General features: G+C 38.0%; 1 protein-coding gene across 1 annotated transcript; it reads left to right on the top strand.

Annotated features, from left to right (window-relative positions):
• Positions 1–51,216: 51,216 nt before the first annotated feature.
• Positions 51,217–139,899, top strand: ofcc1 (orofacial cleft 1 candidate 1). The gene is given in 24 exon segments (XM_087788374.1): positions 51,217–51,360; positions 54,733–54,799; positions 55,169–55,200; positions 55,202–55,247; positions 58,458–58,562; positions 59,163–59,246; positions 61,829–62,041; positions 62,902–63,074; positions 64,127–64,201; positions 65,365–65,426; positions 66,588–66,699; positions 72,756–72,965; positions 76,174–76,322; positions 76,414–76,528; positions 78,353–78,626; positions 84,595–84,686; positions 87,163–87,284; positions 103,319–103,564; positions 105,784–106,036; positions 106,989–107,152; positions 111,499–111,658; positions 132,451–132,651; positions 139,537–139,623; positions 139,822–139,899. Coding segments are annotated over 24 exon segments (3,264 nt in total).
• The last annotated feature ends 4,280 nt before the right edge of the window (positions 139,900–144,179 follow it).

The following is a 144,179-nucleotide window of genomic DNA, read 5'->3' as shown; positions in this document are numbered from 1 at the left end:
GGAACACATTTTTAAATGGCAAATTAGATCCTTTTTAAATCTTTTTGGGAGAATATATGTGGAATACTTGATGTAGCACAGCCTCAACCAGAAGTTGAAATCTGTGTTTTAGTCTTTATAAAAGCATTTCTATTATTTAAAAATAATAATTCCACGACAACATACAACAGACATTAGTAAAACCGGCATTATCTCCTCACAGACCTCAGCCTGCTCACACAGCAGCAGGAGGTTAACTACGGGCCCAGTGTTGCAGGAGTCTGAGTTGAGTGTGTCCAACGTTTTCTTACCCTGCAGGTCCGCTGACCTTGGCTGCATGCCGACTCTCGCAGCACTCTCAAGGAAAGACATGGCGACGCAAAGAAAAGAAATGGAAGAGTGAAACCAGAGCACTCTTTTAGACGGCAAACACGATCTTGTGAAAGTTTCGATTGTTTGTGAGCAAAAAAAAAATGTTAAACAAGAATGAATTATTAAAAAATACTGATAATAATCTTTTGCATTAGAATGAGTGCACAGATGCTGCAGCTCTTAATCTAAATTGATATTAAAGAAGCACTTTATGTAAGTGAGAGATGGTTCACTGACACATGTTTGCCCTTATTTGAACCGATCGTCCTAATAATTAATATTTTCTTTTTTTTATCGAGTCCCAAATGTCTTTCAGAAAACGTTGATAATGGGACAAGGAATAGATGATTGAATATTTGTGATTAATTTTGGAAGATTGTGATCTCTAGTAAATCTCTGATTCAATAATGTTGGAAATGTGTAATTTTATGAATTTTCTGTGGGCGCAAAAGCAAAAGAAGCTCATCAGGAATGTGTCATTTGTTAACCCTTGTGTTATCTCAGGGTTATTTTTCTTTTGCATAGTATGTTATGGTTGTCAGCTCAATTCCTTTGATTAAATTCTATGCAAACCTGCATAATATTTATTATTGTATCAGACCAGGCGCCCCCCTATCTTTTCTGCAACACGGACCGGATAAAAACATCAAATATAAAATGGCACAACCTGCAAAATACAAAGGTTAAGAGCATTAAATACTTCTCTCCATAACTGGCAGGAGCCCCATGATGGTCCCATATACAGTTTGTTTTTGGCTCATTTTACTTATTTTTTAATAAACTCAACTGAAATGGTATCTTGACATCTCAAATGTCACGTTCTTATATGACTTTATATGAGAAAATCTGTTTTTTTCTCTAAATGAAATCACATTACAGACAGTAATAATCAACACAGAATCAACAAACATTCAATAATTTATTTTATTTTTCTCTGTGGCCTGGTAAGAAATACAATACGGACCAGCATCGCCCCCCCCCCACCTCCCGGTCTGGTGGTTCAGGACCACTGGGCTACACCACAGTCGCTTTTAACATTTGCTTGATGTAAATATATTTGACAAATAACCTTATTTCTATTTTATACTTACTGTCTATAAATTCGTTAGATATGATTATTGAGCCTATTTTTGTGTGCAACACCAGAATGATATGATGATGAACGATTTGAATGTTGTGTTTTTTTTTTTTTACAGAAACAAACATGGCAAAGACTTCACTCCTCGCAGCCCATAACCTCAGTGACATTGTGCTGCAGGTGCTTTCTTTGGAAACTGGATGCCTGAAGCAGAACACATAACTGGGATGGGCTCGCCCGGGGGCGTGTTTAATTCTACAACAGTGTCGACCGACCAGTCGGTCCTGTGAGGCCTGTCGGGATGTTTAGGGGTTCACACACACAGACTTCAATGCGCGCCTACCATTGGAACACATGATGAAAGACAGGAAGATAACTTCCTGTATGCAGGTGCATAATTCACACCCGTGATCACACGGTTTTTATCTGTTGCCTGTTGCATCTGGCCGGAGTTAACTAGGCGTGTCCAGGAGCACACCTATCAAAGTGTGTCATCTACAACACCCAGGGCTCTTTCTGAAAGCCTCCCTTTCGCCCGGCGTTACTCTGTTGAGGAATCCAGAACGATTATGCCTGTAACATATTGTTATCACGTTCACCCCCCAGTTATGGAATTCTAGAGAAGAACCACAGGCATCTTATTTAGAGTTGCCAAAAACGTAAATGTTGCGCTTCAGGTAATAGAATAAGCAGTGCGTAATTAGACAAGTGATTTTCTGTAATTTTAGCAATCTCTTTTTTTTTTCTATCTTCAGGCTGCTTTTTATTTCCAGATTGCCTCAAAATAAGTGGAAAATCAAATTGATGTTTCACAAATAAGACATATTCATCACTTCAAACTAGATTTTAAGTCGGGTCTGGGGTTTCAAACTGAATAATACTATTCGTGTATCTGGCCGGAACATGGTTTCTTAAATTTAAGATTAAAGCGATTGTTCACCCCAAATTCAAAAATGTTCTACTTGCATAATTGTTTAGGTTTTTTTTTGTATTAATTGATAATGTCGAGTCCATCTTGTATTGACAAGATGAACGCTACAGACTAGCAGTATGAAGGTATTTCTATGTTTTTTGATAAAGACGAAGGCAACTGAGCTCCAGTCGCTACATTAAAATGAACAAACATTTTTGCCTTTAACTCCAAATGGGAACAGATTACTGAAAATAATCCTTGCCTTAGACGACATGAGGGGAAAGAATGAGAGAGTTTGGAATTTTGGGTGTAATAACCTTTTATTCTTAACTGTGATCTTCCTCATAATCAACTAAAAGTACTTACTCATTCGTATAATTTGTACAAAACGAGGTTGTAGGCTGTATTGCCCCCTGGATAAAGGTGCTTTAGTTGCTGGATTAAGATTCTTTGTGTTCATGTGTGTTTATAACAAGAGTTAGGTGGAACTTTAACGTGTTCCCACTGGCTTGCTTTAGCTCAACTCACTTCAACTCCACTATAATGCGCTTCCACGAGCAAGGTTCCACGTGATAGGTACTTTTTTATTGCCCTGCTGTGGTTCCAAGTGAACCGAGCTGGTACTAAAAAGGTGACGTCGACTGACTGCTGGCCTCTGATTGGTCCGAGAGCGACGGCACTGTACTGTGTCGTTGATTCTATCAAAAATAAAAGGTACATTTAAATGAGTGAAAATTTCCTCTTAAATTTAGGGTAAAGACATGTTGATGTTTTTTAACTTGATTTGATGCTAGAAATGCTAAAAATATGAGGCTTATAAACGACATTTAATATTCAGTGTCAGCCTTTGTGTGTGTGTGTGTGTGAAGTGGAGTGAACATGTCCAAATGTCTGCTCACATGTGCACACATCAGGCCAGACAGATGAGGATGACAGATGCGAGTGTATACGAGAGAGAGAGAGAGAGAGAGAGAGAGGAGGGTGATGGGAGAATTTGTGCGTACATGATGGAAAAATGTCAAAAAGACACGGGCGCACAATGACGGCTCTCTGAGTCTCATCCTTCTCCCCATCACTGCGCTCGTGTCTCCTTCCCCCCATTTTCCTAAAGGCACAAACTCTGCCAGTTGTCACCTCAGAGTATTGCAGGCCCTGCTGAAGCACTCCACTCCTCGGGAGGAGAATGTCAGCCCAGGCTCGGGGCAGTTTTGACAAACAGAGTATATATTGATACATGATAAAGTATGCTAGAAATCACCCGACTGCTGAGGGCTACTATAGTTTTAATATCATCATTTGAATTAACAAGCATTCTGTGGAGAAATAATGAGCTTTCATTATTCAGAACATCATCCTTACCCCGGCGGAGACTCGCAGGGCTATTAGTGCTTGAGAACTTAATGAAAAGAAGATAAAGAAGGTTTGAGATAAAAGTTTGAATGGCCGCACTCGGTAACCAGAGTTAAAATTTAATGTGGCCCCAGTGGATGAGGGATGAGCTTCTTATCAGGAGCCTGAGGAATCTGAAGACACGGGATCCACTTCGGAGGCTGTTATTGAGGAGAAGGTAAGAAAGACGCTCCCTTCTGCTTCAACCACGGTGGACCCGACTCGATCCTACAGCAATCTGTAAAACTGATTTAAGATCTTGACTATCAAGTTCACTGAGATGTTTTTATCTACGGTGGCGCATAACTAGCTGATAGGAACCCTATGTCTCAGAGGCGTGTTATTGTGCTGATACATGCGTTTGTGTCTTCTCGTTTGGACTATTGTAACAGTTCATTTTTGTGTCTAAACAAGAAGGAGCTGTCTGAGCTGCTCTAGTAGGAGAACTTGCATTTCCCCGAACTCTTCACTGGCTGCCAGTTTCTTTCAGGATCAACTTTAAAATTCTGGTTCTTACTTTCAGATCTATTCATGGTCAGGCTCCTCCTTACATCAGTGATCTGATCCAGCCTTACACCCCAGCTCGGGCTCTTAGGTCTGTGGATCAGAATCTACTGATGGTTCCTGAACACGGTTCTGGACCAGAGGAGAGAAATCCTTCCGGGCTGTTGATCCTAAACTTTGCTCCTTCCTATCATATCTTTTTCTTATGTTGTCTTTGCCTTTTATAAATGTGCAAGTATTTTTTAACTGTGTATTGCTTTTGATTGTTCAAGTGCTTTGTGACCCTGGTCTAGAAAGGTACTTTACTACCAATAACTATTACTTACTTATCCTTAACAACAGTTACACAACCTCCTTCCAACTGATGCGCAGATGGCGACTTATGTCATAAGCTCAGCGTCGTTACAGTTGAAGTAAAACTGCAAATTCAAAATGCAATCATGGATGATGATAATAGCAGGACAAACAGGTACAACACTTGAGACAAAATGACACACACTCCCGCACACACATCACTAGATAAAAAAGGACAGCAACAGCCACTCCCGGAGTCCCTCTGCTTGATGCTGTGTTTATCCCAAGGGCCTTAAGGGAAGTATGTTTGCTTGCTGAACCATTGTGAAGTCTCCGACAGACATGTCTCGCTCGCTGCTGCGCTGGGCTCTGCTGTTCTCTGCTGGAGGAGATCTCTGTGAATGGGAGAGGAATGCATTGATTTGATGAATGAGTGCATATTTGTGGGAGTACTGGTGGCCAATGTGCAGTCTGGTGCGAGGAGTTATTTTTGTGGCTGGAACTTGACAACAAAGCCTTCAGCTCTAAGTGCAGACTGCAGGAATCACAGTTCAGTGAAAAGCTGAGCTCAGATGTTATTTTAAGACGTCGTCTCTTCGTCTCCAGTATCAGAAGCTGTGAAATCTGATGTATTAAAACATATAGTAAAAGGGTTTACTGTCCATCTCACAGCATCATTAGTGAATTGATTCATAATCTTATTTAGATGAGATGATTCTACTACCACTGTTGCGTATGGCAGGGATCCCTAACCTTCTTTGCACTATGACCTCCAGATAAAAATGGCAAAAATAAAAAGGATGGCACGACCTACAAAATTCAAAACATTTGCATGAAAAAATCATACACACCATAAAGCTCAATCAGCAGATACCCTAAACTACTTTCTTTGTACTAATATGGTCCAATATAGTGTTTTAAATTTGAATAATTTTCTTCTTGGAGTAAACTTGACCAAAAAGTGAAGAACTATGTATCCAAAATGGGGTCAGATTGGATGAGAAACCAATGGTTGGGGACCAACATGATCTTAAAAAAAAAAAAGACGAATCTTATTCTGAACATAGTTTCTATTTATGTTCACGATAATTAGCAAATTTCTTCACAGTTCAAATGGGTATAAAATGGTTTGGATTAAGCCATTAGCCTAATGTTTTTTAACTTAATTATTTGCCAATGAGTTTTTCATTTTGGAACCTAATGGACCAAAGTACTGGTGAGGGCCACAGGAAATATGAGTTAAGACACGATTCATTTAAAAAAAAAAAAAAGGATACAGAGATAAAACACTTTATTCACGGAGGAAACAATGAGAGAATCCAAGACATCCCTACAATTTTTATAATCAGAAAACAACTAAAAAAACTCACAAAAAAACTTCAACAGGTTCATTCAGCCATATCACATACCCTTCTGACCAAGTTACTTTAAATTAATGAATAAGAGGAGAACAAACTAAACATCGACAACAGTATGTTTGTATTTAAAATACATGGTGCTTCTTAGATGTTAACGTGATGAGAAAAACCCTACAAGATTGACAGCAAATAGGTTTTTATTAGAGTTTCAACACACGCACTCACATGGGTGACACTGAATTCTTTGTTTAACCCAGAAACAAATTTTTTACAGCCTCTTGCCCTCTTCAGCCGATCGTACCATTCCCACACATTGAGAAACACACATATGCTCTCAATGTGCTCTCTAGTATATAAAAACCTGAAGTTGCCCAATATAATCTTTTTTAAAATAACCAATTAATACTTCTACTAGAACAATAAAACTTTGACATCAAACCCAGGTGTTTTATGGAAGGCCTAGGTATGATTCCACCGTGTTTTACACCGCAGCTTTTACTGTTCAGAGTAGTCATGTGGTTTACACTTCAAAGGACCGGCTTAATTTTTTAAGTTCCTATAAAGGTGCTTCATCCATAATGGCGACTCGATTTATGGTGGCAGTATAATTAAACACAGCCATGTGTTGTTTGACACACGTTCGTAACATGGGATGCCAAATACACGACATGGAATGAGCACTTTGATTGAGTCTTTTTTTAACAAAAGTAAATTCAATTTGAGGAAAAAGCAAATATATGGTGTATGTAACTCACCTTATTTTACAGGTGAAAATTGCATATATATACTGCTGTTATAGTCCTAGAGACCTAGGAGAATTGTTTTGGAAAAAATAAACAACTCTATATTTAACGCTTGTCCATAGCAGACATTTAAAGTATAACTAGTGCTATAAACGGGAAGTACTCCGGAAGTGTACTTCCAGTTTCTTAAAATATAAACTGGTTACATTTTTTCCAGAACAAATCCTCTCGTTGTTATGTCTATAACTCTAAAAAGCAACAAATAATTATTAGATTTCGGGTGAACTATCACTTTAACCTCAAGATATTTCTACATTAAATTTACTCCTGGACTTCTTTGTGTCTTTTTCATACAGACCAGCAAATATATTGTTCATTTAGTGTTAAGAACATATTGAAGAAAAAAGTGCTTGCCAAATTGAGTGACTAAAGTTCCTGCTGGAATTTTTGAACACTTTTCTTAATCTAAAGTTAGTATTCAACAGCCCTGGACGAATTTATCTTTAAAGCTGTGACTTATGGACCTATTTAAGCTTTGCTTTTGGGTCCAAGCTGCTTCTTCAATATGCCTCAGTGGTGTGTCCCGCACTGTTTTAAAAGACCAAAAAAAGGGCACTAACCTCTCATTCTTTCTCTTTCCTGTGGAAGACAAAGACACAAGAGAATTGCCGAGGCTAATAAGGTAAGTAACAATTTGGAAAATACTTAAAAAAAACAAGTGGAGTTTAAAGCATTTGACCCCTTCGACCTGGTTATATAAACAAAAAAAAAGTCATTATAGTAAAAAACTTTACCGGCTATGAAAAAGTCCATTTTAATTATAGTCGGACAGTCTGGTGCTTGTTGGACCCGGTGGTGACGAACAGAACTGCTTCTACGACGAACAGAAAAGTTAATGGGTAAAGCTAATACAGTAGTTTACTTTAGGGATTCTATTGAAATACATTTTAATTTGCAGGTAAACATGGAGTTTTATGATAATATGGATGTACTCAAAGACCACATGTGTGTTTGAAAAAAGTTTTTCTTGAAAAAGCACACTATTTCAAAGTGTACTTGCAACACATGGAATGAAGGTTTCAACAGCTTTTGAGCCAGCTGGATCGCAGGTCAATAGTCAATGTACACACATAAAAAAACAAAAAAACAAGAAACATAACAGTTAAAGAATTGAAAAGACATTTAGACGGAAGAAGGGGAGCTGCTGTCATCTCTTGGGAAATCTTACCTAATTTCCCCTGGAATCACAAACAGCTGTTGTTTAAACTAGATCGCATCAGTGTCACATGGCTTCAGGGGCTGGAAGTAGCAGCTACGCCGCTACTCGCCATCAGAAATGTATTTTTTATCATTGATACGATAAAAGTGCTTCGAGAACGACCCTAGAGATTTTGTGAACTTCTTCAAATAACCCCCGAAATCTGAGCCTGACTGGATACTTCTAGACGTCGTGCTGATAAAGACCGGCTAATTCAGTCGTCCTGCGTCTTCCCCGGCCAGGAAGTATGGTCTCGGTCTCTCATCTCTCTTTCCCAGGGTCCCACGGTTGTGCCATGTGTTCTTCCTGATCATGAACACATGGGTTCATTTAAGCAGAAATAACAGCAAACATATTCAGACAAATTGAAGAAGCTCCTCCTCCTTCAGACTTATTGTTCGAGTCTCCACAAAGATTGTATTACATTGTCTTGGATATATTATCAGGTGCAGTAGTGTTGAATTAGGCATAAGGATTATTTAGCCCTTACTACAACTTGATTGAATTATATTCTATTTAAATTCAATTTTTAAAGATAAAGTTATCTGAAGAAATATATAAAAAGCTTGGTCACACATATTGCATTGTGGTTGTGGTGTGACTGGTTAGCTAAATGGGTCTTTAATTTAAATGTTTCTTCAGTACCTTAAATGTATTTGGTAAAAAACAGTTGTCTTACAATAACTGTCTCTGTATTCAGAGTAACTCAAGTTTTAATAACAGAAACATTTCCCCTACATACCGTCTATTTAGTGGTTAATTCATGAGTATAAATACTCCAGATGAACCCCCCCTCCGTCTCACTACGGAGGTTACATCCTAACACATGAGGTTAACTTCTGAAAGTTACTATTTATACGTAATTCAGGAACATCAACCGTTCCAACATCCGTATCGTCTTAATAATACCCCCACGTAATTAGGGTGTACTCGTTCTGGCCTCCAGGCTTTACTGGAAGCGTGGCTTGTATTTACACATCTGACAGTCGAGAAACAAAGTGTGAGAGGAAGAAAAGCGAGGAGAAGATGGCAAAATTATCCTTTGTAGACCACACTCCACGAGACAGACGGTGTGAAGAAGGAAAAAAAAAATGTAAATGTCCGTTCATTCAGAGATCAGTTTAAAGCTTTTACAAATGTGTACTTAAAATACCACCCACCCGGTTCTTTCACATTGTCTGTCAGTGCCTGTGTTAAGAAAAGGGCAGCGGACTGAACCCTTCAGTCGTTGACTATGCGATTCGACTATTTTCCTGCATTGCTACGTCATCTCGCTGCTCGTCTCATGAGGAAGTAGATGCGTATCCGTGAGTAGAACTAGAGTGTGCAAGTGGGCGTACACTTTGAATTAATCTACGCAGCACTGTGAGAATGGTGGAAAACGATATCAAGTTGTGACACACAAAGGATGCTATTATGTACACAAAAACAAACCTGATATTTTGTCTTCTCCTCATACACTGTATTACAGCAGTGGTCGCCAAACTACTCTTTTTTTTATATACAGTGCGTGACAAAAATTAGGACCACCCAGTTTTAGGGGGTGAATTATTATGAGTTGCTAAATAAATAAAAAAATCAGAGAAAGGAAAAGCTATGTGGTCCTCACAGGAAAAAGTGTGGAGACCCCTGGGAGGATTGGGAATCCCAGCTGCATAGGGCATGACGCAGATTTAGGTATCAACGCAATATGATTTATGAATAATTTCAAATCTACAGTTGTTGTTGAGGGAGAAAGTGCTCTGAGAAAAACGATGTGCACAAATCAAGGACACAAACTCTAGAGCAAAGAAGAAAACCGTCTGAAAGGGGTTTTATTTTCAGCATGTGACTGGTGAAAGTATGTAAAAAACATATTCTTTTTAGAAACAAACTTCTGTTTAATAGTCCTCATTCCATATAAATAATCCTAAAACATAAACTCAATCGATCACACAAAGTCTCTAAAAGCTAGAAAACACACACATACGGAACACCATCGTCTGCATACAATCAAACATACAAAGCTGCTAGTATAAAAACATCTTATTGTAACTAGTTCAGAGCTTTTATTGTGAGACGTTTTTTCGTGCACTTAATTGTAGATATTTTTCTGGTCACGCTTTTGTACTTTTAACTTTTTTCTATCTGAACGTCGGTCCGTGACTAGAATCCTGACATTTAACTGGACCGTCCTACAGAAAAAGTTGGGGACCCGTGCTCTAGAGGAACCGTGCTTCAAGCAGGATACAAAGTATGACTTTCTTGCTTATACTTTAGAAAATTAAGAGTATTATAAATTCAGGAGGTTAAATATCGATAAATCAAAAATAATAACAATATGTCACATGTCATATGTGGATTGTGGAGTGTAGATTATCCATAAAAGTCCCTTTTGGTCGATGTTTCAAGATAGCAATTATATTCTTAACACTCTAAAACATGCTTTTTTAATTCTTTGCTTGAAAATGAATGTATTCTTATAATTCTTGACACACCAGATCATTTTACATCCAGCAACACCTGGAGTCTGTTTTCATCTTTTAACCTCAGAGCCTGAGCTCAACAACTGCATTGTGTTGCTCATCGGCCTCCCATTGTGTAGGTTCTGCCCACAGTGCTGATCACAAAGTAGAAGACAAATCATCTGGTGAGTCAGAGAGAGCAGCATTCCTTCATCAACTGTTCCACTGCAAGTTACCACACAGTGAGTGCAGAAGACGTGAACACACTCATAAATGTGCACACAAACACACTCTGCAGGTGTGCCATAAATTAACTGCATGAGTAACTGTCTGAACAAATTCTTCTCTCCCTTTTTTTTTTTTTTTTTGACTGAAAGGTGCTTGTAGTTTACAACGTAATCCTGGGTCAAATGGATGGCCTGACGCTTCCCAGCACTATAGTGGTGACAAAATTGTGTTTTTTTCCCCTCCATACTTTCTACAAGTTAGAAAGTCGAGTAAAACAGGGAGAAACATAATTTAAAAATGAGAAAGTTAGGCTCTATATGGAGTTGTTACATAAACTTCACAATCACTTCCTGGTATGTTATTACCCTTGCACTCAAATCTGGCATATTTGCTTGTTTTCATGTCATGTCTGGAAGATTTATTGCATAGCTGCTTGTTTCTGAACGAAGCAAAAGACAAGTGAAGAAGTCATCATCACTTCTTTTTAACTATTGAATGTGTATGTACATGTGAGCTAATGCTAGTTAGCAACATAGCTAATTTCCTTAAACCAAATAAATAACTTGTAGAATCTTGCTTGGGTCAAAGACACAACCAACAAAGACCAATGCGGCATTTAATTGTAAATACACAAAAGAACAAAGATAGAGGTCTGATCTTTGTTTTTTTTTATCAAATGTTAGTTAGACTCAGGCAAAGTTCTCAGCTGTGATACAACCAAAGTCATCGTATGGTTTAGGGTTCTTGAGACTTGGTAAAAGTTTTTTTTTTATGAAATGAACCATTGTGAAATGATAACACCTTTAAACACGGGCCTTCAATAAGTTAAATGTGTCTAAATGAATGGAATGTTTTCCAATGATTGGCTTCAAGAGTAGACGTCTGTCACTTGACCATATGCATTTCGCAGAGACACAACTGTCAGACAGGCCTACAGAGGAAGATCACGGTCAAGGTGGTCAGGCTTTTATCCATGGCCAGACGCTGCCTCAAGGAGAAACATAGAGCTACTGTCTTGTGGGACAACCACCAACAAGAGGGGAAACAGGGGTCAGTTGAAGTGTAGGTTTGACACCAGCCAGAGGCAGGGTCTTTGTGTCTTTTAGTGGTACTGGTTCGCTGGATCACATAGCAATAGACGCCCTGCTGGGAACATAAGGCAATCTTCAGCTCCCAGAGAGAAACCTCAAGTCCGAATTGGCTGTGGTCTACGCCTGCAGCATCAAGGCCTTGAGGAGTTGACTCAAGGTAGAAAAGTTCCAAATTCAGTTCTGACCCTTAAGGTTAGATAGATGGCCTCTTTTTGAGTTGAGGTATCTTTTGTCTTGTTCGTACGAAAAGGAACTTTTGGCCATAAGACTAATTTGGGGCCACACTGAATGATTAAGAAACGTTTTCTCTGGTTTTCTGACTTCCTTCCATGTTCTATCACTTGGAAGGTAGTCTACAACTTTTACTAATAACTGTTATGATGAGCACGTAAGCCGAACTGTGAGGGGCTCTTAGACCTCCCTGGCTCGGAAGAGAGCGGATAACTTGAATACTTTATTTAACAAATCAACCTTTACTGACAACTAGAGAATTTCCTAAAACATCCATTTGAAATTGCAACTACTTAACTTGAGAATTTTGTTAAACAAATTAAATGAACATTTAAGATGCCAAACCAAACCAACAAAAACATTTAAAACTGAGCATCCAAGTTCTAACAAATCGAATTAAACCTTGAGAAAACAGATGTCAGTATTGATGACTCATACCTTCACGTGATGAATTGGACAAACACACTGAGCATAGCTGTGATAGGCAGTATATGTCAGACATGAGAACTCGTTCCCCGAAAGGCTTCACAGTCTGACACTGATAACTCTGCCCTGAGCAAGGATGAGCTGGACCCAACCACTGACAAGTTGAACCCAACGACTGATGCAATGGCACAGCAGTGTTGCGGCCATTCAAAAATGAATCAGACCTGAGCATTAACAATATACTCTGAGCTGAGGACATCTTTTGAGTCTATAAAGACCAATAAAGACCCACGAACGATCACAAACTAATAATGGAAATCACTAATCTATAACGTGATTTAATACAGTTATGTTATGTATAAATACCTTTATATGAAACCAGAAGAGAATAAAATATTTCTGTATAAGATTAATGATTCTTCCAATTTAAACTGCAGCAAACACATTTCCTAACTTTTTTTTATTCTCGGATGAATCCGTTGTGTTGTTACGTTATATGTTCTTTAATATACTTTACAGTATATATGGCCTGTTTGCAGTCACCATGGAATGTGTCAGAAAGCAGTGACAGGTTGACAATCCGGTTCCACGTCAGTGTGTGACAAGTCAGACCAAAAGGTCAGAGACTTCAAAGCCTGGAAGCAGCTTCAAAACGACGCTTCACTACTTTGACAGCTACATATTACTTGTAGGAGTGTGCACCTGAGTATGTGTTTGAAATGAATGTCAGGAGGGAAATTTTTGAATTACAGGTTTTTAATGAAATCTTGACAAAACATTGTGACGGGAAAAGTGTACTTTGATAATAGAAGCCGTGTGGTCGCAGCCAGTCTTCGCCCCGTTTGTCGTTTATATTGCAACGCATTCAACCCACATTTCAAATTTAGAATCAGATTAAAAGTGCAAGAGGTTGAACATTCGTGCTGCTCTTGACCTTTGGTGACCTTCTGCTCGTTTGGCATGCACTCCGTCTCCAGAAACTTGATTGAAACTACTCAAAAAAAATGCATCCATGTGTGCGTGGGTTTGAGTGCTCAAGTCCTAGAAGTCATTCCTCCAGAACTAAATCAATACACGGACGTCATCACCGACCGTCTCCCAACTCTGCAAAGTCACATCCAACTTGGTGCGTAGTTTTTTTTTTTGGAGGACTCGCAAAAAAAATTATTTATTTTAAGCTTGACACAAATAAACAGCCCTTGCATAAATATGCCCTTAACTTTAAGACAAAGGGAGAGCAGCTCTATCTTCGTTGCAAGGGAGGGGATTTCTCTCCTTATCAAAGCAGCACAGGGCAAGATTAAAGAGTCAAAATCCTCCCCACGTGTGTTGTGTGTTTGTATTTGCTCCTGCACGCCTGCCCCCGGACATTCTCGCTCCCTTTTTTTTCCACCATCCCTCTCACCGCTCTCCCTGTAGCATTAGGAGCTAGCTGCCAGGCTCTCATCTTTAGCATCCATCCATCCTTCCATCCCCACCCCTGGAGGAACCTGCATTAATCAGTCCTTTTCAAACAAGTCCTGCTACAGTTGTTGTTTCGCTTCCACTCATTTATTATGATGCAGATGTGGCCCTCAGTGCCGTAACATCAATCCCTTTATGTACACCGCACTAATCAATAACAGTCGATAACAACAGGCCATTTGCCCATCAGCCTGTCCACTCTTTCATTCAGCCGGCCCGCCAACAATGTCCCTGGTTTGTGTGTATTAATCCTAAGAAATGCTGCAGCCAAACACGTACTTGCACGGCGAGACTGTGTTATGCTTTTGTTGTACCATTTCTTACTAAAAATGACCCCAAAGAACATTCTTGTGAGAGCGTACTTCTATTACAGACATTCACAACAAATGAACCAAAGTTTGGTCTCAACTTTTGATCAGTGATCAAAGCCTTACAGACAAATTACCTTCTTTTGTATGTAACCAGGTAAGCTTAACTAATAATTACAACTTCATCAAGGAAGTTGATGGTTATGTTTTTCCCCAGTATGTGTGATAGAAATGTCATATCTATATATAAACGGATGATACATTATTTCTAGGGATCTGGATTCAGGAAGATTTTAAATAAACCACCATTTACTTTTACTAGTAAAGACTACTACTGTGTTTGAGTCCAGGTCCAACTGTAGTCAATTATATTGTTATATATATTTTTTATGCTGTGTTTTTGTTGCTTGAAATAATCACCTTGGCAGTGTTATATCCAGATTTATTACCAACATGCTAACATAGTAGTCGAATGGCAATTTTCGTAATTCTAGTAAAGTTCAGAATACTTTGTTTTTTTCTTGTGCATGTAATGAAAGGATGCAGATTAAATGTCAATACTTAAGCTTCATTACAAGCATTGAAATATCTTTAACACGTTTATATTTTTGCATGTCCTTGATCAGGAGTGTCAAACTCAATGATATCAAATATTGTGTGCGCTTATGGAGCCCATAGTCTACTGTCTACACTGTCCATCTGTATGGGTCTCAATGTATACATGAACATTAATCTACTTTGATTTTGAGCCAACCATCCCGCGGGCCTTACAATGACTTGGCAGGCCTCATATGATCTTAAGTTTGACAGATCCAATCAAACATATATGCAACCAATAGTCAAAGTCGATTAAAAAAAATGCTGTAAGCATTCCTTCACCTGAGAAGTGATTTATGCTTCAACTGATCATTTAAAAAATACACTCGTATTTAAAATGGGGAACTTGAGACCGAACTGTGTCGAATACAATCAATAGAGACACCATGATAGAGTATCCAAAGGGTCAAGAACCTTAATGTGACATGTGTATTGCCATTACCAATAAGACTCCTTAATGAACCTGCTACATGTTGTCCAAAGTACAAGAGCCAGAGTGGACAGGGCACCACCAATCATATGCTATTCTGAGCGATGACCCCGGCAGAAGGTGCACGATAACTGCCGGGGGCTAGAAATGCACGAGGAGAAATTGCAGGACAAAGAAATGTAGGGGAAGAAGCGAAAGGAGGGCGTAAAAAAAAGACGCCTTCCAAAGATGATGGAAGAAACAGGAGGAGGTTGGTGGTGGCAGTAGGGCAGCATGAAGATTGTCCAGGACCTCACTGGCATATTCTTGGATAGCCAACAGACGGGGGGAGAGAGAAAGGCGGTTGGGGTTGGAGAGCCAGCGAAGTTAGCACCCGCAGGATGTTCTGTCTCACTGCCAGACCCAGAAGTGTGGCTTGGAGATAGCAAACCCATGTTCATGTGTACACCACATTTAAACATGTGGTGTACACACACTGTCGGCAACAGACAAAGGGAGACCCGGGATTACATAACAAATTACCCTGATCTTACATTATTAAAACATATCTATATTGGATTGAATAGTTGCTGCGAGGATTTCACAAGCCCAGACATCATCTTTTACACAAGTGTGGAGACACATTTTAAAGTCAGGTCATCTCTCAGCTTCACTTCCATCCCTCTGTATCCTTCACTGGCTCATTGGCAATGTAGAGTGCAGGAGCTCAGGGCCATGTGCTCAGGTTTGGGCCAATTATAAGGATTCTCATCAGCGCAGCACTGAGTTTGGCTCCAGGCACAGAGCACACAAACCAGCAGAGGGTCCACAGGGGTCAACCTTGTACCTTTCACATCTGAACACAATGAGCGTACCTAGGAGATGCATAGTGTTTATTTGGGTAGGTGAAAAAAAAACAAGGGATTGTATTATTCCTGGGATGGTACCTGGGTATTAAGATCAATAGTTTGTCTTTAAATAATAATAGTCAGACAAATAAAAGAAATATGATACTCTTATATACTCTTTTTCATTAATATATATATATAATATATATATATATATATATATATATATATATATATACTGTATATATATATAAAAATATATATATATATTATATATATTTATATTTATATTGTTTTTGTTTTTGTTTACTGGAAATGACACAGCCGTCTGCCGAAAAATATAAAAATGCAGGTATCTTTAAACATTTCTCAGCTTTTACTTAAAAAGTGTCATGTCCAAATGCATTTAAACACTTTGCAAACTGGTACAGTCTACAGGAAAATCCAACGTTCAATACCATTCTGAACCGTCCAAGCTGTTCTAAAGCTTCCAAATTACCAGGATTCATTGGCAACAGCTGTTTTAATCAACTCTATAGGTAAAAAACAGCAGCTCTGTGCGGATGGTTTGGAGACAACCATCGCTAAAACAAAGGAGCTCTCTGAGGACCTGCGGCTGTGTATTGTTGCTAAAGAGAAACGCTCATAAAAAAAAAAAGAAAAGAAGAAAATACTGTATATAAATGAAAAAGATTGCAGACGAGTTCAATCAGACCACACGGTGCTTGAATAAGTGTTGCTAGCAATGTGCAACAAAACCTATACAATATTTAGGGATCTAGTTTGTGGTTTGTAAAACAATTTCATGCTACATTATCAACATTTATATTTGTAAAATTGTATTTTTTCTGAATCATTGAATCTGTTTTTAAGTTATTTTATGGAACAGATGGATAAATTAACATGACCTGCCATGTGTATTTTTAAATTGTAACAAAGTATGTCATGAATGTACTTGCACCTGCGGTCAATCTATTCAGACTGAATATCAGGCAACACTTTAATTAATATAATTCAACCCTTGTGTTATTTGGTGACACGAAGGACCGAAAGCAAATGTGTTTGTGGTGTCCCTTTATATTGTCTCTGGGTCAAGGTGAATATACTAAGCAATTTCTTACGTATTTTTGGAAGCCAATTTTGATCATATTTATGAAAATCGTAAAAAAAATGGTATTTTGTCTTTTGCAAATTAGTTTGGAACATGCGGTGAAGAGAATTGATAAACATTTGAAGTATTCCAAAATCTATCCATGCTTAAAAAATGAATCCCTGGACTCTTGGTAAATGTAAGTAACACGGATGCCTTCAGGAGAAGAACTCATTACCGATGGTTTAAATTATATTGGAGGTAAATCATCCGAGTTCACCTGCAAGATACCTAAAGCAGAGAGCTACACCGAGTGCAAGGTCTACAACAACAGCAACATTTTAAGTATACAGTTTATTCCGACATAATCACCAGCTTGGAGGGAAATTCGACTGGGAAACTGGATTAAGTATGACTGAATTTTCTTAAGTAGTTTAAAAATCAAAGCACACGGAATGTTTGCCCCATACATATTGGCTTCAGGATGAAAGGCTTGGCCAAGGTTCGTGAACTAGCACCAACACCAACATTTTTTTTTTCTTTGTGAAATGTTCTGCTTTTATACAACATAAACTTTGAACACTGCAGGTCTGTGTGTTTGCCGCTGAAACAGGATCTCAAACATGGCCTGGAACTGTATGTTTTGGAGAGGGAACTGAAATTGTGGCCTGTTTGGCGGAGTTGCAGCTGCACGGCCCTGAAAGTGGATTGTGCTGGCGCTTTGGATTTACAGAAAGAATCAGCCAGAAAATTATATGTTTGTGTGAGTTTGCTTGTGTGTGTCTGTGTGTGTGTGTGTGTGTGTGTGTGTGTTGGTGCTCGGGGCAAGTATGTGGTGAGGAGGGAGATTCGCACCTCCATGCATGCTGCTGAAAACCTGCTAACCCTTGCATTTACAACTCCGGGTATAGTGAAGTAAACACTTGAAAAACCACTTCCTATAATCCCCCCCCAAAAAAAATCTAAAATTAAGGGAATGAGGACTATTTTGGTACGATCCTACAAACAATGTTGGCAAAGGTGATCTAAATAGTAGCTCTACATCTAAGGAAATTAAAACTTGAGGTCACCAGAAACCAAAAAAAGTACTTTAGTCATTAAAATCATCCTCTACTAATTTAAAATGCTCCCAATTTTATTAAAACTGTAGTGCAATACGACAATACTCTTGGGTATGTCTTTCACTTAAGGGGAGACAAATGATGATCAGACCCAGATTTCTATCCCATGATGCATTTGGGCTCGTCCGTCGAAGACTAGGAGCCAGACTCAGAGGAAGCTTTAAATCTATGTCAAGAAGAAAGACATTAAACCTGCGAGAGATGTTAATTTAGGCAACCTGGTTTGAAGGTAGTGCCCCATTAATTACAATAATCACATCATAGGTGTTAGAATAATTCATTAACTCAGATTTAGTTAAGGCTTCATTTAATAAGTCCTTGTTGGTCAGGATAAAGTGACAGGAGTGAGGACGGTGGGAGGTGCAGCAAGACAAGAAAAGAGGGGAAACAGGAGAGAAATACAGGGCTCCTATTAAACCACAAGGCTCGGATTGTTAATTTGTGCTCGAGTGTTCCACTGGGGAAACTCTTCCATCCCTTTTAAGAGATATATCATTTTAAAACAGACTAAAGGGAGGGAAAGGAGACAAAAACTGGGGGGGATGGACGGGTGGTGGGAATACTTTGGAGGGATAGATGGAGGGAGTTACACAGGAGGGAATCAGTTTGGCTTCTATATTTAACTGACCCATAAATCTGTTTTTAAATTCCCTTCAATTTAGAATCGCCGAGCATACCGGAGGAAGAGGAAAGACGGCTTTTCTTTTTCACACACTCTGTTAAGTACCACACTCCGTGCACAGCTAGCGTTACATTTATCCTAACAGTGTAATTGGTCCACCTCCCCTGGCTGGTGGCTCAGTTACCGGCCCTCCCTCAGGCCCCCCTGAGTATTTTTCTTATTGTGTGTACACCACCACACTCCCTCTCCAGCCCTGAAAGGAAGAGAATCCTGGCTGCCGCTCAGACAAGGGTTCACCGGTGGGCTTTTGTGGCACAGGCTAAACAAGCTAATGCTAACCAAAACTATGATCGCTTGTTAACAACCTCGCTGCAGGGGTGTGTGTGTGCGTGTGTTTGTCCACGTCTGTTTGTGTGTGGTTTCCGTCGGCGCCATATGGGAATCAGGCAGTGAATTGCACCATCGGCAACAGATGAAAAGCGCTTGAGCCCGATTCACACAAACTCCATCCTGAACACACACAGACACACACACACACACAATCAATTGCTTTTGCTCTCACCTCCTTCTTCTTTTCCGTATCTACGACCAACACCTCACACACACACACACACACACACACACTCGCACGATCACACGTTCAAACTCACACACGCTTCACAGTAAGCGGCGGTGCAATTACAATGAAGAGGACAAAAGCTTCACAGACCAAAGTAGCATCAGGGTCGACTTGGTGTTTCACCTGGAGCCATGAAAAGGAGGAGAATCAGAGCGGGTGGTAGACGAGTAGATCAGGGATGCAAAGAAGAGCGCGGAGGTAATGGACAGAAATATAAGCCATGAAGAAGATATTTCAACAAGTAGAGAGTGTCTCGAGCACATTTGGGGTCAAACATACTGTAGCTTGTATTTCTCTAAAAGGAAATAAAAGACATGACAATGAGCATTTTAGCTCCATTTTAATTATTCTAAATGTACTTTGGCAAAACTTAATAAGAATCAGAATCGAAAAACCTTTATTGTCAGCTTAATAGAAACAACAGGAATTCATTGAGGTGGCAAAATATATTATACATATACAGCATATACAAATGAAATAATATGAATTCAATAAAAAGAGATTGAGAAATACAGTAGATGGATGGATGGATGGATGATTGGGTGGAGAGATGGTTGAATGGATGTATGCTTGGATACATAGAAGAAATTATGGATTAATCGATGAACGTATTGATAGATGAACAGATGCATGGATGCAATGATAGACGAATAGATAGATAGATGAACGGATTGATGGATGAATGTATGCATGGATACATGGATGAAATGATGGATGATGAACGGATTGATGGATAGATGGATGGATGACTAGATCATTGGATAGAAGGATGGAGTAAATGATGGATGGATGGATGAATGGATGCATGTATACATGGATGGAATGATATACGAATGGATAGATGGATGGATGAATGGATGACCGGATTGATGGATGAACAGATTCATAGATAGAAGGATGGATGGATGGATGGATGGATTAAATGATGGATGGATGGAAGAATCGGTGCATTTATAGATGTATTGAATTACAGATGAATGGATGAATGTATGGGTAGATGGATGGATGTATAGATTTACTGCAATTCCCGGCAAAATCTTGACAAAGATAAGGTAGGTTTTGCAGATACATGATTATATTTACCAAACTGATCCTCGTGGGTCACAATGTTGACTTTTTTGGTGCGTTCACAGTTAAATTCAACAATTAAGAAAATATATAAAAGCATAATACAGGCCTCCTTAAGTTTGTCTTCAAACTATAAATAAGAAAAACTCTTCAGCATCTGCTTGATAACAATCTAACATTTTTTATTCTGTCATCCAAAATGTTATAAACAGTCCTTTTGAACTGAAATAATCGCCTCATCACAAGGCGGTTAACAAAATCTTTTCCTGTAAACAATAGTTCCTCCAGTGTTTCCCAAAAAAGCAATCATTTGACTTCTTCAGATGCTTAACAGCCTTCGCCAACAGAGAGGAAGTGGTTTAAGTCTTATGATGAATCTCATGACCTTTTCATCTTCCCATTCTTTTTTAGGTTATTTTTTAACTCTTTTTTTTTCAAATTATTTTTGGTTCTGAATTTAAAAAAAACAAAAAAACTGAATCAAGACACAATAAACAAAAACAAGTATGTTAGTGTTTGTCTCAGAACATGGAACCCAAATGCAGATGCAGGATCATGAAACTAATAATAAACTTTGATTTTAATGAAAAAAATAGGAAAGGTTTGTTTTGTAAATCCTTCTGTATAAAGGAAAAGTTCTAAAGGTGATTCTGGTAAGAAGTTTCCAAACATAATCACTGTGAGACAACCAGTGATTTCACTACCTATGGTGACGGAAATAAATGATCTGAATCGAATCCATCTTGAAATTGCATCACAGTGATCAAAAAGGTTGATAAAAGTGTCTTGAATTGAGATATCTTGAACCATCGACTGACACCAAACTGACTCGAAATGTGCCAACTTTCAATGTCTGTCCCGAACATATTGTGGAGGAGCTCTGGGCACAACGTGACCGGCCTAAATGTTTGGGTAAAATTCCTCTCCTCTCAGGCTACATCCGAGTAATGGCTTTAAACACAGCTGGGTTTGAGCCTCTCCGGTTTACAACCAATAAGGTTTGCCATCTGCAAACAATGCCCAGGAATATTGTGTTGCCCTTCTTCATTTGGTTAACCTCCAGTCTTTATGGATGCCAAGGGGTGGCTCGGGGTGATGGCATTTGACTCGAGATGAGGGCCGAAGTGAAATGCTGACTAATCTATAACATCTGGCACTTTTTATGGGCGAAAGAAGAGAGGGAGAAAACCCTGCTAGGTTGGCAGGTGGAGGAGTTACTAACTGTAATCACACACACAGCCACGCACTCACTCACTTACATACACAAAGACAGACGACTTCCAATGCCAAGCCGTTATTTAATGATCCAAAACGTCAACACTTTGGAGGCTGATTCTCTCCTACCACATGTGCATACACCTGGATAACACCCAGAACTTTCCCACATACTGAAAGTATATCTCATCTACAATGCATGGCTTGTGCTTTTGCAGCAATCATCACCTTGGCCTCTTCTCGCAGAGCGTGGCCCCTTGTCCGAAGTGCTGTCAGCATCTCAAACACTAATAAACAATGCCAGAAGCAGATGTGTGTGCGTCTGTGTGTGTTTCCCGAAATAAATTTTGTATTTATTTGTTCTGGTTATCAAAGTCGATCAGTTATCAAACTAATTATTGCACATTTGAGTGCAAACATCGAGCATGTCATGCCTTGTTACTCCAGAAATAGAAAGTAATGATCGGAAATTGCTGTTACGAAGCAATATAAGCATGAACTCCGAGCCAACACAACTGCTCACGACGAATGGAAACTACAGTTGGCTAAGTAGCAGTTGGTATTCCAAGTTTCACAGATGTTGCAGAATTATTGGATGTTTGGAGGGAAATTGTAATGTTAAGTTCTCAAGTCAAAACTATTGTGACGGAACCAATTCATCGTTTTATTTGACTTTACCCACAAAATGTACTACAGTTAGTAGAGATCCCATATGGTACTGCAACTGTTCTAGCCGCTTTAAACCTTCTGTACAACCCTTGGATAATTATAGAAGCCTTTGATATGTGTAAATAAGAAGGAGCTGTCTCATCTGCAGTTAATACAAAACTCTGCAGCGATAATTCTGACCTGCTCTAGTAGAAGAACTCACATTTCCCAGATCCTTAAAACTGCACTGGCTGCCAGTTTCTTTCATGGCCGATTTTAAAATTCTGGTTCTTACTTTCAGATCTATTCATGGTCAGACCTTACATCAGTGATCTGATCCAGCCTTACACCCCAGCTCGGGCTCTGAGGTCTGTGGATCAGAATCTACTGATGGTTCCTGAACACACTTCTGGACCAGAGGAGAGAAATCGTTCCAGACTGTTGCTCCTAAGTTTTGGAACGATCTTCTTCTCTCTCTGTGTTTGTCAATAGAATCCTTCAAAGAGCATCTTAAGACCTTTTTATTTGTGCTTTTTCTAAATTATCTTGGGGATGCTGTGTTTGTCTCTTTGTTGTCTTGGCCTTTTCAATTTTTTTTTAAATATGTAGGTATTTTTGAATGTATGTTGCTTTTGATTATTCAAGAGATTTTTGACCCTTGTCAAGAAAGATGCTTTACAAAGAACTATTACTTACTTACTAACTGTACCATTATGTATATGATTGAAATTACTCAATTATTGCGTTCACTTTCACTCAATTGAAACCTGAAACAGCAATTAAAAAATAAATTAAATGTTAAACCTAATTAAGTTGAAAAATGTTCACTGGATATTTCTGGTTATTTTTCCGACTGTTTTTTTTTTAAACTGTTGTGTCTGTGCAAAGTGAAATACTAATATACATATGCAGTGGTGGAGGTCGTTCACCTTGACCCAGAGTCAACACAAGGGATACCACAAATACATTTGTTTTTCGGGCCTTCAGGTCACCGTGACCTTGGGATAACACAAGGGTTAAAGTATTCCTGTCCTTGACTACCCTCCAACTTCCTGTCTTGAAACATCTTGAGCAACATATCTTCAAGTGCATTATTTGTGATGTGCATGTTTGTGCGTTGTGTTGCTGCTTTTATCCACAGTGCCATCGCTACAGTATCAATTCATCCCAATCACGACGCCGCACAGGTTTGTACCAAACATCTCCTCAGCGCTCCCTCCACACTCTAAGGGAACAATCACATGTTCTGCTCACCTAGATGAGGAGAACAGCGACAAATTGGATTTCGCATGGATGATAGTGTGATGAAAGATTGTGTGTTTTTCTCATCTACCACCGGTGCTGTTAGAGAGTGGCATGATTAAATAAACCCTTGCCCAAGTTTCAATAAACACATTATAACAATTGCGTTTCCGTGACAAAGATTTAGGGACTGGTGTGATGCGATTGGATTACTGGGGAACATTGAGCTTTTTAATGGTGTTTTTGCCCTGCCTTTAGTCCAACGCTGGAGCAAAACATTCTCCCCCCTACATGTTGTTACAGGTCGTTTGATTGAAATGACTGACGTTCTTTTTTCTCCTTCGCCTTTTTTGGAAACATAGAGTGCACAATTGTACATCTTCTGGACCGGGAAGCTGTTCAGGGTGTCCCTCGCCTTTTTTCTGGGATTTGCGACAGCCTCCATGTGACCCCAGGGACGACCCAAAATGATTATGATTATACAACCTATGATATTACTTGTAATTTATTTGCTGTGGTTATGAGAATTTAATGAAATATAAAGTGATAAAGAAAATAAAATGGGGGTCTTCTGTTGCTTGTCCCGGGGGTTGCCGGGGCAACAGCTTCACCGGTGAGACCTAAACTTTCCTCTCTAGGCATTTCTATTGAATAATAATAAACAAGTAAGTCGTTTCTTAAAACAATTACTATATGTGTGACACAAACATTTTTGCAATTTGGGACTTCCAGTCACATTTTCACATGCACTTGGTTGAAAATGTGTGAAAAAAAAAATGGTACGACTTTTATATTACAATGACATTAATTGACAGTTTGATTACTTCTAATCTGGACAGTTAAGAATTATTTCATTCATTTTCTTCACCACTTAATCCTTTTTGGGGATCACTGGCGGCTGAAGCCTATCCCAGTCTCTTTGGCCGAGAGGAAGAGGACACCCTGGACAGGACACCAAGTTCCCAATCAACCTCTGAATGTTTATGGAATGCGGGAGGAAACCGGAGTTCTCAGAGTAAACCCACTCGACACTGAGAGAACATACAAATTCAACACAGAAAGGCCACAAGTTGCCTCCCGCCCTAGAAGCGAACCAGCAACCTTCTTGCCATAAGGCGATCATGCAGTTAACAATTAACATGAATTTTTCCTAATCTTTAGAGATGCTAAACTTCTAATTCTACTCACCATAGGTATATCTGGATATGCTCTTAAATCAGATGAGACAAAGACCTATTAAATCAAAGCTGGATCTACGTTTGAGCTAAAAAGTAAATGTCGCTTTAGAGACTATATTTTAAATAGGTTTAATAAACATCTACACTGACAATGCGAACTTTCATATTCAGACATATTTCTGAGCAAACAAACCATTTCTGTTTTGGAGACAGTAGAGATCACAGCTGGTTACAAGCAACTTCTTACACACACACACACACACACACACCGTCTACGTCTCACACACATCGCTGCCAACATGAATTATTTATATGAATTGTGAAGTAAAATATGAATCATCGCAGACCCAGAGCAGCAAAAGGAACAGAAGTCTGATTCAGGAATGACTAACAGGTGAGGGTGAAGTATAACTACTGCAGAAATATATATGTGCATGAGCAAATAAAATCAGAGGTGGAGATCAGTTCACAGTTGTCTTGCGTGTGCGTGTGCGTGTGTGTGTTTGTGTGTGCATGTGTGTGTGTGAGGGAGAGGGTTGTTGTAATCTACTATCGTGGGAAGATCGCACTAAATGCTCATCTGTCAGTCTTTCATTGATTTAACTCTGTGTGTCAGAAGACACTCATACTCGTCCTCAGGTATGACCCAACGCTATCCATTTATGAGTCTGGCAGGTGGAGACAAGCTGATTAATAACACCACTCAGTCTTCTTCCCTTTGAACCTCCAGCTCAGATAACACACTGTTACAACCAGTTAATATAAGTGGAGAAATATCCAAGCTTAGCGAATACTCACATTGTATTTACCATGGCGTGAAATTCCATATACACATGTATATACATGTTTAATGATGAATCTTGTATTGAGAAGTTCCATCTTTGATCTGAGGGAACGACTGTGTAAGGTCATTGGAAAACGTATATTAAAAAAACACTTTGAAAAAGATGAAATGTTGAAATTCTTGCTGTCATTGTGATGAACCGTTAAAATTGAACTAATTTTGACAGAAACGCACGCGTCACTGCACGTCAAAGAGAAAAAGCAAAAATATGAGTATGATTTTTTATTTGAAGGAGCTTATTTTTCAGGCTTCCTTATTAAATGTTTTTGTTTTGGCCAGTTTAACAATGTAAACGACAAGATTTTGTTGGGCCTATCCCAGGGGTCACCAATGAGGCACCCATAGACACCAAAATAGTAGCCAAAAGACCTAGGGCCTCATGGATGAAGACGTTTCTGGATTTTCTACTAAAAAAAAGTTGTTCACTCAAATCCAGAAAATGGTACACATATAAATATATAAAGATGTATCAATCTGCATGTGCACAAAAATACAAACACTTTTCCTTTGTACATCCCAATCAACTTGGAATTAATTGCAGACTTGTTTGTCCCTTTCAACACCCTAATTTACGTATTTAAATCATATTTAAATTAACCATAGTTCTTGATTTTTCTCTTCGCATTCAGACAAAAACAAATTAAAACATTAATTGAACTGGATTAACAGTTTATATTTGTTTATTTTAAACATTTCTGACATGGATCACAAACTTAATTTGAATGAGTGCAGATGAGCTCTGGTGAAAATGTTATTTTACACACAGGGTTATTAATGCAAATACTTTATTTACAGAGAGGATCAGGGGCTCATTTGAAAAATCTTAAATTGGAGTTTAACAAGAATACAACTGTAAATCAGTAACTTAAAACACTGAGTATTGTATGTCGGGAAGTCTTTTAACGCACTTTTTATTATTGATACTTTGATGTGGAAAAGTATATTCACGCGTTTTATGTGCATACGACCTCTTAGTACATGAGACCCCTCGTCAGAAACTATACTTTTCAAACAAAAATCTCATTATTATGTTTAATTTGTGTTTCCTTTCTTGTTGCCCCATTGGTAATAATTGAATAATAAATAATAGGATATCAGAGGAATGTTATCCATATATATATATATATAAAGTGTGTACCAAACTGATGGTAGGCCTTCAATCAACACGGTGCCCTTGATGTAGGTTGCAGTTACAAAAAAGGTTGGACACGCCTGATATAAGGAGCTAAAGGTTTGTCAAAAAAAATATCCCCAACAACCATACTGTATTAAAAGTAACCTAAATCCCATGATTAGAAACTTCTGTTCCCGAGCAACAGTACGAGTGTACCTGATAAAGTGGCCAATAAGAGGATGTGTTGCAGAAAGTTTCAACCTTGAACACGAACTGGGTTGTTTGAATAAGCAGGTGATATTTCCACTTGACGTTACAGAGCGTGATAAAAAAAAAAAAAAAATGACATTGATTAATGACAAAAATCTGCGACAATATGTGGCTGTGGCAAAGATTATCATGCCAAATCACTCAAACTTAAAGAGACAAGCAGCGATGCAAAATAAGAACAGGAACCCAAACAGCATTATAATGAGAAAGAAATTGTTTTATTAATGTTGCCGCCTTTTCTCTCGCTTTCTGTCTGTTAGAGGCATTTCAGCATAGCTCACAGTTCTCCCCCGCTTTTGCATCTCTCCTTGGAGGGAAAGTCAAAAGGTTTTTCATTTATCTCATGCCGAAGACGAGGCACAAAACACATCTCCCCAGAGAGACCCAAGAGGAAACTGCTAACACCTTGCCCTAAATATCTGATCTTGGAGAAGCAGAAAATAGCATGCACGTATTTGTTTGGAGGGACCGAGACGCACCTAAACCCCCAGATGCAGTGTTGTCATTGAAGATATTCTTTTTGGTTTATTTGGAATATAAAAATACTTTATTTTAAAAGAAAAGATACACATCTCGGGTGATAATTGTGCTGATCTGCTCGCGTGAAAAGGCGTCGACAAGTGAGTTGTGAATATTTGGAAGATATTGTGTACTTTAAATCTGACGCCTGTTTGTAAGTGCAAGTTCTAACAACATCTGCTTTTATGCACCCAAACCTAATATTTATAGACCTAGAAATATAGAAAAGATTACACTTGTCTTTACTCAAGGACATCAGATTGACTTTTCTACCTTTAGATTGCATCAATTATCTTAGCTTCAACTATAGATAGAGGCAGTAGACACCCTTGACAGGACGCCAGTCTGTTGCAGGGTTTGACTGTGGAAGTGCCTGGAAAGATTCTGATAATATTACTGTACTGTAGCTCCCTACTAATTCCTTGATATTATATCACTGGCAAACTATGAGCTCCACAGCTGAGCCTTCACTTCAGCCAGCACCCCCAAAAAACAAATACACTCAAATAAACTCTCTGCAACAATATTCCGACACAACATTAACTTTTGAAAACTGGAGGTACCAGTACCTAGTACTTGGTTGAAGTCTAAGATATAAGTTTAACAGACACATCTCCAATTACAATGGTTTGTTTGCAGATGTACTAAAGAATCGTGACGCTAGTGGGCTGACAAATCCACTGTTGACCCAGGTGGATGTCTTGTAAGCGCTAAAAATGTTCTGTGTAGTTTTGCCACTGATTTATTTTTTTTAACTGTAATTCTAGAGTAGGTTTTTTACTTTTCATTTGTTGTTATATGGAGAAAGTCCAACTTAAAAAAGGCAATCCCAACAAAATAGAAACTCATTTAAATCTCCCCCTCTAATCACTCAGCTGCTACACCCCAGGTTCATGATGTTATCTAATCAGGATTGTTTTCCAGGATAAGTGAAAGTGGGCTTATTTAGGAACTGTGACTATAAAATATTATAAAAATGTTCATGTCTAGACCTTTACATAAGCCATAGTGGATTTAAGTAAGTAATTTAATAATAGAAAAGGTTGTTTCTAGATGCTATCTCCAGATCAAAGGCAGAAAGATACCACAGGTATTCTGTGACGTAAAATAAGTGATGAAATTTTATTTTTGTTGGAGAAATTCCAAGTTTTTTTTAATACATGCAACGTATTTAAAAGAATAGGAGAGACATTTTTGAAGGTGAAGTAAAAAGTCACAAAATAAATGTTACAATATGTTTCAACCTAACTTTTGCCAAGAAAATATTTGTGATGTTAACAGTAGTATTTCACAAATGCTCCCGAGTGACAAGAGTTAATCGGTGTCACTGTAAAACCAGTAATGTCAGTCACAGCTGTTAGCCATGTTTCCTCGCCTATAGCCTCATACTCCCTCACACACTTTCACTCTTGCTCCGAGCTATGCTAAATCGTACTGATTCATACTGTTATGAAAACCAGCAGCTCTGACGGAACAGCTTGAATGTTGAGTAGGAAAATCTTCAAACGGATTCATAGATCATTGATCTTATTGGTGGCTCCTGCGTGTTTGCCCAGTACGTGTCTAGGTTTTTATTGGTACTCCCACGCTAACACAAAAATGTGTGCGAGCTAACGAGTGACGGCAGATCCTCCGCATGTACAAAAATGAGGAGTACTAGGAAGAATTGACCTGGGATGAACATTAGCCGGGCAGGAATATATCCAAACCATCAACACTTCTGGGGAAAAGTCTCAGAATCCTACTTTTCACACATTAAACTGTTGAATTCTCTATTTCCACCTTCGTCACCTCCCCACATATAAACAAACATTCACTCAGAAACTTAGAGTGGAAGCGGCCTCTTGGCTACAGGGCTTGTAGGATACCCCGGCTTCTTGGCAGCCATTTCTAAGTCCAGCAGGAAAACTGTGCTTTGGGCCCGTGTGTGTTGATATCTGCACGTCTGACTCATTCTGCATCCGCTTGTTTTTACTTGAATGTGAGTTTTTTTTTTCTGACTGCATTCCAGTATGTGCTTTAAATGGCCAGTGTTTGTCTAGTTTATGTAAAACTTGCACAGACTTCAACAAAGAACTTTCTTCCAATTGTTTCGAAACTTTTTTTTTTAACAACAGAAAGATTCCCAAATGCAATCTTCTACTGTTCTTCTTCTTTTTTTTGATCAACTTGAGAAAGGCATTTGAAATAGATTTGTGAATATATAAATGATAGAGCTGTGCTCACTCCTTTCATTTTATTTGGGCTGCGTTGCCTGAGGGGAACTAGGAAGCTTTAACATTTAACACTGAGGCATTGTCGTATTCGCCTCGGATTGTACAGGGGCACCCCGGATTCTGAATTATTCTAATTGTTTTGAATATTGCTTCATTTATGGATGTGCAATATGAGAGACGTTTTATGAAAGTGTAATAAGGATTGTAATTATTAAAGCATATCTGTTTACATTTTTTCTGTTTTCGTAATGAGTTCCATGTGCAGCTCTTACTGCAGTTTTTACTGGGTCCTGTCTGGGCTTGCAGGTTACCTTTTGTTTTTAATCACCTTCATTCTTTCCTTCCGTGTCTCACCACTCAAGTTTACCCAAATTAACCCCAGCATTCATCTTTTATCCAAAGTCTTTATTGAGAGGTGGAGGTCTTTGTTTCGCCGTGTTGAAACGGTTACATCTCTCCTGAGTAGCTGGCAAAATATAAGTATATCAGAGCTTCTCGACCATTCTTGTGATACTAAATACACACATCTTTAGCGGCAACTAATCTTGATAAATACCTGAGAAAGAGTGAGAAACACTTGCTGATAAGCTTTTGTTGCTGACATTTTATTTGAATTTATCATTTTTCTGCTACTTATCCCCATTGCAAGTATCTGGAGATTGTCTGGGCCACAAAGCCAGGGAACTATGTTAAGCTGCCGGTCCATAGTTAGGCCAAAGTTCTGTCTTTTTTCTTTTTTTTTTAAACCTCGCTCCAGTGTGGACAGATTTCCCTATAAAAGTGAATCGTGTGTCATTTCTTCTGTACCATCAAACTGCAACTTTTTGTTTCCTAAAATATCTAAAGCACCTGAAATTATTCTCTTCCCAACCATGACAGATGGAAGTGAGTAATGATGATTCAATCACTATTAATAAGAAATATTTGGCTAACCTTTGTTAAAACTGTGATAAATAGATGTAGAGAAGGAGCAAAAAACATTTCCAACGATAATATAATTAACTTGGGCAGCCCATCCCTGATCTGCTCGAACTGGTATTTGTATAATACTGGTTAAATACTCCCACAGTTTTTTATGACTTCTTCTCACTTCTCAGGTATGATCTGTAATAACAGCTCAGTCTAGTTGTTGGTCTAAACCAACATCATTGATTTTTTGATCGCAAAAAGACGCACAATTTATTTTATATGCCTTGTGAGACAGTTTTATTTCCATGTACAGGACTGACATTTGTAAACAATACTTCCATTGGAAGTCAATAAAGTACAGTAGTCAATTGCCGCTCCTCATGATTCCCTGGAGTTTAATTTATGGCCCTTTTGTTTTTACCGCTAGTGGAGTTTGTTTCTTAACCTTCATAGATTTGTTGAAAAGTTTAGTTTATTGCTATTTTATTTTCCCTCCTTAGTGAGCATTTTTTTGTTATACTATTTACCTTATTTTATTTATTTTGCTTTGATATTTTTTGTGGTTTACAGCCTATTATTAAAAAAAAAATAGTTAAAGTAAAAGATATATATTTAGCAATAAAGTGGATTAATTGCTTTAATTCTGCGTCTGAGCCTAAAATTGTTTATGTAAACCATCCAAAACTGTGGGAAAGTGTCAGACCAATAATATATTTAAAAAATCAAAAAACATTTTCTTTTATCTTAGATAGATAGATAGATAGATTTAAAACTTGTTATCTTTACTGTCGTGTTTAAAAAACAACAACATTATTTCGCCTCGTGACTGATGTTGTGACGTCAATGTCGGATGCAAAAATATGCTCCCCTTTAACAGCGCAGGTTAGACTGATAATCTTCTTGACTCAAGCTGTTTAATGACCATTGCTAATGCCGCCGTGCTCTCCCCTCTCTTTGTCTTGTCTGTGTAGGCAGCCTAATCGCTGCTGACAGTCAGCTTTGCTCTTTTATTAGCTCTGCGTCGCTTGCAATCAGTGACAGTGAAGTCAGGCAGCAGGAAAGAGCTTGTGTGAACTCAAAACCCACTTGGGCCCGACGCTCAGTCTTGCACACACTCACTCGAATGATTGTGTGCATTTACACAAAGCAACATTGACCGCGTCCGATCACCAAACATGTATTTGTCTGCACGTCCGACCGTACTTGCACACTTGTGCATGACAGTAAACATGTGCGCACGCACTCTTGTTTTCACGAATCATCAAATGGATCGGACTGGAAAGTCACTGGCCTCCTCGTATGTGGGTCAAAGCTGTATTGATTTTTGAACAGTGTCTGACTGTCGGTGCCATGTTCAAAAAAAAGGGGTTGAGTGCTAATATGACGGCTAGCAAGCTAATATAAACGTACACATGCTCACTCACAAACATGATGTTCCATAGTTTGCCAGCGTTTGCTTGTCAGTGCCTCTTGACTTGGCAGGGAATGGACTTGTTTGATAAAGAGGAGGGCTGACACTCGGACGGGCAATTTGTGACTGACAGGGCGGTAGCAGGAAAGTGGGATGGGGAGGAGGCGGGGGTACCACGGTCAGGAATTTGCTTCACCCTTTTTAAAGAATGTAGCGTCACCCATATGTCCGTCTGCCCTGGTGCATACTCGGTGGAGTGGAAGTTCAGGGATGCGAGAGTGCTCTTTTTCTTGCTCTACTCTATTTGCAGTCTAGTTTGCCGGGCTGATGAGTCTTTCTCCCAACTGTGGTCAAGAGAAAAGGCTTAATGCTGTTTTGTCTGTTGCATTAAAGCAGACAGTGGACATTTAGGACACTATGTAGGTCACACAAGAGTGACTGGAGTAGAAAAGGAGGTGGGGTCACAGCAGTTCAATGACTTTACAGTGAAAAAAATACAACTCTACTCACCCTCATGTCAACTAAGGGTTGGGATTATTTTCAGAGTAATCTGTTCCTTTTTAGAGTTATAGACAAAAATGTATGTTTGTTTTAATGTAGCAACTTCCTCCAAAACGACACTTAAAAACATCCAAATACCTTCATACTGTTCGTCGGTAAAGTCCATCTTGTATTAAAGCCTCGACGAGAACAATTGTTCCGGACAATAATTGAATAAGTCTATATTTTATGCTTTTTTGTGGCAGACTTAGCAAGCGATATAAACCAGAACTACTCTGGGTAATATCACAGGCGTAGACAGTTGACTTTATGCACTCTGGAAGCAGTTGCAATATTTACCGGAGTATTTTCGGAGTACTGCTAGTTTACAGCGCTGTTAGTCAACGTACAACACCTGCCACAAATGAGCGTAAAATATAGAATTTTTTTTTTTTACAGAACAAAAAAACAAAACAAAAACAGCTGTTGGAACGCTATCGCCGACACCTGCTGGCAGCACGTTTTGCAAGTTTGGAAAAAGAAATAAAGAAAAAATATGAAAAGGAAATATTGGCGAGATATTTAAGCTGGTATCAGCAGCGAAAACGTGTCATCCTCCTACTGTTGGCCGAAAATGCACCTGTAAGTATATGTATATATATGGATATATATATGACGTAACTTCCGTGTACAACATCACTAAGATGGCAGCCGTTTAGGGTAGAAAGTGTCCATCGAACCATACTCAGTTTTGTGGGCGTTTTAGTACGCCAATTTAGTGTGCATGGCGCACTAAATTTCGCATACTAAGAATTGAGACGCACTTACGCACTAAAAATACTAACTTTGAGGACGCAAGTATGCGATTTGAGACACATTTGGAGGAAGTTGGTTAATTAAAATGGATATACATTTTGCTTATAACTCTAAAAAGGAACAGATTACTCTGAAAAAAATCCCAACCCTTGGTCGACATGAGGGTGAGTAGTAAATGACTGAAGTTTGAATTTCGGGTGAACTATCACTTTAAGTTCTTCAAGTCCATAATCACCCCTCTTGATAGCAAATTTAGGTCTCATATTTACTAGACCTCACCTTTTGACCCCAGCCACTGGCCAACATTTAGCACCGTAATGGGCTCATTTAGGAAATGGCAGAAATTGGGGGGGAAATAGCACTTAGCCGTAATGGCTGCCTCAAACGAATGTTCGCGAGCTGCTCTGGGTGGGGGCATACAATGGGCAGTGGTGCACCGTCAGTGGACATGGTGTGTTTGAGAATGAATGCACGTGGCAAATGGACATTTACGAGCGAGAGTCTCGAACACTTCGTCCATTATCTGGCCATTCGTTAAACCTGCGTGCTGTAGGCTTTTTATCAATTACACACGTTTATGCTTTCTGGAGTAATTAAATCAACTCCAGTCAGGTACCTGTGAGGTGTTTTGTACTGTAAATTAATTCACAAGTTTCTGTCTCACTTTCTTTTCATTCGGAACTAATGAGTCATAAGTGTTTTCATGAAGACAACCAGAGGGCTGAAAGACTTTGCAAGCTGGAATCAACTACTGGTAGGATTTTGTGTAGCTTCATTGAATGTGGGAAGGAGAGCGTGACCAGACTTCATCAGAGGCTCTTGTTCTTATTATAGGTATTATGTTGAAGTCATAAATTTATGACCAGGCCTTGTTTGATGAGTTGGTTGGTGGCCCAGACGGAGGTGGATTTTACCGGATATATCTCACCATGAAAGTATCCAGTTTGCCTCTATTTACCAGGATCAGATTGGCAAAAAAACAAAACAACTTGACTGTGTCCCAAATCGCACAAATGGCCAGAAAATTGTATATCGATGGTCACTTTATACCCTCAATGGCTGCCATCTTAGTGACGTAGATGACACTAAACAGAAGCTACGTCACTGACAAGCAGTTTTGGGAGCAGATATCGGCGTAAATGTCTCGAGAAAAAACGAATTCTACCACAAAACAACACAACAATAACGCAATGAAACACAACTTAATAACTTGTTTCTGGTAAGTGTGTAGCGACAGTGTTCGATTTGAAACAGTACTGTCTGTCGAAACAGGCGCACTGGCCAAGTACTTGCACTATCTTAATGTGTACTACAAACCAGTGCACTTGGAGAAGTGCATTATTGGGAAACAGCCCTTGTATTGAACTGCCTGACGATACATTGAAGTCCAGCTAACATTGACCACTGCCTCAAGTTAGAATTCAGACAAAACCATCTTCCTCTCTAACATACTTGATGATATCTTTAACCTAAACTATGGTAATAATTGAAGCTGAAGTGTAACTTCTGGAAATCAGTAAATAACTAAATCCTTTTTAAACGCAAACATCAAAACCCAAGCAGTTAAATCTACTTCCTGCTTCCTATTTATTCCTGCCGGTTATGTCCGCATCATTCGTACACTATCTTTTTTACTTTGAGCTTATTTAGCCGGTCGTTCAATCCCAGCCATCGTTTAGGCTAACAGCTTATTTAGCCTGTTTATGGATGGCCCCTTTGAGCTAAATTAATAGCGGGGGCTTTGGGGACCTGAGAGGGAAGTCATAAGCAAGACTGCAGCACTCATTTACCATGTAGAGGCTAATTACCAATTTGACACTCTCCAATCTTGTTTCATAATATACGTTCATGACTCAACTTCTTTTGTGTTTTGGTGCCTGCGAGCGATGTATGACTTTTATTCAAGTGAGGATGCTTCGCTTCCTTCTTCCATATAACTTCACTGGATGAAGACATTCAGCTCTGAGACGAGCTAATAAAGAGGAAGCGCAACTATCATTGCCTTGAGGTTTGTTTCCAGTTCTTCTCTCTATTTTCTTCTTCACTCATGAAACATGTATCAATTAAATCAATTAAAGCCTCATTGAAAGAACATGTTGCTGTCAGTTTATTGTTGAAATAGCATATCAAGGTAAGAGAAAGGATTCTAATAGTTTATTATAATGTGAAAAAAAGTTTTTGGTCTAAATAAGAACATTATTAATCATTTGTCAAAGGTGCACGATGACATAGTGATAACACAAACGATTTAAAGCAAAAAAAGTTGCAACCAGTTTTTGTCAAGCCGTTTAGATTTACGCTCTAAATTACAAGTTTACAAAGATTTCACAAGCCTAAAATATAGAATTGCTTAAGTTTTTTCGGAGCAATTCCTCTTATTCAGGTTTCAATACAAGAGGGACGTTACAGACGAGCAGTATGGAGGTATTTTGATGTTTTTAAGTGTCTTTTTGGACAAAGATGAAGACAACTGAGCTCCAGTTGCTACATTAACTCCAACACTGCATATGTATTTATGGAAGTCAGGGAGGTCGGTTTTTCGGGCCTCAGGGTCATCTTGACCCAAGGATAATACAAAGGATACCACAAACACATTTACTTCCAGGCCTCTGGGTCACCTTGACCCTGAGATAACACAATAATTAAATCCAGTGATGACTCAAATACTTCTGTCATCAGCACAGCTGATGTGCCTTTTTTTTGCTTAAAGGTTATGTTTGTCATTGGATCGAATTCATTGTGATAACGTTTCTTAAATCTCTAAAGTAACAGGCATCAAAAGATTTACGCTTCACACACAAAAGCGTCTGTTTACAGGTATTTGATTGAATCATTCAACAGGTCCTTACTCTGTTGACACCAAACAAGTCCCATCTGTGATCGTGGATCTACAGAGGAATCCTCAATAAGTCAGATACAAACAAAGGCTGTCTGAATGTACACTGACAACACACACTGATTCTTTTAACATTTACTCTTGCTTTGACAAACAGTGTTGCAGTGTCGAGTGGATTAGACGGATCTCTGTGCAAACTCTCTGGATTACCTATTTGTCAGAACTAAAAAAAAAAAGGTTGTAAATCTTGAATGTCTTTTTAGACTATATGATGGACCTTTCTTTTCTTTCGTTTGTGCAACAAAAGTCAACTTGAGATTGATAGAAATTCCGAATTCATTGAAGGTAACGTAATAATTTAAGCAGTGACATTTCGCTGTGGCAGTTACCACGAGATACGTCTTATTTAAACGTCAAGAATACAACTTAATTCCGTCCTACTCAGTTGACAAGCACCATAATACTTCAGCAGCTATTAGAATGGAAGGAAAAGCAAGAGTGCACTCATTACCATGCACATGTAAATATGTCCTTTCTTTGCCGGCCTGTTAATATGTCAGTGCTCACACAGTAGTAAACTTAGCGTTGAATCATTAACTGTAGGAAATAGATCATTAAAAGTTCAAAAGCAATCTGGGTTAAACTCACAGAGTGAACATTATACCCTTTAAAAAACTTAAAAGGCAGGAGGCAGAGGACACACTCCATGAATAGTCCAATGAGCTCACTCCTGCCCCCGGGGTCACCGTTGCATGTCCGTTGAAGAGCAGCTGAGTGGAGTTTGTCGCTGAGAGCATTTACATTTCAAACATCCTCTGAGATATTTGTACAGATGTGGGGTTAGTCAGTGACCTGGGAGAAGTCTTTGCAGGTGATAGGTTGCAACAGTAGTGCAGACTAGAATGTCAGTCAAACTATCATTACAGGAGGAAACATTTATTATTTTAAGTGAGTAATTGAGCTTTGAAATATATATTTTTATACAAAAGTGTCAGAAACTAGGCTGGTAAAGAGTGATCCCTTCAAGCTATGTTTAACTGTGTGATCAAAGTGCAAACTTTTCTTCAGTGTTTTGTTGGCAATGAACATGCATCTCTAACTCTTCGTTGTGGGAACGTTAACGTCTGTTAAGTGCAAGTCATCATCGCTTCCCGAACAAAATAGTTATAGAAAATAAGAGAACAGTCTTCAGTTAGTATCAACTCTCTCTTATCATTGTCACAATCGCTTCATAAACACAGAAATCACATGGTAGAAGGCGGATTATCACCCAAACCCCGGGACACTGGTTCTTCCATTTGTCATCAAGATGAGTCTGTATTATATTGTAACAAAACAATGAATAACTATCTTATGTATATACATAAAGACCTACTTCCAGGCTCCCAGTATCTAGATATGACACATCCCATGAGGTTCAGGACGGCGTCTTTAACGTTGATTTAAGCATAACATTCCATTTCAACCCTTTTTTCTTTAAGAGTTTTACATTTTTTAGTTAATCTGTCACTGCGTCCATTGATGACTCGCCCCGGAATCTGGACTCCCATGATTCCGTTTAATTCCTGACACTATTATAGGGTTGTTTGTCCTGGTGTCAAATACCTGGACCAACTATTTTCACTACCTAAAATTATTGGGGTGACCTTGTAATCCAGAGAATATAGCCATTTGTTGTTGAATTCATTTATCTATATATTGTAGCGGAAGAGCTCAGTGGTTGGCTTGGGGCCTAAGAAGTTGCAGGTTCAATCCCAGCTGCAGAGATTGGGTCATTGAGTTCATGGGCAAGACACTGCTCCAGAAAAGCAACTGCCAAATGTATAAATGTACACAGATTAAAAACCTGAGTACATTTTTTTCTAATGGTGTATTGGTTGTCACGGTATTAACTAGGCGGAACCCAAGTGCAGGGGAGAATAACTCATTTGATAAATAACAAGTCCAAAACAATACAACACTAGTTAACAAAGAAAACCAGTCCAAAATCTCAACATTTCCACTGAACCTGAGAATAACATAACAGGTAATAAAGGAAACAACAGGGAACCTGAAAACAGAAAGAAAAACTAGGAGGTCAGAACAGCGGCTTATCAAAGACAAACTAAAGCACTCAGGCACATGGGTAGAAATGCAAAAGGTCTGACTAGAATGATCCACAGATGCGAATAAGAAAACCAGAGGATGAGCAGTGTGCGAAAATGTAGCACGAAAATGAGCACTCAATTGGTACACTCATGGCTAGAAAATTGAGTGTGGATCGATAGGCTCTTTCGACCCTTAATGGCCGCCATCTTAGTGACGTAGATATAGTTAACGGAAGCAGCGTCTTCGGAGCAGATACTGACGTAAATGTCTTGAGAAAACACTAATTTTACCACAAAACAAAACAACAAGATTTATAACAGAATGAAACACAACTAAATTGGAGAAAAGCACTGTCAAGTGTCGCGATAATGTTCAAACTTCAGGTTGCGATCAGCGTTTAAAAGTAATAGAAGAAGAAGCTGTCGTGTAGCGAGAGGGATTGCAAAGTGCTTAAACAATCAAAACAATACTAAATAAAATATATACTTAAAAGGTCAAGATAACACCGAGAACAACAAAGGAAAAAAGTAGTGCCCTTAGAGAGGTGCATGGTTTGAGACACAGCACTGTACTGGTGGTTAAAGTAGGCGTCTTGATTACTCATGAGATCCAGCTGCCATTAGTTGGCTGGGGAAGAAATCAGGAAGTGAGAGAACAAAATAAAACCAAAATAAAAGTGAAAACATAACATTGGTTGTTTAGAAACAAAAAAAAAGAACAAATAAATCACGTTGAATTGCGCGTGAACTTGCCTTCTGCACACATCTCCTCCTGCAAGGGTTCGAGAGATGTGAGACCCTAATATGACATTATGTTAGTCTATGGTCCTCCACGGACCTCCAACCCAGAGCCATCATCTCTGACCGCCAACAAGCTGGACAAGGACAGAGTTCAGTTTCTTGAATTCAAATAGGTAAAAAGACACCATAATAAGTAACCTTAATAAGATATTAATAAAGCATAAGAATACACAGTCCCAGTCTCCTTAGAAGGGTCAGCAGATATTCTCTCTGTGGTCACCAGCATTATTCTCAAGCTGAAAGGAATCAGACTGTGTGGTTGGAGGTGAGGGAGACGAGGATGGAGGACAAAATTGAAAGCATCATCTCACCCGGTCTATGATGAACTATGGCAGACGGAGCGCACCCTCAGTCAGAGACTCATCACCCCCCGGATCAGTACGGAAAACTCCCAACGCTCCTCCTGCCGGCGGCTATACGACTCCTTGACTGTTTGTTGAACTTCACTCGACGACTGTTGACCATCTCTGAGAACTTGAAGTTTTTGAAACAGATATTTTTTATATGGATTCAACGTGTATTTGTTCTTCTAAAACCTTGTATATAGTTTCCTTATTGTATTGTTATTAAAGCTGGTTATATCGCATTAATAGATTCATATATTTTATATATATATTTAAATCTACTTTGATGATGGATTGAATGGCCACCATTCTTAAGGGTTGTCACGATAATTTTTCAACTTAATCTCAGGAAAATATTCAGAACATTTTTATTACCCTTGTGTTATCGCAGGGTCAAGGTGACCCGAAGGCCCAAAACAAATGTGTTTGTGGTATCCCTTGTCTTGTCTCTGGGTCAAGGTGAACGACCTCCCTGTTTTCCATAAATACATATGCAGTGGTGGAGGTCAAGACAAGACAAGGAATACCCCAAACACATTTGTTTTGGGTCACTTTGACCCTGAGATAACACAAGGGTTAACAAAAAAACATGTAACGATAACTAGATACACATGACAAGTGCAGAAATATACTGTAACTACTATGAAGTTTCAGTTCTGAATTAGTTAAAGAATAAATAATCGATGCTTTCGATAATGATAAAACATTTTAGTATCAATCATTTTTCTTGTTTCGTTAATATTGACAACCCTACTGAAGACAATGAACTGTGACATGGTTCAAGTATCTACTTTTTACAGAAGTAAAATTGTTCTCTTGTAATTATTTTTCCAACCTATTATGTCAAGTTTCCATTGTATTCGTGTGGACATTCATCAGACCGTCAGTCACTCATTTGTACAAGAAATTAGGGCCTTTGGGTCAATGACACAACGTAGCCTGTGGACCCCAAACTGATAAGATTCTCAAAAATGAGTGACAGTAACATCAACCAAATGCATCTACGGCACAAAGTTAAAATCTGTCTAATTTCCCCGAGCGTTATGAGGTCATGAACTCGTAGTAACAGTCAAAGTGCTCGTCATAAAGCTCCGTCACCGAGAGAGTCTGTTGCATGCCAGTCGCCCCTTGTTGGTCATCGAGACGTCTCTCAAGCACTTCCGCCCTTTGCTCTCCATTTGTCTGAGATCATACCCTAATGATGACCCAAGGCTCACTTTTAATCACTTTTTGAATACGACGATCATTCCACTCTCCCGCACAATTTCAGAATCATTAAAGAGGTTTCTCTGATTGGTAACTGCTTCGTGGATGTTACGCACTGGATTGACATTAAATGTTTAATCACATGGATTGTTAAAGGGATGGTTGACCCAAATTTCACTCTTTTTCTGCTCACCCTCATGTCGACTAAGGGTTTGGATTATTTTCAGAGTAATCTGTTCCTTTTTAGAGTTATAGACAAAAATTTGAACGTAGCAACTAGAGCTCAGTGAACAAACTTTGTCCAAAAAGACGCTTAAAAACATCCAAATACCTTCATACTGCTGTACTCTGTAACGTCCCGCCTGGATTGAAGCCTCGACGAGAACAATATTTCCAGAAAAAACTTAAATAAGTCTTTATTTTACACTCATTTGTGGCAGACGTTCAAAGAATAACAAGCGATATAAACAACTCGGAAGTACTCGGGTACATCCAAATACCTCCTACTGCTTGTCTGTAACGTCCATCTTGTATTGAAGCCTTGACATGAGGAAAGTCTGTATTTTAAGCTAAACTTGGGCTGTTTCTTGTTTGTTTAGCATATTAGCCTTTTTAGTTTCTAAGTAGTAGCTGAACAAAATCCTAAAATATAGTTTGTTTAATTTTTTTTAGGAACAATTTCTCTTGTCTGGGATTTATTACAAGAGGGGCGTTAAAGAAGAGCAGTATGGAGGTATTTGGATGTTTTTAAGTGTCTTTTTGGATGACTCTTTTCACGACTATAATATTGAGATCCATGTTTGCTTGTTACTTCAAAAACAAAAAAATGTATTAAAATAATCCAAACCCTTTGTCGACATGAAGGTAAGTACAAAATGATTTTGGGTAACGATCACCTAAAGAACAACAATCTATGTTAAAAAACACATAATAATAATATATACTAATATTAAAACCAAATGCATCAGTCAGCAGGACAAATTACAATTTAAGCAAAGGATTTCACAATAAGAGTTACCAAAATGTTGAACATCCAAGGTCGATAGAGTTGAATATAAAATGCATTTTTTACTCGTCTTTATAATGCATTTTACAATCTCGGATGAAGTCGTTCATACCGCAGAGGAAGTAAGGTCTAGTTCATAAGAAGATTGATTTTAATTAATCACTCTACTATGAATTTATTTGCATGCAATTCAGCCTTTATCTTCTCCATCCTATTTAAAAAAAATACATCTCTTGCTAACCCTGCACGTCACATCTGGATTTATTTAGTCAAATCAGCACGGCGATAACATTTCTCAAGCAATAAAAGACAAATCTCTCGTGTTTTCTTTAACCTTGTGAAGAAAACTACCAAAAGCGGAGCGATCGATCTCAACCCTGTGAAGATCCCGCGCTCTCACTTGAAAAAAAAAACCAACAGAAGTCGAACCAGATGAACAGCTGTATTGAGATAAACCGTCACCCCATATGCTGAAGGAAAGCAATATCTGGAGACGAAAAGAAAGAAAAAAAAAAACACTTAATCAACCAACATTGATATTACTTCTGGCAATTAGGAGCATGCTGTTAATGATATGAGTTTTCAGCTGTAAATGATTATGCTGCCTGCGGGCCACACTTTAATTCTCGGCTGTATCTATAAACAATAATCAAACCGATAGCAGCAGGCGAAAAGTTGCAGATTTGTTTGCAGAGCGGCGGTTTAGAGGAAGCTTATTGGATCCCTGTGGTAACGCCAGCAGTCGGGGTCACCTCTAGGTGCTTGACTCATCCGTGTGCTCTCTATTGATCAGTGAATTCATCAAAACACACTCACGCAGGTTCAATTGCCACATTGGTGGATCTACATCTAAAAATATACAAAGCTCGTATTGATGTTTTCTATGTAAATGTCCCGGTTTAGGTGCAACAGAGGTGTCGAGAACACGGGCCAGAATCAACCAATCACGTTTCTTTATTGTAGACGTATCAAAGAATATACAATGCATTAGTTATTTATGATTCATTGGCTATTTATCATAAATACACAGAATACAATAAAAACATTTTTTTTATAACATATTGTTTGTTTTATGTTTTATATGTTTTTTTTTCACCTGAAATTTGACAACAACTTTATTTGGTTTAAGTTATAATTAAACCATTGTTGGATCGTTAAATCCTTGTGTTACCTCTGGGTCAAGGTGACCCGAAAGCCAGAAAGAAAATGTGTTTGTAATATCCCTTGTGTTGTCACCCGGTCACGGTGAATGACCACACAACAAATACCACCAAAACATTTGTTTTTGTGCCTTTGGGTCACCTAGACCCAGAGACAACAAAAGGGGTACCACAAACACATTTGTTTTGGAGCATTTGGGTCACCTTGACCAAGAGACAACTCAAATGAAACCACAAACACATTTGTTTTCGTGTCTTCGGGTCACCTTGACCCAGAGACAACACAAGGGATACCACAAACAAGTTTGTTTTTGTGCCTTCGGGTCACCTAGACCTAGAGACAGCACAATGGATACCACAAACACGTTTGTCTTTGTGCCCTCGGGTCAAGTAGACCCAGAGACAACACAAGAGATTCGAAAAACACATTTGTTTTCATGCCTTTGGGTCACCTTGACTCTTTGACCAATTTTCAAGAGACAATCTCACTCTAATTTCCTTCATAGGGTGTTTTGGCCCACTTAGGTGTGGTACTATCCTCTGGAGGAGGCCCAGGGACGGACCTAGGAAACACTGGTTATGCCTCTAGGTTGTTCCGGGGAAAACCAATCAACTATTCATTGTTAGAATTGAATGAGAAAGTATAAACATGCAAAAACTAATGAAAGATGTGACCATTGTTTATGTAGCACGGAGAACAAGGTCACCACAGGTTAGACCAGAGCAGTTGTTGTGAGGTCCTCGGTCTCATGCACGATTTCAACTTCCAGTTTCAGCTTGACAGAGTATTCTGTCAACACCTGATCAAGTGAAAGATTAAGAGCGGCGAGAGGCGGTCGGCTGCCAAAAATATAACAACTGTTAAGTAAAAGCCTGATGGAGGAGATATTAGCTGCTCCGATAAGGAACACACGACAGATATAAATATTTAATGCACTGTTTACAAAGTTTACAAAGACTGTCCTGAGCGAGGAGCAGTTCAGCTGGAACTCCTTCAGATATGCATCAAGCCTGGAGACATGTGAGGGGAGACTGTGTTCTGTGGCACAACTGGACCATGAGTCTTAACTGTTGTCAGGTTGGGATCTGATGATAACACCAATAGAAACCGTGATGCACTGATACATACATATTTGTTTTGTTTTCATACACACGACTGCATTCTCAACTGTTGAATTGTGGCGAAGTCATCCAGACAAAAACAAAAGTATCTCTTCTAGAAACACTCGCAGTCAGACAGTACAACTCCTGTAACAATGTATACTTTCATTTTATAAAAGATTTATAAACATATTTTACATCAGTCTACAGTATGATTTATGTACAACGGTGTACTTTGAATCATGAACAATCACATCAACTTTACTCAAATAATAGTACTTTAAATTTCAATATTTTTAAACTGTACTCGAACAATAGTACTTTGTTTTTAAACAGTTTTCAACTGTACTCGAACAATAGAACTTTGTAGTCAAACAGTTTTCAACTGTACTCGAACAATAGTACTTTGAATTCAACCAGTGTTCAACTGTACTCGAACAATAGTACTTTGTATTTAAACAGTTTTCAACTGTACTCGAACAATAGAACTTTGTAGTCTAACAGTTTTCAACTGTACTCAAACAATACTACTTTGAATTCAACCAGTGTTCAACTGTACCCGAACAATAGTACTTTGTATTCAAACAGTTTACAACTGTACTTGAACAATACTACTTTGAATTCCAACAGTTTTCAACTCTACTCAAACAATACTACTTTGTAGCAAAAACTAATTTTTAACTGTACTCCAACATTACTTTCAATTTGAACAATTATCAGCGTTATTCAAACGAAAGTACGTTGAATTCAAACAATTTTCAACTGTACTCAAACAGTACTTTCAATTTGAAAAATGGTCAACAATACTCAAACAAAAGTACTTAGATTTCAAACAATGTTCAACTGTACTAAAACAATTTTAATTTGTATTCAACCAATTTTCCACTGCACTCAAACAATACTACTTTGAATTTAAACTATTTTCAACCGTACTCAAACAATAGTACTTTGAAGACAAATGGTTTTCAACTGTACTCATACAATAGTACATTGAATTCAAATTATTTTTGACTGTAATGATTTTTAAAAATAATTATACCCTTGTCAAATAATTTTAAACTTAAGATCAAAAAATGTTCAACTGTATTCTAACAATAGTACTTTGAATTCAAATAGTTTTCAATTGTACTCAAACAATAGTACTTTGAATTCAAATAGTTTTCAACTGTACTTAAACCATTTTCAACTGGACTCGAACAATATTACGTTTAATTCAAACAATTTTCGACTGTAATTAATAAAAATAAAATTATACCCTTGTCAAATAATTTAAAAGATCAAACAATTTTCAGCTATATTCAAACAATGTTTAACTGTATTCAAACAAACTTCTTGTGTCATTTGATAATGTTGTGTTGCTAGATACAATAAATATGTTAATTCCATCCAAATATACTGTATAATAACGTTAGATATTAACTGAAATAATAGTAAATAAATATTTATTCATAATATAATGTTAGAGATGTTCATCCATCACTAAATAAAACTTTTAAAGTACATTGATGAGAGCCGTCGTTTAACTTTGGCTCGCTGCGAAACTTGCTGTTCCCAGACTAAGATAAAGAGCATAATTAAGGCGACATATGAAAGCTGTTACTGGGCCCAAGATTAATGAAGCACATGTCAATACCTCCATCAATACCCGATTAACAAATGACACACAGCCCAATAAGGGCTATTGATCGGCTTCAGGTCTGCTGTGCTAATAGGTTGTAGCTGACATTCAGTGGATGATTTGAAGGCGGCGCCTCGAACCGACCGCGTCAGAAACAGACGCTCGCTCGTCACTCGTCGGAACCACATTTGTGTCATGTGATCTCCTGAGATTCCACTGATTACTTTAGCCACGACTGAACTTATCCGGCGTCGCCAGAATCCCATCTCTTTAACTGATAATTAAAAATGACCTCCCTCGCTGACATGGAAAAAAAAAAAAAAAAAAAAAGAAGGGAGGACTCAATCTATATTAATAGTGCAGTCGAACAAGTTAGCCACTTTATGGTAACGATTGTGATGATAATAATGAACCCCTCGGATGAGGAATGAACAACTGTCCAGGAGTCGGATCCCTATACAGGTTAATTAGGTAAGATAACATCATTATCCACTCTCATGCCTGCGCCCGGGATTAATTGGATGAGAAGGAGATTTAATGTTTAATCGCGTAAACGATCGATGGCAGCGCAGGCAGTAGTTTGGGCGGTTCAGATCGGTGAGCATCTTTATTTGGATCACATCAGACCAGCTTAATGAGGAGCGGGAGACGGAGGCGCGCTGTGCTGATAAATACTTGCATTAGCGACGAACTGTTAGCGCGGATACATTTAATTCCACGTCTTGCACTACAGGTCAGTTGAGCACAAAACTGACAATTACGGAGCAGCATTCACTGGAGGATGAGATGAATCATTACGTTGGTTCACAGATCTATTCTAAACCACAATATGAAACAACTTTTCATGAGTGACCCGATGGCCCCGAGAACGAGTGGGTTTGTGGTATACCTTGTGTTTTTCATCTTGACCCAGAGAAAACAGAATGGATGCCACAAAAAAAAATGTTTTTGGGCCTTTAGGTTACTTTGACCCGGGCCTTTGGGTCACTCTGACCCTGAGATACCACCAGGGATACAATAAACACATTTCTTTTTCGGGCCTTTAGGTCACTTTGACCCTGAGATAACATAATGGATACCACAAACACATTTGTTTTCGGGCCTTTAGGTCACTTTGACCCGGGCCTTTGGGTCACGCTGACCCTGAGATAACATAAGGGATACAATTAACAAATTAGTTTTCAGGCCTTTAGGTCACTTTGACCCTGAGATAAAACAAGGTATACCATAAACACATTTGTTTTGGGGCCTTTAGGTCACTTTGACCCTGAGATAACACAAGGTATACCATAAACACATTTTTTTCGGGCTTTTAGGTCACTTTGACCCTGAGATAAAACAAGGTATACCATAAACACATTTGTTTTCGGGCCTTTAGGTCACTTTGACCCGGGCCTTTGGGTCACGCTGACCCTGAGATAACATAAGGGATACAATTAACAAATTTGTTTTCAGGCCTTTAGGTCACTTTGACCCTGAGATAACACAAGGTATACCATAAACACATTTGTTTTCGGGCCTTTAGGTCACTTTGACCCTGAGATAACACAAGGGACACCACAAACACATTTGTTTTCGGGTCTTTGGGTCACTTTGACCCTGAGAAAACACAAAGGATACCACAAACACATTTGTTTTCGGGCCTTTGGGTCAGCTTGACCCAGAGATAAAACAAGGGATGCCACAAACACATTGTTTTACGCCTTTGGGTCACCTTGACCCTGATATCACACAAGGGATACCACAAAAACATTGGTTTTCGGGCCTTCGGGTCACCTTGACCCTGAGATTACACAAGGGATACCACAAACACATTTTTTTTGGGCCTCCGGGTCACTTATTTAGAATTACAAAAAAAAAGTTTTTCAACATTTTTTCTATTGTTAAGCTGGATTAAGTCGCCCGTCAAGAAAAAGATAATACTGCACACATGACTGAATTATTGAGCAGCTTACAATACTACAATAGTACTTATGTACATTAAAAAGTTATTGAATGAAGATATGTTATTTTATTTTTTTCTCTCTACATCGGTATAAAGTTCTAACTACGTCCCTGCGAGTGAGTTTTAGTGGAGCTCGGCCTAGAAAGTGGGCAGGAAACTTGAGCTCAGTCCGTCACAGTATCCTACGTTCTGGTGGAATTATGTTTCCTTCAGTGAAAGTTAACCTGATGAGGCTATACGAGAGTGAGTGTGTGTGTGTGTGTGTGTGTGTGTGTGAGAGTTAAGAGTGTGTAGTCATGACGACCTCGGCTAAACTGACCACAAAGATGGAGCCCTCAACAGGTAATGCATTTTAAAGATCATTTATTGAATACGTTTTAGATTTGAAGTGTTGTCCTTCGTAGTATTTCATGTACCTTCTTGTTTTACACTAAATAACTAACTATAGCTGACAAGGAGTTCAAAGTTCCTCGGCTTGACAATCGAGTGACAGCTGTGAACAAAAAAATGTCAAGGAAAGTTTTCAGGTCACACTTTGTCATAAGAGAAAGGAAGTGTTTGGTCTTTATAAAACAGAGCCTCACTGTTATTCAGGATTAAGGACTGATAGGGCTTTACGGACGAGATGACAGAGGAGGATTCAGGAAGTAGGGATTAGAGAGGAAACCTAGGGGTCACATCGCCACCTCGTTCACACTGATTTGGAAAATGATGTATTTGAGCTATTTGTTTTTTTTTGGACACACAATAATTACAAAAGTAGACTGACTTTTGTATTTAAAGTTCAAATTTATTGGCGTGTATATCATTATAATTATTATTTAATTTATTTTTTAATCAAATACATTGATTCTTAATTTATTGCGTGATTGTTTGAACACTTCTCTTTTAATATTAAATATTTTTGTTGAGAGAAATCCATCCATGTTGGTACATTTTCACTCCTAGTTTTATGTTTTTTATTTCTTATTCTAATTCCGATGGCAGCCATTTTTTTTAAAAATAAAGTTGAAATGCATTAATATGACATTTTGAAATTAAAACCACTTTTTTTCTAAAGAGGCATGGTTTCTAGTGCTTCTTAAACATTTTATTTCCTGCAAACAATAGAAAAAAAACAAAATTTATTTAGTAATAAACATATTGGAGATCAGTGAAGGTGATGCTTGGCTTGGTTAGCGATAGCAATAGTTAGCTTAGCATTAGCTTGAATGCTAATAAGCTGTCAATTTAACCTATCAAGTTTATTTGTGTTTGCTCCGATGAGGTGAGAATACATCCTTTTGGTTTGTTCGTATTGAATGTGGCCGGACCGCACACCGGCTGCGCTCTCTCTCTCTCGGAGTTCTACTCCAGCTGTAATTTGAAACAATTACCAAAACACAAGCCCACTTGTTACAACAGTCATTTTCCCCTCACATATACAAACCTCACATTCAATAGCTTTACATGTTTTACAATCACACCCAGTGGAGCCGCGTTCAGCGCTAAAAAAAAAAGAAAAAAAAAAAAAAAGTGTAGCATTTCATCCTAGCTTGCATGGTAAGGGATAATCTTTCACATTTCGCCCGGGGTTTGTTTTGCTATTTCAGCAGAAACTTGTCCAAGCCACGAGAATTACCGAAGGAGAAGCTGATAAAAAAAAAAAAAAAGACTGAAAGATGTTTCAGAGCTAAATAAAGAAACAGTTTAGACAGTAAGAACAATAAATCACTATCTGTTATGATTGAAGGTGTTTAAATGACCTTATTGTACATAATGAAGGTTCTGTGAAAACTTCCTGGAGTCACGAGTGGATTGAAATAATCAAAAACAGGAACTTATAATAAACTATGAATTATTAAAATGCAATGTTATCTTCAATTATGTGGGAAACATTATCAGGGATGGATTACTGTGAATTATTGTGAATTCAATTCTGAATTAAGACTTGATTTATTTATCATTCCTTAAAGAGCCAGCAGCTCATCTTCTCAGTGCATATAGTATTATATACAAGTTATACAAATATATAAATTATATTTTATAAATATTATTTAATAGATCGGATTCATAGATTCATTCATTCGTAGGTAGGTAGGTAGTAAACACTTTATTAATCCCTCTGGAGATCTCCTTCATTAAATTGGGTTCAGCAAATTTCATAAAAACAAGAACAAGAACAATGTGCAAATAAAGAACAAAGCGCAAGGGATGACGAATTGCAAATATAAAGAAAAAGGATACAAAGTCATTTTTTAATGTGAAACAACTGCAACTAGAGAGTACAGCTCTGCTAGCTCTTAGCATGTAAATAAAAATGACATTATTTCAAGTCTATACTGTCTATTCATCCAAAAATAATTTTCTCCTTTATATAATTTACAATATTCATTATTTATTATACAATTAAATATTTTTTTAATCAATTTATTACACAATACATGTTCTACTGGCGTCCATTATCATTTTAAGCAAAATATAATAATAAATTATCTGAAATTTATTTTTGCAAAACTCACTACTTAACTGTATTTAGTTTTTTTTAATTTATTTTATTTATGTTTAATATGTTTTTTTTTTTACATTTAATTTTGCACAACTGTATCAAAACCTTTACTGATAATGTCAATAAACACCAGTCAGATTCAGATTCTGAAACAAAATGTTTTTTTTTGCTCTTCCTTGTGTTCGGATAATAAATGCCAGGTGTTAATGATGGACAGATTCTCCGTCGCCAGTGTGAGGACCAAATGATTGTAAAAAGAAAGTGGTGTGTGTGTGTGTGTGTGTGTGTGTGTGGGGGGGGGGGGGGTTCCACATGAAGGTGCTCTCATGGTCCGGGCGATGACTTTTAGCATTCCTGGGCTCTGCCCCACGCTTACAATAGAGGATTCAGGGGTGCAGAGGCCAGTGCCTGGTTCTCAGGGGTAAAGACAAAAAGGCTCTTGAAAAGTCCCAAGGAGTTCCCATGATCCTCGGAAAGACCTTGATCCAACATGTGTTGGATTTCCATTCCACAGATTAGTCCGCACAAAAGGTACATATTTGGCTGATTTGTCTTCTGCCACGGTTTTTATCTGACAATGAAAGTCTGTAAGGAATTGAAATATAAAACAAATCAGCTGCTTTTTCCCTTTTTAATAGATAAAGACGAAAATAGACAACTTTTTTTGTACATGTCAGGGTTTTTACATGACTTTTAACACCGGAAAGTTTTCAAAGGTGTAATTCAAGTGAATATATTTATTTTATTTTTCTCCAGGTCTCCACTAACATACATAATCTGTTAGCATCAAAGGAGCGCACATGCATAAATAATTGACTAATTCACGTTGAGGGGGCCAGCGTGGATTAATTAAGCCTGAATACTAATTATGTTTTCTGTCTACACCAACTGACGCTGTTGTTGTTTTAATAGGAAAAATGTTGAATAGGTCACATGCTCTGACGCCATTTTTTTTAAAAACGTAAATTAATAAATAAGAGAAGCGACTTGTTTTTCAGTTTGTTTTTAATTAGTATCTTAATGAGGTGTTGTATAGAACACTGTTTTACATTTTTTATTAATTCATATATAATCCTAATATTGTATTCTGCATATCGGTGATACATGAAATTCTGATTATCAGACTATTACGATACATCTTAAGTACACAAAAAACATTGAATTATTTGATATGGTCTTAGTTTAAAATGTGCAATTTAGTTAAAAAAAAAGCATATGTTTTTGTCATGTATTTGATTAATATGGTGTGTAATCGAAGGGACAGGGACGTTGAAATGAACGCACGCCATAAGAATATCTGCCTCAATGATGAGTCCTGGTTCAAGACCGGACCTTCTCACGGAAGTCTCGGCGTCAACGGTCCCGGCAGAAGCGTCCACACAAGAGTACGAGCACGACGGCTCCGAGCCGCGGCCCTGTTTACAGCTGCGTGGGAAAGGAAAACAGGCAGACGTAAATGAGGGTTGACGGTTTCATGAAGCACAATTGGTTGACGGCCGATTCAAAGTGACTGGGCTGAACTGGGCGATGATCCGTACAGTATGCAAAATTCACTTTCTAGCTGGTCTGTGCCCACCAGCCCCTAGCAGCGAGCGGTCTTCCCCAAGCCCTTCGAGCTACGCCTTTGAACGCAACGAGAACTGAACATTGTTGTGCTCAATTTCTTTTGACAACAATCCAGACGAAAGAGAGGAAAAAGAAGTTGTAGATTTGTTTTGTCACCATTTATAAATGATTTTTTTTTTTACTTACGTCGACTGCGAACAGTTCGTCTGCTGCGGACGAGGTGACGTGCAAAACAGCTGGAGGGGTTTAGAGGTCAAGTGTCAACACTGTCATGAGGTAGACAATCAAGTATGGAGAGAACACATCACTCCAGCCTGACAGACAGCCAATGAATGGGATCAATAGTTGGAAAATATCTCTTTTTCTTTGAGCAAATAAGAAATAAATATTTTCTTTTCTATCACTCGTCATTTTTAGTATTGCAGTCTGTTGAATACTTAGAATACGTTGTGAGAATATACATTGATTACACATGTTAATAATTATTGTACTATACTTTTTCACTGTATACACCATATTTGTTAAGTTGCAGGAGCAACAACAATAATATAATAATAATATGATACGTTTCACTGTATACACCATATTTGTTAAGTTGCAGGAGCAACAACAATTATATAATAATAATAATACGATACGTTTTACTGTATACACCATATCTGTTAAGTTGCAGGAGCAACAACAATAATAATAATAATAATAATAATACGATACGTTTCACTGTATAAACCATATGTGTTGAGTTGCAGGAGCACCAACAGTAATATAATAATAATAATACTATACTGTTCACTGTATACACCATATTTGTTAAGTTGCAGGAGCAGCAACATTAATATAATAATAATACTATACCTTTCACTGTATACACCATATTTTTACGTTGCAGGAGCAACAACAATAACATAATAATAATAATAATATTAGTATACTTTTTATAATTATTTAATAATAATTATATACTTTTCACTGTATAGACTATAGACCATATCAAACGTTCATTTGTTATGTTGCAGGAGCAAAAGCAATAATACAATAATAATGATAATAATAATAATAATACACAAACACATATATTTGTTAAGTTGCAAGAGCAACAACAATAATAAAATATGATAACAATAATAACAACAATAATAATAACATCATATTTGTTAAGGCGCAACAACGAAGCAAGAAGCAGAAGAAGATAAAGTAATAAATGTGATAAACAAACAAATTAAAGAGTAAGAAATACAACCAGCGTCCTTATGATTTCTTACTCTGGAGTGATTTTGATCAAATCATTTATAAACATCCTGTCTATTCAAAGCACTTCACAGTGAAAATCCAACCATCAGCACAGCCCACAAAAATGTATAAACACATGAGATTCTCGATTGTTTGGTGACGTTATCAAAACAACAATAAAAAAACCCAAAGACCAACTGAGTAATATTTTACAGTTTAATACTCTCCGTGTTTTTAGAAGCAACACGCTCACAATTAGCTATTTATTCTGTAACAAAATGTCATCTGTCTGTTTATTAGCTGTGCTTGATTAAGTGAACATAAAAAAACACACAAACGCAGCAGCCACACTCACCAGCCTCACACTACACAGCATGTGCATCTCACAGAAGAAGGGATTGGTACCCAGTCAAAAAGCAAATGGCTTTTAAATAAGTTACAATTAGATAAGCATTAATCTCAGTGGTATAAATGAATGTCTCGCTGTAGGGCTTGTTGAATGTAAAAACAGATTTACAAAAACTCTTCCTACCAGATTGGACTGGAAGTAGTCTCACTCGCTTTTAATTGCTCTGTCATTTAGAGTTGAAACGAGCCCCCCCACCCATTGAGCCCCTTGATTTTTCCCCCCCTTTGAAATTAAATATGGTACACAAATACGTGCTGTTCGAGGGCCACGGCGGAGTTCATCACGGAAATCTGCATAAAAATGATGCTTCAAAAGTCCCGTCTGCTTTGAGCAAAGGATCTCCTTTATATCCTGCATTCTTATGTAAACATATCCATAACCAAAAACAAGCACTTGTGTGCTCCACCTCGGCATCCTCATTGTTCTTCCTCCCTGGGAAATCAGAGAAATGTGGGACCCCAAGACTCTTGATTTTTCAAAGGCACCACACGCTCTGCTGTCATAACAGCTAGGAAGAGCAGACCACCACCAACTATACATACACATCAGTATATACTGTATATATATATATATATTTTAGACTGTAGACTTTCTTTATATACAGTATATATACTCATTTTCATGTATTTAATTACTGATAATATTGTAATATTTTATATATATATATATATATATATATATATATATATATATATATATATAAATCGCATTCGCAGACCAGGATCACAAATAGTCAAAACATACAAGCTTTAAAAGGTCAAGAGCCCCAAGAAAGTTAAGTAAATATATATGTAAATTAATGATGATTTATAGAAATAAATAATTATTTGTATTGTTACCATGTATTACATTTCTGATTATTAATTGCATAATTGTATTTTATATATATATATATATATATATATATATATATGGAAGAATAACAGCAAAAACACAAATATGTTTGCACAAAGTTTTAATTAGTTTATCATTTATAATTATGATGAATGGTCATAAATTAAATAAATACATGGTTACAATGGAAATTGAATATATATTAATCATTATTATTATTTTCTTTCTCATAATTCAATGTATTGAATTAGCACAACATAAGCAATTTTCTTTTTAATACGTTTTCTCCATTGCCATAATACTATCTAATTATATTACAACAAATTGCCTTTCCATTAAAATACTCAAAGTAGTTGTTAGTTATTACTAATGTCCTTTCTGAAGTAAAATCCCACTAAAAAAACATGGTTTTATTGGGGTTTATGTGCTGCTGCAAATACACAAGTTGTATAAAACTAGGCTTATTCTTAACAACATTCACAGAGAGTGAACATATACTTGCATAAACACCGATACACAGTGTAGCGGTTCGTTTTTTACTAACAAGGAGGAAGTATTTTAATGTGACCTTCATTACACATTCACGTCAACTTTTCTTATCTATTTATGATGGAATTTCTTTCTTCCACTCCTGTTGTTCAATTAGTGCTTGACCCCTTTAGCGGCGATGTAAATTAAATGACATTTCAGTGTCGTCCCATATTTAAAATACTGCGTTAGTTGCGGATCATAAATGATGATCTTCATTCTGCAGCTAATTTATTCATTTAACAATTTCCCTCCAGAAGTTACAGCAGAAGGCTCCGCAGCAACCTAAGCAGAAGAAATCCAAGTCGGCTGAATTTCTGATGGGTGAGTCCTGCTTGATGAGTTATTGCTCATAATTTGTGTAAGGATTAATTAACTAATTACAGACAAATGGCTTTGGGCTAAATTTTGCTCTTGCTTGTCAGGGCGCAATTTGTAATTATTTTAATCATTTCTTCGCTTTTTTTTTTTTCTTCTTCTCTCCCTCCTCCTCCTGCAGGATTGTGATTTAATTTTAATCTAATTGTGTTCCAGTGTCATTCTTGGAGGATGCACCGAAAAATCATCAACAAAAAAAAACAAACAACAACCATCATTTTAAGTCACATTCAGGCGAGAGGAGGAATCCGCTCAAGTAAACGTAGCCGGAGATGATGGGCGAGGAAGGAAGTCTCCGATGATGAGGGATTGAAGGTGACAGACCAGATCGCACCCTTGTAGCCCCCCCACCCCCTAAAAAAAATGGAGCTGCGAGCATCTGCCGAAGAAAGAGGTGAAGCATCATTCTTTATTAGCTTCAGATTATTCCGCAGTAGTTTCTGATCCAACCTCTCCATAGTGCATGCATTCCAAAGCATGTCCTGACGGGCGACGTCTCTTCTTTTTAATGGACACCACTGCTGCGGTGGGTGTTCTATCTCCATGTAGAAGGACCCTCCGCACAATCAGCCTTGACTCCCACTCTCCGCCGCATGCCTTGTGGTGGGCTGGAGTCGTAGCGGAGGATATTAGCATATACGGCGCTATGCTAGCCGAGTCTCCGTCTGTGCCGCGCACTCACAACGCCCCCGAAACAAGGCTTTAGGCCAATCAGGCATACAAATGTGCCCCCTTATAATTCAGTATGTCAGGGAGAACTCTTGAGGAATGGGATGGTAAATTAGGAGGCTTTCAAGGTTGCCAGGTTTCTCAGGGATGAGTCACTGGATTCTTGATTTAATGTATGTTTTTCTTTGCTTTAAGCTGTACGGAGCCGATGATTTCTGGCGATTATCGCCACCGGGATTAAAGTCGGGGAGAGTTTTTCATCAACATAAAGTGAATACTAATCTAATATTTTGTCCTCTCCATCAGGGCGTCCCCCAAATTGTTTTTGCAACACGGATCAAATTATTGATGGCATTATTTTCACGGGCTGACCTATTGATTAAAGCATCAAAAATAAATAAACAACCTTCAAAAACAAGAGCATTAAAATACATCTCACCGTAACTCTGAGTCGGCAGGAGCCACAAGATGGTCCCAAACACAGTTTTATTTTCAGTACACAGTTATTTTTTAATAAACTAGACTGAAATAGCATCTCACTGTGTTAAATGTCACATACTTACACCTACATTTACTTTTCCAACACACATTTTAGACTGTAGTAATCAACACAGAATCAAGACAAATTGAATCAGTTATTTCTATTTTTCTGCAGCCCGGTAAGAAATACCACCCGGAGCAGAAGGTTGAGGACCACTGCTCTATACCATTGGTCCCAAAACCATTGGGCTGGGGCCCTGGTAGCTGGTGTATGAGGCACTTATTACCGGGTCTCAAAGAAAGAAAAATGCAATTTATAGATTTGATTACTACTTTCTGAAAAGTTTTAGCCTGTGACTTATGATACTTCAAGATGATTAAGTTGACATAAGTAATATAAATCATAAAAACTAAAACTGTATATGGACCATCTCCTTCGAGAGAAACAGGTCCAGAGCTCCTGTTGATTTACTGTTTGTTTTATGCAGTCATGCTGTTTTCTTTTACTGATTTTATCTTATTAATGAATGGCGTCTCCTGCTCCATATTGTAAAAGATGTTCACTAGTGTATTCTGGTCTTTTCTTTTTATAGGGATTGCGTTACATTAAAAAAAAGCATTAAACGATATCTATAAAGTAGTAATTGTTAAATTTTTCTCTTTATAAACCTTTTCCAAACTGTCATGAACATTTTCCAGATTCTCACACAGTCTCAAAAACCTACATAATTTTAATAACACAATGTTATTTGTAATTACGACACATAGATGGACAATAGCCAATGTTTAAATGAACAACATTCATTGAAACTTTCAAACTCCACATTGCATACGAGGTGCAACTCTTCTCAAAAAAAAAAATTCCCTGAGTAACAGTGACCTGCACAGCTCCTGTGGTGCTTTGCCGCCCAGCCAACCAATCTCAGCTGCCGATCACTTCCACAAAGCAACGAAGACATTTACTTTAAATACACTTTATAGTGACTAATCAGTCTGACCTAAAGAAAGCTGTGGGTAGAAAGGCATCATGGGAGTTCTGTTTACACCATAAGTACGGTGTTGGCTGAAAGTATTGCCTGCCAGGTTATATAGTAGATTATATCCTGTTAGAATATCTAACCTGTTTGTAACTACAATAAATTTTTGTATGCAGAACCTAGTAAAAAAAAGGTGTAATTTGAAATGACATATGACGAGCTGTAGACGGTAATAATTTATTGTACTACTTGTAGTATTACAATGTTCTTAGACGTCTACATGTCAAAAACGTACAATCCTGTTTAAACTAAACTTCATATTTCAATATGAATAAAAAAAAAAAAAAACGGTAAGATTCATAACCATTTTATATAATTAATCATTATTTAGATATAATTAGTACTTAACATTGTGAATTTTATCTATATTTCATTATGTCTCAATTAGCTACCCCCTTGTGTAGTCTCAAAACAAATGTGTTTTGTGGTATCCCTTGTGTTGTCTCTGGGTCAAAGTGAATGACCTTTTTCAGGCCTATGGGTCCCCTTAACCCTGAGATAAATCAAGGGTTAATGGAGTTAAGTGAAAAATATTTCTGATTGCAACGAAAAAAATTACTTTAAATATAACAATATAATATTAAGCTTCTGGTCGATGTTTAAAGCAGCGCTCGTATATCAGTGAAAGTAATTTCTTCTATAAGTGCTTACGCATCTGATGATGAGTCATAGCAGTAATTCAGCCCATGGATGTCTGTACCATGTGACTTTTCCTTCTCATGGAGTGTGGCTTTAAGGACAGAGTGCTGAGATTTTATGATGGACTTGTGGTCCTTTTCAGCAAGCAATTAAGTTTGAAGTGAAATATTCACGGCCTGTAATGAGAACGATCGGGGGTCAAGTAAAGCTGCTTGGTGGATTTTGCCCTTAATAGAAAGCCCCCGCAGCCATTGGACTCTCATAAACTCTGTGCTGCAGACTTGATGCCTATAGGTCAGTGATTGCTAATAAGGAGTCAATGAGACTTGGGCTCTGGTTATTTTTCTAAACTGGCCGGGGCTTCTGGGCCACGGACCTCATCACATTCAGGAGATATTGTCTTTGAAATTCCAGGTACTCTTGAGCGTGTGGACTTTCTCATTAGTACCTTCTGAACACAGCAAACATATGGCCGTTGTATTTAAGAGATTGCCTGCCTTGACCTTTCGCGGCATGCTAATTAGGCCTCAGAGCACTTTGGGCGATGGTGAAGTGCACCGCGAAAGAAAAAAAAGCAAAAAAAACCCTGAAGTCTCTTTCCATCTTCCCTTTTTTTCCCTTTCCTACCTACTTTCTGTATCATCCCAGGCCAGTCTTATCTGGGCATGCCCTTCAACAGTGTGGGTTTTTGAAAATTAACATTTCGCTTCACGTGCTTCTAATAACCACTAACCTGAACCCGTGCAACTGTCACTCCTTCTCTCTCTCACTCTGCACAGGAAATGAATGTGCCCAAAATTACTTTGACCTGAAGTCGGAGGAGCAGACGGACCCAAGGCAGCGCGGGATGGCGGGGGTCAACACGGAAGATGAGCTGGAATTAAGTATGCCATTCAGCGTCATAATAGTTCTCCCCGGTTCATTAAAGCGAGGTGAGAGGGATCACTGGTAGCAGGCGGCTGACGAGCCACCGAAGACGAGTATGTAAATACATCACACGGTTTGACTGACTGCACTACTCGCTGTCATTGACCAAGGTCAGACATCAATGGTCACTTTCAACGCTCGGTGGCTATTTTTTTTTTTTTATAAACCTCCTCTCGGAAGACACACACCGAGTCATATCACCAGGTTTCAGACCCCCCCCCCAACTTCCCCCCCACAAACCTTAAGTGGTCCTATTAAAACCAAGCTCTTGGGAGTCGAGTAATATGCATGTTATAATGAAACATGGCTATTAATGGAGAAACCATTTCACCTGTATCTTTTGGATATCACTGCCGTGTAATATCAAAGGATCTGCTTAACCAAATCTCATCACAAGATGACAGACGGGCTAACAGGCATGTTAATGCTCCCATTTCATTACCTCTGAACATGGACTTGAATTGCTGCTCTTTGCATGGATAATGGTTGCAGGTTACATGATCAGTTTAGAGTTACTTTCGTCTGCTTTATACCATTTTTTTTTGTTGTATTTTCAGAGATACTAAAAGCAGATGAGAACATGCTGTATGGAAGAATGGCGGAGATGCTGGAAGAAGATGACACTTTCATTGACTTGCCTGGTATGTGATAGAAAGTCAAATCGCAAGGTATAATTTCCACCGAAATTTGTGTTTCTCTGGTTCGTTTTATTGTTGTGTTCCCGTTAGCTGGTCGGCTAAAACTTGTTATTGAAACATGGCGAAGTAGATCAATGATGAAAGAGATGCTCCACTTACTCGCCCACTAGTGCTGCAGTGAGCTGAATTGAAATTGTGCTTTAACAGTTGGACGTGGTTTTCACACTTACTATCATGATTAGGTATCTGCTACACACGGTCAGTGTGTGACAAAAATGTTTGAGTCACGGCACATGCCTGACATTACAAAAATGACACAACAAAAATACCATGAACAATATATTGACCCATAGTGTTATCTCAGGTTCAATGTGTTTGTGGTAACCTTTGTGATGTCTTTGATTCAACGTGAACAACCTCCGCCACTGCATATGTGTTTATAGAAGCCACGGAGGTCAGGCCTTCGGGTCACCTTGACCCTGAGCTTACGAAAAGGTTTAAGAACATCCATGTGCCAAATATCTTTTTACCGATGATTTATTCTAACAGCAATAATACAACATTAATAACCAAAATGTATATCAAAACCTAACTGAAACATCATGGTCAATGTTTTTTTTTCTTAATTCATCTTAAGGTCTACATAAGGAGTCTCCGTTCTATTAACCAATCAATTCACACTTTCACACTTTTTTAGCATAATTAAGTAAATGAAAACCATGTAAAAGGAAAAGATGCAAGATCAGAACTGATGGTGCCATCGTAACTTTCATATTTTTTTTTAGCCAAAACTATCATCTCCCCTGTTTAATGGCAATGATAATACAAAACATATTTAGCAATGATTAATTATGTAATTAAAGTAGAAATAAAAATGATAAAATATTGTGGGAACTTCCCTACTAAGGACATTGGATTCTGATATTAAAGCAATGTTGTGATGTCTTAGAGAAACAGTGTCTTTGTTATAGCCAGAAAATCTATGCATCATGGATTGTATCAACAGCATTAGGACATGTATAAATAAAGATTAAATAAAAGATACAATTCTATTTGAAAACAAACACATTGCTATTTTAAAATCAAACAAATATAAATACTGATAAAAGACACAATTGTAAATCGATTAAATAATTTATTTATTAGGAATTAATTCTAAGTAGGATTTTCTGGACATGGGGGAAATAAAAGTGAAGAATTTATATTTGTAATGACATTGAAACAAACATTTTAATGAACAGTTTTGACCCTTTGAAAGTCTATTTAACAGTTATGGTCATACAATGGACCAGGTCCAAGGCAACACATTGAATCATAGTTCAAATAGCAGCAGAGTCATATTGTTTTTCAGAAAGTTTCATTTGAGGTCATACCATTTGCTTTATTCCGATGTACTCAAACACAAAACAAAGGCAGGAACGGACCCTCGCTGGTGATTTCCAAGAACAGCTTTTGTCCCACAGTAGACGCGTCTTTACTCATTAGTACACTTTGTTTAAACATGTAGTAAACCAGGCAACATTGAGGTGGTTTAAGCTTTTTTATTGTTCCGGCTGAGGACAGCCACACCGGATCCTGTTGACATAACGTACATCTCTCTTGTAATTCCGGCGCCCAAGTGATAGGTTTAGGCCCGCTTCAACTCCGTAGAATTTAGTCTGGTTGTATTATTCCCCATTGTCTCGGATTTAGCTGTACCGCCAAGATTAGCAGCCCGGTGTATTGTCTCAGAATGTTCATGGAATCCCACAGAAAAAAGTAAAGAGGATCTTGGATTAGCAGTTCCCAGACAGGGAGAGGAAAGAGAGATACTTCTGTACTGTCGGAGTCCAACTGTAGTGAATGCCAGTTACTACTTCAACCAGCCACAATGGACTCGGAGACAATCACCTTATGCCGCTGTATGGATGCCTCCCACCGTCTTATGCTGCAAGTCTTATTTGCACACTGGATCAGCGTGTGTCAGTCGTGATCCTGACACTTTGTGACTGCGTCCCCGGCTTTTGTCTTGGCGTACACAAAGCACACTGAACAAGAAAGAGCCTGAATAGCAAAAAAAAAAAAAAGTATTAATAAAATGGACAGTAGCCAGTGCTGTGTCTTCTCCAAGATAATTCCTAGAGCATAAAGCCTCTTTTTGTTGCAACTTTTCTTTTTATCTTGATGAGTTCCGTTGCTTTGGCTTGAAGATGAAAGGAAGCAGAACTGGCGAGTGTTTATTTCAGTTCTCTGTAAGGCGCCGTGCATTGATATCGGCCTGTATGGGAAAAGCATTAGCCGCTGATAACGATTTGGCTGCTGCATATATTGGACTGCACGCGTTGAAAAAACAGATTCTCGATATATAATGTCTGCTTTCTATCAACAAGGCGGTGCATGAAAACGTTAGAAGTGAGGCTGCAGAGAAAAATGTGAAGGTAGTTTGCAGCAATGAAACATATATAAAAGACAAAAATATTCTATAGATTCATATTAAGTCATATGTACTATTCATATCAATATATTTAAATGTGCGTCTTTGTCTAGATGTTGTCTGGTTCTCAAATATGTGTTCAGTATTTGTGTGCTGATGCGTATCTCTCCAGGTACATTGGCAGCCTCCAGGGATGAGAAGGTGTTGGAGGTGAAGGCGGGTAATCCAGTGTTTCAGAGGCAACTGATGCTCCATGGTGGCTTTGGTGCCTCAGGCTCGGGCCATACCACTGCCAAAACCCAAGCTGCAGCGAGCGATGGGCACGACAATGAGCAAGAACACGATGAAAGAAGGACGGTTCTGAAGGAAGACAACAATGTAAAAAGTAATGTTGGGTTCCTATTTTGATGTTTGGGGGTTATTTTCGTTCTCAAAATAAGATAAAAAGTACTGGGAAAATACAAACATTTTTAAGAGATTAAGTAAGAGTGATACATATTGGTAGAACAGAAGGATAATTGGATTAAAGTATTCTACTTGTTGTTTCTTCTGCCCAGTTCCATTAAGAACTTTGATCAACCCTTTGTGACAGTAAGGACAAATTGTTTAGTTATAGTCAATTGATTCTTCTTCAATCGACCCGCACCAAAGCCATATGTCCTCATATTGTATGTGATGAGACCTCACCCGTCATCAGTTGACTGAATGACATCATATTGTGAATTGCTTTGCCATTGCAGCCCAGTATAACTTGAGGTGATATATGCCATTTTTCATCATTCCGTGAGCGCTTTGACTTTGGAATTTTTTTTATTTTTAACGGAAATAACCAATTGGGATTTAACTTCTTCAAATAATATTTTGTATTCAAATAATTTCCCAGATTAATTTCGAATTGTTAACCAATGCCGCTTGACACAGAGAATCTCAACCCTATTTTTGTGTGAAAGTTGAAGCACACAGATTCGTGGATAACCATATTTGGCGAGAGTCTGAGGTTGCAACTACTGATGGTCTGATGAAGCTTCATGAAGCAGTATCATTACTTTCAAAGCCCACTAGAGTTCACTACCAATACAACAAATGGATATACAATAAATATAATAATATTTTGACCACCTACAATCATTTATTGACTTAGTAATGTAGAGAGTTTACGACTAGAGACTTTACATACGCTGCATGATATTTAAAATGTGCACAGCGATGCATTTCAAGAAGGTCTTGGGTTTATATTTCTCACAGGGAAAACAGATCAAGAGGTGATCCCCGACTACGCTCAGCGGCTGAGGGAGAGTGTGCAACCTGACATGATCACGCTTGGCAGCCTTTCACTGCAGCAGGTCAGGGCTACAAAGAGAAATATCTGTGTCATCATCCCATATTCACCAGCACATCAGCCATGCCCATTATGCTGTGTATCATTGGCTTTGGCTAATGGGCATGAAATGTGCTCATGCGTTTGTCTGTTCTTGTATGTGGATATTCAGCACGTCTTTCTCTGACTTCTAGGTACTATTAACCCAAAAAGTAGTCAAATATCTGCTGTACGAAGGGAGTCCTGTGACGCCTACTTAAATGTATTGTTTTGAAACAAAGGAACAATACTGTTTTAAATTATCATTCATGCATGAATGTAAAATGTTATTGATTACCTTTATCATTGTTTCTAAATAGCTGATTATTAAATGAATACAATACTGGGAGGGTATTGGATAATCAAATCCATACCCTTCCGAAAACAAATGTAGAGCATGGATTTAGTTGCCATCAAATCATGAAGAAGGGATTTGATAAACTTTGTATGTGGAGCTTAGCAAACATGTTCAAGAGAAATAAATGAAGTGAATGCAGTAACACTCTGAATAGAGATTGTAAAGAAACATTCATGCATAAGTAAACAAGTTCCATCCACTGTGTTTGTGTTCGTAATCTGACTTGAAAGGGAGTAGGCGTATCTTTTTTTTTTTTTTATAACATGGGAAGAAAATAAAAGTAATTGTGAGAGAATAGCTCAATGATGTCACACTGTCGCACAGACTCACACTTGACTCACAATACTGGATAATCAGTGGCATCTAATATGTAATATCATTGAGATCAGCTGCTCCACACCCACCTTCCTTTGAAAGCATATTTTCCACCAGAGATTTCACATCTATTTCAAATAAAATAATACGACTTTTCTTCCCTCACTGTTGTGCCTAACAAAGCTTCTGCGGAGTGCGACGCCGTCACTTAGCCGAGTCAATGCCTCTGAATTGGAACTATAAATGTGCTGACTGAATAGGAAACACTCATGAAACGCTACATGTCTTTAGGGTCTGGCTTGGTTATCGATTGCCTGCAGATTGCATTACAATTACTCCCTAATGCTTAATTCTGCCATTATGATGTACGGCTGCAGCGCTTCGTGAAGACGAACCTAAAGATAGAACGTACGTGTTTACACTGTGTATTCTGGTTTCAGCAAACATTTGTGAAGAGGAGCGACTGGGGGAAGAGAAAGAAGAAACTACTGAGCCTCTTCACTGGGAATGTTACAGTAAGATTTAGTGCCTTATCTATGTTACGTAACGTTTTTATTTTGGATCGTTTTTACATTAGAAAGCCACATTTTAATCTTAAAATAATACATACAAATAGACAAAAACCCTTTAGCTTACAATTTAACATTTTTAACTGGTGTGTCAAACTCAATTATAAAAATGGCAAAAATATTTTGGGGAAATTGTATATTTACCAGACTGTAAAATCCATTTGTCATTAACTAAAAAACAAGTCCCAATATTAATAGAATTTAACTATATTATTTTACTTTTTTTTTTACTATTTGAAATGCCTTTAATAGCAACGAGCTCAAAGGGGCATTGGAAAAGTGTCAAAACTTTTCAGAAAGTAATCCAGAACAGGGGTTCGCGAACCTTTTTTGCCATGTCGCCATTATATTCACGGACCGACCTTCAAATAAAAACAGTATTACTAATTTTCACTAGTTTAAAGGTTTCTTTTTTTGACTAAACCCTAACCCTAACCCTAACCTCTAACCCTAACCCTAACCCAAACCCTAATCAAAATCCACAGGCTCATTTTAGTTAAGAGAAAATTAGATATTTATTCAAAACAACAGACATTTTATAGAGAGTAATAATCAATAGAACAGAAACTATATGAATAATTTTCCCATTCTATGCAGTGCAAAATTCCTCCGGACCGGTATCGTGGTGACCACTGATCCAGAACAATAACAACTTGTCATAATCTGTTTCTTATAATCAACACTGCACAAAAAAAGGCAAAGGAAAGAAAAGGCATTGAAATGTGTGAAACCATTTTTTAGTTATTTTGCTAAGAATAAATAAAGTACAATCTTCTACTAAGGGGAGATAAAGGGGTCTTTACTTTATACTCTATTCACCATATGAAACGACTGATGATGGAGACTGAATGTATCCATCCATTATTCTATACTCTAGATATAATGTGTTGTATTTCAGACTTTGAGATCAATCTTTTTGACCACATGATGAGTATCAAAGTATTTGTTTGGGTTTTGGATATTTTTAACGTTTTGTTAATTTTAAAACTGTAAAACTATCTTGTTTTTACAATATTTTGCCTCTGATCCTGTGTTTACTAATTGTCAAATAACTGGACAGTCGAAGTGAAATAACTAAACCGATGCTATGAAAGACGTCTGATTCACAGGGAGGCGGCGAGGAGACAGCGAGCCGAGCACCACCTCGGGGTCTGAACACGCTCCACCAGTGGTAAGTTCAGCTCATTTCCAATTTCCCTCCACATATACATTTAAGCCACTTGAGTGTAATTAACAATCTTATTTGTATTTCAATTGACATTTGAGAATTCGTGCAATCCACATGTCCTCTGCATGGCTTCCCCTGTCAACCCGGCGTTGCATTGTGGGTAGAATGGCTCAAGGCCAAACAAATAGACGGAGAACTATTTTGTCGTGACGCTCCGAGGCTCATCAGCTCTTCGGTCGGTCCACTCCGGGCAGAGATCACACATCACATCTAGTCCAGAGCCCAGTGGGCCAACGTTAACTTTTAACTAATTACGCTCGCTGACTGACGTAACACAATCAGGAAATCACGCGTCAGCGTCACCAGCGTGCTTGTTGTGTATTGTTTTGTCAGCTGGTCACCAGCTCTGTCAGAAAAATGTACCAAACGGAGGTTCGCGAAGTGACCTCCTATCGACGGCTTTGAACCTTTTTAAATTCCGATTCTGATACCAATGGTGGATATTATACACTCGGGTTCTCTCTCTATGTCACCTAAGGCTACATCTGCCTGAAATCAAATGAGAAATAATTTTTCATATGAAAGAGAAATGGGGAAAGATGTGTTTTTTTTGTAATGCATTTGTTTCCACTCTTTCTGATTTAATGGGGGTCGAGTAATTGCATTAAAGAAGCACATTGTGCCTTGTTGTGAACTGATGAAAGCACATGTAATACTTTTGATAGGCGAAAAGAGAGGGGGGAGAGAAAGAGAAGAAAAGAGCAAGTGCCTGCCTTTGATGCTGAGCATTTATTTGCTGAATTATCCTTCCTTTTACAAGCATCTTATCCCCAGTCACAGGCAGGCCAGGGCCCCAGTGATATTGCTTTATTTTGAGGAATTAAGAGAGGTGGCAAGGAGACGGAGCAAAGCAACCGCTTATTACATTACCGCTGATAAGATTGAAAGGCTGAGGAAGCGAGTGAGAGAAAGAGAGAAAGAGAGAGAGGAGCGAGGCAGTGCGAGGGATCCCGTGAAAAGTGTTTTGTTGTGCTGTTATTAGATTGAGCTGCTGTTGGCTAGAGAGTGAAACAACAGTCCAAAATGAAGGTGCCTGTTAACAGGGTTAGCTTCTGTTTGTGGCCGTCATTGTGTGTTCACGCCTGTGTTGGTGTCTCATCACAGGACTGGGAGAAGCCAGTCACTCCGGGTGGTGGGTGAAGGCCAGGAAGCCGTGGCTGGATCTGGGCAAAACACAGAAGTCCCACAATCTTTGGTCTCTCCAGTTAGTTGGCCGGTAAGCTTGTTGTTCGTGTTTTTTAAATTAATTCCAGTGGAAGAAACAACACTATCAGACAACTTCTTTTTAAATATTTATAAAAACAATATGGTATATTTTTCACACTTTTGAAGTCAACAATGATTACTACGTATAAGATTATGATGAAAAATATTTATATATATTTAAAATCCAAGTTATCGTATAGAATTTCAGTCAAAATTTCTAAGAAGAAATAAAAAATATATATTTTAACTGAAATAGTCGTGTATTATAGTTAATATCTGCTTTTTAATGGATTATTTAGTACACAAAATGAGGTCACACAAATGATAAAATTGCAGTATTCAAGATATAAATGTGTCCCAATATGTTCGTCTGTTACTTCTTCAGATAAATAAAAGTAATTTACTAAGTAAGTAAGAAAGCAAGATTTATTGGTAAAGCGCCTTACACATTCTATGTAATAGCAAGTATATTCTTGTCATCAACAGAATGACGCAATTACTTTTTTTCCAGTAATTAAATATTTAATGTTTGTTGTTTAATGTTTTGTTTTTACATTTCTCCGTTTTTAGAGATTCATCTTTTTGTATGTTATCCTTTGTTCAACATTTAAGTCTTTGGTCAAAATCAACATGTTTTGCTTACTATCTTCTTAAAACTTAGAAATAGGTAGAAAGGATTATTTTCAGAGTAATCTGTTCTTTTTTAGAGTTATAGGCAAAAATGTTTGTTCATTTTAATGTAGCGACTGGAGCTTAGTTATTAAAAACAAACGTAAAATATAAAGAGTTATTTGGAACAATTCCTTGTGTAAGTGAGTCTTTTTGGATGAAAATGAAGAGAACTGAGCTCCAGTCGCTACATTAAAATGAACAAACATTTTTGTCTATAACTCTAAAAAAAAAAAGAAGATTATTCTGAAAATACAACCCTCTGATGCCAATATGGGTGAGTAGAAAATGAAAGATTTTGGGTGAACTATTGCTGGAACTTGGTGACCTTGTCAATGCAATCATTTCTAAGAATTTCTCTTTCTGTTTAAAAAAAGCTGCATATGTTCATGCTAGCTGCGTTGGCAACGTTCTTTGGTATCACCGTATCATGAGGTAATGTTGAAGAAACTGCACCATAGAAATCGTAACACAACCACCATTTCTGTCTGTTAAGAAATGAAAGGAAGAGACGCTCGTATCGCTTGCATTGATCCTTGAAATGTTTACCAATTGGCGAAATGGGCTTATTTATAGAAACAACAATCAAATGATGTAATTATGTGAAATCCTCTAATGAAAAGGGGAAATTCTCTTCCTTCTTTATGAAGAGGCCTATCCTTTATTTAAAGCGGCACGCCACTTAGAAGGCAGACACATTCAGACGTGGCAACTATTGAACGCGGATCTTCCCTATGCAGGTTCCAGCCATATTATATGTATGTAAGTAAGTACACAAAGATGGGTCGCCGCTTTCACTGAATACTGTCTGCACGTTTAGGAATCCATGTAGGAGGGAAGAGATGGAAGAAGGGGAATGGAGGAAAAGAAATGGAAGCAAGTGGGTTTAGAAGAAAGAGACGCAGCTTTACGGGAGCGTCAGCTGTAGGAGGAGGGCTGTGTTGGTGCTACCATGCCACCATGCTGGCTTAAAGATGTAATGAATCTTCAGTCAGGGGCTTTTCCTTCCAGGGTGACAACTGGCTTTGAGGAAGGTTGTAAATGCAGGAGAGATTGTGGTATAATTCCTCAGACTGGCGTTCGTGCCCCCAAGTCACCATTCGATTATCTCCCAAATTGCTGTGTTTCACTGAGATAAAGATTTTTTATGGCTTGCTGACTTGAAACAACCGGCGAAGGCAGGATAGGGGGCAAAGACGGGAGAGGGAAAAGCAATGGCCACGCATAGTAATATCCGTCAGTAAACGACAAAATCTTTGTTTATATGACATTTCTCTCGAACGGCGGCGGCGAGATGGATCCGAAATCTAAAATGTCACATTTGGCATGCCAAACTATGAAAATATATTTCTGTGCAAAATTCATGGAGGCATTTAATTTAGAACGTGTTTAATAACTAAGTCAGCCTGCATCAGTAATCCTGCCTGGAGGTCCCGAAAAGATTGTCATATTTATTCTCTCTTTTCTTCACCCCCTTTTCTTCACTCCGCAGCCAAATTTTTTTAAAGGGTAAATGTTCATTGTTAATTAAGATTTACTAATTAAAATGAAAATAATTAGGGAGAAAGCTTAATCTCTGAATATTAGCCTGTACTTAGAAAGAAAGGAAGTTTTTGTACGTGCATTTCCTGTCTCTATTAAGAGTGCATTTTGTGCGATCAGTCAATGTGTGGAAAGCCCTGAAAAGACGTTTTGACGTAAAGAGCGGCCGCTTGCCAGAAAAAAAAAAAAGCACGGAGGATCCCTCTCTTGAGCCTTTGATCTCATCTGTAGGAGTGCTGTAATGTTATGGTACTTGAGGCGCAACTCAGGCTCCGGGCAAACAAACCACCTCTGATATGGAAAATTGGCTCATTTTCACTTTTACCTTTCCTTGACTCTTTTATACGTGTCTTACAATGTGCAGGCATGCGGGCCAGATAATAACAATAGCTCTTCATTTGCATAGTTTCAATTGGACACCAGTGTTATAATCTTTCTTCCACTTCTCTTTGATTCTCCTCCTCCTCCTCCTCTCCTTCCTTTCCAGGTTGCTCTTTCCAGGCCTCCTTCTAAATGGGAGCTATGTGGGCTTAAACCGCTTTGCCACCAATTATAATGATTTCATTTCGGCTAAAATTGTTTTTTTTGTTGATTTGCTATGAAAAGACGTTGAAAAGTGGTGGGATTGACAGGTGTGACACGTCTGTCCCGAGAATCCATGTGACCTCCTTCGCAAACCTGGAGATATAAATGCACACAGATATGAAGTAAATTATAAAGTGAAATCTTAATCATCACGACAATCAAACTCTTGTGTTTGAAGCACTTTTTATGAATTAAACACTGTCCACAAAATGGTGATACACAAAATACAAACAATCATTTTGTGAGTAAAATAAAGTTTAAGATGTTAAAATTTGTTAATCTGAGATAAAAAAAAGTTTAGTAAATTATTCCTTTCAGATGGTATATATGTTTTCATTTCAATTGTCTTGTATTGTTCATAATAATTAAAGTGATCGTTCACACAACATTTAAACTTCAATCTTTTTTTACTCACCCTCATGTTGATTTAGTGTTGGGATTATTCCTTTTAAGTGTTTTAGACAAAATGTTTGTTCATTTTGATTGAGAGACCAGAGCTTCTTTATCTTCGCCCAAAATCACACTTAAAAACATTCAAATACCTCCAAATTTCTCGTCTGCGACGTCTATCTTGTATTGAAGCCTGAACATGAGGAATTGTTGCAGACAAGTTAAACAAGTCTGTATTTTTAGCTTGTTTGTAGCAAAAGTTTAAAGAATAACAAGGGATACAAACAGGAAGTTCTCCGGGAAAGCACTCGCAATATTTGGATGTTTTTAAGTATGTCATTTTTGAACAAGGACGAACTGAGCTCCAGTCGCTACATTAAAACAAACAAACACTTTTGTCTGTTACTCTAAAAAGGAACAGATTACTCCCAACCCTTAGAGGACATGAGGGCGAGTAGAAAATGAGTGAAGTTTGAATTTTGGGTGAATTTACCCTTTAATAAAACGCTGACTTTCGCACGTTCGAAGCCCAATATGTACAGAAACTGTTGGTTATGATGTTGAGTATGTTCTTTATGGGATGTGCGGATCTATTATTCAGTAAAAAAAAAATCGGAAAAACAAAATCTTGTTCAAGCAGTAAGCAAAAAGAGTTCAGCCACTTTCATGAATTCACTTTGCTTGTAATAACTAAATATTCCCTCGTACAAATGATGGCAAAATAACATCTTTAATAATAATGAACATTCAAACCCTTAAAGGAGAAAGTGGTGCAGAACAAACTGAGAACAGCATCAGAACCGCAGCAGAACTTCCATGACAACAGAAGTACGATAGAGTACCTAGAATATCTAGACTTCCTTTAGAATCATATTTCATTCATATTAACAGAAAAAGAGGCTAAAATTATTATTATTATTTTTTAAATGCATGTATTTGCATTAAATACATTCCATACAATATATTTTTAACTAATAAATTATCCAAAATTAAGGTAGAAAAATAGCGCTTTTCCTGCTTTTTAAAGTCAGACATTTCCCCTCCTCTCTGAACTAAACTTAGAGACTAAATCTCCTGAGGTCTGTTGCAGTCCAGCATGGAGATTTAAGACAACATTAAAGGCAAACGGAAGAGTTGCACGCGAGGACAAAAGTGATGTAGGAGGGCTGACTGGGTTTTTAACGACAACACTGTTGACTCCGGATCATGGGTCTGCAGCTCAACCTCGCCATTTCAGGACCTCTTCCATCCTGCTCTATGATTTTACTCAGGTTTTTGAAAAATAAAGATTAAAAAAACGACTTGTAAAACGATAATAAATAAAAGACTTAAACGCGCACGAACACGTGCACATATTGATCCATGCGACAGCAAAGTTGAGATGACACGATCTTGTTAATGGATACTTTTCCTGGCGTTCTATCAATATAAACAAGAACAATTTCAACTATAGTTGTTTCTGTCTATTCAGCTTGGTTTTGAAAAAAGACACATGACAGTTAAACAAACAAAGTGAAGTGGGCTGGTGTAGCCTGAAGGGGATGATAATCTTCCAACAACTGGCTTAAAACTTTCACTTGATCAAACACTGAATGGACAACTGAGAAAATAAATTAATATTGCAACTGTTCACCCCTGAGGGGCTCATGGACGACTTCATATCACACCAAGAATCAAGAGTTATTTAATAAGCGAGTGCAAAACTAACACAACTGAGTAGATGCAACAGAAAACTAACAAAGTGCAAATGAACCATGGTAACTAAATGAGTTATTGACGTATCATTACCGAGTCAAACTGTCGGTGAAAGTTACAAGAATAAACAACATAGGTCAACGGTGTACGTAAACTGTCAACACGTTATTTGTTAAGAAGGAATAGTTGTTTACTTTTGTAAAATAAGCTTTTCTTTGCCGTGGATGATGTGCCTGGTGTGTTTAGAGTCCGAGCTAACAATGTTACGTGATCAAATACACAACTGCGAGGACCCCAGAGTTTAGCTCAAGTCAAGGAAAAGCGTTAACTTGTCAAAGCTCAGGCCCAAAGCGAAAGCTTTTCTCAATTTTATGCAAAGCATATCATCATTTACTGAGGGATATCTGTGTGTGTAAGATACAGTTATGGCTAATGAACTAAATGCAACTTTACATTTAATGCCTACATTCTTAGGCGGCTTTAGTTACAACTTTTATTCTGATATTTTCTAATAGAATTCCACAAGTGTGTCAATTTGTCTAAATACCAAGAATAAATAGCAAATGAGCTCACAATTTTTATCTTACATTTTTAATACTAAAATAACCTTGAAAGTATTTCCAAAGTTTTAGCCTTTTGTCTGAGTAATGTTCTGTTTTAGGGTTTAAATGTGTGAACATCACAACAACGACTTTATATATATATTTTTTAATGTTTTTCATTTTGGGAGGAAGTGCCCAGAGTAAAACCACGCAACACGGGGATACAATACAAACACAAATCCTCACAGAAAATGCTGCAAGTCACCTCCCTGATATTTTGAATACATTTTTTTGCTTTTTTAATCTTAAATAAGGAATATTTCAACAGTCTTCTAAAGCAAGATGGCGTCCCTGACTCCAGCCATTCGTAATATTTGAGGTACAAAGTGGAAAGTGAAAATATATTTTCTCTTTTTTCTTCAAAACTATAATTTAATGACTGAATTACCAACATTCAGTGATGTAATACTGACTTTGGAACAGAACCCATTTGCAAGTTACTGTTTTTAGCCTACTTCAGTGGTGCATAATTCAATTGTTTCTTTTAATGTTCATAGAAATATATATTTCAATCATAAATAATAAATCTGCCTTTTTATTTGACTTGTCATTGCTCTATTTTACCTAGACGTCAACTTTCCAGCCTGTGGAGGTGTGTGTGTTTTGTCTGAGGGCTTTGAAAGACAAACTTCCAAGGGGCCTCTATGCAGTGAGCGTGGCTCTCCACAGCTATCTCGGTGGTCCCGCCATGACCTGGGGCCAACAGCGAGACGGACCAGTTACCTCAGAGCCGGTGGAACACAAGGGCCGCTTCTACGACGTCGACCTGCACGTTAATCACAATCTGGTCTTGGTAAGAGCTCGGAAAATAATATGGTTCATTCATAACATGCAGTTTTCTCATAACCTTTTGGATGAAAAAAAAAGCAACATTTTAATGAAGGCTACGAGTGATGCAACTTTTTTTTCCTTCATTTGACAGTTTATATTTTTATCTTGAAAGAAAGTGAGGAATCTGCCTTCAATTTTATTCCCCAAACATGTTTACGACAAGATGAATCGCGATGAATGTAAAACATATACCTCATCTGAAAATAATTCTGGCACTGCGAGCCCACAATGCAAACACTAGTCTTCGGTTGGAAATTTAAAAGAGATTCAAACCCAAAACAAACTCTCCCTTCTGATCAAAGCCGACTATTCAACATGCCACGGTAATATGAACGAGCTTCGTACCGATTCGTCATTTCTGATGAGGATAGTTTCCACAATAAAAGGGTTTTATGTTGTATGTGTACTGTGACGTTAAATCCCTGCAATCTAGGATCAATAACTCACTCACACATTGGTTTTTATCAGAATAAAAGGCATGTATGTCACGTTTTATCGTAGGGAATATCCAATTTAATCCACGTCACTAGAGGAGATTTGGTGTCCTTATGGTGTCTATATTTACAGTTTATTTTCGGTCACTTCATATTGACCACTGGATTAAAAAACTGCATGCATTCATGTAAAAAAAAATAATCAAATGCTTAAGAGCTGACGCCACTAAATCCAACGTCCCGTCTAATTCCACGGTTCCACAGAAGGGGCTTGTGATGGCAACTCTAAAGGCCTGAGCCGGAGCGTCGAGCGCATGTGGACACTGTCAGAACGCTGGTGGGCGTACTCGCTAAGCTCCGGCATCCAGATACGATTGTCTCAAGATCCCAACAAACAGAAAGAACTGGGCAAAAGCTGGCATGAACTGAATGCAGACCTGGGATCTGATTCAGGGCGGAAGAAAAGGTTTAAGTACAGCGTCTCCAGCGTCAGTCAAAACCCTCCTCTCCCCGCAAAACCCTCGGCTATTGACAGTTGCCGCCGTTGTCCTCGGCGATCGCTGAAGAACCGCCGATCACATTTGTCTGTCAGGATTGACTCGGATGTCTTGCCCACACTGTGGCGGTTTTAGGGGAGCACTCAAAGAGGAAATGAGGAATTAGTGATTGTAGGAGGAATCCAGCCGCATGTTTTTTCTCTCCTCCTCACTCCTCTCACTCCATTCACCCTTGGCTTTGTGCACGGCAGTTTGGATTCAGACAGAATCAGCACAGTTTCATTTAAATGTTGGCAAAAATAGTCTTTAAGGGGGATGATGTTTTTCTGTGTCAGTTGGGAGGAAATGTTGAAAGTGAAAAAGAAGTGTTTTTTTACTAAAAATACATCCCTTCATGTTGCATTTCTGACATTAAAGTTGAGTCTAGCAGTTTTTTTAATTTTTCAAGCAAAACTGTGGAGCTCAGTCATCCAGAGGAGACTCAAATCAGAGCACATTACTAGGGGTCCAATATGAGGTTGAGAGGCATCATTACGGCCAAATAGGGTCCTATTAGAAAACGGAAGAAAAAATAAAATAAAAATGAATAAAAAAACAAACATTTCTTTTCAAATTATTTGTTAAATGTAAATAATTCAGGTCAACATTTCCTGCTCCGTGAAAGACGCTTACTTACGTAACCCTTGTGTTATCTCAGGGACAAATACATCTTCATTCATCTTGACCCAGAGACAACACAAGGGATACCACAAACACATTTGTTTCCAGGCCTTCGTGTCACCTTGACCCAGAGACAACACAAGAGATACCACAAACACATTTGTTTTCAGGCCTTCCGGGTCACCTCGACCCAGAGACAACACAAGAGATACCACAAACACATTTGTTTTCAGGCCTTCCGGGTCACCTTGACCCAGAGACAACACAAAGGATACCACAATCACATTTCTTTGGGGCCTTCGTGTCACCTTGACCCAGAGACAACACAAAGGATACCACAAACACATTTTTTGGGGGCCTTTGTGTCACCTTGACCCTGAGACAACACAAGGGTTAAAAGAACAATGACGAGTGTCAAGAACAGATGAGGTTAATCAAATTGTTTAAATATTTTTTTTATCACTACATAGAAAAAGACACACAGACACATTTATCTGAGTAAACATGTGAAATACTACTACTAAACATAATAATAATTATATAATAACATAATATTAGTATTGTTATCATGTATCCATGAAATTTGGTCTAATTTTATGATGATGGAAACGGGAAAAATGACCATTTTGGTTCACAAGCAAATTCATCTTTTGTGTTTCCTTTCATTTCTCACTTCATTAAATGTAACACCCGCCGCAGTTATTCACACAAGACTCTCGTGCACATAAATAACTATTTTACATTTCATACTTCTTGTTACAAATAACTATAGCAGGTTCTTATTTCATACATTTGAGTGTGTTGTCAGACCCCAGCAGGTGATGTAGTTGAGTGTGTGTGTGTGTGTGTGTGGGGGGGGGGGGGGGGCACACACATGATTTATGTCTTAAAACAGGTCGTATGCTCTTTCCATTACAGCTAATAAAGGGATAAAATATTCCCTTTCCGGTGATGGATGAAGTGCCGCACACCACATTGTCAGTTCATTTTTTAAGCAAACCCACCCATTCCCTGGTAAATAACAATGTATGTATTTGCCATCGAACACTAACCGCTAACCATATTTGCCTCATGCACGATCCCCCTAATATCATCAGCCTGATTGATGGCGCTGCAGCCTCGCTAACTGTCATGCTCGTCGTCTGCAACGGCATTGCTCGACTTCTCCTCCGCCCCGTTTGATGCCGGCAGTCTTTATCAGCCCTGCATATCTGTGCATTGCAGAGCCACTATCACAACATCTCTCTAGGCAATTTGCGGAGTTTGGACGGGTAGGAATGGCAGTTAAGTAGACTTAGAGAGAAAGTTAAAAAAAAAAAAAGATCACAGAAATAAGTTAAAGGGGATTTTAACATCTAGGATGTGGATTAAGTGGATCCCCGAGGGCTCCTGTCCTGTTTGTTACACTTGGTGCGTCTGTTTTTTTTCTTGCGTTGTGGTTGAGGGCTCGTCTTCAATGGCCCGTCATTCCATCTTGATGAGTCGGCGAATGTGTGCAAACGTTGATCCGGGGCAAAAACCTGCAGGCGAGTGTTTTTTTTCATCTTGATCGTGACGTGGCTTCCTTGTGTGTCTGCAGAATTTACCTGCAGCCCGAGAGCTGGTCCCCTCCATGGTCCTGGTCTTTCGGCTCATAGAAATGCCCGGACCGAACTGTGGCGTGAGGTCCGTGCAAGCGTGGGGGGCTTTTCCTGTGTGTGACTTGAGTTTCAACGTGGTGCGAGGCAGGTGAGGAGATACTCGTTTAGTTTAGAAGAAGTTAAGCATGATCGTCTTTGAAATATCTTATGCTAAGAAGACATGTTTGTTGTCCGTGCAGGTTTAAAATCCCACTCTTAAGAGGAGAACCAGACTCTCGACTGGACCAGTTCAAAAAGATCGAGGGTCTCATCTCCTCTGACCTCGACCACTGGCTGTGCAACATGTACTTCCAGGTGTCGCCTCGTTGTTTTGTATTATTTTCAGTTCATCTTCAGTCATATCACACACATCTACGGTGGCCCCAGAAGAACAAATGCACGAACAAATGAAACCCAATTACAATTTCTTAGTACAAATGTTCAACGTTGAAATAAAATTATAATTTCTTAATACAAATATACAAACTCTGTAACCATTTTTACAATTTCCAGCAATGTTTTCCATAAATTCTGAAACAAAATTCAGTGAAACAAATTCACAAACTTTGAAACAAATTTACAAACACAATACATTTCTAAATACAAATTTACAAACTCCAAATAAAAGTACAATTTCCTGAAACAAATTTACAAATTGGGAAACAAAAATTACAATTTCTTAATACAAATGTACAAACACTGAAACAAAGCGATAACTTCTTAAAAAAATATACAAACCCTGACACTAATTTACAATTTTCGTAAAGTATTTTACAAATTCTTAAACAACATTTTCCAACAGAAATTCACAAACTTATAAACAAAACTTAAATTTCCTGAAACAAATGTACAAATTCAGAAACATACATTTCTTAATACAAATGTACAAGGTTAAAACCAAATTACAATTTCTTAATACAAATCTACAAAGTTTAAACAAAATTACAATTTGTAAATGCACATTTACAAACACTTTATATTTACAACACATTACATTTCTAAATACACATTTACAAACTCCAAACAAAACCACAATTCCCTGAAACAAAAATTACAAATTGTAAAGCAGAGTAAAACAAGTAAAATTTCTCAATAAAAACATACAACGTTGAAACACAATTTCTAAACACAAATTTACAAACAATTTTTGAACTTCTTGAAAAAAATAAACTCTGAAACCGATTTCTGGAAATTATTTAACAAATTCTCAAACAAAATTAATATTTCGTGAAACTAATTCATAAACTTTAAAACAAACATACATACTCTGACACAAATTAAAAACACAATACATTTCTAAATACCACTTTACAAACTCCAAAAACAAAACTACAATTTCCTGAAACAAATTTAAAAATTCTGAAACAGAAAGTAAAACTTCTTAATACAAATTTGCAAACTCTTAACCCTCACCTTGACCCAGAGATAACACAACAAAATTAAATTTCACAATTGCGTGAAACTAATCTTCAAACTCTAAAACTAATTTACAACTTCCTAAAATTGTGAAACCGTTAAAATGACCTTCTCTTGTTCACGTCATATGGCAGCTTTGTTTCTGGCTGTTATTTTTGATGCGAAATCTAAAAAAATAAAAAATAAAGAAAGACCCCAGAGGGTGCCGGATACATTTGGGATAGCATTGATGGATAACTTAACATCTTTACCGAGTTAAATCCTAACAAAGACATTTTTTGTTCTAGTCTTCGCTTTTGATGTTCTTCTTTGACTGCGACATGTTGTTGGTATTATTGTATCTTCATCACCGGGCCGCTTTGATTCTTTACATAAACAGACTTTGCCAGTATTTGGGGGGCAACAACATGGATTTAAAGCACAATAAAGTGAATAAATGTAGTATTTCCTGACGTTATTTTATGTAAAACTGGAGCCCTTTTATTTTACTAAAGTCCAATGAATTAAACTAAAAATTTGGTAAAGTTGAGATGAAGGAAAGGTTCTCAAAAGTAATAATATAAGTTATAGTTTTTATACAGCAGGATAAGGTCATTAAAATGATACAGAGTTTCATTCAAATCTCTGTTACTATGTGTATCGTATGTTCACTGCAGTTGTTTGGCGACAGGTGTGGATGTCTAATGTTCAGCGACAACTGTCCACATGTTTGTCTTGTTCCAGGTTAAGCGTCTCCCGCCAGGAGCATCTGGGGTGTCGCAGAGTTCCGTCACTCTGCTGATGCCCCCCTCTGCCGCGCTCCGACGCGAGGTCCATCAGAGTCAAACACCATCACAGCTTAAGCCCCTGTCAGGGTCCCGGCTTCCTCCGGACCCCCACCTGCAGCATCACGCCGGCCCCGGTTGCAGGGGAGCGGAGCTGGGTGTTCTCCATTATCACCAGGGGTCCCCCCTCCACCTGTCAGCAGACTCTGCGTGCTCTTCATCATCTCTGCCAGGTAGGGCTTCAATGTTAAACCCCCGACTCAGACACAGTGGGGGGAAAATGTCACCCTAATGTCACAACCGTTGGGATGGAAGAAATGACAGCTCTTAGATTTCACTTTACTTGGAGGCAGGATTGAATTCGTTCAGTGAAAATAACCTTGAGGTAAAACTAACTTCTACTAATGATGATGATGTTGATATTGTTGTTATTATTGTTGTAATAATAATGACTATAATACTATGTAGTTTTATTTTTAATAATAATAATAATAGTAATTGAAACAATAATAATAACAACAAAACCATAAATAATATTAATACAATTAACAGCAATAGTAATAATAATCCTGATCGTAATACTACTTATGGTGATGATGATGACGTTAATATTTTTATTATTATTATTATTACAATAATAGTAATATAATGATAATAATAATAATAATAATAATAATAATAATAAATATATTATAGTAATGATAATAATAGAAACAATTGTCATATTTTTAACAATAGTAATAATAATAACAATAGTAAAAGTATTAATAATCATGATATTTATACTGATAATGATGTTAATATTATCTATTATTATTACAATAATGGTAATAATAATGATTAAAATACTACTAATAATACAAACAGTATTCATAATTATGATAATAACTACTACTACTACTACTACTAATTATTATGATTAGTATTGTAACAATATTCATAATAATATTAGCAACAATAAAACAACATTTTTTAATATTAACATAATAATAATAATAATAGGAAACATAATCATGTTTTTAATCCTAATACTAATGATGATGATGATGATGATGATAATGATGACAAATAAATAATGATACTTACAATACTATACATACGACTACTACTACTACTGCTACTACTAATTATTATTATTATTATTATAATAAACACATTCAGACTCATTCATGTCGCATGTTAATGAAAATTGCTGTTTAAAAAAACCTAATAATGAGTTATTTCATTCTAACTTTTTTAAATTACAAGTTGTTTTGAAGATTAAGTAGTTCTTCTTAAATTAGTCATTTATTTCTGCAAATAAAGACTTTAATAAACACATGGATTCATTGGGTGCCACAAGGTTTGAAAATTAAATACAAATAGAATAAAGAATAAAACACAGAGTGCATCTTCAACTACTATATCACGTCCTTCTCACAGTACAGATCAAAAGAAAGGAAACAAAGGTCACCTGACACGATGACACAGCATCATGAAGGCTAGCTTGAGAAAACCCTTGAGTTGAACGAGGGTCCGCACTGTATATTCAGATGTGGTCCCTCCAATTTCCACTCGCAGTCCAAAATAAATCGGCCACAAACCTGAAACCTTGATTTATTAAACCTGTCATAGAGTACGAGCTGGACGAACGCAAACCTGCTGAGACAACTGGCTGATTATTTCTTGGAACATTTGGGATTCATGGTTCCATTTGTGAACATTAAAAAACTCACCCGTCCATATCATTTGATGGACAAATATGACGGTCCTGCATCTTCTTTCTTTGACTCAATGTCTTCTTGGAGAGTCTCATCTTTATTTAACGGAGCTCAAAAGTTTCTGGGGTGCTTCAAACATCACACGGGCTTTTTAATTACAAATGAGTTGTGACAGGTCTGCTGGGTAGCACCCTGGCCCATTTTAAACGTGATGTCGTCTGACAGCTCGGCAGTGTTCTCCCAGCACTGAAACATGTGGAAGAAATTGGTCTTTTTACATTTCACAGCTTGTCGCTTCCTCCGCCGACTGACCTATGACCCCCCACGGAGAGCCCAACACCCACAAGGGAAGTGTCCCCAACGAACTGACTGAAGGGGGAAAAAAAAAAAAAAAAAGTTCTGGAGACAAGAGAGAGGCACTCGCTATGGGGGGATTCATGTTGAAGTGTACTCAAGTCAGGGGGCTTCCTCGACACACACACACACACGTCCACGCAAAGGTTTGCTCGGGGAGTGAACCCGATATGTTAGTGAAACACTGGATCAAAAGGTGTTCCGTCCAGCGTTTCGTTCACGCCGCGCTCTGAGCTAACCTGACGTTTGTGCCGCATTCGCATCCAGCGCCAGTCAAGACGCATTACCTCTGGCTTGAGTTATGCTCGTGACTGGGATTACGTCAATGTCAGAGGAAGCCATTGGGTAGACAATCCTTAACCTTGACCCCCCCCCCCCCCCCACCCCACACCTCCCCTCACTCCCCCCGAAATAATAAAATGGAAATACACCTCTGGAAGGAAAAATTTCATTTCAGATGTTTTCCATGTGGAGATTCCTCTCGCTCCACGTTTGTACTTCTGGACTTCTTGTCATCTGACACAGCAGAGCTTGACAGTGCGATTAGAAAACGTGTGTTCCTCGGGCCTTTACTTAATTAATCCCCACTGAACAACAACAGCATGAGTTGAGGTGTCCATTACACTCGCTGACATCCCAGTAAAAGTTAATAACTCTGACAGTTGTGATTGAAAAAAAAGAAAGAAGAGAATAACTGTTAACAAGGTGTCAGTCAACAAATAGATGAATATATATATATATACAGTATATACATATATATCTTGAAGTCATCCAAGCATGAGGGAGAATATATATTTTTTTCAAACATGGAGATAAGCCGGGGGGGCCCGGGATTAAGTGACCTTTCACATTAAGTTGAATGATCCAGTTACTTTGGGTTTGTTTGAGCGAAAGTGACTAATTCGATTAGCGTCACGTTTTCTAATGTTCTGCCACAAGACCAGAGCTGTTCGGTACAAATGCTTTTATTAGAACTACACGTTCTTTTTGTCTTTTTTTATCCCGAGTTGTCACATAAAACTACCACATTTTTTCAAAGCAACATCATGTTCATTTTTTGATTTAATTTTTATGTTTCCTTAAAACATGTTTTATATTTAGAGTTTGGTGTGGGAGGCTGCACCACCGATTGAGGATGAGTGACCAAGTTTGCAGGGACAATCTGAAATATGTGTGAAAAGTTGGAGACACGATGTTCCTAGCAGTTTAAATTTAGTTGTTAAAATATATCAAATTGCCCCCCCAAAAAAAAGTGACAAAAAGAGTCACTTCCTGTACATACAACTTCTAAATTGTTGTAAATGCCTCTTTGACAAAAGTACAATTTCCTTTTGTCTTCATATCTCGCTTTGTTTCAAAGTATTTTTGTATGCACGGAAAAAAAAGTATTTTTTTTAAACACATGAAACAAATTAAGGGGCGCGCGAAGGTTCACAGCAAGAAGGTTGCTGGTTTGCGTCCAGGTCGGGGAGGTAGTGCATATGTTCTCTCTGGGTTTACTCCGGGTACTCTGGTTTCCTCCCACACTCCAAAAACATACAGAGGTTAATTGGGAACTTAGGGAAATCGTCCTTAGGTATGAGTGTGTGTGTGAAAGACTGGCGTCCTGTCCAGGGTGTCCCCCGTCTCTCGCCAGAAGAAGCTGGGATAGGCCCCTCCTAAGGGACCCCCATTGAAGGGATTCAGCGGCGTAGAAAATTAATGAATGAAAAATCAAAAATAATTAGATCAATTAAACATAGCTTATTACAGTGTTATTACATCGGATAGAAGTATATCAAGTTATGAAGTTTTGTTGTGGTCCAAAAGTATTATCATAGAATGTATTTCTTTTCTTAAAGCTGTGAACGCGGTGCATCATCGGGGACAACAATGAGCTTGTTGTCGGCCTTGAGTGCCTGGAGAGGCGGAGGGTCGTTGCGGCTCCTCGGCTCCGGTTCATGGCAGCAGCCCTGAGCTGTTGAGGCTGTCAATGCTGCCTCCGCACTGGTCCCGCGCTCACATCAGGCCTTGTGTAGTGAACAAGTGTGTGTTTGTGGTCAAAATATGAATCCGATGGTGGTCTTTGGCAACGACAGGGATCGAGGAGCGTGTGTGTGTTTATGTGTGTGTGTGTGTGTTTTAAGTTGGATACGGGAGCTGAACAGATACACAGCATTTTTCATGTCCTTATAATTACTATTATTATAACTATCTTGTCCACAGTTTTTTTTTTCTTAAAAAATACTTTCACTTTTGTTGTGGTTTCATATGATGTGGGTTGTTAGAACAGTTGTTCAAAACAAAGGAAAAAGAGTGCAGAGACCACCATCTAGTGGACTCTGAAAAGAATGACACTGTTTCATGAAACGTCATCGGGCCAATCACTACTGATGACGCTTCATGAAACAGTGTCATATTGTCTAGAGCTTAGTAGGTGGCGCTATTAGTTTAAAAATGACGTGTTGTTTCATTATGAAAGTTGTTCAAACCAAAGGAAAAATAGTGCAGAGAGCGCCATCTAGTGGGCTCTAAAAATAAACACTGCTTCATGAAGCTTCATCAAACCATCACTGGTATTTTAGTTGAAAATAATTAAGTATTGGAATATGTACTTTTTTTTTTTAAGTATGTCATGTAGGACACAGTTTTACATGAAAACAAATGCGTTAAATGTCTGATAATAGAATATAAAGTGCTAGCTTTAGCATGATGCTAACTATACGGGACGGGAGAAAATTGATTCTTTATTTCTCTTTTCTTTTTTTTTTAAAGAAAAAGACAGAAACTGACCACTGCTCCGTCCTCCAGAATAAAACTTTAATCAATTCTCAGGGAATTTATTCTACACATTTCATTTCACTTCACATCTTTGTTGTGTGTATCATTAAAAGCTATTTCATGCACAAGAGAACAAATGTTACATTAATTCTAATATAACTGTGGGCGCTCCAAATGTTTACCGCCGAGGTAATTAAAAGCTACATCTGTGTGAGGACCAAATTTCATTCCAGATCCTTTTTTTTTTTATAAAGCGTCAGCGAGCAGATTCCTGGTGCTATATAAGAACAATTTAACTGTCAGGGCGATATGATGTGTTGCCTATATTTAAGTTATTATTACTGAAAATCCCGGAGCGAGAGGGATCAGCGCGGCGGCTTCCACGCGTCTTATATAGAAGTGGCGAGTTCCACGGGCTGGAAGAAAGTTTCACATAGTGAGGTTTTACATGTATTAAGCTAAGGTTTACTTAATTACAACCTCCAGGCAACGCGAGAACCCCGTTTTAAAATTCCGTGAATGTTAATATGCTAAATAATGCAGATCTCTGACTCTTCAAGCGTGAGACACACATCTGGTGGCTTACCATTTAAATTACAGCAGAAAACAAGACACAAAGCGGATAAAAAAAACAGGATTTTAGTTAAAAAATAATATTAATAAAGGTTTTTTTGGAAAGAATTTCACTATATATAATCAGAAATAGAAAAACATTCTGAATGTAAAAATAATAATTTTTATTAATTAGCAATTTAGTATCTGAAATTCTTCTATATTATATACATTTGATTGTTTTTCCTAACAGCTGGAAACGTCTTGGTTTTAATGAGCAGAATATATAATTAATAAAATACTAAATAAAATACTTTTCTATGTATAATAGGTAATATTACAAAGGCTATATGTATTTTTAGTTGTGATCACTGCACTTTAGTGCCACTCACGTGAATATTTTTTAATTAAATCACATTTATTTAAATTCATTTTTTCATTAATGATTTATTTATATGCCATTTTATGGTAATGCCTCTTGTTTCATTTTAATTTATGGCGTTTTATTGTTTTAATCTCTTTTTATTTCATTCTAAATGTCACCACGACAAATCCTGTTTTTGTTTACAATCCAATAAAATGAGTTACGAATAAAAAAAGGATCAATAAATAACAATAATAATAACAACACACACAACACAAGTATTACATAATAACATATATATATATATATATATACTGTATATATATATCAAATATTAAGGTATAAATAGTTATATATTTATATATTTTTTATTTTAAATAAATAACATATGCTATTGAAACAAGACATCATTTGTATATCTTCTGTATCATCAAATATTTCACCATTAAAACCTTTGGCTCTGCGGCTCAGGTAAGGACGTCTCACCCGGAGCCTGGTCCGGCCCCAGCGAAGAGAAAAACGACCGGTGCCGGGGGAAAGCCGAGGGAGGGACTCCCTTCAAGGTAACGCTGTGATTTAGAAGGAAGTGTTCTCACCTTTCAAATGAGCACCCCTCTCTGCTTCCCACCCACCCCCCCCCCTATTTCCGCCTGCTCTTCATCCCGGCGCGCAGCCTTTTCGCCTTATTATCCAAGATTTGTCAAAATACATTTCACACTAACAGGTATTTTCAGCCATCAAAGGCATTTTTGATCAGCCTGACAACCCAAAGCAGCCAAAACTTCTGTGAAATCAGCAACGCCAGCCAGGCCTCTGTGATTTCCAGCCCCCTTCATGTTCCACTAAACAGTCTCCTTCCTGTGCTTCACACGACTTTAGCGAAATTAATCAAAGCCTGCATGTGAACCCCATACTTTGAAGTGGTAATTGTGAAGTGACATTAGTATTGCTGGAGCCTTCTTTGTGTCTCCGCTGTGGCTTTTTGTCTTTTTTTGTGTTGTTGTTGTTGTGAAGATTATGATACAAGTCAATAAGACTGCAACAAATCTACCTTTAAAAATATTAAAAGTCAAGTCACTTTGGATGCTGAAGCCAAAAACACTGATACAAATGGGAGTATTATTTATAATAAAGGTTGCAGCAACAATTCCATTGAGGCTAATCATTTTTAAACCCGAGGCTCGGGGGCCATATAAAGCATTGCAGTTTATTCTGTGGCCTAAAAAATAGTGAGAAATCATAAATTGACTTCGTCCCCATTCATGTGGAGGCCCGAAAACAAATGTGTTTGTTGTATCCCCTGTGTTGTGTTTGGGTCAAGGTGACCTGGAGGCCCGAAAACAAATGTGTTTGTTGTATCCCTTGTGTTGTCTGTTGGTCAAGGTGACCCAAAGGCCTGAAAACAAATGTGTTTGTGGTACCCCTTGTGTTGTCTCTGGGTCAAGGTCACCCAAAGGCCCAAAAACAAATGTGTTTGTAGTATCCCTTCTGTTGTCTCTGGGTCAACGTGACCCAAAAGCCCCAAAACAAATGTGTTTGTGGTATCCCTTGTGTTGTCTCTGGGTCCAGGTGACCCAAAGGCCCGGAAACAAATGTGTTTGAAGTATCCCTTCTGTTGTCTCTGGGTCAACGTGACCCAAAAGCCCAAAAACAAATGTGTTTGTGGTATCCCTTGTGTTGTCTCTGGGTCAAGGTGACCCAAAGGACCGCAAAACAACTGTGTTTATGGTACCCCTTCTGTTGTCTCTGGGTCAAGGTGACCCAAAGACCAGGAAACAAATGTCTTTGTAGTATCAATTGTATTGTCTCGGGGTCAAGGTAACCCAAAGGTCAGAAAACAAATGAGTTTGAAGTATCCCTTGAGTTGTTTCTGATTCAAGGTGACCCAGAGGCTCATAAACAAATGTGTTTGTGCAAAGGAGCTAATGTTATCCTCTAAATAACCTAAAGTGGATGACAATGAAATGACTATTTCTTGGTAAAATATAACGACACAAGTATTTTGTCCACTTGTGAGGTTGAGTTTGGACACAAAAGATTTTTTTCTCTCCTGGACGGACCCTCCTCTCGAAACCCTAATGCTGTCAAACGCCGCGGCGTGCAACCCAGTTGTCTGATGATTAAGTGGAGTGATCTCCAACCTGCCCTGGCCAGCGGATCAGATTTCAACCATTCAACCTGCAGCGAAGCCCTAATTAAAATGAATTTTCTCCAGGCGACCACGCTGCCCAGAGGGCAGGAACCTCGGCTATATACAGAATCTCCTCTTAAGGTATTGCATTGGATTTATTGTTTGGAGACACCGAAGAACATTGTGCTTCATATATCCTAAGTATTTCTCACCCTGGACTCTTTCTATCCTGCTTTTTATTGGGACCATCACTCTGGAATCGAAGCTTTCTTTGGCAAATAAATGAAAACGGATGGAGCGTTTATTGGGGCATTGTCCATTTAATCCTCTTTTTTTTATTTTTAGGAGGAGTTAAGATGGATGAAATAAATAGGTTAAAAAAAAAAAAAGGCGAGAGGCAGAGGTTGCTTATTTCCGACAGTGGTTTCATTACCATATATCAGCGCGAGTATTTCACAACTTGAAGCAGAAAGGCACTAAGCTCACCCAAGGGCAACACAGGCTGTGCTGACAGGGCCAAGGAAAGCACGCCGTTAACATGTTGGCGGATTAAGGAATATGGTACGCTCCCGAGTACCTTGGTGAAATATTTAACACTTCCTAACTCCATCTGACTGTTTATGATGATGACAGTGAAAAAAACAAAAAACAAGTGCCAGCTGCTTAAATCTATTCAATCATATTCAACATCTGCATAACTGTAGATGGAGTCAATTCCAGTGATGACACGTCGGCGTGTGATTTTTTTGCCTGTTGTCAATGGAGACGAAGCGGAGATTGCGGGCGAAGCCGCCGCGCATCCTGTCACTGTCACGCCGTGCAACCCCCGAGATAAATTCACGGACCTGCTTCCTGCTTTGATTACAAATGACATCCGTATGTTCTCCCATGATTCCTCCTTCCCACAGAAGAAGCCAATCAAGAAGACAAATAGCCGAGGCCCGAGCACGAGTGGCGGCAGCGAGCCCGGCAAACACAAGAGGCAGAACCTTTCGTTGGAGATGATGGAAGACTTCACCTTCTCCTTACAGTAAGCATATTGTCTTACTCACCTCTTCTCCTCTAAAGGATGCAGTCATGATGAATGTCAGGCGTCATTCATTTCTAGTGTCATCATAGAGTTTTTTTTAAATCGCCTCCAAGACTTCAGAGTACAGTAGATGTTACTGACTGAAGAATAAATAAGTACGTAACAAATGCATCTGTTGACATCGATGTTTCCTAACTCTGACTAACCACTTCAGGGAAAAAACTCCAACCAGAAAATTATTCTGAAATGTTTTTGGTCATAACACCTTTAAACTTCAAGACTAACTGTTTGTCAAAATGTATAACACACTTGTGCACTGTTAGTGACAAACACATACTGTTGAACAACAAGTGAGTGTTTGTAGTATAAATTGTGTTGTCTCTGGGTCAGGGTGACCCAGAGACCCGAAAACAAATGTGTTTGTGGTATTCCTTGTGTTGTTGTTGGTTCACGGTGACCCAATGGCCCGAAAACAAATTGTCTATGGGTCAAGACGACCAGAAGGCCTGAATACAAATGTGTTTGTGGTATCCCCTGTGTTGTTTATGGGTCAGGTGACCTGGACACCCGAAAACAAATGTGTTTGTGGTATCCCCTGTGTTGTCCTTGGGTCAAGGTGACCATAAGGCCCCCAAAAACGGATGTGTTTGTGGTATCCCTTGTGTTGTCTATTGGTCAAGGTGACCTGGACACCGAAAACAAATGTGTTTGTAGTATCCTTTGTGTTATTTCTGGGTCAAGTTGACACAAAGGCCAGAAAACAAATGTGTTTGTATTACACCTTGTGTTGTATCTGGGTCAAGGTGACCCAAAGTCCCCCCCAAAAAAACAAATGCGTTTGTACTATACCTTGTGTTGTCTCTGGCTCAGGGTGAAAAATACACAGTAGTTAACAGAAGAAAAACTAAATTTGAACTAAAAACTATTGTAAACATGTTGTACCGGTCTAAGGTCCTTGAACATTTTCCCTTACTAGTAAACTAAGATATTTACTAGTAAACTAATAACAGCAAGAACGGTCCGAAAGGGGTATGAACTAGTTATCTAGCGGAAATATTTGTATTTACCTAACAAGCAAAGACTTCATTGACCCTATTAGTGAACAAATTCACAAGTCACGACACACAACTAAACTAGTAACAAACATCATATATAAACTTTTGAACTCGTGGAGTGAAAAAGATGTAAAAAAAATTAACCAGTGTAATGTTGTAAATGCATACATGTTAAAAATGATATGGCATCACTACTGAACCAGTGATTTAAAACGTTTTTTCACTAGTGAGAAGGATAATGCTAATTCAATCACTAGCAGCATGGATAAAACTAGCAACCTCAGTATTATTCAATGCTCATGATTAACATACCAAAAAGCAGTGAGCCAGCATTACTAATTCAAAATCTCAATAGTTTACACGCTAAAGTCAGAATTGGCCTTAACTGTTAATCTAGTTAGTGAACTAGTGGATCACTTACTTCTGTTGGTTTACTAGTACACATAGGGTTTTCATTTAGTTTACTAGTAAGGACAAAAAAGGGATGGTTAGTTTAAAAAGAAAAACGATATATTGACTCACTACTTTTGTTTTGACAGGCATTCATCAATGTTATGCCTTTGGATCACCAGGTTCAATGAAAAATAGGGACTGAAAAAAGTTCTTCACAATGATTCAATTTTGTTTGACAACAAACAGACAAAAAGAGGAAGCAAAAGTTGTTTTCCTCCGCACCGTGGCTTAGAGCGATCTCTTATAATGAAAAGCTGATGTGTATAAAATATACATTTGGTACCGAGAAGTCGCCGGTGGATTTCAAACACTTCCGCCCGTAAGTTGAAAAGGACTCCGAATGTACAGCCATCGAGCGTCAAAACAGGCTCAGAGCAAAATAGCTTGTTTCAACAGAAAAGTCACAGGTATTTGTTTTTATTCGAAGGAAGACTAAATTAAGGGGAGGGGATGACTACATGCTACACTAGGGGCGAAGCAAGTGTTGAATAAGTGTGTGTGTGGAGAGCGAGACGCAGAGAAAACCCTCCCTGGAGATTTAAAAGTACCCATGTTTCCTCATTTCTGCCAGTTGGTAATTTATAGCTGCTGGTCACATATTAAACAAGATCAGAGACTACTCCCTGACATCTTCTGAACACACTGGGGGAATTCGAATGATTACCAGCGTATCCTGCCAACAAATGACGACACTGGGACTAACTTGAGGGAGAGCAAACGCACACCAAGAACCAAGGCTCCGCACAAAAGGGGCACGATGAAGTGTTTTTCACAATTAGCCATTTCCTCCGAGTGGGTCTGTTGGCGTGCGACGTTTCTGACAGTGTTTCTTTTGTCAAGTGGATTTCTGTCGGCGAGAGTCCAGGAAAGTATGGTCACTTTTGACCAAGCGGGTCTTGGACAAGTTCTGGACTAACACTGGACTACAAGGGAGACAGGTCCCTAGACTTAGAGTGATACTTCACCCAAAATTCAAAACTCATTTTCTACTCACCCTCATGTCGAGTAAGGGTTGGGATTATTTTCAGAGTAATCTGTTCCAGAGCGAGATGAGGTCAACTGAGCACCAGTCACTACATTCAAATGAACAGAAAATTGTGTCTATAGCTCTAAGAAGGAACAGATACCAGAAAAGAATCCCAACATTTAAGACATGAGGATGAGTAGAAAATGAGGTTGATCACCTTGACCCTGAGACAACACAAGGGATACCACAAACACATATGTGAAGAAAGTAAGAAAACACTGTCAATGAATCGTGATAAGAAAAATCTTCAAGAAACCCTTTTTCTTTCACGTAATTTAGTTACTGGTATGTATAACTAAAATCAATGGATTATCGATAATCTTCGCTCCCTTACTATTGAACAAACCTCAAAGCAGGCATCGTAATACTTATATAATAATATAAGTAAAACTTAACAATCCATATTCTCAAGGCACCTGAATGGAAATGTTCTAACTCACTTTAAAACATTTGTGTTATTTGACTTTATAATAACAAACATCTAAAATAAAAGGGAGGCTTGCGAATAAACAATCGTCTTTGGCTGCATGTGTTGTTTCTTCTTGTCTTCTCACTGTGTAAATGTTACAAATAATGAGGGGGACATTAACTTTAAGCCCACGTTTATTTGTGAACTTAATGTTTCGAGTCCTGAAAACATTTAATTTCTTCAGGCTGTTCAGGTGTTGACAAAGTTAACATACTTGATAGCACTTGATAGTTTCTTGCGAGCACTGCACTGTAAATGATTCAATGAGCTGAAAAGTATCTCTCTGTTCTGATTGAAGCATATTGCTGCCATCTATGGATCCACGACAGAGCCATGAGATATTATAGAGTGCAATGAAAAAGATGTGCAAATCAGATGATCAAGTCATTGTTTACAGATATTAAGAGTCTGTTAAAGTCTTTGCTGTTGAAAATGTAAATTACATTTCTCATATAATTTCAAAGCCTTTCTTAAAAGGAAGTACATCTGTAAACTTTTGAAAACTCTTTCCTATTTTCCTATCAACATTTTTCTTTATTGCATTCGCATCCCTTGTGTACATCCTCACATCACTTCCTTCCCAAAATGAAGTGCATTAATCAAACTCACGTAACAAGCCAATTAGATCGGAATTTTCTAATTATCAAGACTATAATTACACTGAAATATGTCCCCGGATTCTCATATCAATTATGGTTGATGCTGATGGGAAGAGAGAAAGGTAGTGTTAACAGGTAAAACCATCATGGACTACTTGCTTCTTTCCATGAGAAGAACAAAACGTTTTATTTTGAAAAACGTCATATGTTTGTTTTTTCTCATAGGATTATCAACATAATGCTGATGAGATGTTCTTCCGATATACACATATCTGACATCATGGAGGGTTCTGTGGTTGAAGGTTTGATTAGTTACTAGCACAGTCAGGGAAGATGATGCATCTTCATTGCAAAGAATTGATCGGTAATTATTTCTTTCAATCTCTTAAAGTAGCTCAATAAAATAGAATAAAATAAAATAGAAGGAGCTGTCTCGCCTGCAGTTAATACAGAACTCTGCAGCAAGAATTTTGACCTTACTTGACCTTTTAAGCATATATTTTATTATGGAAAAGCGCTCAACAAATATAAATTACTTACTTACTTAATAAATAAGCCGACCTTCCAATGATCTTTTTGGGATCAAGTGTTGCTGGGTGACCCACGGTATTATTTTGTAAGATCGTTTGATCAATATTCACCCAAAACTTGTTGTAGGTACAAACACATGTCTTACTTAAATTGTAAAGAGTCTTAAGATAACTTTGTTATGATAAGTCACTTTAAATGAAATTTAATTAAATCATGTCTGACGAGAAATTTACTGAACATAAGTATATGTATATTTTCTGTATATTTTTTCTGTTTAAAGCATGTTTACAAACTATAAATTATAGTTGTGAGTCTCTAGGCCAGTTTATTTTCCGAATGTATTTGATCTAAATTAAATTTGTATTTTTCTTTACTTTGGATTCGCACCATGTTTCACTAATTTATGTCACTTTATTTCACTTTTTAAAACTATGTCCCATCTTAGCTATGCAGTGAAAATAAGGATAAATTAAGGAGACAACAAATATAAGAAACATATGGTGTAAAAAAAAAGTTTGAGACTCCTGCTCTAGTGTTGTGATATTACAAAGCAAAACTTTGACAAATTCCTATCCTAATATTTATAAGTGTGTAACAAGTGCTGACAGAGATGATTCAAAGACCAGACTGGGATGTGAGTCTGACGGTAAGTACAGAACAGGCCTCGTAGAAACACGTCTACTATTCCAACTGCAGAGTCAAAGGGGACACACTGACCTAATTTCTCTCAGCTAGCTCGCCTTGCTCCGATCTGTGGCTGCGCCTCATTCATTTACCACAACTGAGCTTGATAGACTCGTCAACCCACCATCCTGTTTGTCTGACGAATTAATACAATATACAAGTATTAATATATAAATGTAGGATTGTAAATCGGTTTTGTGTGATCAAACAATTTGACATATAAAACTGATAGAATGATTCTGAAAATGTTGATTTTACTGTGTCTTAAATAGATGTTGGATTCTATTGTATCATCAGTATGTGTCTGTTTTTATTGAAATACTTACAATAGAAAATGATCGCCCACTGGAAACACTTTGTTTTTCTGGAGATTTAGTCTTGTTTACCATAACCAATCCCAGTCTGCTGTGATTGGTCAAGCCTCACCATGAATCCCGGAAGTCTCCACCTCAAAGGGACTCGTTGTACAAACAGCGGGGGCAAGATTACAGCTGGCTGGAGGAGGAGTGAAGCCATTATTACATCACAATGGACTTCACTCTTGTAACCCTTTATTCGCCGGGATTTCAGCTGGGGAAGAACTTTTGAAAGTGTAGGAAGACTTCAAAATTTGAACTGAGACAGGAGAATTTGGTTTTCATATTAGTTGGCCTTTAACGTTTCGCACCTGTATAAAAAAGAGTTCCCGGGTCTCCTCTACTCCAAAGTTCAATCAGAACCGATGTAGCACTGGTATGATCGGGGGTGGAGATGGCAGCAGCGCCGGTCAACTAAGGGTCTCCACTGTTTTCCTGGACTCTTTCCTGTGCTGAGGGGGCAGGAATGTGTCTGCATGTGTGCATGCTCAAGTGCATGTGTGAAAGAGAGGCCCCTGGCTAGCACTGCCCGGGTGCACATGTGAGGGATTTGGGGCGTCCAGACGTGCTCTGGTCTTGTCAGTTGGAAAAACAAGAACGCTCTGGGTCACTTTAGATCCCACAGACACTCACACACACAATCACCGTGTTCTTTCCTTTATGGAAATCAGAGCTGTCAGCTCCGTGACAGGCCGGTGTTGTGAAATGATTGGCTAATCTGCAGTGATGTGGCTGTCAGTCAAGGTCGACTGTGATCCCATTGGTGGTCTGACTCTAATGTATGCGGTTCCCACAGACAGGTTAGCGAGAGAGCGTCTCGCGAAGAGGAAGTAACAGGAACCGTGTGTAAAGTTAACTAATGATTTGTGATTGCGACTTGAGTTTCTGCCCTTTTTTTCATGCGTAATAATCACTTTGTTGCACGGTCTGACGTAAACATTAGAGGAAGGTGTCAAAATTCCCTAAAAGAACCGTCTCAAAGTGCAGATCCAAAACGACTGCCGTGCCCTGTAAAAACAAATATTCACTTAGACTAATATATGTTTGACGGACGGCTCTAATAATACGGACCTGTGAGTTGTTGATGTCGATGTTATCAGAGTTTGATGCACAGTTCCGTTTGACACTTGTTAGCATGACATCATTGTATCCGAGCGATAGGCATGTGAGGAGAAGTCTGGGAAGTTTCGTGAGTAGACACTGCAGCTGGTGGTCCAGGCTTCATCTTTTAAAATCACATTTAGGAAGCATAATGAACAAAACCAAAAAAATGAAAAGTAAAATAAAAGTGGGAAGCAAAGAAGACAAAACAAAGAGGTTTTTGTGCGAGAACTCTCCTGCTACATTTTATTTCACAAATATTATTGTGAAGATATTTATCTTTTCCAAACATTCCAAAAATCCTAATTCATATTTTATTACAGTTCTAAATCCATCTTTGGTTGGAATTTGACAAGACAAAATACTAGCAAAAATAATAATGCTATAATATTAACATACCGTGCTTTGAAATCTAAATATGAATCTAACCTGGAAACCCCCCCAAATTACTTATAATACAATTCATTAAGTTAAAGATAACTTCACAAAGTACACTTCATAACAGGGTTGGCCAATCAAATTTCGGCGGCCACGTTAAATACTTGGACTGTATTTAATGTATTAGTGTTAATATATCAACTAAAAAGTTCATTTTTCAGAATCTAATGGGGGAAAAAAAAAGAGTAATATTTAATACATTTTTACAATTTGAAATGAATTGCAAAGTAAAAAGTGTTATTATTCTATGAAATATGTTGGGAAATATGTCATTGTATATACTTTACTATAATACAATTCAACTAGTAATACAGTTTTTAGATAGCTTTAGCTACTGTATATATTAATCCTAATATCTTGTGTTGTATAGATGAATTGTGAATGAACAAAGGCATTGGTGTGTTTATGTAAACACTAAACTTTCTTCCTTGTTTACTTTCTTCCCTGTCGTGCACTGATATAATTGAATACTCATATAACCCCAAGTTAAGACACTTTGGATTCTAACTATTTTCTCCACCGACTCTCCAGTTAATTCTTTATCTCACTTTCTCTGCCTCTAATTTTCTCCGTCTTCTCTCCTTCCTCTATCTCTCTGGTGACAATGTCCTGCAGTTATGAGACAAGGTCAGAGAAGTGAAATCCATTTAAATACTGATGCAATTCTCTGAAGGCCTATTCTCAGCCTGAGTCGCTCTCCTCCCGGTACGCCTCTTCCAAACTGATGACTGGATACACTGTGTGTCCTTGGATCAGCGTTATATCATCCAGTACATGTATTTGCGGTTTTCTTTTCTTTATTACAATGACCCATTTATTTCAGAGGCAGAACAACCTGTTTCCAGGTTGCAAGTTAAACTTTCCATTAAGTTGATTTAATGCATCTACATTTGATAAAGTTGCTACCGTTGTTTATAGCACACCCAGGGACCTGCCACTTCCATGTTTTCATCACATCTCGTGCTCAGTCAGTCACTCCATTAAAGACCAGTGCTGTCGCATACTAGCGTACTCAAAGTTAGTATTTTTAGTGCGTAAGTGTGTCTCAATTCTTAGTATGCGAAATTTAGTGCGCCATGCACACTAAATTGGCGTACTAAAAAGCCCACAAAACTGAGTATGGTTCGATGGACACTAACCACCCTAAACGACCGCCATCTTAGTGACGTTGTAAACGGAAGTTACGTCATTTATAAATGCATATATATTTATATACTTACAGGTGCATTTTCAGCAGCAGTAGAAGGATGACACGTCTTAGGTGCTGATACCAGCTTAAATATCTCGCGAATATTTCGATTCTCATATTTTTTCTTTATTTCTTTTTTCTTGCAAAACGTGCTGCCAGCAGGTGGCGATAGCGTTCAAACAGCTGGTTGCAACATCGTTAAATAGAAGTAGAAGAAGAAGATGTCGAGTCATTTCCGGTTCGTGTGTAGTGGCAGTGTTTGATGTTGAGCATTTGCGTACTAGTAAGTATGCACACTATCCTGATGCATACTAACTTCTAGTATACTAAGAGAAGTATGCAATTTGAGACACAGCACAGATGTTGCTAAAAAATAAAAGAGTATATTTTTATTTTTTTCATATACTGTGAGTGTCAAAAATATTGGACAACCAATTTTTAAGGGGTATATTATTAGCTAAATTAGAAATAGAGTCTGACAGAAATAGACACAGCAGTCAAGGTGAACTGGGATCAGGTGAAAGGAAGGCACAGGTGACACGAATTAGGCCGATCAGGTCATGAGCACAAGATTTGACAAAACAAGGGTGATGACTTCACAATAAAATCAGGAAGTGAGACGAAAGGGAAGGTAAGTGACAGGACATGACACAGAGCACACATTTCTACAGCAGAGTATTAGTAGTAGTCTCAAATCAATAACTGCTGCTACACACTTACCGGAAATGACTCGACAGCTTCTTCTTCTACTACTTTTTAACGCTGATTGCAACCACAAGTTGTAACCTTATCGCCGACACTTGGTAGCGCTTATCACCAATTGAAACAAGTAGTGTTTCATTGTGTTATTTGTGTTGTTTTGTTGTAAAATGATGGAACATTTACTCCGGTATCTGCTTTGAAGACGCGTCGTCAGTGACGTATTTTTTCTGTTTAGCGATGTAGCTCTAGACGTAGTGTCATCCACATCACTAAGATAGCGGACTTTAAGAGAGGAAAGTGTCCATCGATCCACACTCAGTTGTCTGGCCATTTGAGTGCGCCAATTGAGTGCACATTGTACACTACATTTTTTAAACACTGCTCAGTTTGAACGCAGTTATGTACTCAAAATATTAAGTGTAAGTGCAGGAGATTTGGGACCCACCACATGAGTTATATTTTCGGACTTTTATCTGTGATCACCTAAAGAGGGTTATTTGGTTGTTATTTTTTAATTCATAGTTTTATTATTTACTTCCTGTTTTTTTTTTTTTTGGAAAACACCTGCGGTTATCACACTTTTTCTGTTAGTAATTGACCCCATATCCCCTCATCAGAGAAGGAAAAAGTTATGTGGCCCTCACAGGAAAAAGTTTAGGGATCCCTGGAATAAAAAAACCACAATGAAAATCAATCAAAAAGCTTAAACTTGTGATTACATTAATTTTAATTATTGTCATTATCAATAACTAATAATTTGATCGAATACTTTAATGAGTAACAAAAATAACTCCTATATTATCAAAATTGAAACACAAAAAGTTGGTTATTGAATATGGAACTAGTCTTTTAAATGACTAAGTGTCCTTTAAGTATCAGTTTATTAAATTGTGCTTGCTCTAGTCTATGGTATCATCTCCTTAACACAAAATATCGAATTAACCTGAAATTATACTATCATTGTTTTTCCAGATATCCAAAAATATACACTCATTCGAAACCTTCGACTTCCTAAAATGTGATCAAACTTGTCAGCTCATATAACCCATAATTATGAGGAATCTCTGATCCCAGTTCTCTCACATTTGCTGTTTCACAATCCCTGAGATCCTGTTGCAAAAGTCAGTCTCACCCACTCCTAAAATGGACATGACCTTCACGTTTTCCAAGTTCATGTCGGGGCCTGTCTCTCAAAGTTAATACGAGCAGTCAACCTAATTAAGTTGCACATATTTCTTTTCACCGTCTTCTGACCGAGCTTCGCTCCAGTCCAAGTCAGCTGCGAATAATTCTGTTAATTTGCAGCTGCATCATTAGTAGAGTTTTTTAATGAGACACAACTCCACCTGTGTAGTAGTTCTAACTCGGAGAGGAAAAGCAGACATCAAACTGTTCAACTTGGCTTTTTCTACTTGACAATAAATGCACGTCAGTGATGTTACATTTCTTTTAAAACCAAAATATAACCAGTGATTCATGGCACACAATAATCAATAAGAAAAAAACAGTATTTTATATCATCCGTATATATTTAGAAATATATTTTCCATAACACTTGCCTCCATGAAAGTTAGAATGCTCTTATTTTTACTAAAGGAAGTAATACTTATGTATGTTGTGTATTTAAATGTACATACAATTGTACAAACAACACAAAATATTACTGTTTATATAATTAGGGTCCTCTAAAAAAATGTTATCTGGAAACGTAGAGAACTTTTGATGGAAATGTTGAGATAACCAGACTCTGGGCAGGAATTGTGTTATCTCAGGCCTTCGGGTCACCTTGACCCAGAGACACAAGGCTTGAAACTAGCTGTTGTGTATTGATCGAATAAATCTGAAAGCCAATTGTTCTTAAATTAATATGCCAAATAGCATATTTTCTCAAATAAAATGTCATTCAGTAATTTCCTAATTGCGGTAAAAGGGACTGGAGCCTATCCCAGCTGTTAAGGGTGAGAGACGAGGGACACCCTGAACAGGAGGTCAGCCTGACGGAGGTCACACAAAGACACGCAACCATTTTACAAACACTGATTCAGAAACATAAACGATTTAGAGTTCCTTATCAACCATGTTTTGGTCTCTGGAAGCAGATTCCCTGCCAGATGCATCTGCAAAAAACTGCAAATGACTCCCTTATTTGAAATGCTACACTATTGTGGTTCTTTTTTTGGTGTCATTCCCAGAAAAGTTTTAAATGTTTTGAACCAACACTGTATAACACAAATATTAATCCAGTTAAAGCCTTTTTTAAAAGTCGCAAGTTCTCCAACATGTTTGGCCTTCTTCAAAATATTTTTCGCGGTTTGGTATGTTGTAAAAATCCCTGTGGCAACGCCAGGTACTTCAACTTGAATAAATATAATGTAGCTCATGTGTACTTTCCATCATTAAGGAAAACATCCTCCAGCCAAGTTTCAGAAGCTGCACGACGACGCGCTGAGCAACCAGTGTCACTGCACACAAAGAACCGATGACAGATGATGTCAGACTAACCAAACACATCACCTGCAATCTTAATCTGGATCACTCGGTGCCTCCGATAGTCACGTCTGTAACCAGCACTATCATCAGGGCCACTAAAGAAACAATCACACTATCCTTCAATCTGTGAAGTCTATTTTCGCACTGTATCTTTTTCTCCCCAGAAGCCACAGATTCCTTGACGACGTGATGTGTGTTTTCAGTGCGTTAATAAACAACGCCAGTGGCCAAAATAAGGGGGTAAAAAAAAAAAAAATCGTAATCTTCAGAATAAAGAGATGAATCTGCATCTTAAAGTGGATTTAATCTGCGGAAGGGATTCTGAGGGTTACCTTTAGTCTGGGCTGCCCTGGAGAGTGCTCACCATAAGCCCCGGCAACAAACATTCATCTCTCATCAGCATTTCAGCCTCAGACTCCACTCAGGATGTGCTGGATTTGTAATATTCAGTTTCAACTATTCCAGTAACATAGTTAAGAGGATTCGGTTTGAAATGGATCCGGAGGTATATGTCTAGACCTCTGGTCCCAAACTTTCGTCCGACATGCCGATTGTGGCCGGTGATATGAGGCCCTTCATTTAATGCCTCAATTCTCATGAGTGAGAGGTGCAAGGAAATCTATTTTGGGATTGTTGAATTAACTTTGTTAACTAATGATAAAACCCAACTCTCCCGACTCACTCGCATGTTTCCAATGTTGAAGTCTTCCTCTCCAAGATACAGTAAGTCCCTCATCATGACAACGTTTTCAACTTGTTACTTTATAAAGTTCCACCCCGTCTGAAATCTGGGCGAACTAGAGGTTACGAGAGCATTATGACATAATAATGGCTTCACTCCTCCTCCAGCTAGCTTTAATCACACCCCGCTTTGTTTATACAACGAGTCACTTGGAGGCTGAGACTTATGGGATTGACCAATCACAGCAGAGTGGGCCTGGTTATGGTACACAAGATTTCATCTCCAGAAAAACTGTTTTCAGTGGGCGGGGCTTAACCCCTTTTTCTGATGTCAATATTTCAATGACAATAGAGTTTTGTACAGACATACTGATGATACAATAGAAGTTTAAGATATTTTTAAGACACACTTAAATTAACACAATAAATAACAATAGTTGAAAGCAATACTCAAGAACATTTCAAAGGTTGTGTCTACTAACCAGGTATGTTCTTATATTACTTTAGAAACCTATCAGTCGACTTACCTTTACTTCACTCTTCAATTAGGTCAATAAGGTGAAGTGTTTAGCCCTTAAGTAAGAAATTAAGTTAGACCTGCCACACAATCCAAATTGTTTCTTATGTTTGAAGGCGTAACGTCTCACAGCTGTGGACATGGAAGCCATTTTTTCATTTTTTCATTTGTTTCCGTGACTAAAGTCCCTGCTAGTCCTGATTTTATATGCTCAACTTTAATCATAGTTGCTTCATGATCCATTCAGATGTGTCAACAGATTCCTCCACATAAACAGGTCTAAAACTCTCCCGGTGCGTATATCGAGCATCATCAGTGTTTTCCATTTTACCGTTAAGTACGGTGCCATGTTTGTGTCAAGTGATGTATGGCTCCAATCCTACAATTTGAACTATAAACCAGAGCAAACATTGGGACGATTTAAAAACCCCAGGTGACACATCATCTCCCACAAACAGAAGAGTCTTCAGAGCAACCATTGGAGTATACGTCACACTGTGCCTTGCTTGAAAACATAGAAGCAATAACTTTAATAGGAGGTGTTTATCTTCTCTTCTTCAGTTGATTTCAGCAGAGCTATGAAAATTTATTCACCCTCACTGCTGACTAAGTGCTTTCTGAGCAAATTTATCCGGAATGCACTGAATGTTGTGCCACTATTATCCTTCTGTGGAGGAACTGCATCATTTAAGATTAAACGGCCTCGTACGAGACAGAAAACAGTGTTTGAGCTCTGTAGTCAGGAACCTGTGCGTCAGTGTTACAACAGTAGGGGTGCACCGAAAATAAACATGTAGTGTCTTTTAATATTGCTGTGTAGAATTACTACACAAAAGTAAAGTTTATTTCAATATGTATGTTTAGAAATACAACATAAAATGTTAATTTAAATCAAGTGTATTTTTAAATGTGTGTGCAGAATTACTAAACAAAGTACATTTAAGTCAAGTGTATTTTCAAATATATGTGTAGAAATACTACAACAAAGTATATTTAAGTCAAGTATATTTTAACATTTATGTCTAGAAATACTACTACAAAATACATTCAAGTCAAATGGATTTAACATTTATGTGAAGAATAACTACAACGAAGTTCATTTAATTTTAGTATGTTCGACATTCATGTGTAGAATTACTACAACAAGGTACATTTAAGTGAAGTGTATTATGAAATGAATGTATAGAATTACTAAAACAAGGTACATTTAAGTGAAGTGTATTATCAAATGAATGTATAGAATTACTAAAACAAGGTACATTTAAATTAAGAGTATTTTCAAATATATGTGTAGAAATACTACAACAAGGTCCATTTAAGTCAAGTGTATTATCAAATGTATGTATAGAATTACTACAACAAGGTACATTTAAGTTAAGTGTATTTTAACATATATTTGTACAATTACTACAATAAGGTTAATTTAAGTCAAGTGTATTTTCAAATGTATGTGCAGAGTAACTACGCAAAGTACATTTAAGGCAAGTGTATTTTCAAATATATGTGTAGAAATACTACACAAAGTACATTTGAGTCAAGTGTATTATAAAATATATGTGTGGAGTTACTACAACAAAGTTCTTTAAGGTCAAGTGTATTTTAACATATATGTGTAGAATAACTATAACTGCTTGTTAGTTTTATTGCCCGAAAATTGCCCGAATATTCAGTGAATGACTAAATAAGTATGAATAAATAGTTTTTTTCTTGTATTGTTGAAAGGTCTCAACATACGTAAACGCTAAATAATTTCAAGCAGAAACCTAATATATTAGCAGGAGCGAGAAGCTTCAACACAATTGATTTTGTCTCCTTTTATTTCTTCTCCTTCATCTCTAGGCAATCTACCATTTTTTCCCGAGATACACACTACAAAGTGAATTCATACTGTGCTCTGGGACACAGTGGTGAGACGCGAGGATGTCCACGGGCCACGGCCTGGAGTCGCACTCTGAAGCGAACCCCGCGACTCCTCTCGGCAAATTTAGACCCGGCTGTAATTACTCCCCGACAGACAATGGCGCTCACCTGTGTCTCCGTGTGTTTACACGTGTAAACAAAGCACGTTCAATATTCAATAACAGCAGTGAAAATGTCTTACAGTTTGAGTGGGAAAAAAAAAATAAATGCAAGGCCGTCTCCAGCCTGTGCTGACGTACTGCGAGTTGTTCTCGACTTTCCTGCGCTGCTCCATCTGTGCCCTTAATATGAAAGAGAATAGTTGAGCAGACTGACAAAGGGCGGCACAGAGGAGGCAGAGGTGCTGAAGGAAGCTGAACACTGCTGGAAGGGATTCCTATCCCTGTGTGTGTGTTTGTGTGTGTGTGTGTGTGTGTGTGGAATATGTGTCAATTAATGCACCAGACCTCCCCACTCATGCTGTTGGGTTAAGGTTATGGGATGTGTCATTCATTCTTAACTATTTTCAAATAGTACCGCAGTTGTTTTCACTTTTCTTGAGATGCAGGGAATAAAAGCTGTGATTTATTTTTTCTTACGCGTCATAGTGAGAGGAGGCGTGTTCATAGTCAGAGCGAGACAGGACACTAAGGTTCATAAGTGATGTGCTGATGAAGCTTCATGAAACGGTGTCATGTGGTTTAGAGGTCAGTAGGTATGGCGCCATTAGTTTAAAAAATGATGTGATGTTTCATTAGAACAGTTGTTTTAAAACAAGGGGAAAATGGTGCAGAGATCTGGTGGGCTCTGACGATAACGACACTGCTTCATGAAGCTTCATGACTACTATTGTATATAAAGTCATTTTAATTAAACCAATAACCAAGATTAAATCAGTTAAAATTATGTAAAAAGCAGAATTTATATAGATAAAGACTCAGTGATGGGTTGATGAGGCTTCACAAGGCAGCTGATACTGTATCATGATACAGTGTAAAGGCCGCTCTCCCAAAATAAATTGTATCATGATACGGCCAATCCGGTATCATGATGCCTCATCAACCCTTCACTATCAGAATCATTAAATCATTTAGATCCATATAGTCTAACAATAAAATAAGTTATTTGTAGTGATGTGCTGACGAAGCTTCATGAAACGGTGTCATGCTGTTTAGAGGTCAGTAGGTGGCGCCATCAGTTTAAAAAATGATGTGACGTTTCATTAGAACAGTTGTTTTAAAACAAGGGGAAAACGGTGCAGAGACTGCCATCTGGTGGGCTCTGACGATAACGACACTGCTACATGAAGCTGCATGACTACTATTGTATATAAAGTCATTTTAATTAAACCAATAACCAAGATTAAATCTGTTAAAATTATGTAAAAAGCAGAATTTATATAGATAAAGACTCAGTGATGGGTTGATGAGGCTTCACAAGGCAGCTGATACTGTATCATGATACAGTGTAAAGGCCACTCTCCCAAAATAAATTGTATCATGATACGGCCAATCCGGTATCATGATGCCTCATCAACCCTTCACTATCAGAATCATTAAATCATTTAGATCCCTATATTCTAACAATAAAATAAGTTATTTGTAGTGATGTGCTGACGAAGCTTCATGAAACTGTGTCATGTTGTTTAGAGATCAGTAGGTGGCGCCATCAGTTTCAAAATGATGTTTTATTAGAACAGCTGGTCAAAACATAGGAAAATAGTGCAGAGACTACTGGGCTTTGAAAATAACGACACTGCTTCATGAAGCTTCATCAGACCATCACTAGTGATTTATGTTCAGTTGCAATTATTTAACTATGTGGCGTCCCATTCACGAAACAGGTCTCCACACAGTGGGCCCCGTCCCCGCCGACTGTCCGACCGGGCCCGCCTGGCCCTCAGCATGTTGCCGTTGGAGATGGGCCTGCCGTTGCCACGGCAACAACAGCTGTACGGTGGCTGGCGGAGCTCTGTTCAACAGCTCGGCCTCATTATGCTGCTGCTGGCTTTGATGTGGTTTGTGAGGCTCTACCTGCATTACGGCAGCCAGTGGCTCTACCTCCAGGCCATCGCAGTTCCTGTCAACAAGTGAGTTTGTTTCCTTTGATATCAGCCGGCGCGCGCACACACACACACACACACACACACACACACACACACACACACACACACACACACACACACACACACACACACACACACACACACACACACACACACACACACACACACAGACACAGACGTGCGAGCACTCGCGCACACCAACGACGGGGAAGCGGGGAATAGACAATCTGCTAATAGTTGAAGACGTGAATATTTGAACCTGCAATTAACAACCATGTGGACACGTTCAAAGTCACTTTAAAGGGTACAAACGATTTTTTTTACCCTATCATTTCCGTTATACAAGCCTGTCCCAGCTACTTGGGTGAAGAGGCAAGGGACACCCTGGACACATTATTATCAAATCTAGACAAACAAAAACTTACTTGTACAAACAGCTAACGACACAACAGATCGTGGAGTAGGAAGAGGAAAGTAAATGAGGAACATGGACTGAGGGGGCAGATAGGAAGTGGTAAAATGTGAAAACAGAGGGGGTCAACAATAGATGACAAGTTCCACATGTTTGAACCTCCGAGCACTTTCTCCAGCCACGAACTGACCAGAGCCAGTGACCGGCGAGGGAGGCGGAGGCCAAGAGTGACAGTCCCTGTGATGACAAGCAAACGCCCCCCCACATCTGCCCCCCACATCTGCCCCCCACATCCCTTCACTTCTCATTTTCTGCCAGCATATTTTCCTCGGCTTCCTCACGTACACCCTTCGCCGTAATACATGTCAAGAGGAATGGTGGGCAACATAGTAGTAATAATAATAATAATAATAATAATAATAATAACAGTAATTAAATAATCACAGTAATAATATTTAATAATATTAATAGCAATAAAAACAACTATAACAATACTACCACTACAACTACTACTACTACTTTTACTCCTACTATTACTAATGCTACTACTACAACTACAATTACTACTACTACTACTACTACTACCAATAATTATATTAACAATAATTCCAACCATAATAATACGACTACAACTACTACTACTACTACTACTACTACAAATATAACTGCAACTACTACTATTTATACTACTACTATTATTACTATGTATAATAATAATAACAATAACAATACTACAAGAAAGGCCCTTTACAAATAACCCTTACTTACTTACTTACTACTACTACTACTACTACTATTAGTACTACTACTACTACTACTACTAGTACTACTACTACTACTACTGCTATGTTTAATAATTATAACAATGACAATACTACTACTATTACTTCAGCAACTACTACTAGAACTACTACTATTACTACTGCTACTACTGCTATGTATAATAATTATAACAATAACAATACTAATACTACTACAACAACTTCTACTAGTACCACTGCTACTATTTATAATACTATTACTACTACTACTTCTACTACTACTAATAATCTGGCCTATTTTTCCAACATAAAAAAAAAGAAGTGAAAAACAAGGTTCATGATGATACTTTACTTCAGGAAACTTTATAAAAAGTTTGTACAAGTATGTGAAGTGAACACTGATGTGGAAATAATGGTATTGTATTCTGATGTTGTTTTCTGTCACTAACGGGCGACAAACAGTTTCATTCCATTTGTTTTGTCCTACACTTGATTTATTATTAAGCCGAGAGTGAGCAGGTGCACACGTGATGAAGTTACCAGACGTATATAGACGTTGCCGGACCATAACAAGCGCAAAGTAAGATCTGAGCGTGTGAGGATCTGCTTCAGACTATTCAGGAAATGGACCTCGCCGGTAAGATAAATGACGAGGATCCGGAGAGGAGAAAACTTTCAGAGCAAATCCGACTTAATGAACAAAAACTGGACTTGTCGGTGGGGAAGATTAAGAAACTCATGAGGCTTGCTGTCACTTACAATAGCGTGCTGTGAAGGCTTTCCTTCGCCAAGGTGAAGACTTTGGTATTCAAATCACGTGTTGCTGAATTAAAAACGAAAACAGATGATCTTAACTTCCACGAGCAGTTGGGCAGCGGAATCCGGTGCGGCGCGATGACGTTGATTGTCACGAGGCTAATTAAATATGACGGAATCAGCCTCAAATAGTACGATATAGTGTCTGAATTGATGAAATCGCTCGCCCTAAAGCCCCGCCAGCTCACAAACGCACATGCATATTGACACATGCACATGATTCGCACACGTCTCCCGCCTCTGTTTCCCACCAGACTCAGCTTCCACGCACACACAGTGGACCTTGTGTACCAGAGTTCTTTGCTGCACACCCGGGAGGAGCTGGCGATGGTGGTGGTGGGTCCCCTGACCTTGAACGCAGTAATGTTCCTGCTGGTTCTGATCAGATGGGCCTGTCAACAGATATTTGGCTCACTCCCTTCCTTCACGTCAAAGTTTATCATGGCTCAGGGAGTGTGGACAGTCCTAAACCCCCTGGCGGTCTTTGCTGTGGATGCTGTCCTCGGGGTAAGTCACTTAAAAATAACCTGGATACTTGTACACTTTAAATAGAAGTTCACTTTATCTTGGCAAAGTGACTTTATGGTGCAAAATGAAAAGGGGGAGGAGAGATGGTTGACATGAAATATGACTTCAGTGCGCTTCCACGATATTGATCAACACGATTAAGCAAAGAAGATAGTGAGGAGATTATGATTTCAAACATTAAATGATTATAATAACAATACAAATAATGATGACGATGATAATAAACTACTACTACTAAAAATAATGATTATAATAACAATAATAATACTATATAGTAATAGAAATACAACTACTAATTATAGTGATAATAAGAATACTACTATTAATACTACAACTAATATTAATTTAAATAAGAATTTAAATATTAATAATGATAATGATGGATATAATAATAATAATAAATAATTAATAAGAATAAGAATAAGAATTAAGGTACTACTACTAATAATAACAATAAAAAACGACAACAACTACAATAATAATATCATTATAGTTATAATAACTACTAATGATAAAAAAGCAATGATAACAATACTACCAGGAATACTACAACTAATCATACAAATAAGAATATGAATAATAGTAATGATAATGATGGCTATAATAATAATAACAATACTACCAGTAATACTACAACTAATAATAATACAATACTGGTACTTCTATTACTAACAACAAAAACAATTATATAATTATAATAATTATTATTATTAATTGTATTATAATCAAAAAAATATGAAATTCATAAAGAAAAGACAAACTGAAAAAATAGTTATAGTTAAAGTCAAAGTGAGCACTTTCATATTCTGTCAGGAATGAAGCATTAAAGAGGATGCAGTGACACAGGCAGTCCAATCACTGGAGAACAAAAACTAATAGACGCCGGAAAAGCTTTTAGGTGACTGATTCGCTTTTATCTTTGATGTCACAGCGTCTCCATTACAGCCCAGACACTCCAGTGGCGGATGCGGCAAAATTATTTTGGCACTTTTACAGAGTTGACCGATCCGGTCGTGCCGGGATTATCATTACTCTGTTCCTGTACACCGTGGTTTTCCTGCTGTCCGTCACCATCTTTTCCATTTACATGCTCAGGTAAGACCCCAACAACCTGTTTGTCATGAAGTCTTATATTTAAACATTTTTCTCCTCCCTCCTTTTTTGGAAAAAGAACATCATATTGACCCTTGAAATTGACCACATGACGATAAATGCAATTAGATATTTATTATTTATTTTCTCACATCAGATCCTCTGGACTAGTATTTTTATAAATATTTACAGATTTGGCCGACTATATTTTTAAATATTTACTCCTTTTTTAATATGTATGTGAAGGAAACGTATTGTACATATATGTTAATTACTTTGATATATATTCATTATTTTGAGACAAAATAATGCTTTTTGTTCTGCCTTTTCCTTGTTTATTAAGTACAACCTGCTAATAGACATTTTAAAAATAAATAATAATAATGTCATTAACCCATTTAATCAACTGTCATTTTGGATTCAATGAAACAGTTTCAAATGTAACAAGCTAATAAGATCACATACTGTACGTTCTTCACCACTTGTGTGAGTAAAAAAAATGGGTTCAGCTTCAGTACACGTAAGGAAGCTTTATTGAAATAAACAGACAGAGATTGACAGGCCTGCAGAGGCTAACAATTTTGCTAAGCATGCCGCTTATCAGCAGCCGACTAAATGGACAATATTAAAACAGCAGTCGGGAATAATGACTTCTGCCACTCAAGCGCCACACTGCTTTGGGTTGAATGTAGGCCATGAGGCTGAAGAAAGGCTGATAATTTTATGGGTTACAGTTTTCTATTGGCTGCAAGGAAGGGGCTCTGACATGGAGCGTGACCTATTTCTAAAAAAAAGAAAAAAAGAAAACGCCTTGGGCTAAATGTATAGATAGAATGGACGGTTATCCTTTTTTAATTACATTTTAGACAGCCTTCATTCAACGGCCGCAGACAGTGTCATAACTTGATGTCTTTGACCATAAATATAATACAATTTTTTGTATTATTAATAATTGGATTTTAATGTATTACATGAAAGATTAAGAACAAAACTGTCGAGGATGTTGCATTTTTTTATTTGGTTGATAATTATTGAAAGCTGAAAATGTAAGCAAATGCTGTTAAAGAAATGAATGATAAACCCAACCCCTATTTTTATATATTATGTTATATATGGTCTGAAACTTCTAAAAGGCTCCTGTAAGCTCCTGCTGAAAATATGCTCAAATATGTACTATATCTAGATTTGGAACAAAGGTTTTTGGGAATAAATGAGTTCAGACTTGGCTAACGATGAACACAAGACAAACGTTAGAGAAGTACTTTTTTTTTTTTAAATATAAACCATCTTTTTATCGTCGTTTTCAACCAAGACATCATGCAAAAGAAGAATTATTGTTTTTTTTATCCTGTGTTGATATATCGAATAATCAACACAAATGTTATTTCAAATTTTCAGAGCTATTCATGGTCAGGCTCCTCCTTACATCACTGATCTGATCCAGCCTTACACCCCAGCTCGGTCTCTGAGGTCTGTGGATCAGAATCTACTTATGGTTCCACGCACACGGCTCAGGACCAGAGGAGAGAAATCTTTTCAGGCTGTTGCTCCTAAGCTTTGGAACAATCTTCCTCTCTCTTTGCGCTTGATAGAGTCTACTGACTCCTTTAAGAAACATCTTAAGACGTTTCTATTTGTTCAGGCTTTTCCTTGAATTTTTCGAACTCCTGTTGTTCTCGGTGTTGTCTTGATCTTTGAAGTATGTACTGTTTTGAGTATTGTTTTGATTGTTAAAGCGCTTTGTGACCCTGGTCTCGAAAAGCGCTATATAAATAAATATTACTTACTTACTTACTTACTACCTTGAATATTTTGGTTGTTGAAATACAATGATTTCCTGATAGAATGACGGGAACTACTGATACAAACTAGCACGACTGAACACAGTCAAGCTCAGGACAAACAATGCAACTTTAAAGAACTTTGAAGCCGAAAGATTCCTGTATAGTAGCGACTTCTGGGAATGAGTTCAGGCTTATAGGTGCACAGGAGCAGTTGGTACAATTATATTTCTTTTTTATTATGGAAGCTAAACTTCTTGGTTATCATTGACGCTGATATACATCACAGAACTACATTTTCTTGAAGTGATAGTTCGCCCAAAATACACTCATTTCCTACATTACTTTAAGAGACATCTTTAGGGTTACAGGCAAATATTTATGTCCATTTTAATGTAGCGACTAGTCATCAGTTGTCTTCATCTTTGTCCAAAAAGACACTTAAAACCATCCAAATACCTCCATCCTGCTCGTCTGTAACGTCCATCTTGTATTGAAGCCTCGACAAGAGGTCTACTGTCTACACAGGAAGCATTCACATTATTTACCCGGAGTACTTCCTGTCTGTGTAGCATGATAGCATTTAAGCTTTCGCTACAAACGACCTTTAAATATAGACTTTCTTTTTAGAGTTTTTTTGTAACAATACCTCATGTTGAGGCTTCAATACAAGATGGCAGGCAAGCAGTATGGAGATATTTGGGTGTTTTTAAGTGTCTTTTTGGACGAAGAGGAAGAGGAAGACAACTGAGCTCCAGTCGCTACATTAAAATGAACAACAATTTTGTCTACAAAACTAAAAAAGTACAGATTACTCTGAAAATAATCCAAACCCTTAGTGGACATGAGGCTGAAATTAGTGAAGGTTTACTTTTGTGTGAACTATCACTTTAACGTAAACCAGGGCTTGCACTCATTTAGCTTTTCAGTTCCACACAACAAAACATTGTTGATGATAGAACATCAGTCCAAGATCATGTCACCGATCCTTTAAATTAGTGATGGTCTGATGAAGCTTCATGAATCATTGTCATTATTTTCTAAGTCCCCTAGATGGCGGTCTCTGCATTATTTTTTCCTTTGTTTTGAACAACAGATGTAATGAAACATCACATCCTTCTTAAACTGATGGCGCCACCTACTGACCTCTAAACAACATGACACTGTTTCATGAAGCCTCAAGGGCACTACTTTAAATGTCTTAGGATCCGTGTTACTCTTTAATCTTGATTGCACAATTTCAATGCATTTAATGAGTGACATTTCAGAAGATGATGTTAAACTTTAGGTGCAAATATATTCTTGATGCTTTGTAGAAATCAACATTGTTCATTAGCATGCATGGATAAATGCATTAACATTTAGACGCATCAAGCGTTTGCATTCATTCTCTGGGGTTATGTTGCCATGAATATTCCATAGAAATATGTTCTATAGGTTAACGAATGTTGTAAGACGGGGGCCTTGTATTGAAAAAAAAAGATGCAAGCTTTATCCTTCAGGTCAAGGCTGGCTATAAGAAGCAAACTGTTAAACTTAGGGCACATCCAAAACCGAACCTACCCCAACATATTTCTAAGTAGGAAAATGCAAAGAGGTTGCTCCAAAGAGAGAGGCTGCATAAATGAATGAGAAGCGCAGGATAAAAATGAATGCATGCTATTCCTGTGTCTGAGGTCAAGATTCTACAAACACCGCCATCCCAGGAGCGCTGGGGAATGATGTTGAGTTCAAAGCTGCGAACCCCCGTCTTGTATAAAACCCCGTCTCCTTGATGTTGTTTTTATTTGAGAGTTGATTACCCTCTGACAGATGAGAATCTCTATGGAAGGGCACAAGGTCTGCTGGATTTGATGGTCAGCCAAGACATTTGTTTACAGACATGTTGATTCTTGTAAGGGGTTCGGCTGCTCACAGCGATGCGTGGCAAAAGAGAATCCAGCCCTTTTGGTGCTGTGCGCTCGTCTGGAGGTATGAATCAATACGCTTTTGTGTCAAAATTTCCTCGTGACTCAGGGTCCTGGCTCATCTGTTACCAACCCTCAGCCGGTTTTATCGGCCATCTTTGAAGCTTAGCATTACAGTATCTCAGGATGCGACTCCCACACATTGCCAGATGCACCACCACGCAGACAGCCCGCCAAACACAGACATCGATGCGTTCAGTTGGAGTTAACAAAGGGCTTCCCACTCACAGGCCAGTTTATTTGATTCCTTTTGCTCTTTTATCGCGATTGACTTGATGTGTTAGACTTTTAAAGTGTTGCTCCACAAATAGCTTGTAGTAATCAATGCAAAGTTCATGTGTTCTTCCACAGAGTTGGGCTTATTATGACAGTGCCTGCTCTTTAAAAGCCAGTCAATAAGTCAGTAAAACAGGATGCCGCGAAGTGCAGCGGACACTCACAGTTGCAGTTCAGAGTTCATCGTTTACACAAAGCGAAGACGCGGCCTTACCCTCGTCCTGCCCTTTCGTGAACCTCATAGAACCCAGACAATGATTTCGTTTGGCATCACTCCTGCTCGCTCGTCACCATTTCTCTCTCTCTCACCCCCAACCCTCCACAGATTCCACAACGATGGCCGCATCCTGGACGTCTTTCAGAGAATCACAGCGAAGGAGGGGAAACATTTTCTGCCACAAGACCTGGAGGTGTCCATTCAAGAGCTCAGCTACATCGTCAAGAAGGCGGAACGGTGGAGGGGCTACAACGGGGATCGACGTAAGGTGAATCCAAGTGTACTTACAGCACATTATCTGGTAGTGATGGTCTGATGAAGCTTCATGAAGCAGTGTCATTATAATCAAAGCCCACTAGATGGCGGTCTCTGCACTATTTTCCTTTGTGTTGAACAACTGTTCTAATGAAACATCACATTATTTTTAAAGTAATGGCGCCATCTACTGACCTCTAAACAGTATGACACTGTTTCATGAAGCTTCATCAGACAATCGCTATGCTCATTCATCTTTAACCAAAATTATGTTTGAAGAATGAACACCATACTATGTCCAATACCTAAATTAAAGTAATATTAATAACACAATGAAAATAAATCAACATATTAATCGTAATATATATAAGTTAAATAAGTTCTGTCTGCATCTTCGTTTTGCGAATCATTCTCATGCTTCAATTTTAAATAAATCTTGCAAAAAAAACATTTCTATTATCTTCAAAACAAGCGTGTCTTTCTGTTCTGGTTGCACTTGTTTATGTCAGAACTGGCGCCAGCATGGTACCAAGTATTGTTCCCATCCCTGGTTCATTTTAAACCAGGTGTCATGAGCCTTGTTGCAGAGAATGTAGGTTTTAGTTCTATATGAAATCTCCAGAGTCTATAACATGTCTGACAGCTGATGTCTATCGAGCCAACATACGAACGCTCCAGCACCAGGTGATTGAAAATGTGACTAGTTGAGATAAGGACAGTGGAACGGAATGATCAATTTGCTGCTCACTTTCATTACTTACGTTTTGTGTGGTGGCCGACTCATGTTCATACACGTTCTTATCACTGTGAACAGGATCTCTGTCTGGTTGTAAATTAGTTTTCTATCAAACAAATACATCAATCAGAAGATACTGTAACATGATACTTTTCAGTAAAATGCAACTAATATTAATAACCTGGAAAAAACTAAATCTTATAATAGATAGAAAATACTTTTATATTCATATCAGAGTTCAATATTTGACTTCAGCTCCACCTCCAAGCACCTAATATTTCACTCTCCTCTTCTATGTTAATGAAGGCCTCGTGGCCCGCAGTTATTAAAAATATGCCTCTGATATTAATTGGCTCCGTAATAAGGAATGCTGCAGATTCATTATTTAATTGCAAGGGCACATTCAGAATACAGTTTCTGAAATGCATTTTTAATGAAAAACACTGGATCCTGACCTAATCATATCAACCTTATTCTACCTAATTAGGGATGCAAAAAAAAAAAAGAAAAAATCATTAGAGTTGCAAAATATTAGTTTCAGGTTCCTCAATCTGCTGCCTTGCACACCTTCATGATTTTTAATTTCACATTAACCAAGAGATAACGCAAGGGATACCACAAACACATTGGTTTTCGTGTCCTCGGGTCACTTTAACAAAGCGATAACACAAGGGATACCACAAACGCTTTTGTATTTGTGTACTCAGGTCACATTAACCAAGAGATAACACAAGGAATACCACAAACACATTTGTTTTCGTGTCCTCGGGTCACCTTAACCAAGCGATTACACAAGGGATACCACAAACACATTTGTTTTTGTGTCCTCTGGTCATCTTTACCAAGCGATAACACAAGGGATACCACAAACACTTTTGTATTTGTGTACTCAAGTCACATTAACCAAGAGATAACACGAGGAATACCACAAACACATTTGCTTCGGGGCCTTCGGGCCACCTTGACCCACAGATAATACAAAGGATACCACAAACACATTTGTGTTTGTGTACTCGGGTCACACTGACCTAGAGAAACACAAGGGACACCGCAAACACATTCGTTTTCATGCCTTCGGGTCACCTTGACCCAGAGACAAAACAAGGGATGCCACTAACACAATTGTTTTCGGGCCTTAGAGTCACCTTATCCCAGGGACAACACAAAGGATACCACAAATATATTTGTTTTAAGGCCTTCAGGTCACTTTGACCCAGAGATAACACAAAGGATACCACAAACATATTTGTTTACAGGCCTTCAGGTCACCTTGACCCTGAGATAAAACAAGGGATACCACAAACATATTTTAGTTTTTTGGGTCCCCTTGACCCAGAGATTAACCAAGGGTTGAAACGATCACAAATATAAGTATATAAAACACAACTACAAGTACACAACTTGCCTTCATTTTAAATATTTGAGAATAACACATAGAAAAAGGCTGTGCAACTAAAGTTTTCCACCATTAAAGTAGTTCTCTTTTAAACAGTCATTTGATAGCTTTCAGTCAAGAGATGTTCCCTTTCATTGGAGGGCTATCATCATCTGACCTGCCGGGCATACGAGCAGCGCCCCCACATCATACAAGCAGCTCCGTAATGAGCCCCATTAATAATGCAAAGCCGGTGATGCAGATGGACCTAATTAATTGTCTCCCGTCACGTCCGTGATTACTGTACCTGGAAGGGAGGTGTTAATTCCTGTGCTACTTAAGCAGGTATGCAAACTGTTTTGTCAGAGCCACGGCGGCGACAGTGACGGAGTGGAGCTCCAGATAACCCCCCGCCGCAGATCCCATCCTCGCCGTTAATTCACGGAGAGGATGGAAAGTTTCCCCGTCAGTGGCGGTGACATTGCGATAATTGCGGGAGAGAAAGTCAGACTGAAGGAAGAGAGAGAGGGGGTTTAGAGGAGCTGGGGCAGGTTTTTTTTTTTTTTTTTTTTTTTTCCGCGGTGGCCCTGGAGATGTTTTCCCAACCTGATTGCATCAACATTTGCACTCCTCTGTGCCGTTTGTCTTCGTGTGTCTAGGTAATGGATTACCAGCAGGCAAGTTTGGGAACACCCAAGGTGTTCTGCAACAGCAGTGTATTGGCGGGGAGTAAACCTGTTGAGAGTAAAGCAGCACAGATTGGAGGGGTAATGATAACTGGAGAGACTGGGAGGCTGGCAGTTAATCATATTAGATGTGTTCTCCATCTTAATCTCTCAAAGTGACACGAAGATAGCTCTGGACCGGGGAGACTTGCCGCGGACGACAACTTCCTGGAGACATTGGAGGAGCATATGTAACTTTTTCGTGACGCTTCGTATTAGAGATTGATTATAATTTAGATGTTCCGTGTGAGTCTTGATGAGCGTAAAATAGATTTTTAAAATGACGTGGAAGGAAAATGAATGCTGAGGATAACTGTATCTTATCTCAAATTTACTTGTTATTTATTTATTTAAAAATTCAACTTTTCCCAGTTCCACAGTTGAAAGCTTTAACTGTCCACCTCTTGCTTAACGTTTAATTCGAATAAGTTGATAAGGTCAATAACTATTTACTTGTGATGTGCTGATGAAGCTTCATGAAACAGTGTCATGTTGTTTAGAGGCGCCATCAGTTTAAAAATAATGTGATTTTTGATTAAAACACTTGATCAAAATACAAGGAAATAGTGCAGAGAGCGCCATCTAGTGGACAAAGAAAAATGATGACACTGCTTCATGAAGCTTCATCAGACCATCACTGGTATTTACTATCATTTAGGTGGAGTTTAGCCTTTTATTTTTTTTCAATAAAGGCAACGTTTGAGTCACATGTTTCTTTTGGGCCACATAAATTACTAGTGATGGTCTGATGAAGCTTCATGATACAGTGTCATTATTTTCAGAGTCCACTAGATGGCGGTTCCTTTGTTTTGAACAACTTTTCTGACGAAACATCACATACATTTTAAACTAATGACGCCACCTACTGACCTCTAAACAACAATGACACTGTTTCATGAAGCTTCATCAGCTCATCACTAATATTAACACAAGGTATTACTCTCGGTACGTATCAGATATACACGCCACAGAGGAGTCGGTCCGAAGATACCTGAGATGCAAAATCGGACGACAATTAAAGGCGGGAAGAGGTTACGGGGAAATGGCCGAGACATTGGGACCAGCGGGCCGTGACAGTATACACAGGAACCACTGCCAGGGAACAATGGAACCCTCACCTCCTCAACAGGAACCCATAACAGGAACACCGTGAGAGGACGGGGCACCTGAAGTGCTTCACTGGTTCAGCATGTGGGTGTGCACGAGTCACGTTCAACTATCTCAACTCTAGTCTCTATTTTGTTGTAAAGACTTCGACATCCATGAGTCGTACAAGCGTCTAAACCTTAGAGTGTTAAAAAATTATATATATATACACACACACACACAAGTACATGCTTGATATTTTTTTTGGTGGACAGCGTGGGGCCCCTAATGACCCGAGGCGATAGCAGCCGGGCAGGCAAGGACAGGAGCGATTCAGCATGAAGCACAGCGTCCGCAGAGCGAGCATTGGAGAGCTCAATATGAGATATGACTGCACAGTCTACACGTCTCTGTTCTTGAAAAGGTCATGTGCCGCGCTGAGCAGTAACGTGTGAAAACAATGTGCAACGGGCAACTCAAACTCAAGCTAACAGATCAAATCAAAATGCGTACACTCGCCCGGTCTTTTTTTAATCTCATGTTCTGATATTATTTGAATTATTTAAGTGGTTTTTTTTGTGTTTTTTTAAGATGGGAAATTGTAAGGTGAAGATTTGTGTTTTGGACGTGTGTTCTGATATTTCTGTTGATTCCTTGTTAGATTCAGCATTAAAAGACCTGGTGAGCAGAAACAAAATAAGGTTAAGAAAATATTTAAATATATTTTTAGATCCCTTTATTGTCAATTAGAGCGTTATCTGACATATTTTATGACTTCAAAGACAGAAAATAAACATTCATCAATGTGATAAAACTACTTTAAAATAAATAATATTTGGAATGTTGCGAATAATAATAGAATCATATATAATATATTATAATATAATAATACATAATAATAATAATTTCTCCCCAATTACTATTTAAAATGTGATTTATATATAGAAGTTACCTTCCCATTGGATTACCTAAGTCAAATATATCTTATATATTTGACTTTATTAATCTATTTGTTTATTATATTAATTAATATATTTTTGTTTGAAAATTCAATAAATGAAAACCCATTTTTAAGATTATTTATTTCAATTATTAATACTAAAATTAATCTTGAACTCTTTGTAATTAAGATATTACAGTCCACACATGAACAGTGTGATGTATTCAAGTACATAAAACAAAGTAACTAAATTCTAAAGATAGATAATATTAATCTTATGATGTCAGGTTGTTAAACAGAAATAGATGGAAAAAAGTACATTATAGATTCATGTATCAAAGACCTGGTGAGAAGTAACAAACTAAGGTTCAGAAAATATGTAGATCCCTGTATATTCAATTTTTTGTATTGCTTTAGTTTGAGTTTAAAGGCATTCAGAAAAAAATAAAATATCTTGCATTATATAAAATGGTTTTCTTAATGGTTTGGCTAATTGCTAACAACACATATATAGAAAACAAATTCTATATTTAAAAAAAATGACATTTCATGACGTCAAAGACAGGATAAACAGTCATTCATTAGAAAATAAGCTTTAAAATTAATTATATTTGTATTATTGTGAAGTCATCTTTCAAGATGGTAATACTACCATTAAAAAAATGAATCCTAAGGGATTAATAAAGTAAAAGCTAATGTATTTATCTGCTGGTTATTGTTAAGAAAATTAAATAAAACCAATTTTAGGGTTAAAAAAATAAATAATAATTATACAAAAAATAAATCTTGAACTTTCTTCTACACCTCACGACAATAGTCTGATATATTTCAAGTACCAAAAACTGAAGTGTAAAGAAAAGATGTAGAGCGTCATAATCTTAATACGATTGTCTTGTGTTTTGTTGTTCAATTTCATGAACAGTTTTTGGAAAATAATCAGTTCTGATCAGACAAGTCTGGAGATTCCAGCCTCTGCTATGAGGAGAAATTGAGTATGAACTTGTCGGTGTGAGCAGTTTAATTACAGGGAGTGTCAGCCCCATTGCTTAATGTGTCCCTCACAATTAATCTATGGAGAGGATGTCATTATCTAGCATAGCCTCGGCCTGGGCGAGAACAAGGGAGAGACGGTTACGATGAGACAAAGTCATGGAGTCCAAACAAGGAAGCGCCTTTGGATCACAAAACTAACTTCGATTCGTTTGATTCCCGTGGCTGCATCAGCGAGGATTTATATTCATTTCGTCCTCTTATTTTTCTTTTTTTAAGACTGAAGTGTTGCGAGTCGGCTGTCAAAACATTTCCCTCTGAAGGAGGTTGAATTAGATCCAGGTTTCAAACACTTCCTTCTGGATCCATGTGTCAGAAGTTTTAGCGTGTATATCAATGCTTGATCAGAAACAGACTGTAAGGGTTTTGATAAAGATCTTAAAAGTTAAATAGGTTGTAGATATTTTATGATTTTTCTCTTAGAATTACATATATTTTCTTGATACTGTTTCATTTTTCTCTCTTTGCAAGTCGTGATTCCAAAAAAATGACTAAGAAAGACACAAATTAAGATAATATTGATTGATAATATGTTCCATATTTGAATCTATTTTGAAGAATATACTACTCTTCATACTGAAGTAAAACCTGTAATTGATGATTCTGCTTTGGAGATTTAAAATGTATTTTAAGATTCACTTAAAGCTGACGAATCATAAATAACACGAACATAACCGCTGGCTCTGCTCGTGCATGATCGTGACTGATCCGAAGTCTCGTCACAAGTCACTTCCTGTGTTTTAGATATGGTTAACTTCCCTTTGTTCTATTCCCTCGTGCCCCTCCCGAGCTTGACCTTGGCTGCTTTCCCCGAACCTGGAGGGAACAAGAAAGGTCGTCTGCTCGTGACAGGTGTTTTATCTTAACTAGCATTTAGATTTTTTAAAGTGTGTTCTTGTCTGTGTCCATGTACTGTATGTGTTACACGTGTGGTGTGTGTGCGTGTGCGTTATTTTGCAATCATGAGTCCTCGTTCTTATTTCAGTCATTGGCTTGGATACTTATCACTTTAAGCCTCCGAGGCCTAATTGGATTGAAGCTCCTCCAAAGTCAAATTTGGGATATCAAAGGCAAAAAAGTCAAGTTTGGCATGTGTCTGCAGCATCTTAATATGATGTCGCCCTCCTGAAGTCTGGAGAATTGATCTTTGTGTCACACTTAAAATATATATACTGCTCGGGTGAAGGGGATATATTTTTTTTTTGCATGAGAAAAGGATTACCTTAAGGCATGTCTATAAACAATTAATTACTCTGGAGAAAATCACAGGGGAGCTTCTACGCGTCTCTCTCATTTAGGACATTTTCAGACTTTACAACCACGGCTAGTTCCCCGCATTAACCTGGTGCAGTTCGACGGCATTTTCACTTAACCATTAAAGCATTTATTTTATTAGTGAAGACGATAGAAATAGAGGTAGAGAGTGTGAAGTTAGCGTCAGTGCTGATATAAGAAATGGCGAGTGTTAATGTGAACCAAACATTTACTTTTTTGTCAACACATCCGACAACTAAATAAAAAGTAGAATTTTATAAAAGGTAGTTTTCCTTGCAGCTCTTTTAAAGGTATTTATTTGAGAGTATAAATGAGTAAAATATATATATAAAAAAAAAAGAACATTTGAAAACATTATGAAAGAAAAACAGAAAGAAAAGTCCTAAAAAGAATATGGACTACATTGACTACTCTATCTTGCACCTTCAATCAGAGGCTGAAGCACCACTTCTCAAAACATGGTGTAGATTCCTACATACGTAACGTGGCAGGTAAACTTCTAAAGGCTCCACGACCAGAGCGGATCAGCGACGTCCCCGGGGCCCAGTGTGACTAAGCCATCGTGTCGAGGTAAAAGATGGGGAAAGTGCTTGAGTTGTTTACTGTAAAACTGCAGTGAGCTTTATTTCCTGCAAAAGAGATTAGTAACAGTGAATTATGCATATCTTATTTTCTGGATTATCTCACGCACTCAGAGATACTATCTCGCTGGATAATCTCTTTTAAAGTCATTCAGTGATTCTGACTGTGTATATTTAGCTATTGTTGATTGTAGTTTTTTCTTTTCTCTTTTTTTTTTTTTCTAGATATCCAATGTAGTTTGTGCTACTTTTGAGTTGAATATATTTATACATTGAAGCTTAAGTAAACAACTGCTGTATGACCAATATTGTATGTGCAGAACCCCCAGAACAAATAAAAACTATATTTTACTGCACTAATACTGGCCATTTTTTGACTGCCAAATTCATGACGGTTCCTGCTTTACTGTCACGCTAAATTATACATGTGTAGCTTAATAAGGGCAGCATTAACAATTATGCTAAACACGTGGTGTTTTGCCAGTCTCTGCTCTGAATATACCCTTGCTATCTTATTTATTTGTCTTTTTCTTTGGCTTGGAATCAACATAAAGTAAGAAGTGGGTCCTAAAATGAGCTAAAAAAAAAGTGCCAGTGTTACTATGTTATTATCGGTTAGTACACATTTATGTGTGACAGATGTTAGGAATTATGCGTTGATACGCAAACAAGTAGTCTCATCTTTTAATGGGAGCATATGCTGGCCTCGGAATTTCTTGTGGAGTCCTACATGCAAATACAAATGTGTGGCCTGTCTTGCTCAGTGGTGCGTTTAACCAGACACAGACCTTTGCTTCAGCCAAATCAGGCCCAACGCAGGCAGTGCGCATCCATGCCATTTTCAAGCTGCTCCAATTATATCCGCCGAGCGTCTACATATTGGCGAAATTTGGAATAACAGCATATCTATTTCCATTCTAATGGCTGCCATTTCTTGGCTTATCCATGCATACACTCAGTGTTTTTTTATGCTTCGTGGTTAGGCTTGTTCCACGCCATTTTCAGTGTGCTCCCACCCTTCCTGTGTGTCACAAACCCAGTGTGCGGACAAAAGTCTTTCTATACACTAGTATAGAAGTGCATGCACTTATATCTATGTGACTTTAGATATGTGCATCTTAACCCTTGACTAAGAGCGATTTTGGTGAGCTAACCATTCCATGTTGACCAACAGTGATTTTGGTGAGCTAACCATTCTGTGCTGAATAAAAGTGATTTTGACGAGCTAACCATTTCGTGTTGAATAAAAGTGATTTTGGTGAGCTAACCATTCCGTGTTTACTAAAAGTGATTTTGGTGAGCTTAACATTCCTAGTTGACTGAAAATGATTTTTGGTGAGCTAACCATTCCATCTTGACAAAAAGTGATTTTGGTGAGCTAACCATTCCTAGTTGACTGAAAGTGATTTTGGTGAGCTAACCATTCCGTTTTGACAAAAAGTGCTTTTGGTGAGCTAACCATTCCTAGTTGACTGAAAGTGATTTTGATGAGCTAACCATTCCTAGTTGACTGAAAGTGATTTTGGTGAGCTAACCATTCCTAGTTGACTGAAAGTGATTTTGGTGAGCTAACCATTCCGTGTTGACTGAAAGTGATTTTGGTGAGCTAACCATTCCTAGTTGACTGAAAGTGATTTTGATGAGCTAACCATTCCTAGTTGACTGAAAGTGATTTTTGGTGAGCTAACCATTCCTAGTTGACTGAAAGTGATTTTGGTGAGCTAACCATTCCGTGTTGACTGAAAGTGATTTTGGTGAGCTAACCATTCCTAGTTGACTGAAAGTGATTTTGATGAGCTAACCATTCCTAGTTGACTGAAAGTGATTTTTGGTGAGCTAACCATTCCTAGTTGACTGAAAGTGATTTTGGTGAGCTAACCACTCCTAGTTGACTGAAAGTGATTTTTGGTGAGCTAACCATTCCTAGTTGACTGGAAGTGATTTTTGGTGAGCTAACCATTCCTAGTTGACTGGAAGTGATTTTTGGTGAGCTAACCATTCCTAGTTGACTGAAAGTGATTTTGGTGAGCTAACCATTCCGTGCTGAATAAAAGTGATTTTTATGAGCTAACCATTTCGTGTTGAATAAAAGTGATTTTGGTGATTTAACCATTCCGTGTTGACCAAAAGTGATTTTGGTTAGCAATCCATTCCATGTTGACTAACAGTGATTTTGGTGAGCTTACCATTCCTAGTTGATTGAAAGTGATTTTTGGTGAGTTTACCATTCCTAGTTGAATGAAAGTGATTTTTGATGAGCTAACCATTCCGTCTTGACAAAAAGTGATTTTGATGAGCTAACCATTTTGTTTTGACTGAAAGTGATTTTTGGTGAGCTAACCATTCCGTGTTGACTGAAAGTGATTTTGATGAGCTAACCATTTTGTTTTGACCAAAAAGTGCTTTTGGTGAGCTAAACATTTTGTTTTGACTGAAAGTGATTTTGGTGAGCTAACCATTCCTAGTTGACTGAAAGTGATTTTGGTGAGCTAACCATTCCTAGTTGACTGAAAGTGATTTTTGGTGAGCTAACCATTCCTAGTTGACTGAAAGTGATTTTGGTGAGCTAACCATTCCTAGTTGACTGAAAGTGATTTTTGGTGAGCTAACCATTCCTAGTTGACTGAAAGTGATTTTGGTGAGCTAACCATTCCTAGTTGACTGAAAGGGATTTTTGGTGAGCTAACCATTCCTAGTTGAATTGAAAGTGATTTTGGTGAGCTAACCATTCCTAGTTGAATTGAAAGTGATTTTGGTGAGCTAACCATTCCGTGTGAACTATCCAAATACTGCATGTGTTTGAAGTTGTGTTGTCATAGTGTGGTCTTTACACACCTCCAAAAAAGACTCGAGCGTGGGCCAGCTCGGTCAGACCAGTTGCTGGTGGAGGGATTGACCCTCAATAGCTTAGAGAGCCTCTGCACAGTGCAGCTCCTCCTCACGTCACCTCCCCCCCATGCCCGTCTCCCCACTGCTGTACCCTTCCTCCCCCCTCGCCATGCTGTCTTGCCCCAAGTGCCTGCAGGCGTTGGAGAGGCACGCATGCGTTGCTTCACTGTGTGAGGCTTTGTCTGCATGTGAGCAAGGATACGTGAGTGTGTGTGTGTGTGTTTGCATGCAGTGGGGTGTAACTGTTTTTATGTCAATGTGTGTGTGTGTGTGTGTGTGTGTGTGTGGATGGGTGGACAAAAGAAGCACGCCTTCTTCTGCTTGACAATAACCACTGAAGCTCCATTCTGCTTGATCAGTAATAAAATCGCTGGATCCTAATGTTTTGACAGGATATTATTGTCATCATATCGTAATCAAAAGATGACAATAAAATACTCCAGAATTCTAAGATTTAAAACTACGTGTGTTGACCAGTCTAATGGTTCATTTTATATTTTAATGTTGATAATTATTACATTATTACACACTGATGTAGAGGTTTGAACTGTAAGTCGTGGTTAGAACCATGTGGGTTCCGGGTTAGAATCAGATTAAGAAATACTTTATTAACCCTTGTGTTATCTCAGGGTCATGGTGGCTCGGAGGCCCGAAAAAAAAGGTGTTTACGGTTTCCCTTGTGTTGTCTATGGGTCAAGGTTTTCGGTATATAATATAGTAGTAGTATGAAATAAACGTGTGAAGAAAATAATACATCTTAAAATATTCAATATAGATTAAATGCATTCTTTGTGAAATGGGTAAATATCAATAAAAATATGAGTACGTACATTCCAGTAAATTTGCACAAAAGATTGCAGTTCATTATTTCCCAGATAAATTGTTGCACAAATTAATATAAAGAGTCCAGAGTACTGAATATCTAAAGAATCCATAGTGATAGTGGCGTCCAGAGTGAGTTGTACAGGTTGAGGGCCACATATAGGAGGACACCTTGGGTTGGTTTGGAAAACGTCTATTGTGAGTTTCAAAATTCTCTGTGGAAGATTTTTCTATGAATGTCCAATAGACTTTTTATTAGTGAATTGTTTTTGGATTTTAGTGTCGGGTTTGGTCCGGGATGACCCTAATCAATGGAATGTGTTTATTTGTAGTGATATTTGTATGTATGTATGTGTGAAAGTATTTATTTAAAAACAATATAAGCATTATTTGATAGTTGATTGAGTGATAGTTCACCCAAAATTCAAACTTCACTCATTTTCTACTCGCTCTCATGTCGACTAAGGGTTGATTATTTTCAGAGTAACCCTTTCTTTTTTCAGGGTTATAGGCAACAATCTAAGTCCATAAAGCTAAACATCACGAGAGCTTCCAGGTTCCCGTACTCACTGTCAGGTCTCGTAATATTCAATTGGAGCATTTCTTGTCTGTATAGCATGTTAGCCTTTAAGCTTCTGCAACAAAAAAAACTTAAAATATAGATTTTTTTTTTGTTTGTTTTGGAAAAAACTACTGTTTTCAAGGCTTCAATACAAGATAGACGTTGCAGACGAGCAGTATGGAGGTATTTGGATGTTTTTAATTGTCTTTTTGGACGAAGATGAAGACAATTGAGCTCCAGTCGCTACAAACATTTTTGTCTAAAACTCTTAAAAGGAATAGTTTACTCTGAAAATAATCCCAACCCTTAGTGTACATGAGGGTGAGTAGAAAATGAGTGAAGTTTGAATTTTGGATAAACTATCACTTCAAGTGTTGATAAAGTGACAGATAAGATTCAGAGAGTTGTGATACTTGTTTCAACTGTTTGAAGAAGCTAAACAAAAAGAAAACAATAATACATTCTCCAAATGGGAGAGTCTGAGACAAAGTACGAATGCAACACTGTAAGCAAAGGCTCTCTTCGAACTCTTCCCGTATCCATATCAGTCGTCCGGCAAATCCCAGTCCTCCTCCATCTTCTCCATTTCAACTTTAGGCCCAGCCACAGCCGGGGTTTCCATATGCGAATGACACATAAATAACCAAGCCTGTCTGCCACCCAGGCAAATTCAAATGCACCTGTCAAAGTGATGAAGCACCCGCCCGCAGGGAAGCATTGTTTACATTTTCACTCCACTCTTCGCAAAAGTGAGATTCTAATTATTTTCCCACTGTAAATTAAAGCCAAGTGGGACAGAACTACATACCAAAAAGGGATCATGGTACAAGCAGCCGCCCTCTGTGAAGGGTTGGAGCGACGGAGTGGCATGTGTGACGGACAATTTATTTGTCATAGTAAAGTTTAGACTCATAATACTTTATTGTTAGTTTTAAAGGTAATGAATAGTTTTCTAGCAAACGCTATTTGACGATGTCAATTCTTAAGGGCATTTTAATCTTTTATTTTTTACTTAGGTATTTGTCGCTGGTCGTATATATCACTTGCTAACCTTAATTTATTTATGCCTTTATTTCATATTTCGTCTTATCACTGAAGGTAAGATTTTTAAAGATTACTGGCACTTGTCAAAATTAAGGAGTTATTTATTTTTGGCAAAATTCATTTCGAAAGTAAAAACACAAAAAGGAATAAAGACTATTTTGCTTTCAACAAAGTCACATGTTTGGGTTGAACTGTTCTAAGTGAGAATGTACTCGTTTTCTATAACTCATATTCCAGACACTTTACAACATCTGACAGGTGACCCCTTAAAAAGTTTTGTCAGCTGGTTGTGAGGTCAAGGATACATTAAAAAGCTCAGCTTTCAAATATGTACTTTGCAGATTGTGTCAGTAATCCAGGTCAATAAATATTAGAAAGTGCTCACTGGTAAATGATGGTCATTGCTCATCGCTACTGCATCAGCTGTATCATGATACAGTGTCTTGATGTTTGGCTTTAACATCTTGATCTACTGATTCACTGAAACCTGACATAATTTTCACTGAGGATGCCATTTAGTGTCCTTTCAAACTGTATCTCGATACAGCATCATCTGCCTTCAGAGGCCACAACAACCATTATCATTATTTTCTGAGCCCACTAAATGGCGGTCTCTACAGTTTCCTTTGTTTTGAACAACTGTCATAATGAAACAAAACATAATTTTTAAACTAATAGTGCCACCTACTGACCTCTAAACAAAATGTTTCTTGAAGCTTCACCAGCCCATCCTTGGTAACCATGTGTTTAAAGCATCCTCAAAGTTGTACATTTCTTTAATCTATTAATTTTATACAAGGTATACTTATCAGGAATAGTACGTTTTTAAGTAAATACAAATACTTCTGTGTATTGTGAAATCCCATCTTCATATAAAGCAGCTGTACAGACTATATTTGTGCACCATGGAGCCATGTCTGCAACACTTCCTGTCCCCCCCCCGCCCTCTTCCTCTATTCCCTCTGTGCATTTGCGGTAATGTTCACAAATTCAACAATTTATGTCCCTGCTGGAAAACATGGTTTGCTGTTTATAGTTGTCCACTAAAAGAAAAATAAGGACGTCTTTCCTGATGCAAGTCAAGGGACTGATGTGGACTCTATCAGATTTCTAAGTACAGACCCCGACAATAAATCGCAGCCTGATTGGGTTTGAATTGGGTTAGCTCACTTGAATGCTATCTGCTTAACCCACAGCTGGCCTGCCTGCTCAACGCAGGCATTGAACCTAAATCAGTCACTTAGTGCTATCAAATGGGACAATGGTGGAGTGGAGGGAGCACTCAAGCCGCGGCTAGAAGCCAGGCTAGCTCCCGAACGCGGCGTAACAGACCAGAACAGAGTCAGGGGAAGCAGAAAAGAGCGTCTAATTCTCTTTCCTCTTTGTGCCACAGCGGTGATGCATCGCGAGAGCCATGTTGCGTTGCATGAAATGGCATCACCCGAACCAAACGCACAAACACCTTTTCAGGCTTTTGTCTAGTCTTGTCAGCTGGATTTCACATTCTAATTAGCGTAGCAAGGCAGCATGGCTAACTGGGAGACAGGAAAAAAAAAAATCTATTTTCATGCTCGCCAAAATACATACACATTCATGACATATAGGCACTCAAGCAGGTGTGTGTAACTGATGTGACTATAAGCATGTGTAACGGGGTCAGCCTCGTGTTGCTATCATGCATGTACTCAAAATGTGTTACCGTCAATTTAAAGTCGCTTTTTTTATCAGGTTGGTGAGATGTAAATAACTCAGAGCATTTGTCCCCTGTCCAAAATCTGGGCGAATGAAAGGTTACGAGAGCGGAGTCCATTATGGCGTTATAATAGCTTCACTCCTCCTCCAGCCATCTATCTATATGCCCAACTTTGTTTATATAATGAGTCCCTTGGAGGTGGAGACGTCCAGGATTGGTGACGCGCCGTGACAAATCTCCATGTTTGACCAATCATAGAAGAGCGGGTGTGATAATGGTTAACAAGATTTCATCCCCAGAAAAATAAAGGGTCTCCAGTGTGCAGAGCTAAAGATCATTTTCTAATGTCAATATTTCAATGAATAGAAAGTGTTGTAAAAATAGACACATACTGATGAGTACAATACGTACAGTACGTCGTCAGTGACGTCATCGGTGCTGAATGTGGGACTTCTTAATGTTCGCTCCATTACTAATAAATCCTTTATTCTTAATGATCTTTTCACAAGAGTTAATTTGGATTTATTATGTCTTTCTGAGACTTGGCAGAGAGAGGAAGAGTTTATTCATCTGAACGAACTCTGTCCAGTAGGGAGCGCTGTCCTGGGGAAGCCTCGCCTCTCTGGTCGTGGAGGAGGTCTTGCTACTGTTTTTAGGGAGAGTTGTTCTTGCAAAGTGATTCAGACACAGGAATTCACTTCTTTTGAGTCTCAGATGATCTTGGTTGGTTCTACAAGACCTTTCTATTGTGTGTCAATCTACCGCCCGCCTGGTCCTGCGGCGATGTTCTTGAAAGACTTTAGTGACTTCTTATCTTCCATTATTCATTTCTGCTATGTTTGACCGTCTTTCCTTTGATGACTGTCCAGATGTGGACAGTTTGATTCACTGTTTTACTGATCATTGTGTTGAAATACTGGATCAAGTGGCACCTGTTAAATCGAACTTGAAAATTCAGAAAAAACGGTGCCCTTGGACAAATGAAGATCTCCTGAGTCTGAGGAGACTTTGTCGAAAGACTGAGCGTCTCTGGAAGTCCACTAAACTTGAGGTGCACAGACTTCACCTCAGGGATCTGTTGACTTCTTACAATGAGATGGTAGAAACTGCTAGATCTGATTACATCAGAAAACTGGTAGCAGCAAATAGGAAAAACCCCAAAGTTTTGTTTGACACGATTAATTCTCTCGTGTCTCCTGCTCCTCAAATCACGCCGGTCTTCTGTGAAGCTGACAGCAATGCTTTGTTGAGATTTTTCATTGACAAAATTAAATTGATCAAAGAGAAAATCTCTCCCCCTTTGTTGGGAACCCCTACTGTCTCTGAGCCCATCTCCTCCTCTTGGTCATCCTTCTCTGCTGTATCTTTGGGTGATATTTCATCACTAGTGAACAAGATGAAACCCTCCTCTTGCTCAGATGACGTCCTTCCTTGTAGGCTTTTTATCAAAGTATTTGATGTAATTGGCCCCTGGGTTACCAATATGGTGAACCTCTCCCTTTCCACAGGGGTTTTTCCAATGCATTTAAACATGCCATTGTGGAGCCTCTGCTCAAAAAACCAGGCTTAGACCCAACTGACCTCAGTAATTTCAGGCCTATTTCTAAGCTCCCTTTCTTGTCCAAGATCTTGGAGAAGGTGGTGTCCGAGCAGCTGTCTTTGTTCTTTGATCAGAGCGACATCCATGAGAAGTTTCAGTCTGGCTTCCGTAAACATCACTCTACGGAGACAGCTTTACTGAAAGTGTCCAGTGACATCATGATGTCGGCTGACTCTGGTAAATTCACTGTTCTGGTTCTCTTGGATCTGTCGTCAGCCTTTGACACAGTTGATCACCAGATCCTGCTGAGAAGACTGAGGGATGAAGTGGGACTGTCTGGGTCTGTGTTAGAATGGTTCTCATCTTACCTTTCTGGGCGCAGTTTTAGTGTATCTGCCAATCAAATGAGGTCTGAATCGGCAGATCTGTTGTGTGGAGTCCCTCAAGGTTCTGTTCTGGGTCCTTTATTGTTTTTGCTGTACTTGATTCCCCTTGGTAAAATCATTCAGAGATTTCCAGATGTTTCTTATCACATTTTTGCTGATGACATCCAGCTCTACTGCTCTTTTGACCCAACTGAGCCCCAAAGGCTGAACAGCTTAGTCAATTGTTTGCTAGAAATCAAACAATGGCTGAGTGAAAACACTTTACAGCTTAATGTGGACAAAACTGAAACTCTGGTGATTGCTCCTGATGATACGATTCCAGGGTTGAGTCAGTACTTGGGTGACTTAGGTCAGTCTGTCAAACTGAGCCTGAGAAACCTGGGTGTTGTATTTGATAAAGACATGTCTCTTGTTCAACACTGTAGAAAACTGACCAGAAACTGTTTCCTTCAACTGAGAAAAATCTCTAAACTTAGGAAAATGCTGTCACAACATGATCTGGAGCTTGTAATCCATGCGTTTGTTTCTTCTCGTCTGGACTATTGTAACAGTTTGTTTTCATGTCTTAACAAGAAGGAGCTGTCTCGCCTGCAGTTGATTCAGAACTCTGCAGCGAGAATTCTGACCCGCTCTAGTAGAAGAACTCACATTTCTCCGGTCCTTAAAACTCTTCACTGGCTTCCAGTTTCTTTCAGGATCAACTTTAAAATTCTGGTTCTTACTTTCAGAGCTATTCATGGTCAGGCTCCTCCTTACATCACTGATCTGATCCAGCCTTACACCCCAGCTCGGGCTCTGAGGTCTGTGGATCAGAATCTACTTATGGTTCCACGCACACGGCTCAGGACCAGAGGAGAGAAATCTTTTCAGGCTGTTGCTCCTAAGCTTTGGAACAATCTTCCTCTCTCTTTGCGCTTGATGGAGTCTACTGACTCCTTTAAGAAACATCTTAAGACGTTTCTATTTGTTCAGGCTTTTCCTTGAATTTCTCGAACTCCTGTGTTGTTCTCGGTGTTGTCTTGATCTTTGAAGTATGTACTGTTTTGAGTATTGTTTTGATTGTTAAAGCGCTTTGTGACCCTGGTCTCGAAAAGCGCTATATAAATATATATTACTTACTTACTTACTTACTTACAATAGAGTCCAAGATCAATTTAAGACACACTAAAATCAACACATTATTCAAACAATATGGTTATTATCATTAAAGTCAGTTAAGGTTGGGAGTTTCATCACATGCCAAAATCTGATGGAAGCCAGGAGCTAATGGCGTGCACATATAAAGAAATGAACTAAAAAATTGGATTACCTTTTTTTCATTTTGTGACCCTTTTATGCACATAGACATAATTCTATGCATCTACATCTTTAAAGGTAATCGTGGAAATCTGTAAAATGGTGTCACAACACGATCTGGAGCTTGGAATTCATGTGTTTGTGTCTTCTCGTCTGGACTATTGTAAAAGTTTATTTTCTACTGTCTAAACAAGAAGGAGCTGTCTCGACTGCGGTTAATACAAAACTCCCCAGCAAGAATGCTGAGCCGCTCTAGTAGAAGAACTCACATTTCCCCGATCCTTAAAACTCTTCACTGGCTACCAGTTTCTTTCAGGATCAATTTTTAAATTCTGGTTCTTACTTACAGATCTATTCATGGTCATTTGTCTCTATGTTATCTTGGCCTTTTAATCATATATTTTTAACTTTATTGGTTTGATTGTTTAGGCGCTTTGTGACCCTGGTCTAGAAAGGCGCTTTACAAATTATAATTACTAACTTACATACTTTTTGCATTGCCATTCCTGGTCTATGGTCTTGTCATGGTCTTTAGTTCTGTTAGCATTGCCAGGCCCAGGGTCGTAACATTGTTCTTGAAGCATATTAAACAAACGTTTGAACGACTAGCATCGTAATAGAATGCTAACGTGAACTCCAGCTATCGTCGGTCTTAAGCACAATGAACGCTTCAGACAATCTGACCAAGATTTTATCCATTTTATTCTGTTCTCACCAGAGTGGAGGAAACCTTTTAATGTTTTTTCAAGTTGAAGATTGAAACTTTCCAGGATAATATGAATGTTTTCTCAAATCAAAACTTGACAGACGACCCTAATAGACTGATGGCTGCCTCGTGGAGTTCCTGATTAAATTCCCAGAGAGACATGTTTATATTCAAGCTACAGGCGAGGCACAGTTGGGACATTTTAACTAATGAGCATCTGAATTATCCTGACTCGTCTTGACATCAACAAACGTGATTATTATCCTTCAGTTCATGTTCGCGCTTGTGTTGAAGAACGCTTTCTAATCACGCTGTTTAAGGAATGCCACTCATTAAAAGTGAGCAAAAGTTTCTCACCTCTTTCCAGGTCCAACGCCTTGAGTTGTGTTTGGTTAAGTGTTTGCCGACACCGATGCTAAATTAAATCTCTCCTTCAGCTCGACCCTGCCACTCACAGCCCATTTCTGTGTTTTCCGACATAATTACGCCCGCAATTATAGGGGTCACCTTGAATTTCCCCCAGTGCTAGAAAAACATCCTCAGCTAGCATGAGAAAGTAAATGTGTTTTCACTCGTTGTGTGATTTCAGAGGAAAAATAAATATCCTGGACTCACATGGAGGATTTAAAAAAAGGTAATGATGCAATCAATAATATGACAAATATATTTATTTGAACCTGTTAAGTCTTTAATTATCATTAATTGAATGCAATGGCATGGTCGATACTTAGTTGTTGACGTATTCAGAATCACATTATGAGGTCAGGTCGGGACTTTGCAGGGACAAAAGTAAAATAAAGAGGAATAATAAACACTTTTGGGCAGCACAGTGCGTCGCAATTGGCCCCTAGGGTCGACCTGTGAATCAGTCGTTGTTTTTCTGGTAACTTTATTCCATTTTATTTTCAAGCCACTTAAAGATTTCAAATATTAGACATTTTGACTCATAATTTGATAACCTTACCCTTAACCTAACCCTAACCGAACCCTAACCCTAATCCTGTCGATTTTCTTAGTCTTAATTCAAGTAACGTTCAAAAAGAAGTCAAATTCTGTCTGAGAACTTGCTTAATTTCAGGGGTCCCAAACTTACCTGGCTGGGGGGCCACCAGAGGTCAACCCTTGTACCCTTGAGCACCGACTGTGACGTCTTTCAGCTGTTTATATCTGTATTTATTTGATCCTAATAGGTTTCTGATTTATTCTGTTTGTGCTCAGTGGATTTTAGTATTGTCACTGAGAATAAGGGACATTTTTGAGTGTAATTTTATTATTATTTATTTTTAGAAATATGTTTCATATTAGTTATATATTCAAAGCTACATCAAATATAGTATATGATGTGATGATCTTTACAACAATATCATTTCATCTCATCTAACATTGTAGTCCTTTGCTCAGCACTAAAAATGTGATCAGTCGTATATTGTTGGACATTTGAGCATCTTATTTGTCACGTAAAATAAGTGTTGATTAAATGTCCTTCTAACATTTTTTTCCATTCTTATACATCCGTGGGATCGAAAAAAAAAGAAAAAAGAAAAAATTAATTAGTAAAGATCCATATTTTTGCTTATCCGTGTTGGTTGTAGAATGTATTTATCAGCCGATGTGTAAGATCAAGCCTTCACCAGCAGACCCTATCAGATTGGGACAGAGCTTCTATGATCTTCACACATGGATGACTTCGAGTTACATGACCTATATAGCACGTTACACGCTCCACTTGCTCCCCATGTCTAACCCTAATAGAGGAGGGCAGCAGATTACAGGTGTGTAAGCCGCACAACACACGCGTGCACACACAAACGCACACACAAAAAAGGGCCCTGAACAAGGCTGCCACCAGGATTATACAAATGTATGCACGATTACAAACACAACCCGTCATATTTACCTGCCACACATTAGGACCCATAGGACTCACGCCCTGCTACATATCAGCTCATGCACTTCCAAGCCAGTCGTGCTTATCAGGAGACTGCAGGAGGAGGAAGTCCAGGTGTAGAATATGGCTTTACTGTGAATCCAGTCGATATACTTTAGTTGTGCCACAGCCATATGAAATGTTTCTATAGTAATTATGAAATATCTGCTAGGTGGCAGTCACAGACTACATCTGGACAGCTGAGGACCCCTTGCTGGTCTCCACAACCCCCCACGATGACCCACATAGAGATGGTTCTGCACGAGCGGAGGGAGAGACCAGCACCCACGTGGCAATTTACACGCTGTATCTTAGTGGACGCAGAGAAAAATACAGAGTCTTCCTGCGGCATCCAGATGGTGCGATCACTGAGGTAAGATGTCAGTGCACACACATGCCTGTCTTGTTCGATGTGGAGATGTAAATGTGTGTCATTTGTATAGAAATGTATTATACATGTTTATGAATGTATTATACATGTTTATAAATGTATTTCATTTGGATTTAAATGTATTATACATTTTTATAAATGTATTATACATTTTTATAAATGTATTATACATTTTTATAAATGTATTTCATTTGTATATAAATGTATTATACATGTTTATAAATGTATTATACATGTTTATAAATGTATTTCATTTGTGTTTAAATGTATTATACATTTTTATAAATGTATTATACATTTTTATAAATGTATTATACATTTTTATACATGTATTTCATTTGTATATAAATGTATTATACATGTTTATAAATGTATTATACATGTTTATAAATGTATTTCATTTGTATATAAATGTATTATACATGTTTATAAATGTATTTCATTTGTATATAAATATATTATACATATTTATAAATGTATTATACATGTATATACATGTATTTCATTGTTAAATACATGTATTTCATTTGTATATACATGTACTTTATTAGTATACAAACATATTTAATTAGTATATAAATATATTTAATTATTATATAAACCTATTACATGTGTATATACATATATTACATTTTTATATGTTTTTATTTGTTTTTTTAAAACCTGATTAAATTAACAGTTTTTTTTAAATTAAAATTACCTCAAATATTCATTCATCTTACATTCAACATCCAACCACTTGTTCCTGAGTCATGTTAAGCTGGAGCACATCCCAGCTCCTTAGGGCAAGATGCAGGGGACACCCTCACTCATAGAAAGTGTGTTCAATCCAGCTCTGTATGTTTATGGTCTGTGGGAGGAAAGAGGAATCTCAGAGCAAACACTAACTATATATTAAAAATATATTTCTAAACTAATTAAAAATAATAATATTGAGTTGAAATTGAGAATAAATGTACATTTTCATAAGTCTTAAAGAAGAAACAAAAAAAATAATAAAACCACTAAGAAAACTGTATGTAAATATTTGGCTTTAATTTTCTCATTGGGTAAAAGGGTGGAGTTATTGAGCTGTTTTTCTTTCTTTTTCAAAGAGGGCGGTTTCACTTTTTTTGCACGAACAAGGGACGGAATTATGTATTTTCCTTAGGCAGAAGGGCTGATTTACATCTTTTCAAATAGAAACAGCAGGATTTGCCCTGAGAAGCAAATCAGGACTAACTGTAGATCAACAAGTCACTTTGAACACGTCTGGTGATTTATTTTTTAAAACACCTCAACATTTTTTTTTGTGGAGTCATTAAAAGTGATATTATCATCTGCACACACACACAGTTATTTCACATTCACGTCAACACATTGACTGTAGGCAGGTACGGGAAATATTTGTCATATTAGTGTCGTCGTCTATTCCTCAATCTTCCTGTCCGAGATCCTCCGATAAGACGCTTCACGAGCGAACAATTAGCTCTGAGGCTCTCTTGTGTTCTAATGGTTCCCTGTCAGGGCTTGACTGATGGCGGGTTCATGTGAATCAACACACAACATATTTATTACTGGTGTCGATGTGTGTGTGCGTGCATGTCGCCCCGTAGATCTGAGCAGAGTAAATGAGACGTCCGGGGGAAAAAGTTGTTTGTATTCCAACAGACACATGACAAAGACTCACCTCCTTAATGCTCCAGCCAAAGATAAATGTAAAAAAAAAGAAAAAGGTCCAGTAGAGGAACAAACAAAAAACTGACAGTTTTCAGCAAATATTGGATTTATTCTTGCTCATGTTTGGAAGTACAAAGAGAAGTCAGCCAAAGTCAATATTTAACGATGGCTACAAATAACCTCAATGTCAATAAAAGTAGAATAAAATGGAGTTTAATGTTGTTTTTCCTTTTTTTAAGCTCCGCTGTGACCATCTAACAACGTTCAGAAAGATACTTTTATCATGTGTGAGATGGATCAAGAATGTAAAAGAAAAATTCACAACTACATGTATTCTAACACACGGTTGGTTAGGTGATGCCACAAAATCATGGTCACATACTGGTGGCTCACTGTCTGTCGGGCTCCTCGGGGTCCCTCGGGTGCTCCCGCCTGTTTCTGCACAGCCATGGCGACCGGGCCCTTGAATAGCAGGAGACGCCACTGGCATCAGCCGCCTCCCTGCTGGTCGTGTGAAGCGATAACATTGAGCAACACGGTGCACTGGATGTCGGCCTCCTTTGGCATTTCAACCCAGACACGTCTTTTTACATATACAAAACCAGTTTTCTGCGAGTAATTAGACAGTAGATACTGTATTATTGTTTGCTCACTAAAGTGATTTATGACTTTCTTTAAGTGATAAGATGGGTTTGACTTTATTTAAGTTATATAAGAGTTGGCTGTGGATGACAATAGACTACATCAACATAATAATGGAATAAAAGTCACTAAAACTGATACAAAACAACTTTTCCTATTGTTATTTCACCCTAAGTCCCATTGAATTCTTGAGAAACAATTGTTTCCATGTGAATATTAATATATTAATTAAAAACTTACTTAAAAAACTTATAAGGAATAGAAATAAAAACAACTAAAAATAATTGTCTTAACAGCTCTTTGAAGAAATGTATTCATCACTCTTCTCTCATGGTTATTTTTCATGAAAACATGAATATTTTTTTTAATAATAATCATTTTTCAAAGGTTACATTTTACATAGTTCACAAAAACAATTGATGATATTTAAATATTGCTCTTGTTATTATTAAACAGTAAGTCGTAATAGCATTGGTATTGTTATAACTATTAGTAGCAGTAAGTTATTTTAGTATTATAATAAGTAATATGAGTAGCAGGGATATAAGTATTATTGTAAGCATTAGTAGTAGTAGTATTTGTCTTAGTAGCATTAGTAATATAAGTATTTATAGTAGTTTTGTTGTGTGTATTAATATAAGTAGTTTTACTTGTAATATTAGTAGTAGTAGTAGTAGTAGTATTTGTCATAGTAGCATTAGTAACATAAGTATTTATAGAAGTTTTGTTGTGTGTATAAATATTGGTAGTTTTACTTTTAATATTATTAGTAGTAGTAGCAGTAGTATTTGTCTTGTAGCATTATTAATACAAGTATTTATAGTATTTTGGTATTTTTGTGTTTATTAATATTGGTAGTTTTTATTGAAATGTTATTATTAGTAGCAGTAGTAGTATTTGTCGTAGTTGCATTAGTAATATAAGAATTTATAGTAGTTTTGTTGTGTGTATTAATATTGGTAGTTTTACTTGTAATATTATTCTTAGTAGTAGTAGTATTTGTAGCTGTGTTTGATTCTCCGTCTACATCGAAAAAAACTTGCTCAAACCCCCGCAGGACGACCTCATAAGGACAATCACGTGAGCCAACGACAGACATTTACAGTTATGTGTGCGACGACATGTAACTTTCTGCCTCCGTTTGCTCAAGAGCTAATCCTCCTGCTTAACATTCTTAGTGAGGAAATATTGACGGATGGTTCATTTGCTATTAACTGTTCTGTTTTGGTAGTCGGTGTCCTGGATGTGGATGCCCCGGAGGTTCTGGTCCTCCCTTAGACTAACAGGACCACAGCTCGCGGGGCGAGTAGCTTTGCATAATATCCTAATACTTAAACCCTAAATTTGTCTAAATGAACAGAGTAAAAAGCTGGTTTAAGGAAGAATCGCCCTGAGCTGTAGACATTGCTGGTGTTGGAACAAACTGGAGAACGAGGTGTGTCTTGTTTGGTTTGTTAAACTTGATCAACTTAGAATAAGTCATGCATAGAATAAGTTAAAATATTTTCATCATACATTAATCATGCCTTTCAAATAAAAACGACACATGACCTGAAATCGATGCAAAGTAATAGATAATAGATAATAGAAAATATAACGTTTAAATGTTTAATTCATTTACCTCTCGATGGTGGGAGACGACCCAATAACCTGATGAATTTATATTTCACTTATTCTCCTTTTAACCTTTGGCTCCCAAATCTAAGCATAAACACACGCACACACACATATTTACAAACTGAGAGGAACGAGCTAATTTTCAGCAGTAAGGCACAACTATATTATGTTTTTTTTTTACTGATATCGAATTCTGTTTAAAGAAAGTTAATATTAATGATCCATCATATGCTCCCGCTCCGCACTTTGCCCGGGGCGGCTGTCTGTGAGATCGACCGTCCTGACGGAATCTTCCCGCTGAATCACAACAATAGGAGGAAGAAAAAAAAAAATAAAGTTAACGCAACATTGCCATCAGTGTGCCACGATAAAAGACATTAAAGGTAAAGTGAGGTGTAGCTTTTCCAACACTCATTACCTATAAACAGATGTTCGGCAGCTGCCAGCTCCACCGAATGTGTTGCTGACAACAACTGTTAGCGTAGAAATTATGCAGGGAAAAGGCGTCTGCACAACCCAGGACCTTCAGTCAAGGCCTCATAACCGCTCTGTCTGAAGAAACAAGATGGCTGATGAAGAAATGAATGCAGGCAAAGTCATTATCTTCCCTCCTAAAACCACAGTGGGTTTATGTCCTCCTGTGTCGCTTTTCCTCTAAGGCTAACATTAAAGTGTCGGCGGACTTATAAAAAGATAGGACAAGCCAACTGTGCTCCTTTTGTCTCCTCGTCTCCATATGGGCGGCAGCAGAACACGCAAAAACTGGCTTAGCTTCTGTAAAAGTTCCATTAAAGATGCACAACTAAGACTCTGCCAGCTTGAATATTACCTCTCTCTGCAAATTATTTATGGCTTGGAAAAACGCTGATGATGAGCATCTCCAGCAACTTGGAAAGAATTTCTTTTTCACCGGAGATTCAGCTTTTTTTTTTTTTTTCCATACCCTCTTTTTTTATCTTGTGTATTTCTGTGCCGCAGTTCATTTTGTTCAGCATCTTATGAACATTTGATTCCTGAATATTTTATTATTATCATTCTATAAATTGTCAAAACGACAACACATGTTCAGAGTTTTATTGAAGAATATTTGCTTGACTGCATCCCCAATAGGCATGTTCTGTCATCTTAACCCTTGCATTATCGCAGGGTCAAGGTGACCCGGTGACCCGAAAATACAAATGTATTTTTTGTTTGTGGTATCCCTTGTGTTGTCTTCGGGTCACCTTGACCCTGAGATAACACAAGGGCTAAAGAGAAACTTTGAATCTGGAATTGAGCTGTTGATTGGAAAAAATAGTTGAGAGAAAATTAACATATGCTGTAACTTTTTAACTTAACTTTAACTTAACAAAACTCTGATCAAAAATATGAATCATCCAATTTTTAAACTCTGAAAATAGGTAAGCTGTACGATGGACTTCCTAGTTTCATATGATTGCAGTATTTCATATTTTTTTCTCTATGATATGTTATTATCTTCAGAGTATTTTGTGTCATAAAAATGTGTTTTTTATGCTCATAATTAAGTTTACATTGGTTTTAGTGATTTTAGTGTAATTAATATGACTGAGAAAGAGAAAACTGATGAAAATTGCAGATGTATTGATATACAAATATATCAATATAATCTGTAGTAGTAGTAGCTAAAATATAGTTTTATAAAATATTTAAATGTTTTTCAAATTCAACCTCAATATTTTGAAGGGGGTCTTGTGCCTTCTTTTAAAGTTAATTTATGAAAAGAAGCTGAAATTTTCCCTTGGTATGTAATGTTTATGCTTTATTTAATGAAAACGGGGTGTTTTGTGGGGTGTCTGATGAAGCTTCATGAAGCAGTGTCATTATTTTCAAAGTCCACTTGATGGCCGTCTCCGCACTATTTCCCTTTGTTTTGAACAACTGTTCTAATGAAACATCACATTTTTAAACTACTAGCGCAACCTTCTGACCTCTAAACAACATGACACAGTTTCATGAAGCTTCATCAGCACATCACTAAAATTCTCCCTTGGTAAGTAAGATTTATGGTTTTGAATTTAATCAAAACGGGTTGTTTTGTAGCAGTGGTTGTCAGAAGTCTGTTTAAAGATATTCTGTCAGGCACTTTTTGGGGCAGTTGGGGACAAAGAAGAGACGCACAGATCCGTTGATTCTCACTATCATGTTTCAGTTCTGTTAGAAACTACTCGAGCTAAAACTTGAAAACACTCAGTTGTGACTCATGTGAGCTCATCAACCGGGCCTTCCAAAAAAGGATTTAAACAGGAAGCGTATGTTCTCCCGTCCCAATGTTTGTCCTTCTTTGGCAAGTGAGGCAGGCACAGTGGAAAGATGGAGGGGTATGTCCTTGGCTAGCGTTGTCACATGAAGAGATTAATGCCTCCCTGGCAGCCATATCTGCTTAGCAGGAAGATGACCGCTTACAATTTTCTGACAAGTTTGCGCTAGTTTGAGACGTATACCCTTATTTTTTGGCTTCAATGTTGGACTCAAATAGGGAACTATATTTATATATATATATATTTCAGTCTGAACTACTCTTTACACTTTAAAATAACTAAAGACAGAAATATTATTATTATTATTATTTATTATTATACTTATTATTATAGCATTTAAAATAATAATTAACTATATTTTTCTGGTCCTAACACATTCTTTCATGCATTTTGGCACATCCTGTTGTTTATATACAGTACTGATGGTCTGATGAAGCTTCATGAAACAGTGTCATTTTTTCAATGTCCACTAGATGGCGGTCTCTGCACTCTTTTCCTATGTTTGAGCAACTGTCATAATGAAACATCACATCATTTTTAAAGTAATGGCGCCACCTACTGACCTTTAAACTACATGACACTGTTTCATGAAGCTTCACCAGCACATCACTATTACAGACTTACACTTTCAAAGGGAGTGGAAGTTAAAATTTGACTTTTTTTGTGGAAGGTATTTGAGGAACTTGAAGGACTATCAGACATGACTAGAGTGATCACGACCCAAGACCGGGAGTCCAGCCCTGACAGGAAGGACAAGGTCAACAGCCGTCTTTGGAAACGGAAGATTTTCGGAAGTGAGTGCCATTATTTTAATCCACGTAGAAAAGTGTTCTTAAATAGTATAAGAGTACACACATATATACAGTTAGTAAATCCATGTATTAATGACATATGCAAACATGTCTCTGCTACTGTTTATTTAGGAGAAATAAGTTTGGGTGTTTTCCTCCCTCAGGGTCGCATCGTGTGGCGCCAGTTGGTGGGAGTGGGTGTGGCTCCAGTCTCGCCAAACACCTCGACCAATGAAATATGAGCAAAGAGAGGGCTAGTTGGTTTTGTAACTTAAGTATAACTTTGTAAATGTTACGTATTAGTTTGACTTTTGATGAAGTTTCTAATCACTATTTATATTTCATTCGCGACAAAAGAAAGTGCTCCTAAGCTTTGGAACGAACCTCCTCTTCCTGACTCCCTTAAGAAAGATCTTAAGACATTTTTATTTGTGCTTTTCTCAGATTTTCTTATGTAGCTTTATCTTTTAAGTATATATTTTAACTGTGTATTGTTTTTGATTGTTAAAAGGCTTTGTTACCCTGGTCTAGAAAGACGATCTACAAGTAACTATTACTTACTTACTTACTTAAAGTTGTGGTTCTGAATACAACAGTACCAACACTAAACATAATCCAAGAGCTTCATATCTGCTTTGCCCTCATCATGACCTAAATTTACTGTCTACAGAGCAAAAGTAGTCAGATTATCTTGAGTTTTTATTTTTGGATTGTTTTGACATACCAATATATCAGCATGGTGGTGACAATGTGATTACTCTTATTCAGTATTTAAAATGTATTTTATTATATCATTTGTCTTTCATCTTGTTTTTTCTTCTTCCTCTGAACCTGCTGCCACCTTCCTGGTTCCAGTCCGTGGTGTCAGGCGGTTCATACTCCTGTGTCGGTTGTGTCAGTTTTTTTTTCCAACTAGTGGATTTGTATCTGTCAATTTTCTTCCTCGGTTCTTTTGTTTTTTACAACCCGTTTGGAGAGACTTTTTTTTTCCTCTAGTATGATATGTGTATGGTCTTTGTTGTATCAAGTTTTAAAATTGTTTTGAGACACCATGGTTTCCAGTTGGTTCAGGGTTACCCGACTATCGCATTGCTATTTAGAGCAAATAAAAGCAAGACATTCATTCTAATAGAACGAGGTATCTGTCTGTAAAACCAATTATTCAGGCAATAATTGTGGCTTCTCCACAATGAGAAATGAACATCCTAAACGTGGCTAATCAGAAAAGGAGTGATAAAATATCAATATTGTCCTCACATTAGGCAGTGTAATATGCAGGCCAGCTTGATTTGTATTGAATATGTGTCTGCTGGTCAGTGCGCGGCTTAATGAAGAGGCTCACAAATCAGGCCGTAATGGCCGCCTACTTACACATATTGCTTAATTAAAGGTTGTGAGCGTATTAGCATGTGTCTCCGGCAGTGGCCGGGGAGAGATGGGATCATCGAGGGCCAGCCTTTAAAGGTTTTATAGCCGAGTAACTTATCATACTAAACACATAACCCCCACCGCCCCCAAAAATCTGATCTTAATAACCTGTCATATTCATTGATGATGATTTCCCTTTATGGCCGACCATTACGGATCAAGTCCTCGGCTCGTGCTGATGGTGATGGCGGCCATTTGCACTCGTCATTAGCAGGTACACACCTCGCTGGCCTTGAAGTTACACTTCACCTCCATGTTTCGAGACACCGTCCCCTTTGGGTTGAGGCGGATTGGAAAGAATATAGACACGGAGCTGCTCTCGTCCATAGCCACCCAGAAATTCGAACAAGCCCGACTTTTTTAATTGAAGTGTCCTCGAGCAAAGGTAAAAAACGAACCATTAGCTTCAGACACATATAGTAAATGGTGAAAGGGGAATGTTGAAATGATCAAATGTTTCAGGTCAAAAAAGACGTCATATAAAAAAAATATACTCAATAAATCTATGAAATAAATGTCGGCCTTTCATGTGTAACCGCTCTGATGAACTATTCTCAACCTGGAATATGCTCGTGTGCGACGGTTAAAATCCTTGTGAGAACAAAAATAAACAGACAAGTTGCTTTTCACACCTCATGCAAAGTCACTGTCAATAAAATAAAATACACTTCTCACGCTAACTAATCCTGCATATTCTCTGTGGAGTGTGTTTTCTAGTCTAAATATTTGAAGATGTAATTGTATTTTACCATAAAAGGCAACTTTAGTCGGATTGTGTATTCCTAACCCAAACCCAAGCCCTTACCCTAACCCTAACCCTAACCCTAGCCCTTACCCTAGCCCTAGCCCTAACCCTAACCCTTACCCTTACCCTAGCCCTAGCCCTTATCCTAACCCTAACCCTAGCCCTAGACCTAGCCCTAGCCATTACCCTTACCCTTACCCTAACCCTAGCCCTAACCCTAACCCTTACCCTTACCCTTACCCTTACCCTTATCCTTATCCTTACCCTTACCCTTACCCTAACCCTAACCCTAATCCTAGCCCTAGCCCTTATCCTAACCCTAGCCCTAGCCCTAATCCTAACCTTAACCCTAACCCTAACCCGTACCCGTACCCGTACCCGTACCCTAGCTCTAGCCCTTACCCTAATTCTAACCCTAACCCTAACCCTAGCCCTAGCCCTAGTCCTAGCCCTAGTCCTAACCCTAACCCTGACCCTGACCCTGACCCTCATCCTGACCCTAGCCCTACCCCTAACCCTAGCCATAACCCTAATTAGGGTTTTTGTATTTTTCATTTATTAATTCATATGAACAAGGGAATTAAAAAATGAATTTAACATTCAATATTAAAATGTATTTATTCATCATTTAGCATTTGTTTAAATATTTAATGAAATTCATGAAAAATGATTTTATGTATTCCTTTTAATTGTTGTAATGTTTCTATTATGGTTTAAAAATGGAAAAATATCTATTTTTAACAATGCACATTTTTTTATATAGTATATATAATGAAAAACTACAAGAAGAGAAATAAGAAAGTGAACATAAGAAATAGTTATTTTTAAGAAGTTGCCAGTGGTAGTAGTTCTGTCTGATGGTCTAATATAAACATTAAGTTGAGTCTAGGAATATCATCTAATACATTTTTACGAGCTCCAAATATATATATTTTGAAATGTTGTTTTTTCTTAAAGTAGTTCATGGGAGTGTTTGTGTGTCACTCTTAAAACAACAAAGAGAACAGGGGAGTGTGTTTAAAGTTGCAGGTAATTCAATCGTTCAAATATTTGATTGTTAATGACAAACAGCAATTCGCCACAATTTAAATTTCAAATAGATTCCTGGGAGCAATTATTTCCGGGGGAGCGAAACATGCCTGCCAGGTCTCGCACATTTGCTGATTTAAGTCAAAAGCTTTTCTGCAGAGCTATCATAAGGGAGCGGCAACTTTTTTTTTTGAAGTGTCTGCATCTGCTCAGAGCCACGCCGTCCAGGGGATGTGGCTGCAGAGCCTAGAATGAAGAAAAAAAAAACAAATCATAAAAGAAAAAGACTTTGTCTATATTTATGTAGACCCTAGCTGGAGGTATTTCTATAAAAACAGTTTGTATTCAGAAGAGCTGCGTGGAGATCGACAACTCTTGGGGCACGTTTGCAGAGAGTTCCTTAAATTGATGTTGCCTCACCAAATTGAAAGAATAAAGGGATTCCACATTTCCTTTTCTTGTTTCGACATTCCCAATCCAAACTTTGACTGATTACCTTTTCTTTTTTGAAGTCAGGGAAGTCTTCAATTATTGTTCTTTTGATTTGATAATGTCTATATTCTCAGGCTAAAAAAAAAAGCTTCTTTTTTAATATGTAAACAGGAAAAGAAAGAAAAAACGCAAGCACCAGAAAATACATTCAGAAATAAATTGCGACTACGTTGCCTGATGTGTGGATCAATGTCCTGATGAATACGGAACGTTGATGCTGAACAATATACGCGTTTGCAAATTTGCTGAATGAAAGCAACTCTCGCTCACGACCGGGACCTGCTCGTGTAAAAAGAAAAGAGGAAGAAATCGATACGCTCCTGATAGAAATATGCTTGCATGTTCAGTAGGTGAAAGATTGATCCGAGTTCCACGGCGGGTCGCTTCAAAAGCAAATAATGGTTAGAGGTCAGCGACCTCCTGATCTCCACACCAAACAATAATTATAACGGCGGCGTGTACGGCTGGACTAAGCATTTAAGTCAATGAAGGCTAAATGCTAACACTGCAAAGGTGCTTGATTCATGTCAAGAGAGGGAACAAACTAAGTGTTTTCCTGTTGGATTTAAGCTTTTATCGAGGCAAAAAGTCTTTTTCTTATCTCTTCCTACAGGTTTATCTGCAGTACATCAAAAGTTAATTGCTGCCTCACGAGCTCAAGTATCCGCTAAAGTCCCTCAATCTCATGCGCTGGGAAATCTTCCAGATATTTTGATGAGCTCTCTCGAGCCAAAATAAGGAAATACTAGATTTACAATCCGTTTTATGGGTCATTGACTATTGTTATACAAAGCTGTTTATCATTGACTTAATTCATATAAGGGATTT

The sequence above is a fragment of the Callionymus lyra genome, chromosome 4 (assembly GCF_982586985.1).
Source record: "Callionymus lyra chromosome 4, fCalLyr1.hap1.1, whole genome shotgun sequence".
NCBI lineage: Eukaryota > Metazoa > Chordata > Actinopteri > Syngnathiformes > Callionymidae > Callionymus > Callionymus lyra.
Note: the sequence above shows the minus strand (reverse complement) of the source record. Positions and strands in the feature narration are given on the sequence as shown.